The sequence below is a fragment of the Quercus robur genome, chromosome 11 (assembly GCF_932294415.1).
Source record: "Quercus robur chromosome 11, dhQueRobu3.1, whole genome shotgun sequence".
NCBI lineage: Eukaryota > Viridiplantae > Streptophyta > Magnoliopsida > Fagales > Fagaceae > Quercus > Quercus robur.
Window position 1 is genome coordinate 17,719,602 of NC_065544.1, and position 116,264 is coordinate 17,835,865.

The 116,264-nt window shown below is 34.8% G+C and overlaps 2 protein-coding genes, 1 long non-coding RNA gene and 5 pseudogenes across 3 annotated transcripts; 1 reads left to right on the forward strand and 7 right to left on the reverse strand.

Moving 5' to 3' along the window:
- Positions 1–7,562, forward strand: part of LOC126705511 (chaperonin 60 subunit alpha 2, chloroplastic-like) — a 7,712-nt pseudogene extending 150 nt beyond the window's left edge.
- Positions 7,563–8,565: 1,003 nt separating this feature from the next.
- On the reverse strand, positions 8,566–10,146 carry LOC126705513 (probable E3 ubiquitin-protein ligase ARI7; annotated as a pseudogene).
- Positions 10,147–22,992: 12,846 nt separating this feature from the next.
- Positions 22,993–80,772, reverse strand: LOC126705510 (AAA-ATPase At3g50940-like). The gene is made up of 3 exons (XM_050404566.1): positions 80,707–80,772; positions 24,535–25,543; positions 22,993–23,924 (listed from the first exon to the last, which is right to left on the reverse strand). The coding sequence occupies exons 2-3, from the start codon at positions 25,498–25,500 to the stop codon at positions 23,304–23,306; spliced, it is 1,587 nt and encodes a 528-aa protein (XP_050260523.1). The 5' UTR covers positions 25,501–25,543; positions 80,707–80,772; the 3' UTR covers positions 22,993–23,303.
- LOC126706944 (tyrosine--tRNA ligase 1, cytoplasmic-like) lies at positions 48,379–54,742 on the reverse strand (annotated as a pseudogene).
- LOC126705515 (uncharacterized) lies at positions 54,416–60,235 on the reverse strand (annotated as a pseudogene).
- On the reverse strand, positions 60,239–61,864 carry LOC126705514 (classical arabinogalactan protein 9-like). Its single transcript, XM_050404567.1, has 3 exons — positions 61,115–61,864; positions 60,921–61,013; positions 60,239–60,328 (listed from the first exon to the last, which is right to left on the reverse strand). Exons 1-2 carry the CDS (start codon positions 61,841–61,843, stop codon positions 60,981–60,983), a joined length of 762 nt encoding a protein of 253 aa, XP_050260524.1. The 5' UTR covers positions 61,844–61,864; the 3' UTR covers positions 60,239–60,328; positions 60,921–60,980.
- On the reverse strand, positions 62,132–63,516 carry LOC126705516 (uncharacterized). The gene is made up of 3 exons (XR_007648304.1): positions 62,883–63,516; positions 62,696–62,786; positions 62,132–62,524 (listed from the first exon to the last, which is right to left on the reverse strand). It is a non-coding gene; the product is annotated as an uncharacterized LOC126705516 (long non-coding RNA).
- Positions 78,227–80,488, reverse strand: LOC126705512 (AAA-ATPase At2g18193-like; annotated as a pseudogene).
- Positions 80,773–116,264: the final 35,492 nt, after the last annotated feature.

Here is a 116,264-nt window from a genome sequence, read left to right on the forward strand (position 1 = left end):
GTTGTACTAAAACCCCCCAAACCCAAAACCTTTGAAAATCCTCAGAAACCTGTCTGTCATTGTTCTGCTTCCAATTCCAAAACCAAAGCCCCAAACCAAAACCATTTCTTCTTCTTCTTCTTCAACTATTATAGGGATATGTCCGTTTCCTTCTCTTCCCTCAAAAAATTCTCTTTTCTGTAGTCTTCTTCTCTCTCTCTGTATGTCTTTCTCTTTGTATTATTTTGGTTTTGAAGTAATGGGTTATTGTTGCAGAACCTTTATTGGAACCAAAGGGCAACTGGGTTGTGGAGAAGTACAAATTTTGTGAGGGGTATTGCTGTTAAAGCAGGCCCAAAGAGAATATTTTGAAGTCTCAAATAGAAAAGATAATTTGTAAGTGTAATCCTGATTATATTCTTCTCAAGCGAGCCAGGTGGTGTTTTGAGATTATTTGCAACTGCTTCTAACACCATAACTATAAGAATGAAACCCAAAAAATGCCATTAATTGTGTAACTTGTGTTAATGCATCGATGGGAACTGGTTGAAGCCTAAGATAGTAAGATTGTAGGTATGAGGTCTTGGCTTTTCATGGTGTCAGTAGCATGTTTATTAAAAAAGGCTGTTGAAGGGGAAGCTAGCTCTGTTCGTTATGAATATGGCATAAGATCAGTTGAAGCCTTGAAGGCTTGTAAGTTGTAAGTTGTAACTGAAGCTTTGCTTGAAGTGATATTTATTTGCTTATTTTCTTAATAAGCTTCAGCCAGCTAGGGTGGCCTCACTTTGGCTATGTGAAATAGTTATACATGAGAACTTCTATTTTTCAATTTATGGGGTTGGTTCTGTTACGGCATAAGCCTTTGTGACTTTTCTGACACTTTAAAAAAGCTATAATATGCTAGATGTAACAAATACTGAAATACTCAGAAGAGAATATAAGTATTTTTTTTAATTAAATTATTTAATTTCATGCTGCTAATTTGATGGAGGTATTGATTTTAAGTGAAAATATGCAGGCCTTAACATTATTCTTTCTGAGTCTGGATCGCTTCAAGTAATTAATGATGGCGTTACAATTGCTCGATCCATAGAGCTTTCAGATGCAATTGAGAATAGAGGAGCAATGCTAATCCAAGAGGTCATTCATGGTTGCTAGATAATTCTCTCCCCTGTTGTTGTATTGATATTTCTCAATACAAAAGCAATCATAGTCCATAGATATGTAAATCTTCATATCCTGCTTGCAGGTTGCAACTAAAATGAATAATTTGGCTGGTGACGGTACAACTACTGCAACTGTTTTGGCTCGAGCAATGATCAAATCTGGGATGCTGGCAGTTGCTTTCAGGACTAACTGGGTTTCTTTGAAGAAAGGAATGGATAAGACTGAAAGAATTGGTCAAGGTCTTGAAGAAGAAAAGTGTTCCAGTAAAAGGAAGAGATGATATAAAAGGTATTTCTTTTCTTTGCATTTTGTTAATTAAAAGCAGAGTCAGAAATATTTAGAACGTGTCTTGTGAATTAGGTTTGTGCCCCTCTTTGCACTTTTTTTAATTAAAAAAATATAATTACTTGTCAAAAACAAAATCTTGAAACTGTATTTTGCCACATTGCAGCTGTGGCCACAATTTCTTCTGGAAATGATGAATTTTTTGGGAACTTAATTGCTGAAGCTACAGAAAAGATTGGCCCCGATGAGTCATCTCTATTGAGTCATCTTCATCATTTGAGACCTCTGTAATAATAGAAGAAGGAGTGAAGGTAGGTCATTAAAGATGATTTTTAATTGAAAAGATTCATGACCATCTCAAAGAAAGGAAAACTTAATTAGAAAGGAAAGAAAATGGGTCAGAATGTAATTTGAATTGAACCATAATTTTAGAATGAAAATAAACTTTATAAACCAGCAATGAACTAATTACCCCACTGTTTTTTTTTTTTGAAAATAAACGGACTAAAGAAAACCAGCATCGAGGTTATAGTATCAATCTATTGAAAGTTCATTCCTTCTTAAGGCACAGATAGATAAAACTCATAAAAGGTTATACCCAGTTTAGAAAGCTCCCAATTTTGTGCAGTCATGACACAAATAGATGCAATTGAAAAATTGTTGTATTCATTCCTCAGCTGACAAGTAGATACTACTACTTTTAATCATGTTAATTAGTATTTATTTTCATTTCTACATTTTCTTAGCAACAGAATGTATCATAAACTGAACAAGGACTAGGTGCATATAACTGACACCACCCTTTGGCCACCATCAAAACCAAGGCCTAACACAACCCCAAACTTCCACAACAAGCCCTAAACCACTACCTCTGGCGTAGATCTGACACCTACAGCCTCGGATTTGCCACCTCCACAACCCCAAAACACCACCCTTTGGCCACCACTTTTTTTCTAATCCAAATCCCTCCTATTTTTTGTCAAATCTTTGCCCTTGTGTGCCAGTTTTGTAGTGGCAAATTGTGGTGGTTCTTGGCTGCTGGAGATGGTGGTGTGGTTGTGTGTTGGCGGGAGTGAGAGGAAGAAGCAGAAGAAGATAAGGTAGAAAAGAAAAAGAAAATAAATATCAAATAAAAAATAAAATGTTTTTTTATAGTAAATTTTACTTTAAGAAGAATAATGTGTGAAGCACTTGACAACATTTTCCTTCCATTGTGCCATCGGAAGAAAGACGGAAGGAGCAATTTGGCAGTTTCCCAAACTTCTGCAGTTAAAACTTGATATTAGAACATCAGAGGTCTGTTTAATTTTGACCTAAACTTGGAGGGATCTTTTTGCATTTTTTCCCTTTATCTCTGATTCCTAGTTTTTTTTTCCTCTATTCCCTTGCTTTTAATTCTATTTGATATTTCTGGACAGATTGACAAGGGTTACATGTCACCCCATTTCATTACAAACCATGACAAATCTATAGTGGAGTTTGAAAATGCCAAAGTCCAAGTAACTGATCAGAAGATTTCAACTGTCAAAGACATTGTTCCTTTACTAGAAAAGACTACTCAACTGAGTGTCCCACTGCTAATCATTGCAGAGGATATCTCCAGGCAAGTACTGGAAACACTAGTAGTGAACAAAATGCAAGGTTTACTAAATGTTGCTGTTGTCAAATGTCCAGGATTTTCATAAGGAAAGAAAGCTCTTTTGCAAGATATTGCACTTATGACAGGTCAAATTATGTACTGCATGTCAAACTTTATTTGCTTAATTATTTAATTTTTCCATGACATATGTCAATAATAAGATAATGTTTATTTTGAATCAGTGGTTGTTTTGATGTTAAGAATCTATCATGACTATGACCTGCTTTTCATTCGCTAAATTTATTAATTTGTTACTTCGCAACACATTTCAACTCATTCCCACCTAGCATTATATTAATATCTTTACATCTCAAAATGATGAGATAGTTCGCTTTGCAGCCTGATGTTCACTCACATTTTTTATTTCCTAGTTTGCTGGCCCTCATAGTCGTGTAAAGAACCTCAGTGCGAGTTATGATAGTGGTTAATTCAAATTGAGCTCTCAAGTATCTAATAATTGATGTAGAAAATTAGTGAATTTTTGGAATTCATATAATAAAAAAAAAATGTAAAGTGGGTACTATTGTGATGTGTCTTTTTTTCAGGATCTCAATGTAGGTCCCTTCTATGGATTTGCTTTTCCTGTTAAATACACAATTTGGTAAAACACAAGCTATTTTGTGGCCCTAAGTTGTGGGAACTTTTGTGCCAAAATGTTGTTCAAATGCATTTATTTAACCTATTTGTTATCAACTGTTAATCTCTGATGCTTGTTGGGAATGAGAGAATGGAGACAAAATCTTAGTACATTCAGATTTTCAAAACACTCTTACCCTGTATTTTTTGGTAAAAAAGGGAATACAGAGATTTCAGAAAATGTGACTTTCTTTTCCAGCCCTGTTGGGTTCAATAACTTTTATAGGTTTGATCATTTGGTGCATCTTCTAAATAACATTCAAAAGGACAATACATCTGTACATATTACATGTAAACACTACACATGCCCTCTCTGTCACTACATCTTTTTCTTTATGTGACTGTAAGCTGTGGATAGAAACATATCTCAAACGTCACGATCTGCATTTTTCTGATCTTTGGAAATATAAACATTGTAATCATTTATGTTTCCAGGGGCCATATTGCATTTTTCATATAATTGTATTTCTTTATGATGAGATTGCTATTTCAACTTCAATTTCTCATTGAGATAATTTTATTGTCATTAGGCGCTGATTTTCTCTCTGGAGATTTGGGTCTGATGCTTGAAACTGCAACTTCCGATCAGCTTGGCATTGAACGCAAAGTTACCATAACCAGCAATACAATGACCATTGTTGCTGACCCTACTACTAAAGCTGAAATACAGGCAAGAATTTTGCAAATCAAGAAGGATCTGGCTGAAACAGATAATGCATCCTTGTCAAGAAAACACTCTGAAAGAATTGCTAAATTCTCTGGCGGTGTGGCTGTGATTAAGGTCTACAATTTAAAAAAGTCCTATTTCTTAATGATTGTTAATGAAATCTTGTATAACAGCTTTCTTCGTCCTGGATGCTGGCTTTAATCAATATCTATCTTGTCAAAAGTGAACAAGGCTTTTCCAGCCACACAGAGAGAGAGAAGAGAGAGAACAAGGATTTATCTTTGTTTTTTATGTAAATTTTGAAACTAAATTTTTTTTGTTGATTATGACCAAAACCTTTGGTCATAATTGTTTTACCTTTCCTTTTATTTATCTTTCTTTTATTTTAGGTAGGAGCACACACTGAGGTGGAGCTTGTAGATCAGAAACTCAGAATTGAAGATGCAAAAACGCCACATTTGCTGCCATGGACGAAGGAATAGTCCCTGGTGGTGGTGCTACATAGAATTCGATGGAAGATCTACATGAGCAGAGTGGTGCAGATATTGTGGCAAAGGTGTCGTATCCTCTCTCCTCCCCCTTCCCTCTGTGTCTGATTTTTCCTTTGTTTATAGTCAGAGTGAGATCAGTGTTAATCAAATAATGAGGTGTACTTGAGTGCAAAGGCCTCCAAAGCAATGTTTTGAATTCCATTCTGGAGACCGTTCTAGATTGACAATTGGAACAGAATATTCTAGTACCGGTGTGTTTCAATGCACTTTTTCGTGATTACACACCGGGTATATATGCACACATGTACATAATTTATATATTTATAATTTCAAATTTCATTATATCTAATTAACCAAAACAAAATTTAAAATATGATATGGGAATAAAATAGGTCAAATGATGACTTTTGTGTTCAAAGTTTTGAAAAAATCCTACCAATCCGGAATATCTCGGAATAGGCCGGAATTTAGAGACCGTAATAACTAGAATTTGCCCAGTACACCGGAATAGTCCGGAACAACCCGGAATTTAGGCTGAAATGGAACAAAGGGTTATGTGCACTAGATTAAGGACCGAAATGGAATATTCCGACTGGAATGGAATGGAATTTAAAACATTACTCTGAAGCCTTGCACCTTATAGAAGTAAAACGCATTATGTAAAAATTAATATTGTAAATTTTAAAAATCAAACAATATGACTATCAATTGATATGCTAATCATATAAATTTTTTTTTTTATAAGAGCTAATCATATAAAAATTAAACCTAGCATTTTATACAATGCCCTATAAAATTCAAACAAAGTTGTAGAAGTTATCAGTTATCACTAAACAAATAATAAAAATACTATTTTTCACAACCAAGCACATTTTCATAGTATCCAAACCTCTTCAAATGAAAAAAAATTCATTAGGGGTTGCCCAAAAATGCCTTTATAAAAAACAATTAGTTGCCCAATCCACCAAAAAAAAAAAAATGCTAATAACAATAATAATTAGTTAAAAACAGGGTGGAGTGGGTTTTGGGTGAGAGGATGTAGTCCGTCCAAAAAAAAGGGAGCGGGGATGGGATTCAAGAGAGATGAAGCCAACCCACACCAAAATCCAAAAAAAAAAAAACCTAATGCTGGGAGCACAACCAAATTACTATGGAATTTATTGGATTAATTTAGACTTTCCTTTATCTCATCTCTAGGCTCTAGCTTAGAGCTTTATGGGACATGATCTTTTATTGAAGCTCTGTAAAAAGGCTACTGATGATTTTTTTTTTTTTTTTTTTTAAGCGAATTACTTTTTAATAAAATTTTCTTCTTAAGAAATTTTATCTATATTTTTTAATTACTATGGAATTTTTTTTTTTTTTTTAAATCCTTGCATTATTGTAATTGCATCAAATCATCAACAATAATATAAGAGATGCCTTAAGAATGTTAAGCTCATTGATTATTTTATTTAGATTCTGAACCAGTAAACCCTTAAATCTATGATGTATATACAATTAGATTTTCCTCATTTGTTATAACAGACAAGATCCCTTATCACCATAAGTAATCAATTAAAATGTTTTTAAAGATGGCTGGTGCCATGATACATAAATTGGACATGGCCCAGAACAGAGATTGCCTGATAAAATTGTCAGAACAAGTGTTTAATCCTAATGAATGGGTCTGCATGTGTCAACAACAAACTGGCAGTGGTTACACTACCAGCAATTGGTAAGAAATAGTAAGCATATTTGCTATTATGAACGACAGTGAGTGAAAGATCCTGTCCCTCATCTGAGGCCTCCCCTTTTCTTAGATGGTTTCTTGGGCATTTTTACTTTTTATTTGTTTGTTAGTTCAGAATTCAGTCGGGTAATGTTAAATTTAGATTATTATGCTTTAAATTTGAAATTTGAAATTTGAAAATTTTCATCTTTTGGTTTATAAAAACATCTTTTAGGACCTTATTTGTGCACATCTACTGCTCTGATCATAGAAACTATTGCTAATGTTGAATTGCAGGCTCTCCTTGCTCCTGCAGAATCAATTGCATCTAAGGCAGGTGTTGATGGAGAAATTGTTGTAGAGAAGACTAGAACTTGTAATTGGCAAACGGGATACAATGCAATGACAATCAGATACGAAGGCCTGTTCAGTCTGGAGTTGCAGATCCTTGTTGGGTTTCAAGGTGTGCACTTCAAACTGCGTGTCAATTGCTGGTGTAGTTCTAAGTTCTAACCACTCAAGCTGTGTTGGTGGAAAAAAATAAAGAAGCCTAAGCCAGCTATCCCTCAAGTTCCAGGCATAACTCCTTAAAGAAAAGATGGGGAGAGATTGGTTGGAAAGCCAGTTGAAAGCTGAGAAAGGCCCGTATGTGTCACATTGGAATGAAACAAACAATTTGAATTTTCTTGGTTTAGACTTGAGATGATGATTAAAGAAGCTTTAGAAGCTGTCAAGAGGCTGGACAAGTCAGTTTACAATCTGACTTTTGGACTGCGAAAGTATTAAAAGCCATACATAAAGAAAAGGATTTCATATCCAGCACAGTCAGCATATTAGCCTTTGTGATCTCATTCAACATGTAAGATTCCTTTTTTTTTTTTTTTTTTAAATAATTATTTTTTCTTTTTTGGTTTTGTTTTTGGGTACTCTGTTTTTGGACTCTGTATTATACTGCAATAATAATGATGAGGGTATCTTAAAGAAATTTCTTTATTCTTCTTCCTTTATCTTTTGTTCAGATATCTCCAAAACCTGTTTCTGATTTTGTCCATATGTATGTTCCAACTTTGCTGTAGAAGTTATCACTAAGAACATTTCACAACTTGTCTACTAGGTATTGTTACAGATGTGGTAGTAAAATTATGGAATTAAAGCAATATACTTCCTCCTTGATAAACCCAATTTTCTGCCAATGTTGCAACATCATCCAGAATATTGCTCCTGTGTATACACAACATACAAGTCATTTTATGCCAAGTTTGTTGATTTGAGTGTTATTCCAGATTGGTAATTCTGTCAAAATGAAGTTTTAAGCGAATTCTAACACAATCTCACAACCAAGAGGGTGTAATCAATCATGCATTTTAATGCTTTGCTTGCATCTTATTTCATTGTTCCAAATAAATAAGCTAAGTAAAGACTTGTCTTTCACAGCATTATTTTATGAAGTACAACCTATAGCTAATCTAAGTGTATATGTGTGTGAAGCTCTCTCCTAGAGACTTGAATCTCGGTCCTGGCCCCCCACATTTCACAAGCATTTATACTTGTAAAGTGACCACCGGATCAAGGGTGCGCAATGGTCTGACTTTCAACCTATACTATTAAAGGATTTTGACAAAGCCACATTTATGTGTATTTGTTTAACAGTCTCAACTATTTTTTTGGTAGAGTTTCTAGTTATATATGTTTAAATTGTATGTATATTTTGAAAAGAAAGAAGAAAAATATTCAACTTCCTATACAAATATCAAGCAAATATAGAATTTAAGGTAACTAAAAAAGGACGAATGCCCATTCCGCAAGTTCACATTGTATATGATCAAGATGTGAAATTTGAAAACTTATCTAGCAATGCCAATGATCTTGAACATAATAATCAAGTGAAATAAGACAATGACATAAAAATGATAAATATATAATAAAAATAACAATAAATCAATTACAAAAGCACAAAAAATACTTAACATATATCTAAAGTCATACGAAAATTGCTTAGTACTGTTTTTTACTATGGAATTCTTTGTTCAAAGAAACATATTCTATTTGATATTTTTGACTAAGGTCTCCTCTTACCCTTAGTCCTTTCCCCCTTTCTTGGTTTCCTACTCCTTATCATGCTGCAGGCCTCTTGAGAGTTAGTATCTTCTAGGCTATTCTCCAATGCCTTAACCAGATTCTCAAAGTAATTCCTTGTCACTGTGGTAAGCTCAGATAGCTTTGCTCTGAAATTGTTGAATTCTTTGTCTAAACACTTTTTGTTGAGGTAGTCATGCATATCCTTCTTTGTACAATGATGAAGCCTTTCCAAAGTAGACTCTGCCTCACCTTGCAAGTACTCAAAGAACCCCCTTTTTGATTTTGCTTTCTTGTTTCCATCCTCAGGGAGGTAATACCCATATGCATGTGTCCACTTAAGCACTCTCCTACATTCAATTGTCTGCAATTAAGCCTCTGTAATGAACTTAAGCTCAGCCTCAGTTGCCCACTGTATGTCACTAAGTCTTCCCATGTAGTTCTCTTGCATTTGCTTTAAATCCTTAACTGCTTGTTGCCTTGATGATTCATTGCCTGCCCATCTGACGGAGGACAACCACACTAACAATAGAACGAAAGATAAACCCTAGGAGTCAGCACCTAAGGGCTGCTTGGAGTCAGCACCAAGCAAACTGGAGTCAGGACCAGTGAAAGAAAACACACGTTTATTTTTTTATAATTCTCGAAACTGTCTTACAATAATCTGAAAAAAGTGTTTAAATAGCCAACAATAAAAAACCCTAATCATTAAATGCTCGGGCTTGCTTAATTTCAAGCACAATAACTAGTATGCTCCATCCATAAGGCCACAGGTTGGGCCGTCTTCTTTTTGCTCTTCCTCCTATACGTGCGTGTAATTGGGGGCTTGTACCTCGTGTCCGCACCACCATCTCTCATAATAATGAGTATACTTTTCCAAATGCTTCTTAGATCTTTCTCTGATATCTTCAGCCTCATTATACATTCCCTCTTCCTTATTCCTCTGGAATGTATTACAAGCATAGTACCCACCTGATGTCTCACCATGCTCTTTCCATGGTCCAAGGCATAGCCAACAAAACTCATGTCTACAAGATTTCATGCATGTCATGTGCATGCACCCTTGGTTCTTCTCAATGGCTTTTCCACACTTTGGACATGGCTTTGTATTGACTAGCAACCATGCTATATTCGGAGCCTCAGAACTATTCTTCAATTGCCACTTAGCCAGAGTCTCACAATCCACTGGCCTATGCGCATCATCCATACAATTCCAACAAAACCCATTGTTACAATGGCAACAAACATCATAGCAGTCATCATTACCTCCTTCACATAACTCTATCACATACTCACATCTGCACTTGGACACAACTTATACTTCTTATTACTCTCAATATAAGACCTCATCAATTGAATCATGATCCACTACCGCATTACAGCGCGGTTCGGGACACCTCAATGTCAAACATCCAACCCCATCCTTAATTGCCACACACACATACTTCTCCCAACAATCCCTACAAAAGGGATGACCACAACTAACCCAAACCATCATAGAGACACAGAAATATATACGACTTAAAAATTATTGAAACAAAACAAAATATATATGACTAAAGAATAGAGAAATATAAGAGAAAGATGATTTACATTCAAAAGAATAATTTCAATTATTGCAAGCTTTTTTATCTTGTAAAAAACGGCTAGAGAGAGTTTGGTGGTTCATGTACGAAAATTATTTTTAAAAAAATACATGAAAAACCATAAAATAAGTTTTAAAAAAAAAATAGAGGAGAAGAAAATAACATAAGAAGAGCTCATACCTCTAATTGGCTTAAAAAAAAAATTATATATATATATATATATATTGGGGTTTGCTTTACTTTTATAGTATTCATGATTAACCTCACAAATTTAGAAATAAATTATCAATGTTTGAGTTTGAGTTAAAGTTTGACTTGTTAGAGAGATAAAGTTTCACTCCTTATTAAGTTTGGATTAAACAAAAATAATTTTGTTTAAAAAAAATGATAATGATGAGTTTGAATTTTAGTTGGACTTGTTACAGAGATAAAGTTTCACTCTGTATTAAGTTTGGACTAAACAAAAATAATTTTATTTAAATAAAATGATAATTTTATTTAAATATTTTAAAAAAAATGATAATGATAAGTTTGAGTTTTAGTTGGACTTATTAAAGAGATAGAGTTTCAATCCTTGTTAAGTTTGGATCAAACAAAAATAATTTTATTTAAATATTAATATTAATGATAATGATGAGTTTGAGTTTAATTTGGACTTGTTAGAAAGATAGAGTTTCACTCCTTATTAAATTTGAACTAAACAAAAATAATTTTATTGAAATATTGTGTTGACATGGAAAATTGTGGGAGTTTCAATGGTTTCAGTTATATATATATTTAATAGCATTATGTCCGTGCGATGCACGGCTTAATCAAAATTCATATTGTAAGGACACGATTCTCAAACGGCCCAGCAATGACGTTGGACTCGCACGTGAAGGATCCCTCATAATAAGATTTGTAGAGAGTGGGCTTGAAAGGCTAGCGTTTGGTCACGGGGCGTAGGCCCAGACCGGACTTTAGGGAAACTCAGATAAGAAAAGGCTTCAGCCTGGATATCCAAGCTCTACAGCTTTGTAACTTGAGGAATTGGACTCCTCGGATCATGTCCGAGGAGCACTAATGTCTTTCTCCGGTTACCCGGCGGTGGGTTTTTCGTGGTGGTGTACATATATTGTCCAGGCATTCTCATCCCTGGAGTTTTTCCCAAGAAGTGAGATGGGGGATCCCCACTTCGTTACCTTATGTTTCCTTTTATATTATCCTGCGTTTGCTGTCCTTCGTCCACGTGTAGGGTTAACTTTTCCAGGACTGACATTTGTCCTGTCAGTCTAATCCCAGAATTGGTGGGGATGGTAGATAAAGCCTAAGAATCCGATTCTGTTAGGTGTATAGTCTTATCTGGGAAGGGTAATAAGGGTAACTTTCCCAAGATATTTTAGATCCTCTTACGGATTTGTTCTTATAGCTCTCTTTTACCCCTTTTGTCAAGGGAGCTTTAGGCTTGCCGAGGACTAAACCGTCCTCGGCTGCATATCTGGGCCATTCTCGGCCTTATACTTTTAAGCTTGGGCCATAACTTTTTTCAGCTTGGGCCTGCGGGCTCCCCATGAGCAAGTGGGCCTGGCCCATAAACTATTGGGCCCCACAATAGCCCCTCAAAACCCTGTTGTCCGACATCTTGGTTGGAAAGGTGGGTTTTGGTGATACCGAGCCTTATTATGGTTCATTTATTTCAGCCCGTGAATGACGTTGGCGACCCTTCAACAACTTAGAGAATGTACCGGTCTACGAGTCGTTCCCCTGAATTTGCGCACGTTGCCCTTATGTCGTTTGGGTATCCGAGGCGCGTCTTTAATATCTTCCCTTTACGAAACCTCCCAGATCTAACGGCTATTGATGGCGTGGGAGAACGAAACGGCGTATTCTTAATTGTAGATTTCCCTGGGGATCCAAACGTGTTATGCACCCTTGTCTTCTTCCCCTATATAAAGAGAGAAGACAAAAACTGATTTTATCATACTTGAATCCTTCATATTCCTCCCAGAGTCCACTCCTTCCCTCTGGTTGTACCTTATCCGATAAAAGGTTCACCACAGTAGTCAGCCATGAATAAACCCTTTCATTCCCAAAAACACCATGTCCTAATAAAGCTCGAGGTGGCTCGGTCAGGGCAAGGATGACGGAGACTCAAGATTTGTCTCCCCTTCCTTTTAGCCAAAATCCGAAGCAGGGACTCGTCACATCTCACTTTCGGCGTGATCGAGTCAAAGACATCCATCATCACCACCATCCGCTCTGTCATGAGCATATCTAACATGGCGCCAGCGTGTTAGGAGTCAGGACTGGGGCAGGGACTAAGTGCCCCTGCTTCTTCCTCTCTTCGTTCACTGGCGCCCCCCTTTGCCTCTCTTTCTTCTTCTATCCACCACCAGATCCATCCTGGTACTTTTCCTTCTCCCTCTTTTGCTCATTTCTCTTTCTTTTCATCTCTTCTCTCTTCTTCTCCTCCTTCCTACTCATGTCCTCCATCTTCTTCATTCATCTCCTCCATCCTCTTCTTCCTTTGCGCTCCTTGATGACAAGAGCTTGCTGAAGTGCTTCCATGTGTTCCAATTCTTCTTCCTTCTCCTTCATCTTTTTCTAAAGAAGGTTCTTCTCTTGATATGAACAGTACTGAGGCAGAGATTGGAGAGACTTTGAAGGCGAGTTTAAAAGACATCTGACTGTTTACTTATCTGTATTGCGGATGCTATTATTGCTTTGGCAATTCATTTTTGTATAGGCTTGTTTAAGCCCTTCTTTGTACGTTGTAGTAATTTTTCATATTAATAAAAGTTATTGTTATTCTACTTCGCATGTTCTGTTTATATGTTTTAATAAATTTGCGAGCACTGCTCGGCACAATAGTATAGCATTTGAATCAATGACAACTAAGGCCAAAATACTTGCTAATAAAAAGATGCCACCATAACTTTAATAAAATTATTCGACATGGCAATGCCGACCAGTGAGGAACGAGACTCACCTTAAAATTAGTCGAGATAAGGACTGAGTGTTTGATACGGTGTAAGAAGTAACCATCCGAGGACATGTCGCCCGCAAAATGATCAGTTTCCTTAGGCTAATGAACATTGGGTCGTTTCGCCATCTTCTTAACACATTGGCCTTAACCTTTTATAGTATTTTGAGTTGAGAACCTTCCCCATCAGAGTAGTTGGTTTCCCCAAAAGGCTTGAGTCTGAGGACTTCGCAACGCCTGGGTTCTGTCTAAAACTTGTGTTTTTTCTTTTGCGTACTTGGTTTCCCCATAGGCTTGAGTCCGAGGACCATGCAAGTCCTAGGTTCTGTCCAAAACTTATGTTTTTCTTTTCTTTTGTGTACTTGGTTTCCTCATAGGCTTGAGTCCGAGGACCATGCAAGTCCTAGGTTCTGTCCAAAACTTATGTTTTTCTTTTCTTTTGCGTACTTGGTTTCCCCATAGGCTTGAGTCCGAGGACCATGCAAGTCCTAGGTTCTGTCCAAAACTTTTTTGAGTTCAGATTCTCCCCTTCCTCAGGTATTTCACTAGGCGCCGAGTAGGGGTTGTTCTCGGCAATGGCTATTTCTTGGCGTGGGCCATAGTTCTTGGGTCCTCATGCAGAATGGGCCTGGGACGCGAATTCACTAGGCCCACGAATTAAGAGGTATCTCTGCAGCCTTTGACCACGCGGTACTCTTTGATGTCCCAATGATTGAGGTGCGCCTTTATGAGGCTTCTTTAATCTTGTGGTTGTAGTTGACGTTGGAAGTTGAGCCAGAACTATTTTGTCTGTAGCGTCCCTTGGGATGCTGCATGAATTAACTGTCACCACCTTATTCCCTTAAATAAATGGGAGAGATAGTTGCTTTCCCTACACACAACTCCTTCAGCTTTCTCCCAAATCACAGCTCCTATACTCAGTGCTGCCCTCCCTTAGCATAACATGTTTGAGGCGAGGGTTGGGGAGAAGGAACTCTCTCCGCCACATAATCGTCGTGTCCTCCTGAGACTAAAAATAGCGAGGTACGGGCACAGGAAGCATAAGTTCAAGAGAATACTCCATTTCGACCGAGGGGAGAGGGTGTCTCTCCCTCTTTTAGTCAAAATCCGAAGCAGGTTCTGTTCATGCCAGAGTTTTGGTGTGTCAGAAGAAAGATTCTCTGCCGTCAGCGCCTCTGCCTTGTGGCGGGCGAATATTTAGAGAAAGCCCCTCAACTTCCAACTCCCTGCACCTTTCCTTCAGCGGTGTCAGGCTCAAGTTGGGTTTCTTTTGCTGCCTGAGTCATGGGTATGTAAAAGCGTTGAGGAAGAACAAGGTCTTGGAGCAATAGCCAACCTCTCCTCTGACCCACCTCATCGGCTTTCTCTTATTCTCTTGTATCTTTCTTTTTAATTATGTAGTGAGCTCTGACATAAGCTGATTCCAGCTTTTCATTGTAAGCTGTACTACTTCTTTGTTTTAGTAAAAATAGAAATTTATTTACATGTTTTGAGTGCTGATCATTTGGGCAACATTACTTTGTGAATGGGTGTGCTCCATGTGTGTGTTGCTTCAAGAATATTTAGAGCAAGATACCTTGAAACATAATCTAACTAACTCTAATTTACCAATACTACCAGGCATTATATCGATAATTCATAGTAAATCAAACTTAGGAAACTAACCGGGGTAACAGTTGAATATTCTGTGATAAGCGCGTGAATACCGTCCAAGACTGATAATCTCTAAATAATCCATCCGAGCAGTCGACTGGGAAGCAGGGACTCCGATTGTGCTTGTGTGTACTTGGTTTCCCCATAAGCTTGAGTCCGAGGACCATGCAAGGCCTTGGTTCTGTCCAAAACTTGTAAGATATCTTTTTTGTACTTGGTTTCCCCATAGGCTTGGGTCCGAGGACCATACAAGGCCTTGGTTCTGTCCAAAACTTGTAAGATATCTTTTTTGTACTTGGTTTCCCCATAGGCTTGGGTCCGAGGACCATACAAGGCCTTGGTTCTGTCCAAAACTTATGGTTTTTCTTTCGTGTACTTGGTTTCCCCATAGGCTTGAGTCCGAGGACCATGCAAGGCCTTGGTTCTGTCCAAAACTTATGGTTTTTCAAACTTATGGTTTTTCTTTTGTGTACTTGGTTTCCCCATAAGCTTGAGTCTGAGGACCATGCAAGGCCTTAGTTCTGTCCAAAACTTGGTTTTTCTTTTGTGTACTTGGTTTCCCCATAGGCTTGGGTCCGAGGACCATACAAAGCCTTGGTTCTGTCCAAAACTTGTAAGATATTTTTTTTGTACTTGGTTTCCCCATAGGCTTGGGTCCGAGGACCATACAAGGCCTTGGTTCTGTCCAAAACTTGTAAGATATCTTTTTTGTACTTGGTTTCCCTATAGGCTTGGGTCCGAGGACCATACAAGGCCTTGGTTCTGTCCAAAACTTGTAAAATATCTTTTTTGTACTTGGTTTCCCCATAGGCTTGGGTCCGAGGACCATACAAGGCCTTGGTTCTGTCCAAAACTTATGGTTTTTCTTTCGTGTACTTGGTTTCCCCATAGGCTTGAGTCCGAGGACCATGCAAGGCCTTGGTTCTGTCCAAAACTTATGGTTTTTCAAACTTATGGTTTTTCTTTTGTGTACTTGGTTTCCCCATAGGCTTGAGTCCGAGGACCATGCAAGGCCTTGGTTCTGTCCAAAACTTGGTTTTTCTTTTGTGTACTTGGTTTCCCCATAGGCTTGAGTCCAAGGACCATACAAGGCCTTGGTTCTATCCAAAACTTGTAAGATATTTTTTTTGTACTTGGTTTCCCCATAGGCTTGGGTCCGAGGACCATACAAGGCCTTGGTTCTGTCCAAAACTTGTAAGATATCTTTTTTGTACTTGGTTTCCCCATAGGCTTGGGTCCGAGGACCATACAAGGCCTTGGTTCTGTCCAAAACTTGTAAGATATCTTTTTTGTACTTGGTTTCCCCATAGGCTTGGGTCCGAGGACCATACAAGGCCTTGGTTCTTTCCAAAACTTGTAAGATATCTTTTTTGTACTTGGTTTCCCCATAGGCTTGGGTCTGAGGACCATACAAGGCCTTGGTTCTGTCCAAAACTTGTAAGATATCTTTTTTGTACTTGGTTTCCCCATAGGCTTAGGTCCGAGGACCATACAAGGCCTTGGTTCTGTCCAAAACTTATGGTTTTTCTTTCGTGTACTTGGTTTCCCCATAGGCTTAAGTCCGAGGACCATGCAAGGCCTTGGTTCTGTCCAAAACTTTTTGGGTACTTATTTGCTTTTTACGCAGGTCAGCCCCTTGGCCATGACTGGGAGAGCTGACTTGAGGTCAGAAGCCCCTAGAGCTGCCCGTGCCGTTGGCACTACAGGATGTAAGCCCTGGCACCAGTTTATATCGGAGCGACAACTGCAAGTCACCGGAGATGGGAAAAACTCGCGAATCTCTGCTTGCTAGAGAGTTGACCCATGCGCCACCCGTGCCAATGCGCAAGCCTCCCCACAGACGGCGCTAATTGTAAGGACACGATTCTCAAACGGCCCAGCAATGACGTTGGACTCGCACGTGAAGGATCCCTCACAATAAGATTTGTAGAGAGTGGGCTTGAAAGGCTAGCGTTTGGTCACAGGGCGTAGGCCCAGACCGGACTTTAGGGAAACTCGGATAAGAAAAGGCTTCAGCCTGGATATCCAAGCTCTACAGCTTTGTAACTTGAGGAATTGGACTCCTCGGATCATGTCCGAGGAGCACTAATGTCTTTCTCCGGTTACCCGACGGTGGGTTTTTCGTGGTGGTGTACATATATTGTCCGGGCATTCTCATCCCTGGAGTTTTTCCCAAGAAGTGAGATGAGGGATCCCCACTTCGTTACCTTATGTTTCCTTTTATATTATCCTGCGTTTGCTGTCCTTCGTTCACGTGTAGGGTTAACTTTTCCAGGACTGACATTTGTCCTGTCAGTCTAATCCCAGAATTGGTGGGGATGGTAGATAAAGCCTAAGAATCCGGTTCTGTTAGGTGTATAGTCTTATCTGGGAAGGGTAATAAGGGTAACTTTCCCAAGATATTTTAGATCCTCTTACGGATTTGTTCTTATAGCTCTCTTTTACCCCTTTTGTCAAGGGAGCTTTAGGCTTGCCGAGGACTAAACCGTCCTCGGCTGCATATCTGGGCCATCCTCGGCCTTATACTTTTAAGCTTGGGCCATAACTTTTTTCAGCTTGGGCCTGCGGGCTCCCCATGAGCAAGTGGGCCTGGCCCATAAACTATTGGGCCCCACACATATGTAAATAGTTTTTTTTATTAATTTACTTAAAATTTGATAATAGAATAGATAATAAAAATAAATGAATATTTTACTTTTAAGTAATATAATGAATGCATATTGTGTGAAACTAAGGTATTATAAAATTCATATATATGACTTTTAAGTATTATAAAGTTCGTATTGTGTATTCAAAAGTTAAACCATCTTAGATATACACTACTTTCAGTTTCTTTAAGACTTCCTCTCTTTCTGTGTGTGTGTGTTAAAATGCTTAGTATTCTAGACCCCCCCCCCCCCCCCCCCCTCACCACCCACACACACACGCACATATATATTGAGCTTTAAGGCTCAATTAATCACCAACGTATATTTAAATAGAAAAATCTTAAATTTAATAATTAAAAACTATCCAAAACAGTAATTGAAATCAAATTTAAGTGGAAATCTCAATTCAATAATTAAGAACAATCTAAATTAATAAAAATTTAAAATAATGAAAATTTTACAAAAAAATTAATGACAAATTCAAATCCATTTAAGTTTAAAGCAAAGCTTTAAAATATTGTTTCATGATATTGGCAAAAAAAAATATACGAAAAAAAAGAATTTAAATCATCTTATGCATTCTAAATACAAACTTATTTATTGTACTCTTTTAATAAGTTATATATATATATATATATATATATCGGTAAATATGTTTATATCATGAATAAGTTTTTTTTTTCTTATATATAATTTTGAAAATTTTATTTTAAAATAATAAAAATGTTTAATTATCTTAACCCCACAAAAAAGTTACAAATTTTACTTCTTCAAGGTGAGCTTCAAATAGTCAACCAACTTGGTTCTTCAATTTTACAATTTCTTTTATTCTAAAAAAAATTCTCTTTAATTTATATTCATGGAAGAATATACATTACTGATTAAAACTCTTAAAATAAATATTGATAATCATAGTGAAATACCATATCAAAACCTCAAAAAAAAAAAAAAAAAAAAAAAAAAAAATAACTATCATAAACTTTATCAAAAAACACATGCAATAAAATCAATGCCTTACAAAGATTAAGAAAATTAAATACAAAAAAATGTTAATTCAAGAACCTAGTTTCAAATTATTAGGGAGACACCCTCTAGCAATATGTATACATTAAGCACATATAAACATAACCCGATTTTTTTTAGAAGAATATAACACAACTAAAAACCTATAAATAATAATTTAAATTTCATATTAGGAATATAATCAAAATTATTCATATTCTGAAATTAAGAAACTAATACAAATCATAAATTAAGATATAAATGTAGAAAAAGAACAAAGAATGTACCTATTTGCTTCCTCTATCACTTTGAGAGATTAAGTGTGAGTATGTAACGAAATCCTAAATCAATTATTGTAGAAGAGAACAAATGAGCCAAATTCATGAATTTAAATACGTTGTGAGAGAAGTTTTTATTAATTTTTTTGGAGTTAAAAAAATAGTTTAAACAAAATGAAAACAATTATAATGAAGAAAGAATGCTTACTTGAATGATCAATTGTCATAGGATTTAGGCATTTAGATATGGGAGTATACTTCTCTCCAGATATATATAGGTAGAGTTCCACTTGATATAGAATTTAAATCCTATTGGAACTAAAATTTCTAATCAGTATTGTGGGGCCCAATAATTTATGGGCCCGGCCCGCTTGCTTATGGGGAGTCCACAGGCCCAAGCCGAAGAAGGCCATGGCCCAAGCTCAAAGATAAGAAGCTCAAAATGGCACGGGAATACAGCCGAGGACAGCTTGGTCCTCGGCAGACCCAAAGTCTCATTGATGAAAGTGGCATACAGGCAAACACTAAAGATCAGAAAATATCTCAGGGAAGTTGTCCTTAATACCCTTCACTGATAAGACTCTGCACCTAACAGAACCTGATTTTTAGGCTTTATTAACCATCCCCAACAATTCTGGGATTAGATTGACGGGACAAATATCAATCCTGGAAAAGTTGACCCTACACGTGGACGGGGGACAGCAAACGTAGGCTAGTATAAAAGGAAAGGTAAACTAATTAGAAAAAGGGGGGGGGGGGGGGGCTCAGATCACTTCCTGGAAAAGACTCCAGGGATGAGAATGCCCGGATAATATATGTACACCACCACGAAAAACCCACCGCCGGGTAACCGGAGAAAGGCATTAGTGCTCCTCGGACATGATCCGAGGAGTCCAATCCCTCAAGTTACAAAGCTGTAGGGCTTGGATATCTAGGCTGAAACCTTTTCTTATCTGAGTTTCCCTAAAGTCCGGTCTGGCCCAACGCCCTGTGACCAAACGCTAGCCTTTCAAGCCCACTCTCTATAAATCTTATTATGAGGGATCCTTCACGTGCGAGCCCAACGTCCTTGTTGGGCCGTTTGAGAATCGTGTCCCTACAAGTATGTATTGTTATTATCCCATAAAAAAAGTGGAATACAAAAAGTTCAAACGAATAGAAATAAGGAAAAGTTGATGTACGTACGTTGTTTATAAAATTTTTTTACTTTATCCAAAAAAAGTTTGGTTAATTTTTTTTTTTTTTTTTTTACTTTATCCAAAAAATAGTTTGATAAATCAATATGAATACATAATGAACTTGGGTTGTTGCTTTTTTTTTCCTTTTTTTTTTTTTTTTTTTTTTTTTTTTTTTTTTTTTTTTTTTTTTTTTTCTATTGAACTGTATACTTGTGTAGTAATATAATTTAAGTAAAAATAAATAGTAAAGAATTTGGATGGTAATATTAATATTTTTAGTAACTTAGAAATTATAGATAAATTAATAATAAAAGGATTAGATGAAGAATTTGAATTGTAATCAAATTAAAATTTTATCAACTTAGAAATTATAGGAAAAGAAGATAAGGACAATAAAAAAATTTTTAATTTTTTTAAAAATCTAACAAAATTTCTACAATTTAGTGAAGTCACTTGGAGTAACCACGGCTTCTAAGTTTAACTTTTATTATATAGTATATAGTATATGATATATATATATATATATATATATATATATATAAGAGAAAGGTCGGCTTAGAACTGATTTCCTAATCCTAAACAAAAACAAACTTCGGCTCCCAGTATTACTAGGAGTCCGTTTGAACTTTGGATCAATGTTGTTATTTTTGTGTGTTGTGTTGTCCTTCCTTCTATTCTTTCTCTGTAATTTTATTTTCTTTGTTTTGTTTTTGTGAGCCCCACGTGACTAACAATATTTTCTTTTTCCTTTGTTTTTTAATATATATATTTTTTTCCATATTATTACTCTTAAAGTTAATCAAATTTCAATAAGAGCCTAAGCAACCCAGCAAGAATAAACTAAAAGAGAAAAAAAAAGTGTAGGTAATAAAAATAAAGACAATAATTTTTTTTTAGAAAATTCAAAACAATGGGAAAACTATATGCAAAGGATTCTAATAACCTTTGTCAGTTTAACAGGTTCGAAGGCAAAATCCATATTTAGTTTTTCAACAAATCTATACAATTTCATATTACATATAAATTAACCTCACTACAAGAATACATTCTCCACTCTAATGTACTTTGGAGATCATTCACCTTTCTTTTCAAAACACTATTGCATTCATTGTCTCAAGAATTTCAACAAATACTATAGCAACATCTATATCAATTCTAGGCATATAGGGCTGTAAATGAGCCAAGCTTTGCCGAGTAGTATATGTTTGAGCTTGACTCGTCAATAAAAATCAAATGCTCAAACTTGACTTGAGCTTGAGACAAGCCTAAAAACAATGTTTGAACTTGAGCTTGTGAGAATGCCAAAAAGCTTGAGTTCGGCTTGGCTTGGTTTGATTAATTAGTCAAATCAAGCTCAAGCTTAATATCAAGCTCAAACTCGAGCTCAAGTCAAGTTTTTTAATTTGAGATCCAAAAAATTACATCATCAAATGCTTATATCACCAAAAATCAAGTAAACAAATATACATACACATATATATATACTCATTTTATCATACTTCTAACACCCGTGATTAGAATTTTTTCAAATTACAACTTTACATAATTAAATCCATCCATCATCATTTATTGTCTATAGCTTGAGTAACTGTACAAAATACAATTTTTACATCTACATTTGTCATTCGTACAACTATAATTTTCACAAATCTAAATAAATTAACATTCCAAAACATATGTTTAATGTCATAATAATAAGTTTATTTAATAAACATATATTAAGCTATAAACGAGGTTAAGCTCAACATGTTTTGTATCAAGCCCTATTGTTCACGAACAATTTTTTTACTTGAGCTCGGCTTGTTTATTAAACAACACTAAAACTAAGGCTCAAGCTTGGCTTATTTGTAAACAAATGAACATGAACGAGCTTTTTATCGAGCCGAGTCCGAGTTGTTCATGAACGGCTTGGTTCGTTTACAGCCTTAAGGCATCTAATCTACACAAAAGCCAATAGCGACCACAAGAGCTCTCATGGTTGCAATTTCTTATTATTTTGCATTATTTAATAGTCATTATCCTTCAAGCCAACTGTATTGGAACAACATTGATCTTGGTCTGTAAAAGTACAAATCTGGACAAAGATAAGCACTTGGAAAAAAATGTTTACTAATTGATCCCAACTGAACCCAAGAAAGGAAGAAAAGAAAAAGATGATAAGAGATTTATTGGCTATCATGACTCAAACTAAAGTGAAAATCAATTTCAACATGCGTTGATCGAGCATGGCAACACGAGAGGTATATTGCCCCCATTAAAGTTACCCTTCATCCATTGCTTTGTTTTCAGTAACAATATTAGATTAACATTCGCATTTGGTTGTCTCCCTTGTTCCCAATATGAGCCCAAAGAGTGGAGTCCATATTGAATTTGAGTAGCCCATTGGCATCAGTGGCTGTAAATGGTATGCCTTTCATTTGTGAAGAGCACTTCCAAAAACTATAATCCAAATGGAACATTGAAAAAGACGTGGCATGTGTTGCCTTTTTTGACATGACATCCATTGATACTGTAAAGTCTTCAGACGAAAAGAATTTGAATTTTAATCTTACTTTACATATTTGAGTAATGCCAGTGTACACATGAAAGAAATTAAGTTATTATATTACAAAAAACCACCAATTTTTGATTTTTAATTTTTTTTTTTTTTAAACTTCAGGATCATCAAACAAATAAAATACAAAAGAAGGGAGAAGTGAAAGGGAAAGAGTCATATCACAACATATTATGTGATCAGTTCCTATTCTCTCGAAGTACAGTTACCAAATAACACTGATTTACATCTTTGGCTTGCATGTAGTTTTTTTCAAAGAACAGAAAATAACCTCCAAAGACTTCTATATGCTTTCTCACCAAAGCATTAAATGATTAAATACTAATTAATTATGAACATTCAATAGTGGTAGGACTGTAACTAGATGAGAGAGGGGAGGGTTGTTACACATAAAAAGAGTTAAGAGTCAACATTACCAGCAATAAAAGTAAATTGATCAGAGGCATATAGCAGCACACATAAAAAGCTTAATGCAAAATATCCATTCAACAAACATGTAATTCTTTTCTAAATCACCAAAGTCTCACACACATGCATGGTCACACAATTTGCACAAGTACATAATCAGATTCACAGCAGTGCAAACCCACACATTGACACGATGCATATTATTTCACAAAGAGAAGAAAAACACAGAAATGAGGGGAGGAACAAATAATGATCACCACCAGCAGGGAGTCACTCATGGTCACCCAGATGAAAAACTTAAATGCGATTTGACAAGTGCTAGAATGGCTTGGGAACATTACTAATTCCTTGAGAACACGAACCACCTCTTTTGAAATTACCCATCATTTATGATTCTTTTGGATATTTACTTGCACTACCTCTGCAGCCTTTGCATCCTCAAGTTTTTTTTGCTTGAAAAGTTTAACAAGTCCTTCAACATTGACATCAACATCAACAGAAGTATGATGAATCTTCAAAAGTTGCTCCGCCTCTGCAGCCTTTGCATTCTTAAGTTTTTCCTGCTCAAGAAATTTCACAAATCCTTCAACATCAACATCTGTATTATCATCACTCTTCAGAAGTTCCTTCAACTCTGCAGCCTTTGCTTTCTGAATTGTTTTTTCCTTGAGAAATTTGACTAGTCCTCCGAGAACAACATCAGTACCACCACTCTTTAAAAGTTCCTCTGCAATTTCAGCTGGGGTAACCTCTACATTCTCCAACAATCCTTCAATCTGTCTATAGAGTTGGTGGTCATCTTCGATATTAAGATAATTAGAAGCCAAAAGCTTGAACTCATCCATGGTGCAATATGACATGTGCACGTGCACATCCATGTGGCCTGGGCGCAATATAGCAGGATCAAGCCGGTCCTTATGATTGGTGGTGAACACAATAATTCGTTCATCTCCACAGCTCGACCATAATCCATCCATTATGTTCAATAAACCCGATTGTGTGAACTGAAAAAATAACTAAATACTATTAAATGAAATAATTAGATAATGTCATTTGTATCAGCTAGGATGATAATTGTAATGGTTGTTGACATGTTGTTGACATAGTGCATAGCATATGTACTCATTAAAAGTTATAATCAATACACAATACTCTTAACTTCCAGGGGTTTAAGAGATATGATTGGTATGCAATTTTTATTCCCATTTCTATTCTATTTCTCTGTTAAAATATACTACTAATTCAATTCTCAGACTCAAACCCAACAATACATGCATCCAATAGTAGGAAAAATTTTCTACCAGGATAAAAACTAATTAGACTCATTGAACTAAATATCTCGTTAAAATTATAGCCAAGTCTAATAAAAAGACGCTCATACACTTAGAATCATTATAACAATTTTTTTGTATTGAAAAAAATACTTTATATTGAAACTCATTGTACACATTTATAGTCAATTTCAATCTAATAAACATCAAATGTAAGACTCAATATACATCCAACTAAATCCATTCGCAGAAAAACTGTCTGAAGTGTATAATAGTTGACTATATATATATATATATATAGGAGTAATTGCAACTAAATTTTGTGAGAATAAAGAATGCTAACCGTGTAATGCCTCTTCTCTTTGTCATTGAACTTTGTACAACAATCTACATCCTCGATTACCAGTATTGAGCGATCAGTTGTTGAGAGCAATATACTTCTCAAGTCTTCATTTGAAAGCCCAGCGGTAAGGTTCAAATCGTAGATATTATACTTGACGTAATTAGCCATGGCAGCAATCAAGCTTGATTTACCAGTACCCGGTGGACCATAAAGCAAATACCCTCGCTTCCATGACTTGCCAACTTTCTGATATAAATCCTTCCCTCCAAGAAACCTGTCCAAATCATCCTTGAGCATCTCCTTCTTCTCTGGGTTCATTGCCAACTTCTCAAACGTAGCTGAATGTTCAAGATTAACATAACTCCAATTTACATTACGATCACTATCTTGTTCAGGATAAACCGCACGATCACGATTGTTTTCTTTACAGGTATAAATCCTTACCACCTTGTCTTCTTTCTGAATTCTCTCATAACGGTCTACTATATCATCTAAATAAGAGTCTAGCACATCCATTTCGTATCCCTTGTCAAAGGAAAGCTCAAAATATTTCTTAGTAGGACTGTAATGATACTCTCCTTTTTCTGTACGTAACTTCCATTTGAGTTTAATTTCTCTAAAGTAGTCAATAACCTCTACATCCTTTATGATATCAATTGTTGATTCCGTTTGCCTATCTTCTTTGCTTACCTTGAAGCGTTTTGGTTTTGTTGAATCAGAAATCAGGGTATGTAGGTGGGCTTTGGCAGCTTCATAGATTTGGTTGCTTTTGAGTTCACCTTTCTCTTCAATGACGACAGTGATGTGAGGCGTGCAGAATCTAGCGAGCCACATTTGAAAGGTGGAGACGAGATAATTGCTGACTGCAGAAGGTATGCGTTCTTTTACAAAGGGACTTAGTACAATCACAACAGCAGCAGTGAAAAATGGTGCCAATGATTTAAGCATCTCCATGAAACTAAACATGGTTTGAGGGTATGGGTGTCCACCAATCACCTCTTCCAAAATCCTGTAAAAATGAGAAGAGTGTGGTCAATGATACAACTTTTTTATGGCTGGAGGGCTGCGATATAGGAGTTTGGACACCAAGTATTTCTTGGTTTTGTTTATGCAATCTGGTTAAAATTATGAAAGTTTTGAGTCACTTCATGAAGAGGACATCTGCCATAAATTTGTTGGGATAAATCTCCATCTATATATGTAAATAAAATTTAAATATAAACTGAAGCAAAAAAATAAATAAATAATCACGCAAGAGCAGCAAGAAAATTAATCACACAAGTTTGAAAACCCTCTAATTAATATATAGGGAACAATTTACTATAATAGAATAGAGAATGCAATGCTCAAGTTTATGCCCAAAACTTAAGTTCACAATAAATTTGAAAAATACAATAATACCTCTAGAAACCCAGTGACACCAAGATCGCAACAAGATCTTCAATCTGAACAAAGCTCTGTTTTTTTGTTTTATTTATTTATTTATTTATTTTTAAGATCTTCACACAGCTTAATTTCACTCTCTGCACGTTTCTCTCTATTACACCCCTTTTTATAAACCCAGCTGCATCACTATTCCTGAGATTTTCTCACAAAGCTAAGGCAATTGATGAGAAACTTCGCATGGTAGAGTAAGATTCAAATGTGTGGCTGAGAGCAAAAAATCTGGTAGAGAATAATTAGTAGTTAAGTAACAGTGACACAGGGGCGGCTCTACATAAAGTACAGGGTGGTCCCTGACTTGGAAAAAAAATTATTATGTATAATTTTTAAAAATTTATGATTTTTGTTATCTTTAAAAAAATTTTGTGACCACCCTAAATTTTTATTAGGCCCAACATAATTAAATTTTGATCAAAATTTAGCAACAAGTTTGGTTGTAAACTAAGACTACAACTCTATTCAATATTTTTTTATTAAATGTGAATTTTAACAAATTCACAATTTAATTACATTTTCTTCTTAGATCCTCCATACTTACAAAATTTCAAGAAGATAAAAGATCAATAGTTATGTCGTCAATCAAATATTTAAATTTCAAGTATTTGCAATCTAAAATTATACATAAAAAATAATTTTATGAATCAAATAGTAAATAAGATCCGATTGGCATGAAATTTCGACGTGTTTTAAGAACATAAAAAACATGCAATTCATCAATTAGATTTTCAAAATATGTAATAATGTTAATTCGAGTGACTACAACTAAGTTTGTAATCAAATTTTGTTATTAAACTTTGATCCCCTTAATAATATATTAAGTTATTACAAATAGAAAGAACAAGTCCAAGAAAATTTTTATTTAACTAAACTTTTGAAGAGACTTAGTTTGCAACATTAATAACGAGATTATCATATAACGATTTCAAAATAATAAAAATTATAGAAAGAAATGGTAAGATTTTATATATTTGTGTGTATATTTTTTTCCTCAAGAAGTTCTCTTTTTATTAAATTTTGTTTAATTTAAGTTTTTTAATACTCCCCCTCAAACAAATTTTCTGAAGCCGCCAATGCAGTGACATGTAATTAGTAGTTAAGAAAATGAGATATAATTACCGTTTATAGTTGGTGATTAACAAAGAAATGAGAATTGGTGTCGGGTGACCACAAAGTTGACTCTTTTTTCTGTTTGTTTCAGCATTAACGTTTTCTGGAAAATTGTTCATTTTTCAAAGAGCATTTTCTAGAAAACTGTCTTATTTTCCAGTGTTTGGTAATGACCTTAAAAATGCGCTTGAGAATGTTTTCTGGTGTTTGGTATGCAATTTTTCTAAAATATTTCTTGTATAATTTAAAACATGTATATTATGTAAACTAACTAATGTAATCATTATAAATAAAAAACCAAGAATGAATTTGGTTTTCATACTAATTAATCTAAAATTTTGACAATAGATACAATCAAAATTAATTAGTTGTCAAATTTCATGATCTCTACCACTCATCTTGCTCATATATATAGACAGTAACGTACGTACACACACACACATATCAACCATTTGTCTACTATGGTCAACCACAAGTTTTCAATATTACTCTAAATTATGTATTTACATAATGTACTGCATAATATATCATCACTACATAGTATCTGCCAACAAAAAATGTATTTGTCAACAAATGCAATTCTCCTAAACAATTATCATTCATTATATAACAATATTATTAGTCTACGGTAAAGATTGTCTCATGTAAAAGAAATTTAGAGCAATATAGTTACTATGTTTAAAATTTTCATCTTTTACTTCTTTCATTCTTTCTTCTTCTTCTTCTTCTTCTATTATTATTATTATTATTATTATTATTGAACTTTATGTACGAAAAAGAAGTAACTTCTGCCTGGAATCCATCAAACCGAAAATTTCTTAGAGAAAAAAGAAAATCGAGCTTGAAATTCAAAGCAAAGAATTGGGATTTTGGTAGAGAGGAATGAAATAATTACCGCTGAAAATTTGTTCTCCTTTGCAAGTTGGAACTATTGATCGATCAGTGAAATAAAGAAAAATCTAATCAGAGAATTGTGTTACAGAGGGGAAGAGAAACATGGAGAAAAGAGATAAGAGAGACAGTTAAAGAGAGAGATCTATGGGAAGAGGAGAGACCAGAGTTAGTGACGGTAAGGGTGTGAGGAGAGAAAAAGCAAAGGGAAGAGAGAAAAAGTAAGAAAACTTACCATGAGAGAGAGAAGGCACCAAAAAATTATATTTCCCACGGTTATAGATGAAGATAATATTTATAGAAGATGCAACGCATGAGAGAAAGATTGTTTTCCAAAAAAAAATTTTGGAAAACAGCTTATAGAAAATAAAAGTTTTCTGTTGATCAAAGATAGTTTTCTATTGACCAGATTTTTTTTGTGTTACCAAACACTGAAAAATATGGAAAACTATCTTTACAGAAAGTTTTCCAGCGAAACAACGAGGAAGAGTGTGAAAACTGGGAAGTTTAAAGGAAATAACAGAGAAACTTTCATGTAGTTTTGAGTCACATTCAATTGAAATGCGAAGCCAAGAGCAAAATAATATTTGACCTGATTATTGACTCCGGCTCCTCTCCAGTCTTGAAGTCTCCCGTTCTCTCCCATTTTAAAACTGAAGAAGGACACGTGGCAAAAACAAAATCCAAAGGTTACAAAGAAGCCACCTGAGCATCATAGGCACCGAAATCAAAGCTTGCTGGAGAAGAAGGGTAAAACAAGACAATGGATTAGGAAATTAAAAAGAGCAAAAGATCTTTTTAACATAAATAATACTCACTGCCAATGTTACCACAAAATCAGTCATCTGATTATTTGTACATCAGGCTCATTGATATGAGCACAAATCCAGTCTGGGCTGGACTAGTTAGCAAGGAAGACGACCGGTACAGAGTACAGACACGTTGGTGCTTTGTGTCGGCTTAAATACCGGCCGTTCCGGGGGGGATATATACCGGGTTTCGGCCGGAAATTAGATACCGGGCCGGAACAAAAAGCTATCGATCTTAACGCAGGCAGTAACCCAGAAACGCTGTCGATTAACATTCAACGTTCTCCTCTTCACACCGATCTGGGGAATCTTCATCTTGGCCTCACAGTGGTCTGGCGGTGACCGGCGTTCATTGTGGCAGCAAAACATGGTTGAATGCCTGATCTGAGAGAGAGATCAGATCTGAAAATGTGTGTTGACTGATGGAAAGAGAAATAGTATCTCACATTAGAGAGAAATCTGAAAATAAGCGGTGGAAAACTGGGAACGGAAATAAATATCTAAGACAAATGAAAAAGGGTTATTAATATGTAAATAAATAAATAAGTGATATAAATAGTAAATTAGATAAAAACTAATAAATTTTTTTTTATATTAACTATTTATAAAAATATTATAAAATAATTAATAACTGTATTATGTATACACAAAAACTTAATAGTAAGTCACGTGAAACGACAAAGAGAGGCACATAAGTTTAAATTACGTTGGCAGACCAAATTTACCTAATATCACAATTTTAGCAAACTTTTAGGAGAAATTCACTGTCAAAAAGTTACTCGTATTTACGGTAGCACATTTTTTGAATTCAAAATTGACAAACTCAAGTTTCAGCCAGCATGCTAAGCAGGAGAGTTTATATTGCTTAGAACTTAAGTTTGAATTAAACTTGAGTCTCAAAAATATGTTACATAAGTAAATAATTCTGTTCGAGTGCTTTTTTTTCCTCCTAATATTTTGCTTAAATTGTGCAATTTGACAAATTTGGCCGTGTTGTTGTGAAGTGAGAGGGCGATACACACCCAAACATAATATCCATAAATCCATCACAGGCTTATTTCAATAAAATATAAAATTATAAATGGGTAGGGCACAAAAACCAAATCTCAAATGATACCCATGTTCTTAAAAAAAAAAAAAAAAAAAAAAAAAAGTGATATCCATGTTTTTTTGATGAATAAGTGATACCCACGTTATAGATTCATATATGTGTTCATTTAATAATGACAATTAATATACTAACATAGGATTGAAAATAATCCTAGCTTTATTATGCATATCTATAAATATTCATAATCACACATGCATGGTATTCATTGTAGCAACTTGAAGCATAAGAACTATGAAATAAAAAGGGATTTAGAAATTATTCTTTAGGGTAAGCTTGGATTTGACAAAGGATTATTTTATTTGAAAAGTTTCTAGAATGATTGGGAGAGTATTTGGGTATTTTAATGATGTTTTCGTTTCATACTTTTTAGTAGAAGGGATTATGAATTTATAAAAAATGAGAATAACAAATTCGCTCATACATACTATGAGCATTAGGGCCAAAGCACATGGTATGTGTTAGCACGTACTTTGGGTCCCGATTTGGTGCATCTTATTTTGAAAAATTGTTCCTCTTTTTTTCTTTTTTCTTTTTTTTTTTTTATTGTATATTAGTTTTTAGGTATTAATTTTGTGTACTTGGTTGAAGGCATTCATGAACTCCTTTTTGCTTATTCTTGATATCATTGGAAAGCTTGAATTACATACTTTTTAAAGGTTCCAACTTTGTGTTTTGTGCTATGATCAAAAAGTTATTCAATTGAGAAGTGGGATAGTTTAAATGTGAACTTTTCAAAGTTGATTTTTTGTCATCCTTGGGGCAAGCATTTTCCAACAATCTAGGAAACATCGAGTAGAGCCTTTTGTTTTAGAGTGTAGAGAAACATGCCTAAGTTATTTAATACCAACTTTTTGGATCACCCATGAGTAATTTGTGGCAAATATATATACAAATTGGGCACCTCGAACTTATTTTCAAACTATTCTTTATGAGTTTCACATGATTCTTTCCACTTATGTAAACTTATTTTTTGGCCTTTTGACCCTTGTTTAGCTCAAATGAAGAGTCCTTAGAAAGCTTATGATGCCCATTTACTAGCTCCTCATATCATATCACCCCATTTTGACCCCGGGATATTTTGAAATTTTCCAATAATTAATATTTTTCATATTTTGTAACTATATCCAAGCTAATTAACTTCATTAAAGAATTAAAATTGCAACCCAATATCAAATTAACGGAAACACATAATAGAGAGAAAAAAAATGAAGCATACATTTTATTATTGGCCACCAATAACGCCTTTATACTAACCAAAACAAATGTATAAACTTGTGTTCTAGAGAAAAATATATATCCTATTATTCTTTGTTGTTTGCTCTTTTTAATTATCAATAATTTGGAAGAATATGCAACTCTACCACAAAAGATTAATTTGTGTGTGTGTGTGTTTTTACAATTTAAAATGAAGTATATACTACTAAAATTGATATTTTTCTTAAGTATTGTGAATATAGTCTCAATAAATTAATTTTTTAAAATGAAAAAAATATAATGAGTATATATTAAGTAATTAGAAATAAATATTTTTTGATAATTTTATAATATTTAAATACTTGACTTCTCAAGTTAACTATTTTAGTAAATCAAAATTGCAAACTTTATTTCATTATTACAACCACATTAGGTAGAAAAATAAATAAGTTTATTTTTTAAGAATTATCAACCAATAATATTTCAATATAGCAAAAATAAATGTATAAACATATGTTTAAGTGCACTCATTCATCATCACTCTTAGAAATTATTCTTGCACATATGGTAGCATGCGCAACTTCCAGGGAGGTTTGGGTAGTTCTAAACGCATATTCACTTCACAATCTAAGACTCGAACAATGGAATTTCATTATTAACTTCCACCTTGAAAAAGGTAGCTAATCTATTGCTGATTATTTCACAAGCTCACCAATCCTGTGGACACATTGGTTACTATTGATCAGCTAGTTCATGATTTGAACTCATCTCTTTCTCTTGGCTAGCTTTGGATTAAACCATGACTCTTACATCCCTTCAATCACTACCATAGTTGATTCTCTCTCATCTAAGGATTTGTATGACCATCTTTTATCTTATGACTTTTGTCTGTAGCAAACTTAAGTTTCAACTGATCTTTCTCTTCTAAGTACAAACATTGTACAACTGATCTTTCTCTTCTAAGTACTGAAGGAATCTCTTTTCATAGTATTTATGTTGGTCACAATCAAAATTTATAGTGTACAACTTAACTATGGGAACAACCCCTTGAGTTGTCAATATATAGCTATCAAATACTTTGTCTTTTTGAGTAGTATCCATGATAGTCGCAATCGTACTTTATACTCCAGGTATGGATACCATCTCAATAATTGTAATTACATATGACTAGCTGATAAAAGAAAACAAATTCAGTAGGTTGTCACCACCATCTCAAATTGGGTAGCATATTAGGTTTCTGTCATCACCTTGTTTTGATCGCCTTTTTTTTTTTTTTTTTTTTTTTAACATTTTTTCCTTTATTAGACAATTAAAATTGCAAACCTTTATAAACACATAATATAAGGAAAAAAAAAAGTGTACACTTTTATAATCACCCACAAATAATATTTTTAGTGTAGCCAAAACAAATGCAAAAACTTGTGTTTTGAAGACAAATATTTATCTTATTATTTTTTCTATCAATTTTTACTTGCTCTTTTTAAGTAGTATTACTTTAGAAGCACAAAGCAACTTTAGAGCAATAAATTAATGTGTTTGTATTCTTTGGAGTTTAAAAAAAAAAATAAGATGAAGTATTTACAAATAAAATTGACCTTCTCCTTCTTAATAAGTGCAGTGAATTAGGTAGAAATTAATTAACTTTGAAAAGAGTATTAAAAAAGAATATGCATTAATTAATCAGTCATCAATATTTTACACACTTTTGTGATGTTTAAATTTTGATTTCTCATAAGTTTGTTTAAGTTAACTTTATTAGTAAGTCAAAATTGTAAACCTTTATTTCACGATTACAGCCATATTATGTAGAAAAATAAATAAGTTTATGTTTTTGGAATCGTCTAGCAACAATATTTCAATATATCATAAATAAATGAATAAACATATGTTTGTACATATTGTTAAGAGAAGTGTTACATTTACAACACTTTCACAACAAATCTTATGTGGCAAGTTGTTATTGGTTTTAATTTGAAACTTATCACTAAAATTACTTTCTTATCCACCAAGTAATTAACAGCAAATAACAATATACTACTTAGGATTTGTTGTAAAAATGTTGTAGACATAACATTTCTCAATTGTTAAAGGATAAAAAGGTTAACACAAGGTATTACAAAGCAATAATATGGTACACAAAACATTGTTAGAAACAACCACATGAGTGGAAAAAGAAAAATCGTCTAACTTAAATTAACGAGATTGTTATTCAACACCAAAAAGATAATTATTGTAGTTAACTTACTTTGAGACATGATAAGAAATTTAAAAAATTAACATTTTTGAATAAATTAGAAGAACTTAAATTAGGGACATATCCTAAAATCCAAGATTTTTCAAAAAAATTTCTTTTCCCTTTCTAATATTATTAAGATTTGTTTAATTAAATAACATAAATTATGGTTATTACTGTATTATATACAATATTGTAATAACCTAAAGTCATACTATATAATTAAACAAAGTATTAATAAGGTACACTAATTCTTTATGTAAATGAATTTTTATAGGAGTATATGATTATTGATGTGCATTAATAATAGCTTAATTTTGCATATTTATATCATTATTAGTAAGCATTATCATACTTATTTTGAGTTAATTCATGCATTTTATATTTGGTTTTGGAATAATGCTGAATAATCAATTTCGTGCTTAATTGAATTTTATTGCGTGAATTTGTCTTTTATAGGAGAATGAAATTAAATAAGTGGATTGGTGCAAAGAAGAAAGCTAATGGACATTACTTTTACAAGGGCCATGATGAAGTTAAAGAAGGCGAACCCAATTAAATTTAAGTCCAATTGGAGCAAGGAATCAAAGGAAATTTGTACCAAATCCAAGTCTAATTTGGATTAGGATTCCAGCCTGCACATCAGTTAGTATGTTTGGCATAACTTTCGGCTTAGAAATCCATTCAAGATGAATAAAGTTGGGCTGAAAAGTTAACTTAAAGGGTTAAAACTTTCTAGTTTACCAAAAGTCAAAATTCTGAAATTAAATGGGACAAAATCGTCAGTTAAGTGAAGCCTAAAAATCTGGAATTTTCTCCAAATGGGAATTCAACTCGTAATAGGATTCCTTGACCTATTTAAAGGCTCTTTAGTGCAAAATTCAGAAAGCCGAATGCTAGGGCTGAGATGCAAAACAGAAAATTGGAGCAAGAGGCAGTGCCGCATGTGGCTTTTCTGTAGCTTTTCTCCATGATAGCATTGTGACTATTTCTTTCTCTATTTTATTTGTCTAGTTTAATGTTTAGTATTTTATTCGTGTTTTATTTCAATTACCATGAGTAGCTAAATTTATAATTAAGGTTAAGGATGAAACCTTGTTAATGATTTTCAGTATTATTTATGTGATTTGATTTTTCCCACAATAGTTGTTCTTTAATGATTTAAATTGTTCTTGCTTCATATCAACTGACTAAGATGGGATTCTAGATATGAGTTCAATCATGTTTTTCTCATGATTTAGGATTTGTCTTAATTAATTGTGTAAGGTCAGTCTTTGGGGCCTAGGCCCAACAAGTAAGTGGTTCTGGCCCAAAGGACCCTAGACAATGAATTTGTAGAGAGCGGGTTACAGAACTAGGGCTGGACGAAGTGAACGTTAATTGTATGCCATGCAGCAATTTGAACGTGAGAATATTTCCTTAATGTCCACAGGATACTCAGTCCGAGGAGACGTATGGGTGCACCTCTGGCTTTGATCAAAGACTATTGCCTTCCTCTCTCTTTCTATACCCTTTTTGTTTTCAAATTTCCGATCCCTTCTTCATGGGGATTTCCTTCTCTTATATAGCCACCTTAAATTGATAAGAGCCTTACATTTGTTAACCATTTGGACCTTCACTTGAGTGCCTGTCCCATCGGACATCCACCTTATCTTTCTGTGAGTTGCATTGGTCAATGTAACACTGTTCGCCTGTCTTCTCCACATTAATGCGGCTGGAAAAGTAGCTTCCTTGCATTTAATGCGGCAGTTGTGATTTCCCCCTAGACGTCTTACATTTTCTTCCTTCTTCCTGCTTTGTGAGGCTCATCCTACTACCCACATTTGTTTAGGATGATTTTTCACTGTGGATGGGGCGCACATTGGGCTTGTACTTGGTGTGTCCGAGGAGACATTCCTCCTCGGACGTCTTTTTAAATAAGTTGGGCTCAACAGGGTTGGATTGGAAGTCTTTTGGTCCCCCTTTTCCCTTTTGGTCATGGCTAGACTCCGTGCGGGGCCCAAGGCCCATTGTTGACTTGGGAATTTTACCCCTACAAATTGAATGCTTCGTTTATTATTTCTTGATTATAAAATTAGATATCTCTTGTGATTTGTTTGGCTACTGATACAATTGATGATTTGATTTTATACATAGGAAGGAAGAAGAGCATGCGTTGGATATTTAAATAGAAGTTTTAATGATAATACTTTCCATGGTAGCAAGATTGATTTTTAGATTATCATGTAGTGGTTGGGAAAAATTAATGATCATAAATATATGCTAATATGAATTAACAATGTGGATTCCAAAACTTTAATTCCTTTCTCTAGATTGTTACATCTCTTTACTGCTTTATATTATATCTTTGCTTAATATAATTATTTGTTTAGTTTATTTAATTTCAAAAAAACCAATTTTTATTAAACTAGATTAGGATTAATTTGGTTAAGGTTTAATTAATTTTTTTACGTTCATTCAAGTCCCTGTGAGTTTGAACTCGTTCTTGTCAAACTATACTTCGGTACGGTTCGTTCACTTGCGAGTATTTTAAAATTTCACAACAATTATTTTGCGAAGATTTATATAAGAAAAATTGATTTGAAATATTACATATCTTGATCAAATTCAATTGTCTTAGCTACAGTTGAAATAAAGTGCAATAAAAGATAAAAGAAAATTTAATAATATTTATATTAAAAAATTATACTGTTAAATTAGTGAAAATAGTTAGGTATTTTCATGGTATTTATATTTTAATATTTTCGAGTGGATGGGATGATAAATTTATAGAACAGAACAAAAAATTTGCTCATACATATTCTGAGCATTAGGGCCAAAGCACATTGTATGTGTGAGCATGTGCTTTGGTTCCTGCTTCTTCTTTTCTTTTTTTCTTTTTTTTTTTGGTTAAAATGATAATGCATTATAAATTAATTAGCCAAAGTAGGAATTGTTATGATTGAAAGCCTTAAAGAGTATAGACCATAGGCAGCAAAATTCAAAATAACATAGAGTTCAGCAAAGAGGGTGGGAATTTAAACAACAAAATCTGTAGATAATGAGCAACCCCTTTAGCAAGGGTGTTTGCACATCGATTCACTTCCAGATATACATGGTCTACCTTGATTCACTGAAATTGGCCGAGAAGGAATCTGCAATCATTTAGAAGTGAGGAAAAAGCTCTGTTAGAAGCGTTCTAGTTCGAATTCTTGTCCTTATATATAGTTTTTGGTACCAATTTTGTGTACTTGGTTCAAGGCGTTAACGATCTTCGTTTTACTTGTTCTTGATACTATTGGAAAGCTTGTGTAACATTCTTTTTAAAGGTACTTGTAGACATCAAAATTTTTACGATGTATCCACAATCGTCCAATTGATTATGATCAAGTATCTTTAAGCAAATTAATTTCCAATTGATGATGTGGACAATTAGCAAATGAAATCAAGTCATGTGGAAACATCAAATGAAGAAAGCCATGAAGCAATGTCAGAAGAAAAGATTCACATGGAAGGTCCTTATTAAATGAAAAACCAAATTACATTCATAATTCATAATTAACTCTCAATAAATGCTAAGAGAAAAACCCTACTGACACTACCAAAATAGAGAGTGATCTCTGAGTCCAAAAGAGCACCCTTACTCCAGCATCTTTTGTTCAGATTTTGAGTGCAAAAAGCTAGAGCATCTTTTGTCCGAACCATTCCTCCGCACCCCCCCTGATATGATGTCTTGGAGTGCTCCTCAGCCTATATGGAAGCCACCTCCATGGTCGAAACTCAAAGTGAATTTTGATGGGTCAGTGTTTATAGAGAGTAAACTTACTGGTGTGGGAGTCATTGTCCAAAATGGGGAGGGCAGTATGGTAGCTTCCATGGCAGAGAGCTTTCATTTGCCTTTTTCAATTACTGTCATGGAGGTGATAGCAGCAAAGAAGGCACTTCAGTTTGCCAAAGACCTCGGACTATCATCGATTATTCTTAAAGGTGACTCGAAGATTGCTATTGATGGTTTGAAGAGCAAAGATATTTCACTGGCCGAGTATAGACATCTACTAGATGAAGCCAAGGAGATAGCAGCTCAGCTGGAAGTTGTTAAGTTCAATTACATGCAAAGACAGGCCAACAAGTTAGCCCATAACATTGCTAGACATGCAAGACATGTTAGTGAGTTTTTGATGTAGATAGAGGATGTTCCTCCACACATTTTTTCTGTAATTCAAGCCAATTCGGCTTACCATCAATAAAATTATAGTGTTCTTTCTCAAAAAAAAAAAAAAATTCTATGTTGCACACTTTTCTTTTTATTATATGTACAAATACAATTCCTACTTAAGTTTAACTGTTAATATGAAACTATATATATAAAAAAACTGTAAATATGAAATATGAAATATGATAGTGATATATATATATTTTTTAATAAGAAAAGGGATATTGCACTAGTTAATATATATGTTAAAACAGTAGATGAACTATTGAGACTAGATAAATGTGATATAAAACTAGTGGTAGAGCTAAGCCACAAGAGGGGTGGTTTAAACTCAATTAAGATGCTGCTTCCTTGGGCAATCCAGGGAAGGCAGGGGGGGGGGGGGGGGAGGGCTCATATGTGACTCTCATGGCAGGTGGATTAAAGGATTTATGAGATATATTGGTATCAGTACAAGCATTATTGCTGAATTTTGGGCTCTTAGGGATGGTCTCACGCTTGCCTCACAGCTAGGAATCACACACTTGGCAGTGGAGTTGGATGCCAAGGTGGTTGTGGATCTTATTCTCTCAAGGAAAACCCCAAACAGCTCATATACATCACTCCTTAATGACTGCAGGTACTTACTCGGGCAGTTTCAGTGGACCGTGATCAGGCATGTGTTTAGGGAGGCTAACAAAGGAGTAGACAACCTTGCTAAAGGAGCCTGTTCCTTAACTTCTGATTTTGTTGTTCTTGATGTTCCCCCTACCCCTGATCTAAATGTAATTGTGAATTCTGATGCTAATGGTTTGTACTCTTTAAGGCTGATAGCCAATACTTCGCCTTTTTATGATTAGCTAATATAATTATCTCCTCTGTTGACCAAAAAAAAAAAAAAAAAAAAACTAGTGGTAGAGCTAAGATTTATTTTTATTTTTACTTAAGTGTTAAAAATAATTTTACTAACACACACACACACATATATATATATATATATATATTGCACTAGTTAATATATATGTTAAAATAGTAGATGAACTATTGAGACTAGATAAATGTGATATAAAACTAGTGGTAGAGCTAAGCCACAAGAGGGGTGGTTTAAACTCAATTCAGATGGTGCTTCCTTGGGCAATCCAGGGAAGGTAGGGGGGGGGGGGGGGAGGAGGGGAGGGCTCATATGTGACTCTCATGGCAGGTGGATTGAAGGATTTATGAGATATATTGGTATCAGTACAAGCATTATTGCTGAATTTTGGGCTCTTAGGGATGGTCTCACGCTTGCCTCACAGCTAGGAATCACACACTTGGCAGTGGAGTTGGATGCCAAGGTGGTTGTGAATCTTATTCTCTCAAGGAAAACCCCTAACAGCTCATATACATCACTCCTTAATGACTGCAGGTACTTACTCGGGCAGTTGCAGTGGACGGTGATCAGGCATGTGTTTAGGGAGGCTAACAGAGGAGTAGACAGCCTTGCTAAAGGAGCTTGTTCCTTAACTTCTGATTTTGTTGTTCTTGATGTTCCCCCTACCCAAATGTAATTGTGAATTCTGATGCTAATGGTTTGTACTCTTTAAGGCTGATAGCCAATACTTCGCCTTTTATGACTAGCTAATATAATTATCTCCTTTGTTGACCAAAAAAAAAAAAAAAACTAGTGGTAGAGCTAAGATTTATTTTTATTTTTACTTAAGTGTTAAAAATAATTTTACTAACATATATATATATATATATATATTTCAGACTAATATGTACGTACGATAATTAAATGCCACTCATCTGAATATTAAGTGGAATTTTTTAAACAATTGAATAAGTTGTGTTGTAACTTTTCATAGTCAAGATTTCATTTATAATTCTCATATAATGATTTTTGGTAATTAGCTCAACGTCAAGTATAGGTACAACTTATATTGGTTTTAGTTAAGTTCATAAAATAATCAAAGTATAACAAATTTGAATCATATAGTAATCGAATATTTATACATCACATTGAAATCGAATTTAGACAGTGACATCCACAATTTGAAGTCTTGGTGACATGTGTATATGATGACTTGTGTGTGACACTAGGGTGATGTTTGTGTATGAATGTGCTTTTAGTTCCTCATTCATTTTAGGGAGTTGCCACTAACCATGGCCAGTTGGTTTTCTAAGTTGTGATTAGTTACCTGTAGGTTTAATGTTTTTTTCCCCAAATTTAGCTAAGAAAGTCCTAAGAGCTCATAAGCTAAAATGGAAAATAAAAAGATGTCTTCAACCAAAAGATATAGACTTAAAAGTTCAGTTACATGTGAATAAGGTGTTAGACACCCCCACAATACCCATCTTTTGATAGTACCTTATTTTGAATACAATCCTATAACTCACTATTTGAAAAGTAACTTAAACATTCGGCATTTGGATTTTTGAAAAAGGTTTATTGTGAAGCTATTTTGAAAGTAAATATGCTCCAATCACATATTTGTTCAATTTTGAATTAAATACGGCTAACCTTTCTTATTTAGAAAGAATTGCAAGCTTAGTTTTACAATAAAATTTCCAATTTAATTTGTCATGCAAAAAGGACAAAAAAAAAAAGAAAAAAAAAAAAAAAAACAACAAAGGATAAATTTGGGAGTCCATGAGCCCGTTTTGTTTAAGCCATGAACTAGCACCATTGTCATAAAATCACTTTGGAAATGTAATTTTTTTTTTTAAATGATGGTTTTTTTTTTTTTTTTTTTTTTTTTTTTTTTTTTTTAATTTGGTTCCTCTATGACTAAATTAAATAAAACTTTGTTTGGAATCTTAAAAAAAAGAAGAAGTTTGAGGGGTTCATTTATGAGCTAGCGGATTAGGCACAGCACTCAGCCATAATTAGTACCTAATTTTGATTATTTATTGAAAATGTGTATAACGCGATATAACAAAATACTTGCCCCGTCTTGAGAATATGTCTCATAATTATTTGGTGGCACATGCAACAAATAGGTATCAAAGTTTTGGCAATCTCAACAATTAGTCTTTTAGCATATTGTTTAAAATTCAGTCTTGTACTTTTTTTTTTTTTTGGTTTTCTAGATCGGTTTTTATTTGGCATTTTCTAGTAATTATATGGTGAATAATTTATATATATATATATATATTTATAAATAGATACAATAGGATTAGAATATATGATAACTAAATCATAATGCTTACTTTTTATCGTTTAGTCAACATACTAATGAGTTTCTTTTCAGTTTAGGTGGAATTCATTCCAAAGTTCTTTATTTGAAAATGTGAAATTTTACCAATTAAACTAATTAGAATACATTATATAGGATATATATATTTAAGAAAATAAGATATATTTGGTAGAAAATTAGATATCGATTAAGATGGATAGAAAACCATTCACTAATTTGTATATTACCAACCGATAGTGAGGTTGATTGCTGAATTTTATACTTTGTTGGGAATGAGATTAAAAAAAAATAACTCCATAATTTGGAGGAAAAGTGAAAGGCTGGTTTGTGCTAGGTTTTATAGGATGGCCCAAAAAGGTAATCGGGTCTATGAGCCCAAAACCGCTCCAATGATGCAGATAGTTCATGAGTTGACTTAGTTGAGTTGAGTTGAGTCACGTTAACTGGTCCAAGTCGTTGTACTAAAACCCCTCAAACCCAAAGCCTTTGAAAATCTGAGGTATTGTGCATAACAGATGTCTTCAACCATTCAAAATAGTTAGGAACGTTTTCAAACAATTAAGAAAACTAACATCTCGAGTTTTTGAAACTCGAGATTCAACTTAAAAACCGAGTATTATAGAATCGCTTTGCATTTGTTCTGAACATTGCCACGCAGATCTCGAGTCTTTAAGACTCGAGTTTTGCCTGGCGCAAACCGAGTCTATAAGACTCGAGATTGGATTAGAGGAATTAAGAAACTTTCAACAGATCTTGAGTAATCCAATCTCGAGTCTTAGAGACTCGAGTTTTTCCTGGCACAAACCGAGTCTATAAGACTCGAGATTTACTTAACCAAACATTGTTCTAAATAAATTTTGAACAGAACTCGAGTCTATAAGACTCGAGTTCTGGTGGAACTATTTTACTAACCCGTTCTGTCCACACTCAAAAACAGATAGTACTAACGTGTTCCTGGGACTATATTATTCAGTCCACACTCAGCCTCACTAAACTCTCACCCAAAAACAGAGCATCCTCAACTCTCACCCATGCACTCAGCCTCACTAACTCTCACACCTCTCACTCTCACTCACCACATTGCCTCTCTCACTGCTCTTCCCTCTCAACAATTTCATATTTTAGGTATGGGTTTTTTGATTTGATTGTTATTGTAGTTGGGTATTAGTTGTGTATGGGTTTTGCCACTAAGAGAACTTTCCAATGACTTTATGGGTTTTCCAATGACTCCATGTTTTTTCCTAATATAAGATGTTCTTCTTGTAGTATCTTTTTGTTCTTGATTTCAATTCCATGTTTTTATTGGCTTGCATGTCATTTGAGCTATATATTATTTGTTATATTTTCTTTGATTTATTACTAATTCATGTGATTAATCTTAACCATCTTGATAAAAATATGTTTTTGCATTAGCCATTTTGGTGAAATAAAAAAAATTCTGTTCTCATTGACTTTATTCTTTTTGAGGTGTTTCCCTGCATTAATTCTTCTTGATCAAATTTGCCAATTTTAAAGAGAATCAATCTTTCTTGAATTAGATTCACCAAATTCTTATAAGTTAGAAAATTTTATGAAAGATTCATAGCAATGTACGTTTCCCTTGTTAGCTGAGATGTGGAGTGCTGCTTGATTGTGGAGTCACCACTTTATCTTGAAGGAGCTAGTGGATTGTTTGAATTTATTGTTAAAAGACAAAGAAAATGGGCACATGGTTATAGTAATTGTTGAAGTTACAAAACTTCTTCTTGAAATAATGCGTACAAAAGACTAGCAGGACATGAGTATGCAGATATCTAAGGGGATTTAGGTATGGATGCTAGGATGTAAGTCTTGCTTTGGTGTTGACTGTGTTGTTTGCCATGCCTGGAAATTGTGAACATCTCAGAATATAGTAAAAAAAGAACTTGGAGAGGATTATTTGTGTAGTGACTAATTCTAACTTTAAGGGCTGCCTAATATTTCCTTCATTTTGCTTTCTGACATGGTGCTAGAGACATTAATGTAATTTTAACTGCTTGAGTTGCCCCTTTTCAGTTTAGTAAATGGTAAACGTAGCACTAGAACATGACAGTTCCTTTATTTAGGAATTGTCTGCCTCTATACAAGATGCAAACTTAAGAACCATTGATTTTGTTATAGGTAAATCATGTGGACGTTTAAATTTTTTTTTTTCCAGTGAAACCTTTAAGGTCCCTAACACTTTTTATAGTGGTGTAGCAGATTGAGTTTAGATGTGTATAGGTTAATATAGATGTGTATAGGTTAGTACAGGTTAATATAGGTTAGATGTGTATAGATGTGTATAGGTTAGATGTGTATAGGTTAGTATAGGTTAGTACAGGTTAATATAGATGTGTATGTGTGAACAAAATATTATGGACTTTAATCTTGTAACGACTTTTCATGGAATCATTATGAAAGTGGTCTGTACATAATAGCAGAGGTTCTCTTATTCATTTTCGAAGGGGCTTTTGTTGAGAACAGTCACAATGTTGAAGCAGATTTAATTTGTAATGAGTGTGTATCGTGTGTTCATTAGGCTAAAAGGTCCACTTTGATGTGGTGATTAAAGGTAGTCTTGGAATCTAATAAAATGGTTGACTGGGATTTCAGTTGATACTAATGTCTTAAGCATGAAATATGTTGGAAATACTGAAAAGGTCTCGATTCTTTTTTGTTTGGGGGGGGGGGGGGGTTGTATGTGTTACCAAAAAATGTGGCTGTGTTTGTGTTACAAAATTATATGATATATCTTTTGCAATTATTTAGTCCCCCATTATCTTTTGCAATTTTGTATGTGTTACAAAAAATTGCGTTTGCAATTATCTTTTGCTTTACATGTGTTTGCCTCTCATACCATGCTGCTGTAATTAGCCTCTTGTATATAGGAAGGATAGATGGATTTGTATATGTCCAATTGTTAAATATAGTCGTACTACAGCCAAAATTATAGGAAAAAATGTTCAGTTTGTATGTATGTATGATCAAAAGCAACTTATAAAAGTTTCTCGGCCGCATCTTTTTATTAGAAAGTTAAAGACCTACTTCAAGTTTCTTTTAGATCAGGGAACTTGAAAATGTTTGTTAACTAACATAGTAACTTGACTATAACAAGTTCACAATGCCTGAAATTGATATAATCATATATCACGGTGGTCCGTTGAAGAATGCCAATGCGAACAAGGGATTGTCATTTGAAGGGCCGGGTATAAAGACTTATTATACCCAAATTGATCGTAGGTTGAAGACCCTTGACGAATTGAAGATGATGGTTATGGAAGAGTTGTGTGAGAACCCTGCTGTGCACAACATACACATTACTTATCACATGCCAAATGAAATCCTGAAGCACCGGATTAATTACAAATACATGGCGATAGAAGCAAACAAACATGTGAATATCATGTTTGACAAGTTGGAGAGAATACCTGAAGTAACTAACATTGAGTTGTACATACAGTTGGAGCCACGTGCAGAAGTTGGTATTTAGGAAATCCAACAAACACAAACAAGTTTACAAGTTATAGTTCTAGATGCTCAATATGAGTATTTTACACATGTAGAGCATGATGATGTTCATGCCGATGAAGATGTTCATGCCGATGATGATGATGATGAGGATGAGGATGAGAATGATGATGATTATGATGATGAGGACAAGGATGAGGATGATGACGATGACGATGACTATGTTGATGAAAATATTGCCATTAACGGTGAAGATTTTGGCGATAGAGATGAGATTGAAGACAGGATTGAACAAGGGGACTTTAGGGACTTTGAGAGGGACATTGATGACGATGAGACATTAGACGGTAGTCAACCTGATGCATACAATGTTCTTAGTGTCCAAAACATTACAAACACAATCCCTGTGTACTTATCACCTGCCTTGTCATTTTCCGAAAATACTTGGGAAAATTTGGTTGATCCTTCACATATTGAGACACCATTTGTGTCTAGTTGGAGAAAGGGGATGAATTTGTGCAAAGGCTTGACTTTTGCCAATAAAATGGAGGTGCAACGCGTATTAACAAAGTGTGCCCTCAAGGAAAACAAACATTTTATGATCAGTAGGTCAACCACGACAAAACTTTGTGCGAAATGCGTGGATGAGTCATGCACGTGGTATGTCTGCGTAGTCATGAAGCCCAAGTTCCACAATCTATGGATGGTCACCGTGTACAAGGGTCCTCACACGTGTATACGGACTGGGGTGCGAAATGATGGTAGAATGATGAGTTGTAAATTTATTGCAGATGACATCCTTAAGAAGTTATGTGAGGATCACACTACCCCAATTAAGCATCTCAGATCTATGATAGAGTCGAAATATGAGGGACAAAAGCCTTCTTACTACAAGGTATGGGATGCGAAACAAAAGGCGATTGGGAAGATGTTTGGGAATTGGGAAGAGTCTTATCAAAGGTTGCAAAAGTTGCTAATGGCATATATTGATAAGGATCCGACTACCCAGGTGTTCTATCGTACCACATCCACCGGTGAAGATGACACAATATTTTTGAATTATGTGTTTTGGTCTTTCGGTCCAAGCATTGATGGATTCAAATATTGCAAGCCGGTTATCAGTATTGATGGGACCCATCTGTATGGTAAATATCAGGGAAAGTTGTTGGTTGCAATGGCAATCGACGCTAACAACAAGGTATTCCCTCTTGCCTTTGCTATTGTGGATTCTGAGTCAGGGTCTAGTTGGAGGTGGTTTTTACAATGCCTCAGAGATGTGATTGGCCGCGTGATACCTAACGAAGGCATTTGCATAATTTCTGACCGACATCTCGGTATCAAAAACGCCATTGCAAACTGGCCTAGAAGGGATGATGGAAGAGCACTGGTATTTCATAGATATTGCCTTCGACATGTTGCTAGCAACTTTAACACACATTTTCAAAACTCGACTCTAAAGTCAGCGGCGTTGAAAGCCGAATATGCTAGTCAGGCAGTGAAATTTTATACCATAATGGAGACCATTAAGCAGGCAGAAATTGAGGCCATTAGAAATAAGAAGAAGTTGACGGGGAAGGATGGCAAGGAAAAGAATCAAGATTATCTTCCATACATATACCTAATGGGCGAGTCTGTGGATATGTGGACCCAGTCACATGATGGTGGGAGACGTTTTGGGGCAATGACAACCAATATATCAAAGTGCTTCAATGGTGTATTGAAAGGAGCACGGGGCCTTCCTATTGCCGCGTTGGTTGAGTTCACTTGGAACAAACTTGTTCAATATTTCCACGACCATCGCAAAGAATACCTTTTTGAGTTCTCAGAGGGTAAGAAATGGAGTAAATATGCCTTCTCCAAGTGGGATGAGAATAAGAGTAAATCTGAGAAACATTATCTCAAGCCATTTAGCAATGAAGAGCTGATATTTCAAATAGTTACCCAACTCAACACGTGTAGTGCAGGAGGGGGAAACCACAGTAATGAAGTTCGGTTACAGGAAAGAACATGTAGTTGTGGGAAATGGCAAAACATAGGGATCCCGTGTTCACATGCAATTAGAGTATGTGACTATTTACATATTGATTCGACCACATATATTCACCCGTGTTATGGATTGAACAATGCCATTAACACTTATGAGCATGCATTTGTGGTTCCTAAGTTGCAGTCATTGTGGAGGGATCCCATAGGGCCAAAGTGGTTGCCTAATCCAGCATTGTTGCGGGCCAAAGGTCGACCAATGAAGTTGAGAATAAGGAATGAGATGGATGGAGTGAGGAATAAGGATCGAGAACCGGGATGGCGGAGGGAGGATGCAGATTTGATAGAGAGTCAGCCCAAGCAGACATGTGGACTGTGTCATGCTTTCGGGCATAACCGCAGAAAATGTCCGCAGTCCCGTGGCGCTTCCACAAGTGGTCATGTTCCACACTAGGTACGTAGATAGCAAATACTTATGCATCGGTTAAATATTTGTTGTTCATTCCATGTTGACCTAATGTTTACTATCTTCTCTCCTAATGTGATTACTCTACGTTTTTCAGGCATGCTTCCAAGGACGATGTTTTTGTTGTGCGGACAGCTGATGTTAGGAAAAGTGACTATGTTGTATTGGCTATGTGTGAACTTTTTGGTTTTTGTTGAATGTACTTGTAAATCTCTATTCAATGTATGTCTATGAAGATTGTGATTTGAGTAGTATGGTTAGAACTGCAAATTAAGCGTGGTTGGGCATGTTTAGAATGTTGATATTGAGAATGCCTTTTCCTGCGATGTAACTGCATTTTGCATTGTAAAACCATATTTATACAGAGAGCGTAAAAGTTTCTATAGTTTCGTGCGTACAATAAACGCGTTTTGATGTAATGTACGTGTATTTACATTCTCAGCTTCTTTGCCTCTGAATGAGTGTTTATGGATTATATTCGCAGTTTGTCTATCTCTGTTTCTCAACAGGTGCATGCACACGTTTCAGTTTCTGGTTTGTCTGCATGACCAGGAAAAAAGAAAAAAAAAATTCCACAGTGAATGATTCCTGGAATGAGTAGAGGAAAACAGAGCAAAAAAAAAAAAAAAAAAAAAAAATTCCATGGAACTCGAGTCTATGAAACTCGAGTTCTACTGGAAAAAACAGAGGAAAACAGAGCAACCCTCTTGGACCTCTCTGAGTAAACAGAGCAAAACCAAGAAAAAAAATTTTCCAGTGGAACTCGAGTCTATGAAACTCGAGTTCCACTGGAAAAAACAGAGCAAAACAGAGCAACCCTATTGGACCTCTCTGAGTAAACAGAGCAAAACCAAGAAAAAACAGAGTAACCCTCCGGACCTCTCTGAGTAAACAGAGCATTGATGCTCTTTGGTTCTCGAGTCTTATAGACTCGAGTTCCATGGGAATGTAAATTTTTTATTTTATTTATTTAATTTTTTTAAAGCTCACAATTGTTGTTCTTCTCTACAAATGAGCTTTTTAGAACTTTTTAAGGGAAAAATTTCTGTTTATGTTTTTGTAATTTTTTTTTAACCACTTGGCCTCCTTTTATGTGGGGTAGATGTGTACACTGGGATTTTTTTTTTTTTTTTCCTTTGTAACTTTAATTGATTGAGCTCCTGTGTTACCCAAACCCCAATGCCAATACTATTAACTCTAAATTATAATAAATACACGTTTCATAAATGGTCATCCTCATGGAAGTAGCTTTTGCCGCACTCAGTCTTCAATTAATTGGAATCACCGGCTCCTATATTGTTATGCCTTCCAGCTAGCATTATTGCTAGGTTATATTTAGATATTTTGCATATGACTGATCATTTTAAATTCACATATACTCTATTTTCGAATATGAAATTTTAAAATTTTTATGCTCATTGTAACCTATAGATGCATTGCATTCAATAAACTATTCCACTCCATAACACCAAATGAGTGCTTTTGACAATATAGTGAAATGATCTTAACTCCAAATAATATGAGACACAAGGTTTTGATATAAAAAATGTGTCAAGTACATAGTTCTCTCTATACAAAACATAAAATTCCTGCCAATCAAGGCTTAAATATCCACATCTCAATACATTGTTCTCTCTATACAAAATTTGCAATCACACTAAGAAATGGCACGGAAAAGAAAGTTATCCACCCTTTTAAGAGGGTAACCAAAGCAAGATAAGGTGGCAATGACAATGTTGGTCTCAAATATTTCATTCAACTTCCAACTGTCAGGCATTGGAGATGGCTTTACTCAGTCCTTTGAAATCGTCATGATGGTACCTAATACAAATCACAAACAGAATTTGATCACATTTCCCATATAATGCAAAAACAAAAATCTATCATTCATATATTTATCAATTTAATTAATTATATATTTTTTGCAAAATATTTAGTTTCTTTACAAAGAAAACGAGGCCAAGAATACCAGCTAAGTAATAGAAAAAGGAAAGAAATATTTGCAAGAGGCTCTTTGAAATAATGCCATCATTCAGTATTGCGATTATCAGAAGCATGAAAGGTGGGAACTTATCTTCCCATATCAAAGCTAGAAGCACGAAACCAAGCTGCAAAAAGGTTGCGTTAACGAATTATACGAAAGTTGAAACCAAAAAGCAAGAATTAAACCTTTAGCACTTAAGCTAGTGAAAATGAACTAAACAAAAAGTACTTAAATGCAAAATACTCCTAGCTTACCAATGTCCTTATGGTTATGGAGACAACATATATCTGTATATTCATGCAAGCTAATTAGTTTTACCATTAAACAAAAAATATATACAAACAAAACTATGAAGAAAACACATGACAAGTTATGTGTAACAATCATGTTTGGTACTACAAAAGCTTCTTATATATTTTGCATGCTTATTGCTTAGACATAAAAATGACAAGTAGCAACTTCAAGTCTACGAATCAACCTTCCAGGGTGATATTGAGAAGCAAGTTCTTGTTTGAGATTATGAAATGGGAAAAGCACTTGCTTTTCAGCGAAGGATCCTGAATTTGAAGGAGGTTCACACTTTAGATGGATATCAAATGTAATAAAAACTTACATTATTTATGTCTTTATCAATTTTTCCATAGTCGATGCATCTTCTGGCGCTCATGCATACGGTGCTGAAGCAAATGCATCTTCTGCATCGAATGTTGACGAGCTTCATCAAGAAATCTCAGTTCGTTTAGCAATAGTCATAATTCCATTGATTATTGTGTGGACACACACACATATTCCTTGGAGTATTTTCTAGAAAATCCATAGAGGAGGTACAAGAGAAGAAGATGTTGCTGGAAAAGCTACAAGTCAGAATGAATGAAGCAGAAGCAAAGGCCAACAAGCTTAAAGTGTCATTGGAGAATCTATGTGGTATACTAACAAGGTTTTTACATTTCATATTTTGTTTTTATTATAAATAATTCCAATTATACAGTAATTTTTCTTCCATAATAATATGTTAGAGCTCAATCAGACGATGGGAAATTGAAAGTAGGAAAAAGAAGAACATGATCTGATAAAGCTTGAACAAGCCCTGCATGATGAAGAAGCGGTCTGCCTTCTTTTCCTGGACTCTTCACCTTCCAATGCTTCAAGAGGTTTGATATAACAGTGATATCTGTGTCTACAAATAAAGCAATAATTCTAATCAAAACCCAATGCAATATATATATTTTTTTTCAAAACATTGAATCTAATACTTGCCTAAAACGAGTATGTTTCTCAATGAAGGAATACAACTAGCTGCAACGTCGTAGTACTAAGTGCACAAAACTTAGTTATATTTGTGGGGTTTTTCAGTGGTTAAGGTTGAAACCACAACTACTTTTGGTGAAAGGCACTTGTCATTGCAACAAGGCTTGACCACTAGTGCAACTGCTAATTCAGACCACTAGTTCAAGGCTTGATTGAAGGCACGATTTATATGTGCAACTGCTAATTCTCACTCTTAACATTTTCAAAACTCATTATTAAAAGAAATTAATTTTAAAAGTCAATCGACCATACCTTAACCCTTTTCAAAAGATCTTTTGCATCATTGTCATGCTTGAAGTGTTCTCTTACACGCTACAAATAGACAGAACAAAGATGGTAGAGCACAGAATTAACGAATTTGATGATTTGTAGGGTCCCTTGAGCATACTTTGCAATAGCCTCATAGTGTCCAAAAATTCACCCTATGTTTGGATGGGGCAGTTCCAAACATACCCTAAAGGATGTGGGCCAATCAAATTAAGGTCCTAGCAATTTAATCATAGCTTCAACATGGTAATGGGTTGTAGAAGTCCAACATCATTTATCCAAAATGTGTAAAGTAGTGGCATGACTCCCCAAAGTGATGGGGAATCAATCTACCTAAGAGGCATTAATTAGAGCTAAATGGATAAAAGGAAACAACATACCTCTAGTATTTTATTGAAAGCCTTTGCCAAGGCTGGTTTAATATCAGCTCGATGTAGCTTTCCACTTTCATAGTAAGCAACCAATTCTTCAAAGCTTTCGAAGCTCTTGGATTGTAGAGAAAACTTACATTGCAAGAAAACAATCTGAGTTACTATTCCCAATGAAAAATGATTTTGGAAAAATAGTGCAAGCAACTATAGAAATTACTTAAGGAGCACGGACTTTGAACAAGATGCAAGGGTTGACATGCATGTGAAAAGGCAGATGTCGTACCATTAACTAAATAAAATAAGTAAAGCTTTCATAATAAAATCCTTATGACTTACTTATCACCACCATTCTTTGCACTGCGCTCTACTACAAACGTTTTAAACCAAGGTAAAATGAGGTACTTCACATACTCCAAGCATGGATTCCCTTCCACAATATCTGGAGGACAGTATGCTCTCTTTATCTTCAAATTTACTTTCGCCTACAACATGGAGGCAGACTAAATCTAAGGTTAACCTAGTTTATAATCCAGTATCATTATGCTATGCGCAACTAATAAAGAAAACACTATGTAACCCCCTATATGGCAATTTGATACCCCTATACATGCACCCTACCTCGTCATCTTCCATAAAAGTTGAAGATAGTGGATCACTTTTCGACATCTTCTCCTGACCTTGTTGTAAACTGGGTAACATGTTTGTAAATTACCAGTAAGCAAAACAAATAAAGACCACACATAAGCACATTGCATGCATGGGTAGAAAATTTGTGCTGCAGTGAACTCTTCCTCATCACTTCGACCCATAATGTGACCACACCTGCAGCAAAATATAATAGAAGTAAAAATAACGACTACATCACCAGCATATTAAAGTAATAATAATAATCATCATACCATAATTCATGTTTTTATCATTGAAATCGTATTCCTTTGTGCTATATCCATCACAAGAGGCTAGTACTCATGAGCCTTGATTCGCTTTATCTCGTTCGACGACTGCAGAAACTTCACCTTCCCTCCATCAATATCCATCCCAACAGCCTTCCAAATCTGAATGAGGTAGCGCCCAACAACACCAATTTTCTTCAACTGACCTCCCATCTTATTGGTTAGCTGGGCAAACCAATCTACAATCCATATTTTCACTCTACACCCAGCAGATGTCAACTTGTTCACATTTATTTTTAAATTACTCCCTGCAGAACAAAAATGAAAACGAATAAACAATATTTACAATCTCCAACCTCATAACATAAATCATACCAAAACCCAATAAAGCAACACAATTCTAAAGGCAGTATGACAGTATCAATAAATGCACAAATATAACGTATACGGACTGTAATCGAGTGTTATCCCAACTACACAAACGTGTCCCAATATTATGGATTGCAGGTTCTTTGAGTTAACTTTATGATAAATGCCACTTGCTATAATGTCCAACATAATCAGATTTAATAGTTTTATCCATGACAAATTATCATAGTATTCTGAGTTCAAATCATGCAGCCACTATCATGGGTAATGATTAAATTGAACATTAAACCTTTAATACAAGTGCTAATTTTAGGACTAAACCATTAGAGCGTACTTATGAAGACTGCTAAATATTTCGGCATTTACAATTTCAGTTCAATTCCTGCTTTATCAATTTTAACATACCAATTTACAATCCACCAAATATCAAAACTTATATTATTTTACCATTTGATTTAAATATTATTTTTTTATTCGTTCTTTATGTTTTCTTTATTCTTTCTGTTTATGTTTCCAAATAACTACCGTTAAACAAATATTAAGTTTTTCCAAATAATAAACCTCGGGTTTATTTTTGAGAAGATTCTCAAATGACACTTTAAGCTTCTTGGCCTTTGCTTTTGCTTCGTTCATTCTGACTTGTAGCTTTTCCAGCAACATCTTCTTCTCTTGTACCTTCTCTTTGGATTTTCTCGAAAATACTCCAAGGAATATGTGTGTGTGTCCACACAATAATCAATGGAATTATGACTACTGCTGAACGAACTGAGATTTCTTGATGAAGCTCGTCAACATTCGATGCAGAAGATGCATTTTCTTCAGCACCGTATGCATGAGAGCCAGAAGATGCATCGACCAGGAAAAATTTGATAAAATTTAAAGGACCTGCATATTCCAGCCCATAACAGACCTGCAGATTCTAGCCCATAAAGGACCTGCATTTGGGAAGTTAAAGGAATAAAGTTTAAAACAAATTTATGCAATAGGTCTTCCATGAAATAAGAAAAATCAAAATAATTTAGTTATTACATAATAATGCAATAAGTATGGGATAAAGATTATGTTACCAAGAAAGTAATAAGCAATAGCCACTCTAGCACATACACCAATTATGTTAGTGATCTCGTACACAAATGAAGATTACAAAATTAAAAACATCCTCTAATCCAATCAATTGACAAGTCGCTCATCTAGGAAGTTGTACTGCACATAAGCCCATACAGAGGTACAATATTCTCTACGCAGAGATGAAAGGGGATAAAAAGAGCCTAACTTAAATAAGAGTACAACATAAATTTTAAAACTTCAATAATTGATTTTAGAAATTTTTTTAAATTCAATAAGAAGAAGATAAATTTTATTTTTGTCATAAAAGATTACATTATAGGTGTCGCACGCTATCAGTGATTTTACATTCTTAACAAAATGAAATTAATCACCACTAATGAACTGTGATATAATTCAAACTAGCCTTTGAGCACGCGCGTGAGCTCTTCTATTTTTTTCGGTAAAAGTTAATAATATGCAAAAAAAAGAAAAGAAATTGGGATTAATATATTTTCCAATGAACAAAAATACCCTCAGGGTGTGAAGAAAAAATTATTTTACCACAAACGCTTAACACTCATCACACCCCTAGGTTTTTTTTGTGATTTGAAAATATATTAATCCCAAATTATAATTTATGCATATTATTAACTTTTACCCAAAAAAAATTTAAGAGCCTCTGAGCACGCTCATGAGCGCGTGCTCAGATGGTAGTATTTTTGATTTAAGTAACCACATGACTGAATTTTAAGAAAATAACCTAAGGAATAACACCTAAGATACTATACTTAAGACTAAAATTTTGTAGTATTTTTGTTTTTTTTTGTTTTTTTTTTTTTACAATTCAAGCCACAAATGAATCCTAAATTTTAGGATTTCAGATTCTCTACTAATGGCCTACTAACCAGCACAGTTTCCCATTATAAAAAATAAAATACAAAATTTCATGTTTTAGGATTTTAGAATCCTAAATTATCTTTTTGTTTTACAGTTCTTTTTTTACTTTCCTTATTATGTTCCACGGTTGAGATTCAGGATTTTGGATTGTGCAATATTCTTAAGGATAAATTGCTATGTTGAAGGATAACAATATCCAATACAGTTTTGGTGAAAAATAAATGCATTACTTTTATTGTTTCAGTTAATCAATTGTGATCCTTGAACGTTGCTTTGATAATTTTTTTACAATTTCAAGCAAAAAAATAAAAATTTAAAAACCCATGTTTTAAAAACCCATGATTGGTCTAGGGCTTGGGGACTCACCTCTAGTGATTCTATCCCTATGTTCCTTAGTTCTCTTCTCTGTAATTAATATGCTCTTTGTTGTCTCCGTTTGTTTTCTTCTTTTTTTCTTTTTCTTCTCTCTTTTTTGTTTGTTTCCTTCTCTGTATTCTCTGTTCTGCCTTGTGTTTTCATGAGGTAGCTTTTAATATATATCTTTCTTACTTCTCAAAAAAAAAAAAATTGTTCCATTTTTCTCAATCTGTGGCAATTTATTTTTTATTTTTAATTTTTTTTTTACAAATCTATTAGTAATATGTATATAATGGTCAATCACTCTCCTTTGCCTATATATTGTATGCTTCGAAATAGAGGTCACTGCAATATAATTAATTAATACGTGATACTTATCCAAATTGCACAATTTGTATTTCTTGTATACAAGATGATACTCATCCAAATTCCACAGTTGTTGTATTATAATATTGTAATAAAAAAATTCACAGTAATATTGCAATAAAAAAGAAGAAGAAAAGCAATGACTAAGCTTTAACCTACAATAAAAAGAGGAAGTAGTTGATTTGGAGGGAACATTACACCTTCGCCCAGGCTCTTCCTCACCAAATTCTTCGCAAAATTCCCTAAACAACTTGTCTTGAATTCTTTCCAGCTTTCAGACTTGGAACCATCACCCATCATGCCGTAGTCGATGAATTTTACTACGCGACTGGTAAATACGTGGTACAATTCGTCCAGATTGGGTTTCTCCATTCTCTTGTTCTGTGCAAGAGAAAACCATTAGCGAAGAAAAGTTACCGACCTTAAAATGTCAAATGCTTATAAACATAACTAACACAAACGTATTAGCACATTCTACAAAATTGCATGATAAGGCTATTACATGTCCAAAACACGTAAGGTAAGAAAACTTAACAATTGTTTTTTCTTTCCCAAATCATAACTGCTTTGAATTTTTGTTTGCCGGAAAAGCACAAGTATATTCATCTGAGTCAAACTGTTAGTTATGAGCTTAAAGAAAAACCAAAAAAATAAAAAATAAAAAATAAATAAATAACCCAAATTTGTAAATATACATTTACTCACTTTTTTTACACAACAAAATACATAGCTTAAAGTCGATCACGGTGTTACTCTCATCCCTAGACCACTAATCCCTTTCGCGAAGCAAAATCAAACATATACAAACAATGTTCAAAAAAATAGATACGAAAAGATCCATACATACCTAGAATGAAAAACCAAGTTCTTGCACAAAAATTAAACAATCATACTGCAACTACATATTAGGTTGCCTAGAGATCTTGCATCTTCTGCATCTTCTGCCAGAGATCTTGCTTTGCCTAGAGGACACTGACAAGGAAAGAGAGAAAACTACATATTAGGTTGCTGCAATGAGAATATAGCAGAAATTCCTCAATTGAAGCTAAAGTGCTACAACCTACAAGGAGCTGGCGTAACATACCAGCTGAAGCATCATAAAGTCCAAGAGAGGCATTCCTTTGAGCCAAGTTTGCCGCCTCAAGAGAATATTTTACCTTATCCAGGAAAAAACCAAAAAATAAATTAGAAGCACAAACTTCCATATGCTAGAACTGCTAAAAGTTTATCAAAACAAGAGTGATGATCTCATATACAAAATAGCCAGATCTTTGAAGGTGTCAAGAAGAATTGGTTTGGAATAAGCTTAATCTATTATTTTTTTAGATCAGTCTTTTGAGTCAATGTCTGTTTTGGAAACCGTTCCTTCTCTTTTCTTTTCAGAGTTTTTATTGATGTTACAGATTTATATCATAGGCTGTAGCTATTTGGGTGTCCCATTTATGTACTCCTCATGTATTTACAATTTCTCATTTTTCTTTTAATAAAAATAAATACAGTGAAAACTTGTCAAAAGTATATATCAACTCACAACCCTTGTCCCTTGAGTGTTATTAGGATGATTTAGTAATCTTAACTTACAATAACTCAAGTCTACATATTTATTTTGGTGTAAAATACAAAACATGAAGGTAGCAAATACAAAAAATGAAATAATGCTCATAGCATCTGGAAGTTTATTTTAGAAATCTTTTCAACAAAAGTGTATTAGATGTCTTTTTTCATAAAAATATCTTCCAGCAAGAATTTATTTTCCCTGTTCTAAAAAACAAAGAACCATTTCAGAAAATGTGCACTGATGAAGGAAACAAAGCAGAAAGTCTGGAAGGAGATGGTTGGCCATGATGGTTGTGGCTGATGAGAATTTGGGGAAGGGGATGGTACCGTGGCAGTGTGGCTGATGAGGAGTCAGATGTAAAAAGTTTTACACTTGTTTTAAGTGTAAAACATTTTTCTTCTTGCCTTAATTTTACAGTTTGACCGGAAAATATTTTACAGTTAACCAGATTTTACAACAAAACAAACATGGTAAAATAAGCACAAGCATACAGCAGAAGTTACTCAACCCATCATTTTAATTAGATAACAAAAGAATCATTTTCTTACCATTCTGAGAAGCCTTTTTCACTGGCTAAGACTGTATGTGCCAGAGGAACCAAAATAATGACTGTGAGATTGAAGACCAAAAAGTTGTCGGAACTGCCCCATGAAAACTTCAAAAACCTTCTGCAGATCCTGCTTCAGATGAAGGATTCATCAATCTTTCAGTCTTGAGAAAATAACTAAATCCCATTTGCAATGATAGAACATGAATGTCTAACCATCTCAAGTTCTGAATAAAAATCTGATGAGCTAGATAGTGCATGTTGGTATTATAAGCACACTTTCACTAATGGAGTCTAGCCCTTTGTAATTATACAACTTTATTCCTTCTCATCTTTTTGTGCTTCTTTTGTATTCTCTCCTACTATGGTTCAAATTTTTCTTTTTAAGGAAAATTTATCTCTTGTAAAAAACATGCCACACATTTTTTTCCGAGGGGTAGAAAAATTTGTAAATCATATGTTCTGTCACTACACACAGTTTCAAGCAAAAACAAGAAATAAATGGAAATTGGGAAAGACAAATGGCATCATGCTTTGATAAAGATCAGCTTTTAAATTCAAAAGTCAGTTTTCAAATGATATATACAGAATACATATAAACAACTTTGAAAAAAACATCTAACCTGGTGGGAAATTGTTTGTCTGATAGGATGCTGGCTTTCTGAATCCTTCAGACAACCTTGGGGATTCCAAACAATAACACCTCCCCACATCTTCATCATGTCATTAGATTGAAAGTAGTAACATTAGGAAATTTCACAAGAACTGTAAGTATGAAGATAATATAAAGGCATGATAACTCACAGGAGATATGAATCCATTCGTCTTAGAAATCTCTCCATTTGGAAGCTGTAGTAGAAGAGGGCATTCCTTTGCAGATGGTATGTATCTGAAAGCAAATAAAAAGAACATTGACATTGAAGCTGTTAAGAATGGAAACGTCTTCCCGCTACTGAGTACAGGCACCAATTTTTAGAATATGGACATACATCAACTAAAGGCCACATATCCTCAGATCCTTATATCACATGGTCAATAAATGGAAGCACATTGCAATTTTGCTCAAAGAGTTCATTTAAAAATCAGACACCTAAGGTACTTCCATTGAGATATTAATTAAAAGGAGAATCTAGTTAAAGAATATACACCACAAATTGCAATATCTTTGACCTCCCTCCTGCTGCAATAGAAGTATCCAAGTGCCACTCGTTTGAATTGACCTATTATAATAGGGCAATAACATTAACATAATAAATTAGAAAGAAATTACAGATATAACTCAAACTACAAAGAAAAGAAGATCAAAAAACCTCTAATGTAAAAAAAAAAAAATACAAAAAAACAATATCCACACACAGAGACAGACAAATAAGAAAAATGGCCCTTGCTTACAATGCCCACATACTTCAATGAAGAAAATGGAGAAAGGTTTTTTAACTACAGTGACCTCATTATTTTCAGAGCAAACGAAAGGTAAGGAGATTTTGGCTTCAATTAATTTGGGTTTCTCGAAACATACAAAAAAATAACTTATGGCCAATGCAGTTTTATTAATGAATAATGAAACTCTGCACTTATGTAAATGCTGATATGTATTATGTTGCCATTGTGTCACCACACATTGCGGCTATCATTATCAGTAACATCATAATACAATAAAAGTCTCTAACTAACGCACAGATTTCTTATGTCTTGAAGTAAAATACTCCATAAATTACTACCCCTTAAACGAAAAGTGATATGTATGTCACCCGTTGGATCTTGAAGTAAAATAATCCATACATTACTTTCCATTTTACACTCTTAAAAAGGAGAAAAGGTGATTTAAGCTAACCACCCCCCCCAAGAACAAACTTTTGTTTTGGGGTTCTTATAGAGAGCAAACATGTAGGTGACTGCATTCATGCACACACGCTAAAATGAATGTACTAGGCTTTTAGATCTTTGCACCAAGAAACTTCAAGAACTTAAATGAGATATTAAAGGGGGGAAAGAGAATATAGATTATTAGAAATACTCTTCTAAATTTCTATTTGAAAATTAAGTCATGAGGAGTTAAAGATTTAAAGAAGCATACAAAGAAAGGTATTTTATTGGTGCTAAAGATGTAGCCTTTCCTCTTATCGTCCCAGAAAGAAAATGAAGACTTTGGTGTATGGTATAAAACCTGTCCAGCAGGCAGACAACAAAATCAAATTACAATCAGATATGAGGATGTTATAGATAGCCAATTAGCCATAATACAAAGCAATGATAAGCAAAAATTAAAAATTTTGGAACATTTATTACCTGACTTTCCACACTGATGTTAGCTACCGGTCCTAGAGCCTTAATTATAGGGGCCAATAGTGTATCATCTATTGCTTGAAAATCCCTGCAGTAACAAGAGAATGAAAGAACAAAATGGAATAAATATTATGTGATGATAATCATGTTTTGATTAGGTTTCCTACCATGTCAAAGATGAAAACGATCCATAAAAAATATTAATAATAACACTAAGCCCAATTCATATAATTCTAACCACAGCATAAAGCAATAAAAAAATTACTCCAAATATAAATCTATCAAGAATGCAAGAGAAACTGGAATAAATATTATTTTCTGCTTAACATGTTTTTAGTAAGTTTCCTACCATCTAAAGGATGGATATGATCCAAAATAAAATTAAGTATAAAACAATTGACATAACTTTCACCACAGCATAAAGCAAGAAATTATGACTTCAATTATATACCCAACAACTCAAAACACCAAAACAGAGAATCTTCACTTTGAGCTGTTATCTTATTATTATGTTATCCATCAGAGATAATTAGATATTTGAGGAGATCAGCAATATTTAGATATTTGTACTGAAAGCCACAACCAAAGACATGATAAGCGTCTACAAGGAAACCAGTTCAAGATTCTGTCAGCTACCAATGCTTTCAAGAAAAGAATTAAGGAGAAATGAGTTAATATCTGTAGCCAACCTTGTGTTATAAATGTTTTTTTTTTTATTCAATCAACTTAATTACCAAATGAAACAACTTTAACATGTCTCTAACATAAAACCCTAAAAACAAAAAGTCATAATTTGGTAACTTAGACACAACCAATGAATTTTCAAACCCAAAACCTCAGCCTTCAGGCCCTTCACCCATTCTTAAGAAGAAGGAAGTGTCAATTGAACTAGAGCTCATTGGAAAAGAATACCATTTTAACAATATAACTTTCAACAATGACCTCTTGATGCTTCTAAAAACGACATTCAAGGTTCAAATCCCATAAATATATGTAGAACATTGAATTAAAACAGTCAAAGGCCAAGATTCATACCAATCATAAACACAATCATGTGAATTTGAATTGAGCAAATTACAGAAAATCACAATACAGACAACTTTGAGTTAAAAGAGTCAAAACCCAATATTCATACCAATCATAAACACAATCATGTGAATTTGAATTGAGCAAAATATAGGAAATCACAATACAAATAACAAAAGAGTCAAAAGCCAAGATTCATACCAATCATAAACCCAATCATGTGGGTTAGAGTAAGCAAATTAAAGGAAAGCACAATCCTCCCATCAGCCCCAACAGGCATAAACTCCCCATGAATGAACCCTTCCTCCTTCCCACCATTCACATGAGTCTCAAAGATGGTATCGAGATGATTCATTGTATTTGTCAGCTACTCTTTCAGTGGCTGCATTTTACCCCTTACATCAGATTCCACCACAGTTTCCTTTGAATCTTGAAGAATCTTTTTCAGTTTTGTGGCAGTCTATAACTTTGTCTGAAACAACAAAATAAAGAAAGTAAATCAAGCACACATGACAGAAATCCTTGCCTAATTTATTTTTATACAAGAAATATTACTCTAAAAAAAGGGAACAACAACTTCGCTGCTGCAGATATAGGCAGAACAGCAGTAATTTCCTGTACATATGTATTGGGACTATAAATGTAGGTATGCGTTTTGGAGTATATTGGGACACTTTTTTCCCAAACAAGAATTACTCATATGTCATCCAGCAAGCTTTATTACAGTTGATAAGCTGCAGAAGGGCCCACAACCTCAACTTTTGAGGATGGCATAAACAAAGACACTTGTACAAGACCAACTTCAGGAACAAAAAATTTGTTGTTGTACATTGCCGAAGATCTTTCATTTTATAGTTAAATTTTTACAAAATAAATAAATAAAAAAGAAGAAATATCTATCTTTTTGTTTATGTCATTTCATCAACTAAAATATATCTTTATGTAGAATTTTTTTTGCAGCAAGCAAAACTGCACAAAACAATCAAACCTGTAAAGAACGCAGTAATGCATATTGAGAAGTCAATATTATGGTCCAATTCCATGACTTTAGCACTTACTCAAGGTTCACCAATTTTGTGTTTTTTAGCCCTCGTGTAATGTTTGGGCGGGGGAGGAGGCTACGGGGCATCAACCTTAGGGTCATCATCGTGCTACAAATTCCCTTAGATGCATGCAATCAATATTCGATATAATGGTAAGAATAAAGTGAAGTAGAAAATATATTATTACATTCAAATTAAAGTTATCATACCATAGAGCTGCCTCGGTGTCCTATTTTGTGTCCACCTGTCCCACAAGTGGGTGCTCTTCTATTGCGTTGCGGTCTACCTCGTGGGAGTGAGGGCTGATGAGGGGGATGCTTGTCCGGTACATCAGTATGTGGCTGTAAAGTGTCAATCCCAACCGGAGGTCCTAGAGGGTCAGATGAGGATGCGGTAGGTGGGTAATCCTGCTCTATGTAGAGGCCAGGAGTGGGTGCACTAGAGCTGGTGTGTGGGTATGAGGGTGTCTCGAGGAGTATAGGAGGGGTCACAATTTGGTCAATACTGACATCGAAATTGGGCTGCGAAGGTGGGCTGGGTGAAGGGACCTCGGGCTGAGGAGATGCATATGGGATGGGTGAAGGGACCTCAGGCTGAGGAGATGCCTGCGGGATGGGTGGAGGCATCTCAAGACTAGTTACAACCCGAGGGGTTGTTGCACGCCGACCACGGCCCCTGACTGCACTTGTGCTTGGGGTTGCTGTAGCAGGCCGAAGACGACCCCTAGCTACGCTTGTGCTTGGGCTTGTAGTAGCACGATGACCACGGGTCGGTGTACTTACGGGTGCTGCACTTGTGCTTGGGGTTGCAGTAGCTGCTAGTTCAGTCTCATGCCCATTGTTTGCATGCTCATTTACTGCAGGACCACCACCAAGACCAGCCACATTATTTAGGATACGCTGGACATGGTTGTGAGCTTGGCTGCCTTCAGGAAGCATCGCCAACAGCGCTAAATGGCTTTGAATTTGAAACGGAGAAAGAACCAGTACAATTAGACTTGAGACATTTATGTATCAATTAATGAATGAATAATATAATACTTATGAATCTACTCAAAACTAACAGTTCTATTAGAATACTATATGTATCAAAAACTCTTTCATTACATGTCAGTCAAATCAAACCAGATTTGCTGAGAAATTCATAGAAATTGATTCTATGTTCATACATGTACTCAAGTAAAACGAAGTAGGCAATCAAATGTAATTAGAACACATTACCATTATATCTAATTTAGCGCTGTTGCGGTCGACATACTTTCGAGTGACCGAACGGTACCAGACGTAATAGGCATGATTGCGGGGCATCTCACCAATCTGAGGAGGTGCATGACAAAGTTGTTGTCGTCTCATTTCCCATGAAATGATATACGGTCCATGCTCCTCCCTCCAATTCTTTTCCACCTTCCCACGTAAGTCGATTTTATGCAGCCTATCATCGTAGACAACATCATCAGGCCGCTCCTGCGCCAAGCCAAACTATCGAAGGACACGGTCTAGGTGGTGTCTCTCTACTATGCAAAAACACACAAGCGGCACCCTTGCTGTCCACGTATCCCTCCCTGCAATGCAGAACTCAGGAAGGTGGCCGAAGTGTGCCTCGTATGGCTGCCACACAATCTACGATAGAAAAAAAAAACAATTATGATAGCATCTTAAAATGTGAAACAAGGGAGAATACATAGATAAAGGGTAAAACTAAAATTATAACAAAAGATATGTTAAAGGATGAAGCAATCATATTCTTAACGAAAATTATCATAACCAAATAGATTTTTTGAATATTATTACCTGCTCTGGCTGCATTGTAACTAATAGCTCGCGATAGTGGACCAAGGCCATGCCGGATGGCCTACTCTTCGGGCTTGGCACCCGCACCCACCTACAATTACGAGCAAATAACATAAGAATGATAATACAATTTAGTTACTAAGAAGAGTACATTGCAGAACACACTTGGTATCAAGAAAAGACTTACTTAAATGCAAGTGGAGCATATGGCCATGGGCCATAATCACATCCAGGTGGGGGCTCTATCCTCGGGCACAAGAATGGCAACCTTGCCCATGCCCAATACTGGACCAAGGTGCATGCCCCACCAATCTGCAATGCCCCTTTCTCGCTTGCCCGACACAACTCCCTGTATAACCAAGCCAGGCAACCACTACCCCAACTATACTATGGCGGATCACGAAGGTTACGCATGAAGTCCAGGAACATCAGATGCACCCTATCTCCTGACTTGTCCATGAAAAGTTTATCCCCTACTAGCGCTAAAATATAGCATCGGGCATACCGGTGTATCTGCATCTCCGTTGCGTCATGAGGCAATGGCGCTGCAATGGCCTCAACAAGTCGGCTGATGAGAATTCTTTGCCCCACCAAAGTTTTATTGTCATTCGGTGGAGTAAAACTAAGCAACTCCGTACACAGTTGCCTCCAACCCCCATCATCCACCACAGCAGTCGGCCCAACCAAGACGTCACCGTCTATAGGAAGTCCGAAAATTACCTCCACATCTTGTAGGGTGATTGACATCTCACCATGTGGAAGATGGAAAGTATGAGTCTCCGGCCGCCATCGCTCAACTAGGGCCAATATTAGGTAATGATCTATCTCTCTTGAAGGGGCTCTAGACAATCCTTCTAGCCTTAGCAATTTGATAATGTCAATGACTCGATTATCTTGTATCTGAATGTTTGCCATCTCCTTAGTGCGACCATGGCATGTAAGTGGGCCCGAGTCCTACAAAATCGATCAAAATTATAGCGGTTGTTAGAACTAGAAATACAACATTGAAAGAACTTGCTAACTAACAGTTAAAGACAACGTAAAAATTAAAGCAGTTGTTAGAACTAGAAATTTCACCTCGCCATTCCAAATGGCCTCTGATCGATGATATGGCTGTCGTGTCAACAATGACCTCTGACGCAGACCAAGGTCGAAGACCTCTAGCTCCTCATCGATCCGAGGCTCCATACTGCAAACAGTGCAACTGTGAGATCATTAATAGTGTAGGGGCAAAGGAGTGCTACTCTACATGCAGGGAAAATCTATACTGAAGAGCAGCTTATTAGCATTATTTAATAAGATGACTTTGTTTACAGAAAACTCAAAAACAATGATGAGTAATTATGTCAAAATGCTTGAGAAGCATTAATAAACACAATGTGCTTCTTCATATAGTAGTTCATTTTATTGTTCTAAAAACACATGGAAAGATTGTCAAATTAAGTAGAATGTAACAGAAGCTTTAACTTCTTCACTATAAAGATCACTAATAGAAACACCTGTCCATAGAATCTTCAGCCATAATGTTGAGTGGGATTAGCTACAGTAGAGATGTTTTCTGGTAATGGCGGAAGAATTGAGCACATTTGACAAATCAAACTATTTCAGACTAGTAAAAACTGTTAAAGGATCCTCTAATTTTCCAGTTTCATAGGATGGGAGAGGATAGCACCAAAATGTAGTACCAAATTGATAGAAAGAATGAGTTTACGACTTGGAGAGATGGGCAAGGCTAAGTCTCTTATTAGAGCAGGCTGGGGTTGTTTCAACTCTTCAAGATACAAAATCTTGGAAAATGCCTCTCAGTTATTCTTTCTTGTTGATTATAAAAGATGACTATACTATTTTTTTGATAAGTAATTATAACAGATGACTACAATATGCACTACCTTGTCTATTTATAGTTACACAAGGATGCATGCCATTGGCTAACTGCAATGCTTTAAATATATATATATATATATATATATAAGTAATAAAGATTTATGTACTATATGTGGGACCTACACAATGTGAGTGTGATAGTGAATGGTCTTACTAGAGTACTAGTGTAGAACAAGGCAATTGATTCTTCAATTGTTCATTTTATTTAATTAAACACAAGCTTGACCAAATTGAGATTTAATTGGTTTGGTCGAAGTAAACCTGGAGTGGGAATATGGATTATATTTTAGTACTAGTAGGCTACTAGCTAATAAGGGCTAAGGAATGGCATCATTAATATTGCAGTGATATCGTACTGATAATTGCTATTTGATGAAACCAATATCACGACCTTTTAATACTAATTAGTTGCTGTCAAATACTATTAGATTTTCTTTTGACTAATCTCATTAATTCATTGGATATTTTATATTTCACATATCAAATGATTCATCCAGTCAAACAAATGTGGTTTCAGTCAATGTGCCCATTAATTTAAAATAAAAAGCAAGTCCACTTTTTAGGGATTCAATTCATACATAAATGACTTGCTACTGTAAAATAGAATTTTCTTCAAAAAAAGTAAGTTCGCAACCTACCCCAATTAAGCAAACTACTATAGCTTCTATTTCTAGAAGTTATCATGGTATGTTTTATTCCTAAACATTGTTAGTACTATTAAAAGAAAATTACTATTTGGGAGCGGGTTGTGTTATTTTATTGAATTATTTTTAGTAATAAATTATAAATTAGGACAATATTTATCTTCTCGTCGCAAACAAAACCTTTTTTTTTTTTTTTTTTTTTTTTTTTTTTTTTTTTCCATATTTGCTTCCCATGTTGGGAAGATTAAAAGTATGAACCCATATAGAAAATAATAATCTGACCACTTTTAATTTTTTCTTAATTTCAACTACTCCATTCTACCAAACATGGGGAAAAAATCAATCTTTCATTTTCTGTTTACTGAGCTAGAGCCATCTCATTGGAGACCATTTGTCAACATTTGAGACTTCATAGCAGAACTGTCATCATATGATTCGAGAATTACTATTTTATTAGCACCAAGCAGGGTTAAGTGGTTAACCAGATTTAGTTTGTTGCAAGTCTTTTTGTTCTTGGTTCTTAGCCCCCATAAAAAAGAGTGGGGTTATAAGTGCTTAACCAGTACTAAGATTGGTAATTTTGAGAGGGTCGCCATAAAAATTTCAAGAATTAACCTATTGACAAAGGCCAAATACCAAATTTTGCCATTTCTTTTGGAGCACAATCTAGTTGTGTCATTACATACATAGACAGAGGAAGGTCTATAAGAGATTGGAGGTTGGAAAGTTGAGACTTAAGGATTGGTATGAGAAAGTTTTTGGGAATCTGTTGCAGTAACTTGAGAATGCTGGAGGAAAGCTAGAGGTTGTTCAAAACAAGGTGCTGAGTTTCAATTTTATCTGGCATGACAGCAAATGCTACTAAGAGTGAAGTTTCCACTTTGGAGGGGATCAACAAACAATATAACAGAGTGATGGTGTATTTAAAGTTCAATCATTTAAATATCTGGTACCTAGCTGTCTTGTAAATATTATAAGCCTTTCATTGAGAAAATCACAACTCGTATAAACTCATGAACTACCAAGAATCTCTCTATTGTTGGGAGACTCCGACTTATTCAATCTATTCTGTTCAGGGTTCAAGGGTACTGGCCTGGGGTTTTTATTCTCCCTAAAAAGGTTATTAGGAGCTTGGACAGTAAGTTTAACAGTTTCATAGGAAGGGAAAGAAAGGGGCTTGAGGTTAAAAAACTTGAGGATTAGAAAAATTTGTCATAATGAAGCATATTTGAAATCTTTTTGTCCTGACCGGATAAATTTGGGTGGCTTGGGTTAAAAGCTTTTGGGTTGTTAAAACTTAAAGGTCCAGAGAAAATTAATCTTGGGGTTGGAGGAAGATTTCAAAGCAAAGGGAAGATTAGGGACTACATTTTCTTTGATTGCTCAATAACTAGAAGGATTTGGCATCAGGTTAGAGTTTAGAGTTTGATGGAGGACTCTAGTTATGACTGGGGTTAGGTGCTTCAATGGAGTAACGGCACTTGAAGAATAAAAGATTTTAAAGTGCTCTGTCAGCAGGCTTGTGTTATTTGCTGCGGTGTACCACATCTAGTTACGGAGAAACACTATATATTTTTAGGGAAATTATAAAATTGGTGCCTAATCTCAATTTGGTCCATAATCTTTTTGTTGTGTCGGTTTGGTCCCTAATCTTTTAATTTTGTCTTTGAAAGTTCAAAAACGTGTACAAAAACACTTTTGAACGTTTAGACCCCTAAAAACCAACTTAACCAACACAAGCAATATGTTAAACAACAAGTGTGCGGAAACTTAACATATGCTATAATGTGAAATAGGATAAAAACTATCTAAGCCATAACATAATAAAATCACAGCAGATAATATAAAGGCAGAGATAGAGAGGAAGAAAGATGCAAACACAAAGATAACACCCGATGTGTTATCGAAGAGGAAACCGAAAACCTCGGCGAAAAACCTCTCCGCCGCCCTCCAAGCGGTAATCAATCCACTAGAAAATACAGTTGGGATACAAGGACAGCAATAGACCCTCCAAGCCTAATCTACCCAGTGCACCTAAGCCCTCCAAGCTTCTTGCTCCAACGAGGTTGCGCCGAACCTTTTTCTTTTCTAGCTTTCCGGATTCCGCTACTACACCGTAGCATCAACCAATGAAGATTGGCTCCTTCCTAACTGCTTCCCAGAACTCCAAACGTCTGTCTCACAGAGATGATAATGGTGAGAACCAGGTTTGGTATAATACCTCTCAAGATTTTGACAATGGAGAGGAAGAGAGTGAGGTATTTTGATGAGACTCTAAGGTAGGGATTGTGTGTGAAACAATCTTGTTTTTCTTTAGGGTTTCTCTCTCAAAATTCTCTCTGGAAGCTCTCTTTCAATCGTGGGTTAAAGGGGTATTTATACTGGAGTGAAGAGGAATGTGAAACGTCAGGTTTTTCCAAAACAGGGGTGGCTCGCGGCTTGACCAAGTCGCGAGATCCAGTCGCGAGTTAACCGTATGGCCAGTTGTCCTATTTTGTCCTGTAGTGCTCCAGCTAGCATGACTGTTCATCTTCCAGCATGCTTGGCACGTGTGCAGCTTCTGGCGGCTTGCAGCCGCGAGTCCACCCGCGAGTCCACCCGCGAGTCCCAGCCGCGACACTCTGTTTTCTTGCACACTCTTGAGCAAACTTCACTCTATCTCACTCACTACCCTTACAACAAACCCACCTAAATACAGGGTTACTAAATGCTGAATTACAAGCAAATTTGGCACGGAATAAAGCCAATTAGATGGTTGAATAAATTCAACCTTACAGTCTTAAAATGGTCTCTGTTGTTAAGTGATAGATTAAAAATGTTATATGTCTAACTAGTAAAAATAAAATATTAATTTCATTTACATAAATGGTCATGTGTACTGCCACGTTAGTCTGCAAAGATAGAAACTTTTACTTCAAAAGTCAACTAGGAGAAGAACATATAAATGCACATTAAGAAAATATTGGGCAGCAGGTTAGCACAAGAAAAAGGAATATACATCATAAAACGGAATAAAAAATTGTTAGTTCAAAGCCTGCAAAGTTTTGATAGAAAGAAAGGGCCTAGAAATGTGCTCTAAGGCAAGCAAGTGAAGCAGAAAGTGTATTAAGAACATGTTCGACCAGTAAACAACTGACCCATGCTTATGATTTTTAACTAAGCAGGAGCATCATTACACGTTTATTTGAATTAGGTTGGAGGCCAACCTCTAGAAGTGACTAGTCACCTGCACCCATATCCTTTTCATACAAAGCAACAATCTGGCCATTATATTATGTAAATGCAAGAACATAATTCTTTAAGCAGATTTTGAAATAGTATGACTATATTTGGGCAAGTTGTAAATCTGAAAAAAAAAAAAAAAAAAAAAGTCCACGCAGGTGATCATAAGCATGGCATCAAGGCCTCAATTGGCCAAGGAAATTGCTGAAGCCACCCCACTTCTTTAAAAGGAGCAATAAGGAAGGGAGATGGCCTCTTAGTTGGAGCTCCAATGCTGCACATACATTAATTTCAAGCTACTAATAATATTGTGAAAAACCAAAACAATCATACCAAAAATAGAACTAATGCAAATCGATGATGTTTAAGCAATCAAAGAAATTAGAATTGGTAAGTTAGAAAAAAACATAATGAATTTTTTGGAGTTGGAATAATTTTGTAAACTTTTACAATTAAAAGAAATTGAATTCTGTACCAAATTAAATTACTACTTTCATTAATTCTGCTTTTTCTTTGAATCAATGTACTTTAGAATTGGGTTTATACCCCCACAAGAATAAGCTTGTTCATTTAGAGAGAGAGGTAGAGAAGTGACAAAGACAGCTACAAGAATGAAACAATGCAACTAAAGGAGACATATCTATACTATCCAAAAAAATAAAAAAGAGGAGACACATCTTGACATTAAACAATGCAGTTGTAACAGAACAGGGACAACACAAAAGAAAATTATTTCAAATTTTTCATTGTGGTACCTTGGCATATTTATTCAAAGAATGAGATTAAGAGGTTCTCATTCTCTTTGTCCTCATTCTCATTTCGAATTGGTTAGGGGATATATATATATATATATATATATATAATTCATTCGGTTATGGTAGCCTATGGTTTTGTCATGTAACACGTTCAAGTGAAATTGTAAAATAGTCCGTGTATCGCACGGGACATCATCTAGTTTAAATTAACTATAAGAGCATTATAGCTAAAGTTAATTTTCACAATGATGATGGACAAATTGAAGCTCTCAACATCGAAATCGATATATACTATCAAAAGAAGTGGTTTATTCCTAACAATATGAAGAAAGGAATGAGGAAGCTACTTTAGCTCTTGAATTAACAGCAATAAGCCTATAAAAACAAGAGCAAATTACACTTTTTCACACTAAACTATTATCTTCATTACACTTAACCCATTGAACTATTAGAAATTGAGTTTTATCAATGATTTCTTTGTTTTCTTTGGTCTCTTTCTGTTTAGAATGATAAAGATTGACAGATATCAATCTATGGAAACCAAACAATGACTCATTCCTTATTCCCATGGCTGAACCAAATGGGGCACAACCCTAAAACCCTGTCCACGCTCAAATACAGATGTTCTGGTGTAAGTTCTCATTTTTTTCAAATGAATATTCTCACTTATTACTTCACAACTCATACACCGTTCATAGAAGCATTTCATCAAACCCATAATTTGCTTTACAAACCCACAAACGAAAATAAATACAGAAAATTAAAACAAACCCAAAACAAATCAGTGAAAATACCATGAAACAAGATACACAAACAAATCAAACAAAATCCACAAACAAATCAAATGAAACCCCAACAAACTAGATTAAATATCAATGTAATCCAGATATTAACACTTTTTACACTAATGAAACCCAATCAAATGCTCAATCAGTTAAAAAAATTTAATTTCCCAAACAACCAAACAGAATAATATAATATACATGCATTCACTGAAATGACATGAACCACCAAAACCCAGAAAGATCCAAATTTGAAAAACGAAATAGGTAACATCATGAAATTCCAAAACCTAAGATTGAAGTTGGAGAAAGAGAGAGTACCTTAGGCGCACGGTGGTTCAATGGGAGCAGTACTGACTTTGAGTGCCTGACTGTCAATGGAAGCAGAACTGAGTTTCGGTGGCTGAGTGTCAATGGGAGCAGCACCTTTGGCACGGCGAGTTTGAGAGAGCAGAGTGTCTGAGAGTGAGTTGATTTTGAAATTTTCACAGTGAGGGGAAGAGTTTGAGAGAGCGGAGTTTGAGAGAGCGGTGTCTGAGATTGAGAGATTTTGAACGGGTCTGAGACTGTAGATTGTTTTAAGTGGGAAGGGAAAAAAACGTTAAAGCAAAAGTGAGTTTATAAAACTCGATTTTGGAAATCGAGTTTTATAAACTCGCTATCCAAGTGGAAACTTTCGCCTTGTCAGCAACTGAAAAACAACAAAAACGAGTCTTAAAAGCTCGATTTTTAATTGAATCTCGAGTTTAAGAAACTCGAGATGCTATTATTACAAATTCTTTCGCAACAAGACAACTAACAAAATACTTAGCATATTACAGTTATTTAGAAACGAAATTCTTGAAAATCCTCAGAAACCTGTCTGTCATTGTTCTGCTTCCAATTCCAAAACCAAAGCCCTAAAGCAAAACTATTATAGGGATATGTCTGTTTCCTTCTCTTCCCTCAAAAAATTCTCTTTTCTGTAGTCTTCTTCTCTCTCTCTCTATATGTCTTTCTCTTTGTATTATTTTGGTTTTGAAGTAATGGGTTATTGTTGCAGAACCTTTATTGGAACCAAAGGGCAACTGTGTTGTGGAGAAGTACATATTTTGTGAGGAGTATTGCTGTTAAAGCAGGCCCAAAGAGAATATTTGAAGTCTCAAATAGAGAAGATAATTTGAAAGTGTAATCCTGATTATATTCTTCTCAAGCGAGCCAGATGGTGTATTGAGATTATTTGCAACTGCTTCTAACAGCATAATTATAAGAATGAGACCCAAAAAATGCCATTAATTGTGTAACTTGTCTTAATGCCATCGATGGGGACTGGTTGAAGCCTAAGATAGTAAGATTGTAGGTATGAGGTCAGTGGCATGTTTATTAAAAAAGGCTCTCGAAGGGGAAGCTATCTCTGTTCGTTATGGATATGGCATAAGATCAGTTGAAGCCTTGAAGGCTTGTAACTGAAGCTTTGCTTGAAGAGATATTTATTTGCTTATTTTCTTAATAAGCTTCAGCCAGCTAGGGTGGCTTCACTTTGGCTATGTAAAATGGTTATACATGAGAACTTCTATTTTTCAATTTATGGGGTTGGTTCTGTTACGGCATAAGCCTTTGTGACTTTTCTGACACTTTAAAAAGACTATAATATGCTAGATGTAACACATACTGAAATACTCAGAAGAGAATATAAGTATTTTTTAATTAAATTATTTATTTTCATGCTGCTAATTTGATAGAGGTATTGATTTTAAGTGAAAATATGCAGGCCGTTATTCTTTCCGAGTCTGGATAGCTTCAAGAAATTAATGATGGCGTTACAATTGCTCGATCCATAGAGCTTTCAGATGCAATTGAGAATGCAGGAGCGATGCTAATCCAAGAGGTCATTCATGGTTGCTAGATAATTCTCTCCCCTGTTGTTGTATTGATGTTTTTTGAGACAAAAGCAATCATAGGTATGTAAATCTTCATATCCTGCTTGCAGGTTGCAACTAAAATGAATACTTTGGCTGGTGACGGTACAACTACTGCAACTGTTTTGGCTCGAGCAATGATCAAATCTGGGATGCTGGCAGTTACTTTCAGGGCTAACTGGGTTTCTTTGAAGAAAGGAATGGATAAGACTGAAAGAATTGGTCAAGGTCTTGAAGAAGTAAAGTGCGCCAGTAAAAGGAAGAGATGATATAAAAGGTATTTCTTTCCTTTGCATTTTGTAAATTAAAGGCAGAGTCAGAAATATTTAGAGCATGTCTTGTGAATTAGGTTTGTGCCCCTCTTTGCATTTTTTAATTAAAAAAATATAATTACTTGTCAAAAACAAAATCTTGAAACTGCATTTTGCCACATTATTGCAGCTGTGGCCACAATTTCTTCTGGAAATGATGAATTTTTTGGGAACTTAATTGCTGAAGCTATAGAAAAGATTGGCCCCGATGAGTCATCTCTATTGAGTCATCTTCATCATATGAGACCTCTGTAATAATAGAAGGAGTGAAGGTAGGTCATTAAAGATGATTTTTAATTGAAAAGATTCATGACCATCTCAAAGAAAGGAAAACTAAATTAGAAAGGAAAGAAAATGGGTCAGAATGTAATTTGAATCGAACCATAATTTTAGAATGAAAATAAACTTTATAAACCAGCAATGAACTAATTACCCCACTGTTTGTTTTTTTTTTTTTTTTGGAAAATAAACAGACTAAAGAAAACCAGCATCGAGGTTATAGTATCAATCTATTGAAAGTTCATTCCTTCTTAAGGCACAGATAGATAAAATTCATAAAAGGTTGTACCCAGTTCAGGAAGCTCCCAATTCTGTGCAGTCATGACACAAATTGATGCAATTGAAAAATTGTTGTATTCATTCCTCAGCTGACAAGTAGATACTACTACTTTTAATCATGTTAATCAGTATTTATTTTCATTTCTACATTTTCTTAGCAACAGAATGTATCATAAACTGAACAAGGACTAGGTGCATATAACTAACACCACCCTTTGGCCACCATCAAAACCAAGGCCTAACACAACCCCAAACTTCCACAACAAGCCCTAAACCACTACCTCTGGCTTAGAATTGACACCTACAGCCTCGGATTTGCCACCTCCACAACCCCAAAACACCACCCTTTGGCCACCACTTTTTTTCTAATCCAAATCCCTCCTATTTTTTGTCAAATCTTTGCCCTTGTGTGCCAGTTTTTGTAGTGGCAAATTGTGGTGGTTCTTGGCTGCTGGAGATGGTGGTGTGGTTGTGTGTTGGCAAGAGTGAGAGAGGAAGAAGCAGAAGAAGATAAGGTAGAAAAGAAAAAGAAAATAAATATCAAATAAAAAATAAAATGTTTTTTTTAATAATAAATTTTACTTTAAGAAGAATAATGTGTGAAGCACTTGACAACATTTTCCTTCCATTGAGCCATCAGAAGGAACAATTTGGCAGTTTCCCAAACTTCTGCAGTTAAAACTTGATATTAGAACATCAGAGGTCTGTTTAATTTTGACCTAAAGTTGGAGGGGTCTTTTTGCATTTTTTCCCTTTATCTCTGATTCCTAGTTTTTTTTTTTTTTTTTCCTTTATTCCCTTTCTTTTAATTCCATTAGATATTTCTGGACAGGCTGTAGGAACTACTCCATAGCAATTATCAGTAGTCCTATTTCCCTCCAAGACTTGAATCCCTTCTTCATTAATGATTATGCATCCCTTCTTTGAGAATTGGACAAGGAAATCCTCATCACATATTTGAGTGATGCTTAAGAGATTCGCCTTCAGCCCTTTGATGTATAAGACATCTTTCAATAGAGGTAATCTCGATATCTCAATAGTCCCTTTGCTGAGAGCTTGAGCATGACTCCCATCACCAACCTTCTCTTTGAGTGTCTTAAACAGTGATTTATCTCCTGTCATATGACGAGAACAACCGCTATCAAGATACCATAAGCATGAGTTAAATACCTTCAATGAGGTGTGCACAAATAGACAAGCATGAGACAAACATTCTTGACCTTCAAACAGAAATTTATCTTCAATTTTCATGCTTCTGTTAGATTGAATTTTCTTTTTCAGATTATCAACCTTCTCACACAATATCTTTTGTACTTCTTAATCAAAGAGTTAGATTCAGATAGGCTATTGTGTAAGATGTGATTCTTATTCTCAAAATATTTCAGCATGTGAACAAACATCCTAGCATGTTTCTTTGTTTTTAATAAGTCTAAGAGTTCATTGATAGGACACCCTTCAAACACACTTATAGAATCATTATCACAAACATTTAAACCACAATTCAGCATGGCCTTTTCCATAGCTGCATCCATAGCAACGGGGTCTAGGATCGCACTTAGGTAATTAAACCCCGGCAAGTGCACCTGCTCTGATACCAAATGAAAGTTCAATTAATGTATAAAACACTATGAATGTTTAAACCCCCAATGAACAAATTACCAATTCAAGCTTAGTATCAAACAATTAATGTGTGGAATATGAACATAAGCTAAATACAGAAGTGATAAACAATCTAAACCAAATAAAATCACATCTACAGCAAAAATTAAATGGCAAAGATTAAGGGAAGAGAGATGCAAACACAAGGACAACACAATGATATGTTATCGAAGAGGAAACCGAAACCCTTGGCGTAAAACCTTTTCGCCGCCCTCTAAGCAATAAATAATCCACTAAAGAATGTAGTTGGGATACATGAACAGCAGAAGACCCTCTAAGCCTAATCTACCCAATGTACCTAAGCCCTCCAAGCTCCTACTCCAACGAGGTTACGCCGAACCTATTTCTTCTTTAGCTTACCGGATTCCGCTACTTAACCATAGCATCAACCAATATGAAATTGGTCCCTTCTTAACTGCTTCCCAAACACCAAATGACATTCTCACAGATATAGGTATGGTGAGAAAAGGTTTTGGTAATGTACTTCTCAAGGATGTAACAATGGAAAGGAAGAGAGTAGAGGAATTTGAAGGGTCTCTATGTGAAGATTGTGGATGAATCAATCTTGTTTTTCTCTAGGGTTTCTCTCTCAAAATTCTCTCTGAAAGCTCTCTATATTTCGTGGGTATAAGGGTCTATATATACTAGGGTGAGAAAGAAATGCGAAGAGTCAGTTTTTCCCAAACAGGGTGGTCTAGTGACTTGGCCTCGCAACTGGACTGAGTTGCGAGTTCAAGTCACGAGCTAACGGCCTGACCAGCTTGGGACTTTTGTCCTGTAGTGCAACAGCTGGCATGACTCTTCAGCTCCCCTGCATGCTTCATACGTGTGTCAGCTTTGGCGGCTTGCCAATCGCGAGTCAACCGCGAGTCTCAGTCGCAACTCTTTGCATCTTTGCACAATCTTGAGCATTTCTTCACACTCTCTCACTCACTATCCTTACATGATTCCCACCTAAATACAGGGTTACTAATTGCTAAAATACAAGCAAATTTGGCATGGAATAAAGCCAACAAGATGGTTGATAAAATTCAACCTTACAGTCCATATTCAAACATTCAAACTCTTTCAACTTTTAAAGGGAATTTTCAGCAAGTTTCTTATATTTCTTAACCAATTTGTTGGATTCATTGAGCTTAGTAATCAAATAATCATTTTCACAAAATAACTTGCTCAAATCTTTATGAAACTTCTTAGCCTTTTTCTTGAAGAGTTTGATGTTAGGAATATCAACAACACTCAAAGATTCATGTAACATAGCATCACAATCATGAGGATTATCACTCATAGAGACATTTTTACAAACACATGGTATGTTACATTTATCAACATCCAAAACATGCACAGAGGCATATAAAGTACTATCTATGGCAAATAACACAAGGGGTCAAGGATCACACTTAGGTATTTAAATCAAAACAAGTGTACCTACTCTGATACCAATTGAATGTTCAAAATGTGTATAAAACACCTATGAACGTTTAGACCCCCAAATTACAAATTACAAATTACCAATTCAAGCTTATTATAAAACAATGTATGTGCGGAATATGAACATAAGCTAAACACAGAATTGATAAAACAATCTAAACCAAATAAAATCACAACCACAACAAAAATTAAATGGCAAAGATTAAGGGAAGAAAGATGCAAACACAAAGACAACACAGCGATGTGTTATCGAAGAGGAAACCGAAGTTCTCGGCGTAAAACCTCTCCGCCGCCCTCCAAGCGGTAAATAATCCACTAGAGAATCAAGTTGGGATACATGAACAGTAGAAGACCCTCCAAGCCTAATCTATCCAGTGTACCTAAGCCTTCCAAGCTCCTACTTCAACGAGGTTACGCAGAACCTTTGTCTTCTCTAACTTATCGGATTCTGCTATAGCCCATAGCATCAACCAATATCAATTGGTCCCTTCCTAACTGCTTCCCAAGCACCAAAAAGTCTTCTCACAGATATGGGTATGGTGAGAAAAGGATTTGGCTAATGAACCTTTCAAGGATGTAACAATGGAGAGGATGAGAGTTGAGGAATTTGAAGAGTCACTATGTAAAGATTGTGGATGAGTCAATCTTGTTTTTCTCTAGGGTTTCTCTTTTAAAATTCTCTCTGGAAGCTCTCTATATTTCGTGGGTATAAGAGGTATTTATACTAGAGTGAGAAAGGAATGCGAAGAGTAAGTTTTTCAAAACAAAGTGGACTGGCAACCTAACCTTGTGACTTGACTGAGTCATAAGTCCAAACGGTGAGTTAACTGAATGGCCAGTCTAGACTTTTTGTCCTGTAGTACTACAATTGGCATGACGGTTCAGCTTCTCTGCATGCTTCACTCGTGTGCATCCTCTAGCTGCTTGCCAGTCGCGAGCCACCCGCGAGATCCAGTCGCGAGTCCTTACTTTAGTGCACAGTTTTGAACATTTTTTCACACTCTCTCACACACTACCCTTACATGATTCCCACCTAAATACAGGGTTTCTAAGTGCTGAATTACAAGTAAATTGGCACAGAATAAAGCCAACAAGATGGTTGATTAAATTCAACCTTACAATTATCCTTCAAGCCAACTGTATTGGAACAACATTGATCTTGGTATGTAAAAGTACAAATTTGGACAAAGATAAGGACTTGGAAAAAATGTTTGCTAATTGGTCCCAACTGAACTCAAGAAAAGAAGAAAAGAAAAAGATGATAAGAGATTTATTGGCTATCATAACTCAAACTAAAGTGAAAGTCAATTTCAACATGCGTTGAGCGAGCATGGCAACAGGAAAGGTATATTGCCCTCAATGTTATCCTTCATCCATTGCCTTTGTTTTCAGTAACAATATTAGATTAACATTCGCAATTGGTTGTCTCCCTTGTTCCTAATTTGAGCTCTAGGAGTGCAGCCCGTATTGAATTTGAGTAGCCCATTGGCATCAGTGGTTATAAAAGGTACACATTTCATTAGTGAAGTGCACTTCCAAAAACTATAATCCAAGTGAAACATTGAAAAAGACGTGGCATGTGTTGCATTTTTTGACATGACATCCATTGATACTGTAAAGTCGACAGACAAAATGAATTGGATTTCTAATCTTACTTTACATTTGAGTAATGCTAGTGTAAACATGAAGAAATTAAGTTATTATATATTACAAAAAAACCATCATTTTTTTTTAAACTTAAGGATCATCAAACAAATAAAAGACAAAAGAAGGGAGAAGTGAAAGGGTGAGACTGATATACATCTTTGACTTGCATAGTTTTTTTCAAAGAACAGAAAATAACCTCCAAAGACTTTTATATGCTTTCTCACCAAAACATTAAATGATTAAATACTAATTAAAATATGAATATTCAATGGTGGTAGGGCTGTAACTAAATGAGAGAGGGGAGGGCTGTTACACATAAAAAGAGTGGGAGTCAACATTGCCAGCAATAAAAGTAAAGTGGTCCAGACATATAGCAGCACACATAAAAAGCGTAATGCAAAATATCCATTCAACAAACATGTAATTCTTTTCTAAATCACCAACATCTCACACACATGGTCACATAATTTGCACAAGTACATAATCAGATTCGCAGCAGTGCACACCCGCACATTGATACGATGCATATTATTTCACAAAGAGAAGAAAAACTCAGAAATGAGGGGAAGAACAAATAAGGATCACCACCAGCAGGGAGTGACTGATGGTCACCCAGAGGATAAACTTAAATGCGATTTGACAAGATCTAGAATGGCTTGGGAACATTTTGCCTCTGCAGCCATTGCATCCTCAAGTTTTTTTTGCTTGAAAAGTTTAACAAGCACCTCAACATTATCATCAGTATGATCACTCTTCAAAAGTTGCTCTGCCTCTGCAGCCTTTGCATTCATAATTTTATTCTGCTCGAGAAATTTCACAAATCCTTCAACATCAACATCTGTATCATCATCACTCTTCAAAAGTTCCTTCAACTCTGCAGCCTATGCTTTCTGAAGTGTTTTTTGCTCAAGAAATTCGACAAGTCTTCCGAGAACAACATCAGTAGATTCAGTACTACCCTTCTTTAAAAGTACCTCTGCAATTTCAGCTGGGGTAACCTCTACATTCCCAAACAATCCTTCAATATGACCATAGAGTTCGTGGTCACAATTGAAATCAAGATAATTAGAAGCTAAAATCTTTAACCCATCCATGGTGTAATATGACATGTGCACATGCATATCCATGCGGCCTGGGCGCAACAACGCAGGATCAAGCCTGTCCTTATGATTGGTGGTGAACACAATAATTCGCTCATCTCCACTGCTCGACCATAAACCATCTATCACGTTCAATAAACCCGCTAGTGTGAACTGAAAAAATAGCTAAATACCATTAGATGGAATAATTAGATAATGGTAATGGTTGTTGACATGGTGCATAGCATATGTACTCAATAAAAGTTATAATCAATACACAAAACTCTTTAACTTCCAGGGGGTTTAAGAGATATGACTGCTATGCAATTTTATTCCCATTCCTATTCTATTTTTCTGTTGAAATATTCTAATTCGATTCTCAGACTCAAACCCAGCAATACATGCATGCGTCCAATAGTAGGAAAAATCTTCTAGCAGGATAAAAACTAATTAGACTCATTGAACTAAATATCTCATCAAAATTATAGCCATGTCTAACAAAAAGAGGTTCACACACTTAGAATCATTATAACAATTTTTCGTTTTGAAAAAATAGTTTATATTGAGACTTATTGTACTCATTTATAGTCCATTTCAATCTAATAAACATCAAATGTCAGACCCAATATACATCCAACTGTCTGAAGTGTATAACAGTTAACTATATATATATATATATTGTAGTAATTGCAACAAAATTTTATGAGAGTAAAGAATGCTAACCGAGAATTCTTTTTTCTTTTTGACATTGAAGTTTGTACCGCAATCGATATCCTCGATTACCAGTATTGAGCGATTAGTTGTTGAGAGCAATATACTTCTCAAGCCTTCATTTGAAAGCATACCGGACAGGTTCAAATCATAGATATTAAACTTGAGGTAATTAGCCATGGCAGCAATCAAGCTTGATTTACCGGTACCGGTGGGCCATAAAGCAAATACCCTCGCTTCCATGCCTTGCCAACTTTCTCATATAAATCCTTCCCTTCAAGAAACCTGTCCAAATCATCCTTGAGCATCTCCTTCTGCTTTGGATCCATTGCCAACTTCTCAAACGTAGCTGGATGTTCAAGATTAACATAACCCCAATGTACATTACGATCATGATCATATTCACGATTGAAATAACGACGAACTTGTTCATTACAGGTATAAATTTTCACCAGATTTTCTTTGTTTTGAATTTCCTCATAACGATTTACCATACCAGATAAATAAGACTCTAGCACAACCATTTCGTATCCCCTATCAAAGGAAAGCTCAAAATATTTCTTTATAATATTGAAACCCTCTTCTTTTTCTGTACGTAACTTCCATTCGAGTGTAATTTTTCTGAAGTTATCAATAACCAGTACATCCTTTATGACATCAACGATTGATTCCTTTTGCCTATCTTCTTTGCTTACCTTGAAGCGTCTTGGCTTTGTTGAATCCCAAGTCAGGGTTAGTTTTGTTGAATTATGAATCAGGGTACGTAGGTAGGCTCTGGCGGCCTCATAGATTTGGTTGCTAGTGAGATCACCTTTCTCTTCAATGACGACAGTGACTCTAGGCGTAGAGAATCTAGCGAGCCAATTTTTAAAGGTTGAGACCAGGTAATTGCTGACTTCAACAGGTATGCGTTCTTTTGCAAAGGGACTTAGTACAATCACAACAGCAGCCGTGAAATATGGTGCCAATGTTTTAAGCATCTCCATGATACTAAACATGGTTTGGGGGTATGGGTGTCCACCAATCACCTCTTCCAATATCCTGTAAAAATGAGAAGAATGCGGTCAATGATACTACTTTTTTATGGCTAGAGGGCTGCAATATAGGAGTTTGGACACCAAGTATTTCTTGGTTTTGTTTATACAATCTGGTTAAAATTATGAAAGTTTTGAGTCACTTCACAAAGAGGACATCTGCCATAAATTTGTTGGGATAAGTCTCCATTTATATATGTGTATATAAAATTTAAATATAACCTGAAGTAAAAAAAATAAAATCACGCAAGAGCAGCAAGAAAATTAATCACACAAGATTGAAAACCCTCTAAATAATATAGAGGGAACAATTTACTATAATAAAATAGAGAATGCAATGCTCAAGTTTATGTCCAAAACTTAAGTTCACAATAAATTTGAAAAATACAATAATACCTCTCTAGAAACCTAGTGAAACCAAGATCGCAACAAGATCTCCACTCTAAACAAAGCACTTTTTTTTTTTTTTTTTAGATCTTCACACAGCTTAATTTCACTCAATGCATGTTCCTCTATATTACATCAATTTTTATAGTCCCAGCTGCATCACTATTCCTGAGCTTTTCCCACAGGGCTAGAGCAATTGATGAGAAACTTTGTGTGGTTGAATAAGATTCAAATGTGTGGCTGAGAGCAAAAAGTTGAGAAATTATAAGATCCTCATGGTGGACAATTGACGTGATCTACCATTCCATTAAAAGACTCCCACTTGTTTAAAATTGCTAAGTAAAAAAAAATTTTAAACAAAAACTAATTACTAACTTAGCAATTTTAAACAAGTAGTAGTTTTTTAGTAGAATGGTGGATAAGTGACGCAGTCCACCAGAGGAGTGTATAATTTCTCCAAAAAGTCTGGTATAAAATAATTAGTAGTTAAGGAATTGTGACATAATTCATTCTATATAGTTTTAAATAGTTAAGGAAATGAGACATAATTATTTTTTATAGTTGGTGATTACTGTGAAGTATTACATAATTAAGGAATGAGAATTAGTGTCAGGTGACCACAACGTAGTCTTTTTTTGGGTGAGAGTGTGATAACTAGGGAGCTTAAAGGAAATAACAGAGAAATTTAATTTAGTTCTGAATCACATTCAAATGGGTAGAGCATAAGAGTAAAATAATATTTGGCCTAATTACTTGCGCATCACGCTCTTTGATATGAGCACAAATCTAGTGTAGGCTAGACCCATGGTTTTGAAATCCGGACTGGACTGGTTGGTCGGACTATAGTAACCAGAAACCAGTCATCAATCGGGTTCTTTAGAAGTATAAAACCGGAAAATTTTAATTTGCAGGGAACCGTTTGGACTGCAATCAAACCTCCTGGTTTGCAAGACCGGACACGGTTTTACCGGTTGGATAACAAATACTTTGAAAAAAAATCTACGGTGGTCTATCTCATTTTTCTTCACTAGAAGCCAAAGCTTGACATCTTATTTAGCCAAAATGCTTAACCGTACCGGAAAATTAGATACCTAACCGGGAAAAAAAAAAGAGAAAAGAATAAGAGGTTGATTTAACACACAATAACCCATAAATTCTCCTCCTCACATCGATTTGGGATCTTTTCATCTTGGCCTAACACTTGTGATAGCGAATCTGGCTGGTAGTGAACAGCGGCACCGACATTGAAGTAATGAAACAGAGTTGAATGCCTAATCTAAGAAAGAGGGAGAGAGAGATCAAATCTGAAAACATGTTTTGGCTAATGGAAGGGAAATAGTTTTATGTTGGAGAGAAAAATCTGAAAATTTGGGCGGTGGGAAGAGCAAGTCACGTGAGATAAAGAGAGTCTTAGAAGTTTAAGTTGTGTTGTTGGACCGTGTGCCTTACCAATCCATCCAACGACCAGTTGGTAAAGGATGAGGGGGCACAAATCTTTTATAGCATTCGATCGCAGACCAAGCCCATTGGTATTGGAGCGAATTGTGAAATGCCTCACAATCCCTCCCTCACAATGCGGCTCCAACGACTCAAACCTATGACTGGGCTTTGATACCACTTGTCAGACCGTGTGCCTTACTGATCCATCCAACGACCAATTGGTGAAGGATGAGGGGCACAAATCTTTTATAGCATTCGATTGCAGACCAAGCCCATTGGTATTGGAGCGAATTGTGAAATTCCTCACATGTTTGAAATGGGAAGTTGTACTGGTCAGTAAGTTAACGTGTGTGGAGTAAAAAGCTGACAAAAGGTACTTGAAAGATGGGCAAAATTTTGAGTTCTTTGGCTTTATCACCCACCATTTTAGTTTTTCAAATTATTTAATATTTTTCTACCAATCCCCTCTCATGTAATATCTCATTTCTCACCCATCATTTAGTTTGTTACATTTTTTTGGCCTAAAAGTATTAAAATATAAAAGTTGTGAAAATATATTTGAAAGAGATTTACTATTCTATATTTTTTTTTGAACAAATATTCTATATTTTTAGATCAATATGGTTTATTTTTATAAATTTGTTACATTTTTTTACTTAATTATTAAATTAATTATGACGTCATCATGGTTCGACTCCGGTTCGACCTCGGTCCAACCTCAAAAACCTTGAACGTCTTCCTTTTACGGTTTATTAAACGGTCCGGGTTTCAAAACATAGCTAGACCTAGCAAGGAATACGATTTAGTACCGTACCTGCCGATATTTTTCGTTAATGAGATTTAAGAGTGTTAGGTTCTAAAGACTTAGGAACTAATGTATTTAGAACTCTAATATGTAATGTTGACAAACCATAATCAAAACAATTGTTAGTCGTGTTTAGACTTGCTCAAAGTGTGTGCATTGTATGTAAAGTTGGAATTGAGTGGCTGCAGAAGTATTAGTGACTTTCGGCCTAGCTTGATCGATCGAAGAACAAGCTCAATCTATCGAATCTCGGGCAGAATGTTTTTTCTGCAAATTTTTCCAACTCAGCCCTAGCCTATTAAAACGTGTAGGGTTTTATGTTTTGCCCTAAGTATAAAAGGCAAACCCTAGCCACGTTTTAGAGGTTGCTCTAGTTTCTGTGTGTGTGAATCTCTTGTGAGATCTAGAGGTGGTTGCCTTCACACATGCTTAGGATTATCAAGAATGAGATTTCATTGAGAGCTTGATGATCATTCAGTTGATGCACTAAAAGCTTAAAGAAACACAAGCGGGTGTGCTTGTACTTGCTGGAGAATCCAAGAAAGAAGGAGTCCGTGGTCTCGGAGCTTGCACCTGGTCGTGTCAGTAAGTTTCTACTAGTGGGTAGCAATAGGATGTTAGTGGTCTAAGTCTTATTGTAAAACTTCGATTTTTCATAATGGATTCAGGTTTACCTTAAGGATAGCTAGGTTAAATCCTCCCCAGATTTTTACCGGTTTGGTTTCCTAGGTCATCATATCATTGTATTATTTATATTTCCACTGCTATGCATGATATGTTTGTTTGATTGTGATAACCTAGATCTAGAATTTGGACTAAGTAATAACTTGGCTAATTAACTAGGTTAATCCAATTGTGTTTTAAGGGGTCTAAAAACACATAAGTGATATCAGAGCAGGTAGCTCTCTTGTTGCTGATCTTTTGATCTCTGAGCTGATCCTTGACCCCTGTTGTCGTGGATTCTTGGAAAATCTTTTTGCTTATTTATCAACTTGCTTACTTGTTGTCTTTGTCTCTTGTTGCTTTTGTTAAATCTTTCCTTGAGCTTTTTGGTCTTATCACATGTGATAATAATTACTTGTGTTATACTGCTTTAACCGCCTTAAAGGCACATGATTCTTGTCTTTGGTATTTGGATAGTGGTTGTTCCAGGCATATGACAAGAAACAAAGGATTATTCAAGACTCTTTTTGAAGGAAAGATTGGGATAGTCACTTTTGGAGATGGAATCAAATCTGTGACCAGAGACATTGGAACTGTGGACATTCCAAGGTTGCCAGTCTTTGAAGATGTTTGGTATGTTGATGGATTGAAGGCAAATTTACTCAGCATCAGTCAGATTTGCGACAATGGACTGAATGTTCTCTTCACTAAGTATGAATGTGAGATACTTGATGGAGGAGGTGACTGTATGTGTGTTGGTGTAAGGACAGCTGACAACTGTTATGGTTTAACACCAAGTATAAGCAACAAATGCTTTAGTGCAAAGATTGATCAAGTTAATTTGTGGCATCAACAGTTGGGACATGCAAGTCATAAGTAATTAGAGAAGATTTCCAAATGTGAAGTAGTTATTGGTTTACCTAAGTTTGAGAAGATAGATAAGTGCATATGTGGACCATGTCAGATAGGTAAACAGGTGAAATCCAAACATCCATTTGTAGCTAGTGTTCAAACTTCAAGACCTCTAGAGTTACTACACATTAATCTTATGGGTCCTGCCAGAGTTCAGAGTTTAGGTGGAAAGAAATATATTCTAGTGGTTGTGGATGACTTTATTAGATATACTTGGGTTGTGCTTTTTAAAGATAAAGTTGAGGCTCCTGAAAAATGATACATCTGTGTAAGAAATTGCAAGTTGAGAAAGATACTGTGATAGCCAGAATCAGAAGTGACCACGGAAGAGAATTTGAGAATACCAAGCTGGCTATCTTCTACAATGATTAAGGCACACATCAACAGAATGGAATAGTGGAACGGAAGAATAGGGTTGTTCAGGAGATGGCTCGTGTCATGCTACACAATAAAAAGTTGCCCAAGTCCTTCTATGGAGAAGCAGTTAACACTGCTTGCCATACACTCAACCAGGTGTATTTCAGACCTGATTCCAAGAAGACTCCTTATGAACTCTGGAGAGGAAAGAAGCATGTTGTTAAGTATTTCAGGATATTTGGTAGTGATTGTTACATTCTACGTGATAGAGAGAACCTAGAAAAATTTGATGCAAAGAGTGACAAGGGATATTTTTGGGATACTTCTCTACTAGTAAAGCATATAGAGTGTATAATCTGAGAACCAAAACAGTCATGGAATCTTCAAATGTTGTGATCAATGATGAAGTATGTTCAGAAACACATTCAAAAAATACTGCTCCGGTTCAAGATAAGCCTATGGAGGTTAATGACTCACTTCTTGTTGATTATGTTGGGAAGCATAGTGATAAAGAGTTAATGGTGCTAAATGATGCAGTTTTTGTGCCATCAAGTCCGGAACCATCTACACCGGTTCATGAGACTCAACAAGCACAACATGAGTTTAGTCCTTCATCAGAACAAAAAGGTACCTCCACATCTCTAGTCAAAGGTCCATCCTCTAGAGTAAGGCTAAATCATCCTACCACAAACATATTGGGAAGTTTGAATGATAATATGAGATTAAGATCAAAAGCCTTAAGTGTAATTACACACTCATGCTATCTGTCCCAATTTGAACCAAAGAAGGTAGATGAAGCACTTTAAGATGCTGATTGGGTAAATTCTATGCATTAAGAACTTCATCAATTTGTTCGGAATGATGTGTGGGAATTAGTTTCTCGACCAAAGGGTGTAAATGTGATTGGAACTAAATGGATCTTTAAGAACAAGTCAGATGAACATGGCACTATTATCATGAATAAATCAAGACTTGTTGCTCAAGGTTACACACAAGTGGAAGGGATTGACTTCAATGAGACCTTTGCACCAGTAGCAAGATTGGAATCCATTAGGATACTTTTGGCTATAGCTAGTCATCTAAATTTCAAGCTATATCAAATGGATGTCAAGAATGCTTTCTTGAATGGAATGTTGCAAGAAGAGGTATATGTTGAACAACCGAAGGGTTTTGTTGATGCTCACAAACCGGATGATGTTTATAAGTTGAAGAGAGCCCTATATGGTTTGAAACAAGCTCCACGAGCTTGGTATGATAGATTAATTGCATATCTCACTGAGCATGGATTCAAAAGGGGATCTGCAGATACTACTCTCTTCGTAAGAAAGGATAAGAATAGTTTTGTTATAGCTCAAATTTATGTTGATGATATTGTTTTTGGTGCTATTAATGACTCTCTTGCTCATTCTTTTGCAGATGAAATGAAAGCTATGTTTGAAATAAGTACGGTTGGTGAACTAACTTATTTCTTGGGATTGTAGGTAAAGCAAACAGACTCGGGAATCTATATCAACCAAGCAAAGTACGCAAGAAATCTAGTCAAGAGATTTGGACTGGACAAGGCTGCACATGCTAGAACACCAATGGCTGCAAATGCAAAATTAACAAATGATCCATCAGGTGAGTTTGTTGATGTTACATTATACAGAAGTATGATTGGATGCCTTTTGTACTTGACTGCTAGTCGACCTAATATTGCCTTTACTGTTGGTGTTTGTTCTAGATTTCAATCTAATCCTAAAGTTTCACATTTGAATGTTGTAAAAAAAATCATAAAATATGTTGGTGGAACTTGTGATTATGGATTATTTTATAGTAAAGAGTCTAATCTGTCTCTTGCTGATTTTTTCTGATTTTGATTGGGCTGGTAATGCTGATGATAGAAAAAGCACCATCGGTGGGTGTTTTTATGTAGGAGCCAATCTTGTTACTTGGATGAGTAAAAAGCAAAATTCTGTGTCTTTGTCTACTATAGAGGCAGAATATATTGCTGCTGGAAGTTGTTGCTCACAGCTTCTTTGGCTGAAAAAGGTTTTAACTGATTATGGGATATCCCAAGACACCATGGTTGTTTATTGTGATAACTCTAGTGCTATTGATATTTCTAAGAACCCTGTTCAACATTCTAAGACTAAGCACATAGAGATTAGATATCACTTCATTAGGGATCTTGTTGAAAGAAAGATTGTGTGTCTTGAGTATATCCCTACTGAACGTCAGAATGCCGACATCTTCACCAAACCTCTTGATAGAAGCAAGTTTGAGACACTTCATCAAGTAATTGGTGTGATTCTGTGTCCCTAATCTGTCTTGGCTTTCTTGGTCCTTGTGCTTCATTGCTATATTCTTTGACCCATTGTTCTTTTTTCTTTTTTTGTTTTCCTTGCTTCTAGGATTTGCATTGCATAGCATTCATGCATTTCATTCTAGGTTGTTTTTGTTTATTTTTTTTTAAGTTAAAAAAAAAAAAAAAGGAGAAAAAGGAAGCAAGTTGTGTTTTGCACTATTTTCTTGGTTTTGAAAACAAGGTTGGTCAATTTATTTTCACATAACATGTCTTTTGTACCTTGTTTATCTTTGATGAGCTTACTTATTGCACTTTACTAGTTGAAACTTTGTAGTGCATGTTGTGTGGGAAAGATGTTTATGGTTTTGATCACTTTGTCTTGATCTTGAAGTCATATGTCTTTGACTGTCGGACTTGAACCGTTTGAGAAAGGCATAAATAACCATCTCACCACTATTCACTAGAGAATCATGAACACCTTAGTGCATATCGTAAGATCTTGTGCTCGAGAAAGTGTAGCACATGCACAAAAAGAACATAAGGTGTAACCTCGGTTTAAATGTTAAAATTGGTGTGTACATTATTAGACTTAAAGCTAAATCAAATAAACAAAATTGGTGTGTACATTATCCCGGCTTTTTAATAAGTTTCTAAACAATTAAAATTTGTGTGTACAATATGAGGCAAAATTCAAGAAACTTACATGATTGCAAGCTTATGATTTAGGAGATGTGGGAGTTATATGATGTAACTCTTTAGGTGATAGCCTCTTTCAAATCCTATGTGATGAATTTTATAGACTTTGTGATTGATTGCTATTCACATATCACCTCACATGTATCTCAAGCTTTTGCTAGTTGCACACACTACACAAGTTACTCTTTGCTAAACATTGTACATGTTTTTGTGTGTGTCTTTAGTCTGACCAACCAAGTTTGCAAATACTTTGAGTATTTATGCAAAACAGATTTGATGCTTGAGAATTTATGGAGAATGTTTGAAAATCTTAATTTTGGGAAAACTGGGTTTAAAATTGTTTTTTTTTTTTAAAAAAAAAAAATTTCATCACATACTCATGCATTTTGTTCATCAATTTCAATGCTTTGAGGTGTTTCTAAATTGTGTTGCGTTTTTAAAAAAAAAAAAACTGTGTTTTCTCAAAAAAAAAAAAAAAAAAATTGTTAGCCTCTGTCTGCTTCGATTGATCGAGTCTGTTTTTCGATCAATCGAAATTGGTTTTTAAAAATTTAAGGGAGCCTCTGTCTGTTTCGATCAATCGAAAATCGTATGAGAAGTTTTTAAAAAAACTGATTTTCAATTGAGTCAAACACTTTTTCAAAAAGTTTTTTTAACTTTTCTCTCTCCATATGACTCGGTCAAGGCTCAATCTCAATTTTTTGTCGTTTTCGTCCATTCGTTTTGCAAGGTTTTCCTCTCCCAAGCCCGATAAGACCTTTATACCCTTCCTTTTGCATTTTATTTCATGTTTCATGCATTAATTCATGGTTTTTGGGTAAATTTTCAGACCTATGCAAAATTGAGATTTTTGATGATTCAAGTCAAATTTTTCTAAAATTGATCAATGGGTTTTTGTTCTAGGATGTTATAAACTTGATCTTGATGGTTTAATTTGATCAATTTGCTGAATTTTGAGAAATTGAAATTTCTAGGGCTTATATTTACCCAATTTGGGGATTTTGTTCAAATTGAGTTTAATTGATGAAATTGGCTTGTTAAATTGATGTAATTGATCATTATATTATGTACTCTAACTTGTGTGATGATCAATTGGTCAATTTTTTACAAATTGAACAAGTGGTTTTTCAAATTTTGGGGTTTTTGTTAGAAACTCTATGCTCAAGCCAATTTTATAAATTTGAACTTAAATTGAACTTAGTTTCACTGCATTAAAGCATGCATCATGACATTTAACTGTTCATGCATCATATAGATTTTTGTTCTATATTTTTTGTGCTAACTTACAGTCTGCCTTTGGTTTTTTTTTTTTTTTTTTTTTTTTTTTTTTGCTTTGTGTCTTTGTCCTTATCCTAGCACCATGCCTAGGAAGACTAGAGCCCATAGGACACCCTCCACTTCCTCTGAGTCTCCCTCTAGGAGTGAGTTGTTTCGGAATGACAAAAGCAGAGAGGTTTATGAGAAGCTGAACAGCAAAAGAAAGATTTGGGCTGAGCGTTCTATTGTGTTAGATGAGCTTGATCCTGCCATTAGGGCAAACTTTGAGAGTAGAGGCTGGTTGTCTCTATTAGAGGTAGATCACCCACCCCCGATCGCCCTGATTAGAGAGTTCTTCTTGAACCTTTCTTGCCACATCTATAATTCCAACACCCTTGTTAGGAGTTGGATATGAGGTGTTGAGTTTACCATTACCCCTAGGATAGTGGCTGAAACTCTTGGGGTTCTAGTCATTAGGGAGCCTGTCTATCCTTATGAGGAGTCTCCACCCCTTGATAACGCTATGTCATACATCACTGGTTCTTCTATCCAGTGGGGTTCTGATCCTTTTCTATCCAGTGGGGTTTTGATCCTTGGATCACGTCCACTGAGCTTACTGAGACTACCTATATTTTCTTTAGGATAGCGTGTCATTCTTTGTGGCCTATTTCTCATCTTCACACCATCCCTCTTGAGCGATGTGTGTTTTTGTACGCCTTTGTTTCTGGTGCGTCTATTAGTTTTCCTCATCTGTTTCTTCGTTCTTTGAATGAAGTTCATAGGAGTTCTGTAGTAGCTCATGCTTTTATTCATCCTATTTTCATTCATAGGATTTTGTTGTTTCTCGGTTTAGTTGACTTCCCTGCTGGTGAGCCCGTACATGTTATAGCTCCCATAGGTGCCACCTTCCTTAGGCAGAGGGCTGCTCATTTGAGAGTTGGCTCTATGCGTCCTAGAGGTGAGTCTTCTGGTGTTGTACCCCCTCATCCCTCTTCTACAGGTGCTACTACAGCTGAGGCATCGGGTGCTGCTGCTATTGTTGCTGATATTCCTCCACCGACTACTTCAGATGATTCAGACATTCGACGTACGTTGGATCATGTCTTGACCGTTTAGGCGGCTCATGGACAGATTTTGGTGGACGTGCTCGATAAGATCTGTGCCTTGCGAGCAGAGTTGGCACAGTTTAGACGATCCCCACCGCCACCTCCTTTTGATGATGGATTTTGATTGCCCTTTGACATTCCGTCACAAAAAGAGGGAGTTACTTTTAGTACATTTAGGACACTTGTAGAGAGAGTTTAGATTGTATCTAGATGCTTCACTTTGTATTTACCTTTTTTTAGCTCTTGATGTATTTTTGTTGGGCTATTCATGTTAGGGGGAGATACATTTATTGTTTTATATGTTTCTTGTTTCACTGCTTATTGATTTATATTTATGAGTTATTCATTGATATATGTCTTTATTTTGTGTTGAGTGAAATTAAGAATTTATTTTGTTTACTTGTATTTTCCACACGTGCGTTTATGCATTTTGTTTAGTGTATCAGGAAATATACAGGTTGATTTAATTGAGCTGCTGTCTACACTTGCAACTGATGGATAGTAGTTAGGATTGGATTTGTTATAATGGGCAATTTTTTGTAAAGGGCTTTTTTTTTGTAAACTTTGAGCTTTTAGTTGTGTTTTGTCACAGATTGCCAAATGGGGAGTTTGTTAGGTTCTAAAGACTTAGGAACTAATGTATTTAAAACTCTAATGTGTAATGTTGGCAAACCATGATCAAAACAATTGTTAGTCGTGTTTAGACTTGCTCAAAGTGTGTGCATTGTATGTAAAGTTGGAATCGAGTGACTGCAGAAATATTAGTGACTTTCAGCCTGGCTCGATCGATCGAAGAACAGGCTCGATTGATCAAATCTCGGGCAGAATGTTTTTTCTGCAGATTTTTCCAACTTAGCCCTAGCCTATTAAAACGTGTAGGGTTTTATGTTTTGCCCTAAGTATAAAAGGCAAACCCTAGCCACGTTTTAGAGGTTGCTCTAGTTGTTGTGTGTGTGAATCTCTTGTGAGATCTAGAGGTAGTTGCCTTCACACATGTTTAGGATTATCAAGAAGAAGATTTCATTGAGAGCTTGATGATCATTCAGTTACTGCACTAAAAGTTTAAAGAAACACAAGTGGGTGTGCTTGTACTTGCTGGAGAATCCAAGAAAGAAGGAGTCCGTGGTCTTGGAGCTTGCACGTGGTCGTGTCAGTAAGTTTCTACTGATGGGTAACAATAGGATGTTAGTGGTCTAAGTCTTATTGTAAAATTTCTATTCTTTCATAGTGGATTCAGGTTTACCTTGAGGATAGCTAGGTTAAATCCTCCTCAGGTTTTTACCGATTTGGTTTTTTGGGTCATCATATCATTGTGTTATTTATATTTTTGCTGCTATGCATGATATGTTTGTTTGATTGTGATAACCTAGATCTGGAATTTAGACTAAGTAATAACTTGGCTAATTAACTAGGTTAATCCAATTGTATTTTAAGGGGTCTAAAAACACACAAAGAGGTTGAAGAAGTTATCCCATTCCTTAAACATTAAGCTTATTCTCTTTTTAGCCAAGAATAAACATGGTTGAATGTTAGGTTATTTGACATTAAAAGACTCTAGAGTCAATTGACTTCATAAGTAAAGTACAATTGATCAGTGAAGTCCCATGTACAAACTAGGATTGAGCAAGGGACCTGGCCCACCCGAAAACCTGATCGACCCGACAGGTTTTGGGCGGGTCTGAGAATATTCGGGTCGGGTTTTGGGCCTAAATTTTGGATTATTTTCGGGTTCGAGTCAGTGTCGGGTTGACGTCAGGTCATATAAATATACTCCTTCAACCCGATTTTTTTTTTTTTTTTTTTTGAAAAAAAACCCTACTTGTTGTTCTCTCTCTGCCTCCCTTAGAGAATGGTTGACGGTGGCAAGTCATATAAACGAAATCAGTGTCTGGCTCACCTAGGTATCCATAATTTTCATCTGGGTCTGCCTCCATGGCCTTGTTATCGCTGATGGTGGTGGTGTTGGCTCTATCACAAAAGAGGGAGCTTGATGAATTGGGTCAGGCTTGATTACCACGACTTTCTGGTCTGTGATGACTTCTTCGGCTGAGTCAAGGAGTGAGTACCCGTCAGAATCGTCACGGGTTGAGGACCAGGAGAGTTCCGGAGGGAATGTAGTGGCTCTAGTCACTGTTGCCGAGGAAGAGGCAACTTTGATCGGTGCGCTGGATTTTCAGGCCGTTGAAGCTGGCCAAGGACATATCGGCTCGGAGATTACCGTGCGTTTCCAGATCTTGTACATGTCGGAGGGAGCGATTTTGCCGACGAAGGGAAAATCGATTTGGCTTATGGAGGGAGCGATTTTACCGTCGCTTGTGCTTGTCTTTGTGCTTGTGCACTATTGAGTTGTGAAGTGAAATGGGTGCTTTGGATGGCTTGGAAGGAAGGTATGTGGGTTTGGCTTGCTGGAGTTTTCTTTTTGTTTTGTTTATTGGGGTTCTCTCTCTTTTTTTATTTATTTTATTTGATCTGTGGAGGCTGAGACTGTATGGCTCAAATTGAGGCATACAGATATTTCGCCTCGTTTTAAAAAAAAAAAAACCCGGGACTCGACCCGATTACAAACCCGTTTTTTTGGTTCGGGTCGGGTTTTAGATAGCCAAACCCAATTTATATCGGGTCGGGTTTTGGGTCACAATAAATCCGACCCGACTCAACCCAAACTCACTCCTAGTACAAACTTATTATTGAAATTTCTTCATGCCTGTGTCATCTTCTTTTCACTTGCTTTTTGTTTTGTCGGTGTGTCATGTTTGTGCTTGCTGAAGTTCTCCCTATTTGTTTTGAAGGAGTTGTCACTTCTTTCTTTCTTTTTTCGGTAAGCGTTGTCACTTCTTTCACGCCCACACATGTGACGCGCTGCATCTTGCACACATTGCTTACAATTTTTTTTTTTTAAAAAAAAAAAAAAAAATGCAAAACTGACATTTTAACTTTCACCCTTTTTCATTTTAGTTCTCTAACTTTCAGTTTTGTCAATTTAGTCCTCTAATTTTCAATTTTTGTCAATGCAGAACTCCATTACATGGTTGTTAGTGGCTCCCGTTAGAACCACTAAAACTATGCCGTTTTGCACTTCTTCTTTTTTTAATAATTCGGAATTAAAAGAAAATAAGAAAAATCTGAAGAAAAAAAAAAAAAAAAAAAAAAAAAAAAAACATTAAGGGGAACGACGACCCCAGAATCAAAACAAAACAAAGAAGAGCCAAATCCCTAACTCGTGTAACTTTGAGAGAGAGAGAGAGAGTGAGCCGGTTTGAGAGAGAGAGAGAGAAAGAGACTGAATTGAGGACTGAAATTACCAGATGCTCAAAAGCTGGTATTTTCTTATTGGTACTTCTATTTTCATATGAAATTTTCTCTTAGCTGTTGGATCTGAAAGTTTTCTTCTTGAAGAAACACAATCCTTACTCTATTGACTTGGTTGAGGGGATTAAGAATCTTTGAGTGAGTGGTGACGTGTGGCATGACCTGCAGGAGACTATTTTGCTTAGCTACACATCTCACCCCTTATGTGCAATTCGTAGGATATTGCACGGGGTGCAATAGTTTTAATTCCAACCGTTTATTTATTCCAATACATAGAAAATTGACACCTAATAAGGACAAGTCAAATTGTTTGTATATGTTATGTGCTCTTCGACTTTTCCAAAAAGATGTCAAATTGTTTATATATGTAATGTAACATGTACATTACTCATGATGCAGCAATATTCTTTTATATTTAAATATTTCTGTAGCAACATCTTTTATATTTAAATATTTCTGTAGCAACATGTATTGTTTACTAGTTGCTACATGTACTGATAGAATAAATAGCAGAGTTTGAAAGAAAATATTATACCCTTCCAAAAATTTTCTAGCATCTATTCTATTTTAGGATGTACTAATATGAACTATATGAACTCCTTTTTGAAAAGTTAATAAATACATTTCTTAACATTTTTTGCACTTTATTTTAAAAAGTAAATATCTTTCTTTTTCTAAGATTTAAATTAAGAAGGTAGCTTTAGAAACTTTAACCAAATTATATATATTTAAAAAAACAAAAACAATGCTTTAAAAAGTTAAATTTTCTAAACAAGTCTATCAAAATGGGTCAGATAGTATTATATTTGATTTGGAACAGTAAATGCATAGAATAGAAATACTATCCACTTAATATTGTAAAAAAAAAAAAAAAAACAGTAAGCATGGTAATTATTAAAAGAGCAATTGTAATTTTTCTATAAAAAAAAAAAACAATTGTAATAATAAATAGTTAATTAAAAGATGTAATAAAACTAAACACTTTACAACTAAAAATTGTCAAAAATACTACAAAATTTATTACATAAATAATGTGGCAAGAAATAAACTTAACATGATAAATAAATAAGTAATAATAGGGATATTACAAATTTTATTACATAAAACTTAAAAATTGATGTGTCACCAAATGTTTTTTTTTTTTAATTTAATCTTTAAGTTATTTAAATAGCAAAAATCACATTTTGGACACAATAGTTTATAAACTTTTTATCTCAAGTCTCCAGTGAGGCTCAAAGAATTGAGATTAAAAAGAAAATATTATCTAATTTCATTGTTCTTTCAATAAAACTGCCATTTCAGAGAGGGAAAACAAAAACCTTCGCAACTGATATTCATTTATGAAAAAAAAAAAAAAGTATTCCAGCACTCTGTTTTGTCAAAAAAAGCTCAACTAAAAGATTGCCATCAACTTATGCATTAAAAAAATGCATTTTTCTTTTGCATCACCAAAATTTATATATTTTGCATTTCTAAATAATGTATTTTCTACTCACATGTTGCTACAGTTACATGAATCAAGACTCAAGAGTGAGAGATTAAAAAAAAAAATTTGATAATTGTTTTCTACAGTGATGCATAAGCCAAAGTGTGTTTTTTGAGCCTTTCCTTTCCTGACATAAAAGCAGTGGCAGCTTCAAGAATTTTTCTCAAGGTGTTCCTTAAGAAGCATAAATTATACAATTTAATAAAAAGAGAAATTCATATATTGACAACAACAACAATAAAAATAACTAAATAAATAAATAAATAAAACACGCAAATACATAAAGTTTACAATTTCCTTCTATGAGTTTTCATATTTTGAAATCGTTGCATGATAGTCTCATTATCAATGCTACAAGCTACATCTCTTTTAATATAGAAAAAAATTATGGAGAAAATTTTAATTTTATTGTCATAAAAAAACTGAGGGTGTTCCCAAATTATTTTTAAAGGATAGACAAATAAAATTTTTTAAACTATTATATATAAATTTTTTATTTTTTTATTTTTTCAATTCAGGGTGGCCTTGGGACCACCCTAGCCAGGACCACCCTGGCCTTAAGGTGGCACCGCCCTTGCACAAAAGTCTTTTGCTTTTGGAAAATTGGGGTTAAAAAGTGTCGTTACAGGCTGAAAGAGAAAAAGTGAAGGCTGAAAAGGAATAAAGAGAGTAAAAAAGATTTGGAAGCATTCTAGTTGAATGAGAATTGGTGATTGCAATGTTCCCATACAGAGAGAGAGAGAGAGATTGATTGCCTGGAGACAGGATCACCCTGACCAGGACCACCCTGGCCTTAAGGTGGCACCGCCCCTACACAAAAGGTTACAGGCTGAAAGAGAAAATGTGAAGGCTGAAAAGGAATAAAGAAAGTAAAAAAGATTTGGAAGCATTCTAGTTGAATGAGAATTGGTGACCGCAATGTTTCCATACAGAGAGAGAGAGAGAGAGAGAGAGAGAGAGAGAGAGAGAGAGAGAGAGAGAGAGAGAGAGAGAGAGAGAGAGAGAGAGAGAGAGAGAGAGAGAGAGCGAGAGAGGACCACCCTGGCCTTAAGGTGGCATTGCCCCTGCACAAAAGTCTTTTGCTTTTGGAAAATTGGTGTTAAAGAGTGTCGTTACAAGCTGAAAGAAAAAAAGTGAAGGCTGAAAAGGAATAAAGTAAAAAAAAAAAAATTGGAAGCATTCTAGTCGAATGAGAATTGGTGACCACAATGTTCCCATACACAGAGAGAGAGAGAGAGGACCACCCTGACCCGGACCACCCTGGCCTTAAGGTGGCACTGCCCTTACACAAAAGTCTTTTGCTTTTGGAAAATTGGTGTTAAAGAGTGTCGTTACAGGCTGAAAGAGAAAAAGTGAAGGCTGAAAAGGAATAAAGAAAGTAAAAAAGATTTGGAGGCATTCTAGTCGAATGAGAATTGGTGACCGCAATGTTCCCATACATAGAGAGAGAGAGAGAGAGAGAGAGAGAGAGAGAGAGAGAGAGAGAGAGAGAGAGAGAGAGAGAGAGAGAGAGAGAGAGAGAGAGAGAGATTGACTGCCTGAAGACAAGACCGCCCTAGCCAGGACCACCCTAGCCTTAAGGTGGCACCGCCCCTGCACAATAGGTTACAGGCTGAAAAGGAATAAAGAAAGTAAAAAAGATTTGGAAGCATTCTAGTCAAATGAGAATTGGCGACCGCAATGTTCCCATACAAAGAGAGAGAGAGAGAGATAGATTGATTGCCTGGAGACTTGAGAAAGTGAAAGGAAATATAACAAAGAAACTTCATTGTACTTGAGTCACATTCAAACGCGTAGCCGAGAGCAAAAGATTTTAAAAAACATAGAACATTAGAGCATCTCCAGTAGATTATCTAAATTTTTGTACTGTTTGGAGAATGAACGACTTTTACTTTTTAGCTACCTACTTTTTCAAATACATTTTCCAACAGATTCTCTATCTATTATCTATCTCATTTAAATATTATTTTTTTCATTATTTTTTACTCTTTTTTTAATATTTCTTTATTCTTCCTTTATTCATTCCTAACAGCTATATTTTTCAAATTCTCAACAGCTATAATTTTTAAATTTCATAACATTTTCAAATTTTGCAACGATCATATTTCTCAACTATTTTATTTATTCGATCATATTTTTCAAATGATCATACATTTTCAATAATCATATTTTTCAAATGATCATACATTTTCAATAATCATATTTTTCAAATGATCATACATTTTTCGGTATAAATTATATTGCAATGATCATATTTTTCAATATATATAATCTTCTAATGAAAGTTTAAATGACAATAGCATCAAATCTAAGACCCAACATAAAAGAGCATCTTCACATCGAAACTGATAACATCTTTGTATAATTGTATGAACAGTTTGTAAAAGAAAAATAAAAAACATTGTAGTGATTTAAATAACTAAAAAGAAATTGCCTATGGCAGGGTAGGCAAAGTGTAAGGACACGGTTTCAGGACATACATATATAGTGCAATAGGATCACATTGTAGCAAAACAAAATGAATAGTGCAACAGGATCATATTGCAGCAAAACAAAAATGAGTGACCCAATGTACATTCTTAGTTAGTAGGATCACATTGCAACAAAACAAGTTTAAAGAGCTCTTTTAATCATATACAAAATAGAGAAAAGATCAAGAAATGAAGTGAAAGACAAACAAAGAGACAAGAACCAAAAACCTAAAACCTAAACCCAGATAGTGGTGAAGAACAATAGAAAATCATTCCAAACCACCAAATCATCAACTCGTACGATAAACTAATGAATTCAAACATGACAAAAACCCTATTAAATCAAAATTTTGGGTATCAATATTCAAGGTTGAGCCATTGTTTTCAGAACTCCATTCTTCGTCACAGGTGGTTGAACGAACTTCGATTGAAAGACACGGTGCGAGTTCTTTTGTGAAAGACATGGTACGAGTTCTTTTGTGAGAGAGAGCAGCGACAAGGGTTAATTTTGTGAGAGAGGAGTTTTTGAAGAGAGAGCTGCGTATTCTGAAGAGAAACCAAGAGCACAATAGAGAGAAGGAAAAAAGTTTGGATGAGAGAGAAAGAATAGTAAATTAATACGACTGGGTAATTTTTTAAGATAAAATAAGCTTATGGAGTTGCTACAGTGTTTTCTATATCTAGAGAAGCACTGTAACAACTTCAAAAAATATTTGGAAAAGTTTTGAATTTAGAGAATCTATTGGAGTGTGAACAGTGGGGTTTTTTCTCTAAAAAATAGATATAACTAATCTATTGGAGATGCTCTTAGAACCCCACTTCATGTGCTGCACTCTCATTAATATGATATCATTGATATTAGTAATTCTTTCACCTGAAAAAAGAAATATATTAAGGAAAATGTTAACAATCACGCGGGTACTTATTAATATTTCCCTAATGTGAGTCCTACGGAAAAAAAAAAAAAAAATTGAGATAGATGAAAGAAAAAGACAAAAATACTTATAAAGCTGAAAAAATTACATAAAGCTTAAAAAAAAAAAAAAAAAAAAAAAAAAAAACAAAAAAAAAAAAAATTGTCAGAAAAAAAGTCAAAAAAGTAGTTGTTAACGGGCACCTTGCGGTTCACGTTAACACAACCCATATATTAAAAAATTATTAATATTAATTTTTTATTGTTTCCTCAAAAAAATATTTTATGGTTTTTGAGAGGCTAATTGGGTAGGCACAAAAACAAAAATCTCAAGTGATTTATAATAAAATGGGGGATACCCATTTTATACACGCATGGATGTGTTCATTTAATCATGAAAATTAACATACTAACATAAGCTTGGAAATAATCCTAGCCTAATTATGCATGTCTATTGTTAAAGATATATTAGCCCATTAGTATAGGCCCAAGCTAGATTCTACTTTGTGTGCAAGTCTAGTCTCTTACTTGTAGTAGAATTCTATTAGTCTAGGGTTTAGTCTACTATATATACCCATGTTATGGTTCATTGTAACACAGGTTTTGTACTACACTCTTATATAATAAAGATGTAACCTTAAGAGTTCCTTCCTTGGATGTAGGCTGTAAGGCTAAACCATGTAACCCTCATATTCTTGTGTTCCTATTTTATGCTTCCCTCTTCCCTATTCAAGCATATTCAACATGGAATATATATCATAGCTAGTATTTAACATCTATAAATATTCGTAATCACCCAAATATGATTAACATGCAATCACAGAAGCATGATATTCATTATAGCGACTAGAAGCATAAAAACAATGAAATAAAAAGGGATTCAGCTTATAAAAAAACAAAAAAAAAATTCTGAAATTATACCTATAAAGAGGTTTGGATTTGATGAAGAATTATTTATTTTGAAATTTTCTAGATTGATTGGGAGAGAATTTGGGTGTTTATAGAATATATATATCTATAAAATCATATCTATCATATGATATATAGATATGTAGGTTAAAAATAAGTATTTTTTGTTAAAATATTTTGTTTTATTTTATTTAAATAGGTTGTTAGACTTACTTTTAATACAAAATTATTCTACTAGTTAATTGAGTCCAATAAAATAATATGTCTATGAGTGTTTTTTTTTTCCCTCCTCTTCGCTCTCTCCTATAGAAGTTGGACTACACACTTGACACTTGACACCTAACTTTCTTTTTTACAAATTTCTTTTCTATGCTATGAATAATGTATTAAATGAAAATATAATTATTTTTATTTTCTGTTATTATTTTTATAAGTCTAAGTAACAAGAATGCCAAGAATATATATATATATATATATATATATAAAAGAGATAGTGAATGTTAATGATGATGAGGAAAATGTCATTGTAGAAATAATTTTGCAATATAAAGAACATGAAGATAACATTGACTTAGATATAGTTGATTAGGCAAGATAATGAAAAAAAAAAATTATTATTTTGGTTTATATATCATGTGTTATTACTTCTTAGTTTGATCAATTGGAATACATATGTTATAAATATATGTTAATTTGATTTATTTAGTTAGTTTTGTTAAATATTATTACATAAGTGACGATTGAATTGGTTATTATTTGAATATATTCTAAATTTATAATGAACATACATTTTATATATGCATATCTATAATTTTTTTATATCTTTGTTTATCTTACGATACACGATACGATACATAATACAAAATAATCAAAAATCGATTCACGATATGATTCACATTTTGACAACTGTAATTTAAGTCAAATTCAAATGTGTAGTGCAAAAGAGTAAAGAACATAATTTCCCTCCAAATTAGTTTGGAAATAAATCCTTTAAATTCTTTCTATATATTTTTATTGAATATGGATTTTGACAAACCTATCATTAGATTGCATTTTCTTATTATGGGTCCGTTTGGATTGAGCTTATTTTTGCTGAAACTGAAAACTGAAACTGAAAACACTGTAGCAAAATAATTTTTAAATGTGTAAATAATATCGTGGGACCCATTTTTAATGAAAAAGTTGATAAAAAGTGGAATTTGTGGGTCCGTGAACAGTGCACGAATGCACTGTTCACAGTGGACTTGGTCAAATAGTGCGGCTGAGAGGAAAAAAAAAAAAAAAAAAAAAAAACTGGAAAACGCAGCCACAAATTCAGCAACTTTCAGTGCAATCCAAACGCACTCTATATCATTCATACTTGTAAAATTTCAAGATCAAAGATTGATAGCTATATCATAATTCAAATATTCAAATTTGAAGTTTTTGTAGTCTTAAATTATGCATAAAAAATAATTTTATGAATCAAATAGTAAATAATATTCAATTTGAACGAAATTTGACATGTACGTTAAAAATCTAAAAAACATGTAATTTAATAATTAAATTTTCAAAATATATAACCATGATAATTTTTTAGTGAAAGTTTGAAAACATTCTCTCCCAACTAATTTAAATAAAAAAATTTTCCTAGAAATAATATTTGACCCGATTACTTGTGCATCACGCTTAATAATATGAGCACGAATCCAATGTGAGGTGGACTAGTTAGTGTGTCCGTGTACTCATAGCAAAATTTATTGGAGAACTAATGATCATTATATATCATCCATATGGGTAATTCTTCCATCTAAAATGGAATTATATTTAAAGATTCATAATATTAATTTTTCATTAGTTCTCGAAAAAAATATTAACTTTTCATTAATGATATTTAAGAATTTTTGCAAGTTCTCCTCTTATTTCTTGAATTTCAGCAATATCAATACCAAAATATCAAAATTAGGTCAGTCTTGTCAGTTTTTCTCTTTTCTTTTACTTGTATTTGGGCAATACAAGTAATGAAAATTACATCTCTCCTCATTTAGCTTAAAAAACTTTGCACAATACACATAAAGCCAATAAAATCTAATTTTTATAATATTTAGCCAAAAAACTCTACTATAAGTCAGAAAGAAAAGATAACTTTCCCCTCTCTATCACCAAGAAAAGTCTTAAACACCTTTATAAGTCTTCAATCTTTACCCTCTCTCAGTCTCTCACTCAAAAAAATATTCTCCTGTCCCAGCCAGTCAAAAAAAATTTCGAAAGCTCAGTTTTTTTTTTTCCAAAAAAATCTCAAAAGCCAAAGGCTCAGGTTTTTTCTTTTCTTTTTCTTTCTTTTCCCATGTAATGGCAGTTTCATTGAAAGAAGTAGGAAAGAACGAGCTCATTATTTGAATTTTATTACTTTTATTGTATATATAAAAGCATTCAGCTTGACCTTTCCGGCCAAAGTCTTTTGCTTTCGGAAAATTGGTATACAAATACGCTGAAAGGAAATATATCAAGCAGAATGAGAATCAAAGTTCGGGGGACCACAAAGGTCTTTTTTGAATAGAAGTGTGAAAACTGGGAAGTTAAAGGAAGTAAGTCAATAAGAGAGAAACTTCGTGTACTTGAGTCACATTCAAATGAGTACAGCAAAAGACTGAAAAGAGTAAAAAAAAATATATCTGACCTGACTACTTGTGCATTACGCTGAGCACAAAAAGAAATATGCGTAATGTTTATAGGATAACTAATGTTTTGATGATCATCATATCATCCATATGAGTAATTCCTCCATCTGAAAAGAAATATGTTAAAAAGATTCTTAATATTAATTTTTCATTGGTTCTCAAAATAAATTAATATTAACTTTTCATTAATAAGATTTGAGAGGTTTAAATGTAATCAAATCAAAGTTTTAAGAAGTTATCCCATTCCTTAAACATTAAGCCTTTTCTTTTATATATATATAAATTCTTTTAGTCATGAATAAACATGGTTAAAGGTAGGTTATTTGACAGTAAAAGACTCTAAACTCTAGAGTCAACCGACTTCATAAGTAAAGTACAATTGATTTGAACTCACTCTTTCTTGTTTATTGAAAAATTTAGCATGGATTATTTCTTTGGTAAATAATCTGCCATGTATTATCGACAAATGAACCTTGCGATGAAAGTAATGACAAAATAATTAAGTATTAATAATGAATTTCACATTGTCAATTATTGTGCGTAATTCATCACTAAAAGTAAGTGTAAAAGAAAAAATTAGATTACATAGTAATAAATAATATATCACTACAACAAAAGTAGGTTATGATGACGAAAGCTTTTGTCACAATATGTCCTTATTTCGTCACCAAATACATATGGTTACGAAACAACATTTGTCACTTAAGCTCCGTCATAGAATGTATTGGTGACGAAAATGCTTCGTCGCCAATAAAAAAATGATAGGTGACGAAATTTTTTCGTCACTAAACCTTATTTTCAGTGATGGAATATTTCATCACCAAATGTGTGATTTTTTTTTTTTTTTCCCAATTTCAATAGATTAGGTGACAAAGTTTTGTGTCACTAATTTTTTTTAATTTTTTAAATTTCAATAGATTAGGTGACGAATTATTTTGTCACCAATTTTTGCTTATAGTCAGATATGGCAACAAAAGTTATCATCACCAATTTTATTTTTTATCAATATTTTTACATTTACTTGCCATTACATTAATCTGTTCATTTCCAACCACATCCATATACAAATCATCCATTCATTTCTAACCAAATCCATAAAAAAAAAACACCCACACAATCTAAAAATGCAGTAAAGATGTTCACTAAGTAATTACAACCATTTGTATACAAATGATGTCTTCCAAACTTTACAGAAAATTATTTGAGTTCAAGTAGTACCACAAAAACTGTCTTTTTGCCACCAATCTCATATCTGCACAAGTATAAAGAAAAATACATCAATAACAAATTAGACTGCAAGCCTATAAAATTGATAAGATGTACAACAACAAAAATAGAGGCATAATTATTAGTAAGACAATGTAGAAAATGTCCACAGGAAACCCAATAACAAACTAGACAAAATAATCATAATGCAACATCATATGAAGCCAAACTATCAAAGAAAGAAGACCCATAACATTCTCATCAAATAAAAACCAAACCCACATTACAAACCATGGATAAATCATAAAGAATGCAGAAAAAACTCAATTTAAAACAAAACAAATAGAGTGAAATCCAAAACAAAAACCCAGCCACCATCATAAACACAAAAACCCAACTACCAGAATGAACAAAAAATCCAGCCAACTACATTTAAAAAAAAAAAAAAACAAAAAAACTAGCCACCACCATTTACTCAAAACCCAGCCACCACCATAAACAAAAAACTCACCACCACAATAAACAAAAAGCCCACCATCAACATTGAAAAAACCCAACCACCACCATAAACACAAAAACCCAACCACACAATGAACAAAAAATTCAGCCACCACCATTAACACAATACCCAGCCATCACACTAAACAAAAAGCCCACCACCAACATTAAAAAAAAAAAAAAAAAAAAAACAGCCATCACAATAAACAAAAAACCCACCACCAACATTAAACGAAAAACTCAATCACCACCATAAACAAAAAACCCACCACCGCCATTAAAAAAAAAAAAACACACAGCCACCACCATTAACATAAAAACCCAGCCATCACAATAAACAAATAACCCACCACCAATATTAAACAAAAAATCCAACCACACAATGAACAAAAAATCTAGCCACCACCATTAACACAAAACCCACCACCACCATTAAAGAAAAAACTCAACCACCACCACAAACAAAAAACCCACCACCACCATTAAACAAAAAACACAATTGTAGCACAATTGTTCTACAATACCCTCATACATATAAGAGGTTACTGTAGCACAATTGTAAAAAATTTTACAATTGAGAGACCAAGTAATGCTTGTTTTTGTGTTTTTATGCTAAAATATAGCAACATATTCCATATACAAGCCCCAATACTAATGCTCTTAGGCAGGAAAATAAAACACTAACCAATGTGTGTTCTAGTTAGTGGATGAGCTCCCCCCACTGCCACAAATGTCACTATCACCCTTGCTCCTCAAATATTATATGGTGCAATCCATCTTCTCCTCCATCCTAAAGTTTGCTTCCTGGAGCTCATCTATTTGTCCCTTGAGTTGTTGAATATACTGAGTTGAGGAAGATGAGGCATGAGTCCTAAGAGATGAGCAAGGCCTCATGCCAAGTCCCTTTACATAGCCAAATCTCAGCTTAAGAACCGTCACAGATATCTCCTCTTTGGTCAAAGGCTGTGTATCAAGAGTGCTACAATACTCATCTTGTACTCTCAACATCTTTTGGTGTCATTTCAAATAATAGAAACCATCAGAAATACATATATTCTAGTTTTACAAACTCAAGGCATGTACTGATGATATACATACATATGTATGTTCACAATTAGGGTGTACCCACTCTTTTGTCTTTGAATTGAAGCGGGTATCATAGTAAAGTTGTGCCAGCTTAGGAATATGACCTCCATTTTTCTATCTCTGATTAGTTTTCTTTCCAATGTTAGAATAAAAGTTAATTAATTACAACAAGTAATTTACTAAGCTTTTGAAAACTTGAAATAACACACCGCCTCATCCACCGTAACTGCAAGCGACTTGTTTCCACATCTATGAATGTGTTTGTTAACTGTTCCCTCTTTATTTTTGTTTGTAGCATTTCTTTCAGAGAATTTCTATAGAGAATAAAGACCAAGAAAATATTAGAGTTTTTACTAAAGTTATATATAAAGTTTATAATATAAATCTACTTCACCTTCCAAATAAGTATTAATCCAACGAATTTGATAGAACGAATAATCTACTAGACATGACACCATAACAAAATCTACGTAAAACATTAATCCAATGCATATATAGGTAGGTATTATCTAGGTGAAAGGTGAGAACATACTTCACTTGTAATTAAAATTTTCAAAGTATTAATTACTAGCCAATCTTTGTCACTCCACTTTCCATCAATTAGTTTAATCCATTTTTCTCGTGTGACATTTTTTGGTGGGTGGTTTCTTGCATACGTGCTTCCTTCATCCTTTACAAGTTTTTTATATTTTGCAAACAACTTGTTGTAATGGCTGCTCAGTAATCTACCACACTTTGTATATAGAGATTTGTTCACCAGTAGAGATTCTCCTTGTATATCAAATTGATCCTGCAAAGTGAGGTATGTATAAAGAAAATATTATTCCATGAATTCAATATGCTTAGCGACAACATCAACAATACATTATAAAATACACCATAAAGTATAAAGCAATGTAATGAAAACAACAAAATCACACTCATGGACAACTATAAACATTTAAAGTACTACCATATTTTGAATGATCGCCTATTTTTCACTGCCAACAACATTCTTCCAACTATAAACATTCATAGTGGATAAGTTCGTATGCACTTTTACACCAATCTTGCTTTCTTACATGTTCACCAACAAGCGCACAAAACTCCGAGGCAATGCAAACCAGTAGCTTCCCATGTTTCTCAACAAGTCCTCGTGCCCCTAATCCATGCGTCATGCCACAGGCACGTCTACTAGTCGATGCGATCAAGACATAATATAAATAAAATCAACAAGTAAACCAAATATAGTGTGATTACAAAATCAAGTAATAGAACTTAAATATCTCACCACCTGTGGTAGATGGTGTGCACACAAGCTGTGCCTCTACATTAGTAGAAATTTGGGCAAGAGAATCTCCGCCAACATGTGTGCTTGATGATGGGCCGGTATGCTAGACTGTTGGGGTAGATTCCTCACGCCTATAACGAGCCATCTGTATCATGCAAAAGTATATAAAAAGTATATTAAGTAATTAGCAATCAATATTTGGGATAATTTTATAATATTTAAATACTTAATTTCTCAAGTTAAGTTTGGTAAATTGAAATTGCAAACCTTATTTCATTATTATTGCCACATTGTGTAAAAAAGTAAATAAGTTTATATTTCAAGAATTATCCATCAATAATATTTTAATATGGCGAAAGTAAAAATATAAACATATGAGTTACTTAAAACATATGTTAACTATATTGCACTTATTCATCACTCTTAGAACATATTTTTGTACACATGGTAACATGCAAAACTTCTAGGGAGGTTTGGGTAGTTCTAAAATGCATATTCACTTCACAATTCAAGACTAGAACAATGAAATTTCATTATTAACTTCCACCTTGAAAAAAGGTAGCAAATCTATTGCTGATTATTTCATAAGCCCACTAGTCTTGTGGACACATTGATTGTTATTGATCAGCCACTTAATGATTTTGAACTCATTTCTTTTTTCTTGGCCACCTTTGGATCAAACCATGACTCTTACATCCCTTCAATCACTACCATAATTGGTTCTCTCTCATTTAAGGATTTGTATGTTGATGAGCAAACCTAAATTTTCCATTGATCTTTCTTTTGTATGTACAAACATTGCTACCAAATGAATTTCTTTTAATAGTATTTATAGTGTACAACCCAATCAGATCGATACTTCTTTTTTGTGGTATCTTTTTTTTTTTTAGAGAGTTTAAATCTATGGTGTCCGCTTCTGATGATATCTCTTTTATCATCAAACCAAGACACCATTCAATTTTTGGTGTAGATGGGAATTGAACCATATATCTCTTTTTCAACTATCAAAGACTTTACCAATTGAGCCAACTGGAATAAAAATGATAACTTTAGCTGTCAATAAATTTCTTGCTAATAAAAGAAAACAATTTTGGATGGGAGTCATCAACATCTCAAATTGGGCAACAAATTGCGTTGTTGTCATCATCTTGTTTTGATCGCCTTAATTTTTTTTTTTAATTAAAAAAAATTTATTTATTTTTTTTTTTTTTTTGTAACTACATCCATGCTAAGTTTATTAGAAAATTAAAATTGCAAACATTTACAAACACATAATATAGGGAAAAAAAAGTATACATTTTAATAATTACCCACCAATAATATTAAGGATAATATTAAGAAGCTGGTGTCGGCTTGGGCTCAATTGTTTGCACTTTTAGGTCCATTGGATGATTGGGTTGGTGCGGCTTGGGTTTTTATAATCCTTTTTTCTAAATAATTAAAATATAGTAATGTCGATTTCATTTATTAGTTAATTAATTATTCTATATATCTTATAATAAAAATAATCTATATATAGGGTCATCTGCAACTATAGTAAAATTACTAATTCTATGCTGCACACTTTTTCTTTTTATTATATGTACAATGCCTACCTAAGTTTAACAGTTAATAGTTTCTCAAAAAAAGAAAAAAGAAAAAGGTTTAACTGTTAATATGAAATTATCTACATATATTAAAAAAAAAAAAACTGTTAATATAAAATACTATAGTATTTTTTTTTTTTAAGCATAGAATATTGCACTAGTTAATATATATATGTTATAATAATAGATGAACGATTGAGATTAAATAAATGTGATATAAAACTAGTGGTAGAATTAAGATTTTTTTTTTTTCCACTTTAGAGTTAAATTTTAGTAACCTATATATTTCTTCATATTCTTATGGATATGCGTACATTATGCATGAACAAAATGCACAAAATTATATATATATATATATATATATATATATCAGACTAATATGTAAGATAATTAAATGCCACGCAAGTCATCTGAATATTAAGTGTGGTTTTTAAATTTGAATAAGTTGTGTTGTAACATTTTGATAGTCAAAATTTTATTTAAAATTCGATTTCAATGTGATGCATAAATATTCAGTTACTATATCTATATGGTTCAAATTTGTTATACTTTGATCATTTTATGAATTTTACAAAAACCGATATAAGTTGTACTTATACTTGAGCTAAGAAAGTTCTAAGAGCTTATAAGCTAAAATGGAAAATAAAAAGATGTCTTCAACCAAAAGATATAGACTTGAAAGCTCAATTACATGTGGATAAGGTATTAGACACCCTCACAATGCCCATCCTTTAATAGTACTGTATTTTGAATACAATTCTATAACTCACTATTTGAAAGGTAACTTAAATATTTGGCATTTGGATTTTTGAAAAATGTTTATTGTGAAACTATTTTGAAATTACACATGCTCCAATCACATATTTGTTTGAAAAATAAGTTGCAATTTTGAATTAAATACGGCTAACCTTTCTTATTCAGAAAGAATTGCAAGCTTAGTTTTACAATAAAATTTCCAAAGTAATTTCTCATGCAAAAAGGACAAAAAAAAAAAAAAAGTAAAAGAAAAAAACAGAGGTTAAATTTGGGAGTCCATGAGCCCCATTTTATTTAAGCCATGAACTAAGAACCATTTTTAGAAAATCACTTTGGAAATGTAATTTTTTTGGAGAACAAGTTTTTGGAAATGGAATTTTAAAAAAAAATATATTTTTAATTTGTGTATTTTTGGTTTTATTGGAAAAATATTTTGAAAGGGGTTCTTAGATGAAAAAATTTTATTTATCTTTTTGGCATTTTGGAAAACCAGGATTTTTGGTTTATGAAAATTGTTCCTTTGGATATATTTTGAAAGGAAAATAATTTTTGAAAATCCTTTTTTGTGATAGGCCACAAACTGAATGACCCATTGTGATAGAAATTAATTAATTAATTAATTAGTCAAGTAATTAATTAATCAATTTATCGTACAAACGCGTGGTAGCACAAACAAATCACCAATAAACTAATTATGTAGCAGAAAATAAATAACACGGTGATTTGTTTACGAATGGGGAAAACCTAACGGCAAAAACTCCACCGGGTGATTTTCAGGTCACCACTCTCGAAACTCTACTATTATTACAACAAGCGGTTACAAGTAAGAAATCTCAAGTAACTTACCAACTTACAGTTGAACCCTTACCCCAATACCCAATTAGACTTATTCTGTAGTGACAGTTCCCCTTTCTGATGCATGACTCCCAAGTACGTGACTAACCAATTGTGCGGTTCCCAGCACACAACTTCAATTACCAACTAAGAAGGTTGTTGGTTACAAAGTTCTTCAATTCATCCACATGATGAAAATCAAGAAGATGCTTGGTCATAAAACCCTATGGTGCACATACACAGCAACTTCTTCAAGAGAAAGAGATGAACTATGGCAAGAACTTCGTCTCCGGTCACAATTTGCTTGAATAGAGTTTGCTCAATGCTTATGCAACTTGTGAACTGTTTGACAGCCCTTAAAACAATCCTTTTATATATCTAGGGTTAGGAGAAAAGAAAGCCCAAAGATATATTCACGGATCCCAAGAAAATTAAATTTGAATTTTGAAATTCTTAAACCTCGACAAATAGGAGGTGTCATGCAATTGTTGAGCACACCAGTCTTTGAACAGCTTTCTTAAGCTCGATAGATGCAGCTGTCGAGCCAATTGTCGAGTTTTAATGAATTTGCACTATCAACTTGTTTTCTTGGACAGACTTGAAGGCTTCAACACTTGATCTTGAAACATGGTTTCTTGAAGTATTTAAACACATTCTAAATCTACTCAAATACAAGTAAAGTGCGTTTTGTCAAAGGATAAGCCAATTATATAAAGTAGTGACATATGTTCCTAAGAAGTGAAACACATATGTCCTAACAATCTCCCCCTTTGGCAATCCGTGACAAAACCACAACAAACAAATGAACATATGAGAGAAGTCATAAATCACTCAACTCATATTCACTTGTTGAATACAATAAAATCTATCTTAACACAAACTCTTGAAAAATTTTGCAAGAAGAGAGTTTATGACAAGTAGACTTTGACAACCTATATTTCTGAAATACTTTAAACAAAACTCATCAAGACATCTTTGTGTAAAACAGAAATAATAGATTGCATACAAGTAATAAGAAGTATGTGTATAAAGGGAGAAAAGAAACAACACATGAAGGGGTAAGTGAAAAAAAAAAACATACATTAATATAAATAGGAGTAAAGTACAATGTATGTCTGTAAATGGTCACAAGACCTCATGTACAAGAATAATGTATCTAAAAAGAAATAAAAGAAAAGATACATACTATCCTCACTACATCCCTCAAAAACATATCAACACTCCCCCTAACAAAATGGTCCTATACTAACTCTCTCCCTAAGAATGACTATTCTCATATCAAAACTACTCCCTCTTTTTGTCACGAGAGACAAAGGGTAAGAGTGTCAAGTAGACATCTCATTGGTAGAGCTAGCATCTCCATCAGCATCATCTGAAGCATCATTGTCATCACCATCACCATCATCATCATCCTCATCTTCAGAATTAGAAGTTATGGGAGAAGGTGGTGAAGGAGTAGCCTCAGGAGCAAAAGCACCCATGGACGCCTGTCGCCGTGCAATATGACCGACACGAACGTTCACTTGATACAACTCCGTAGAGAGTGTATCTAGGCGAGCATCCATGCGCTGCAGTTGTGCCATGATGTCTCCTAAAGTCACATTGCCCAAAGAAGAGGGAGGAGCGGATGTGGATGGAGCAGAACGGGATGGAGCTGATCAGGAGGGAGGTGCTGCTGAATCCGACTGCCGCGACCGAAACTGGGCCTCCCTACATTTAAAGGTAGCGTAATCTATGGCACACATGACGGTGAAATGGTCAGAAGAGGGAAAAGGAACAGAAAAATGGTGTAAGATCCTCATGATAACGGAAGGAAAGATGAGCTTATCACAGGACGCCGAATCTAGATAAACATCTATAATAGAAAGAATGAAATGAGAAGGGAAATCTATAGTAAGATGCTCAAGAAGAAATAACAAAAATTGAGCACGAGGCTCTGTAATGGAGTTATAGTGAGAGAGTGGATGCAAAACAAAGGTCATCACCATGTTCATGAATCTAGGACCTTTAGCAAAAGGTCGACATGGTGTAAATTGACGCTCACCCCAAACAGAAGGGCGCTCACAGATTGCAGACATGAGCTCATCCCTGGACACAGTCCTCAGACACTCACAATTAGGATTGTCAGGAAACTCTATCTTAGGGACCCGAAGTACATCCGCAACAAGTTGCGGTGTGATAGGAATATGCGTACCATGAACGCGAGTGCAGAAAAGAGGTACGGAACGATCAATCTCGTGCATGTTGGAATAAAACTCTTGGATAAGCACGAGAGGACAGGTGAGTAGGACGTCACACAGTGACTCCCATCCCCTACTGTGAATGACAGAGGGAAGGTTGGTGTCGGCAAAGTCTGACAGAATGACTTGGCGTTCCGAATGAATGCTTCGTCTAGAAAAGTTCTCCGAAAATGCCTTGAAGGCATCATCATTACAGAACCAAATATGAGATAGAGTAGGATCAGAGGATGAAGAAGCTCCGGAACGAAGAGGGTTCTCGGCTGGAGTGGATTTACGCTTATGTGCCATAGACACGACTAACGTAAATAGAAAGAGAAGGAGAAAAAGAAAGACAATCAGAAAAGTTCCAAGCAATTTCAAATATAACAATTATATTGAAAAGAGAGTACGTATGCATGGGAAATGCATGAACATGTGACATGCAAAAGAAATTTTATCATGGGCTCAGCCCAATCCAAACCTATCAACACACAAACAGATAGCACACATCTAAATGCATGACAATACCATTATAATGCTAATGTGATGCAATGTATGAGGTTTTAAACTCATTTAAGTGAAAACCCATCCCAAAATTTCAATAAAAACTCATCAATTTTGAAAAACCCTAAAAAAATTTCAAAAACCCTAAAACCTAGGTTTCAAAACATGAAATGCATGAATGTGAAAGGATTAGAAGCTTACCAAGTGAAGAAAAACATGAAAAAGCTTGAAGAAACCTTGAGGAACAATTATTGGAGTGAGATGAGAGAGTTTTGGAGAGAGATGAGAGAAGTATCGAGAGAGAGATCGAGCGAAATGAGTTCCGGATTGCACAAGAAGCTTAAATAGTGTACCAATAAATCTCGACAGATGAAGGTGTCGAGAGGTATCAAGACATCTATCGAGGAAGGTGTCGAGAAAATGGTCGTCGACAGATACAGGTATCGAAAAGGTATCGAGGAACAAATCATCAGATACCAGATCAGAATCTCGATCAATCCACCAGGTGTCGAGAAGCTATCGAGAAGGCAGAAGCATTCTCGATCGATCCACCAGGTGTCGAGAAGCTATTGAGGAGGCAGAAGCAATCTTGATCGATCCACCAAGTGTCGAGAAGCTGTCGGGATTGCAATAAGAAAAAGCTAAAGAAGCTCGACAGACAGCAAGGTATCGAAGAGGTATCGAGGAGGTGTTGAGCAAGCTTTTAAAACCAGTTTTTCGAGATGTGAAAAACACAGACATGAATGCAATCGAACATGCAACTCAACCAATGATCCAATCAACATATTAAGTTCTCAAAATCATCTCTCAATAAAAGTTTAAGCACATGGATCCTCAGAAACACACACACACACACTAAACAAGTCTAACCAATTTTATATTTCAAAAACAAGTCAAGACAGTTTAGTGAGCTTACATTAACACATGTAAAGCCTTGTGATGGCCAAATCACATTGTACCTGCACATGTATCAAGAATAGCAAAGAATATTGCGTGTTGTGTGTGAAAAACATTGCAAGATTGCATATATGTATACAAGTTATGACGATTTGAGATATGAGAAAATCACTTTAACTCACACACAATCATAACTGCTTGATGGGGACTATCACCTTCGAGGTACATCCTATAACTCCCACATCTCCTAGAATACACGCTTGCAATCATTTTTAAAGCATTTTTTTTTATCTTTTTGCTTTTAATTTTTCTTTTGCATATATTTTCCTTTAAGCATATCATGCATGGGCACATTAGAGAGAGAAAAGAAATACCCAATGATATTTGACATTCCTATTTTGTTATGCCTAAGTACATAAATGTCATTGACATTGCACTTTTGCTATGCTGAAGCATACAGCTGTCATATTATGATTAGTGGGCAACAGTGGTGAGATGGTTATTTATGCATTTCTCTTAGGATTTTCTAGTCATTCTTGTCAAAAAGAGTGATATGAGTATTAAGTTCAAGAGACAACTTAATCTTACTTGTCACTAACAAGAGCCATAAAACTCACTTGCTTAGTTGTATATAGAGATGCTTATCTAAGCTACAAATGATACAAAGTTTAGAAGACTTTGTTTCAATGGCCATTTAAGGTACACAAATACCATTGTACACAAAACACACACTATTTTTGTTTTTTTTTTTGTTTTTTTTTTTTTTTTTTTTTTTTTTTTTTTTTTTCAAAAAAAAAAAATATTTTTATATGAAAAACAAAACAAAGAAAAACTGAAAAATAACCAAACAAAAACATGTTAAACAACCAAAGTATAAAAACTAGACTGACTCAAAACTTGAAAGCAAAACACATAAGTAATGCACACACAAAAACAAGAATAGAGAGAGTAAAAGAGAAAAGTGATAGAATCACTTGGAGCCCTTTTCCTTCCACACCCTGGAAGAACCTTTCCTTGATTGTACCCTTGAATCAGCGGTGAGGGAGAAGAATTAAGACCGTTTAAGTTTGAAAGAAACATGAGGGCTTTGATAAGATCTCCAAGGGGAGTAAGAGAGGATTGAAGCTGATTCTGGTTCCCAAATGCTATCATGCCATTGCTCTGTTGAGTGGCAAGCCACTTGTAGCAATTTGGTCGAGTATGACCGGCAGGTCCACAATGATGACAGAGATGCTACTTCTTTTGTTAAGGCTTTTAAAAGTTAGCCTTCTTAACCTTAGGGTTTTTAACATCTTTCTTCTCAAGTTTAGGGGGTGCTCCTAAGATAGATTTACCCTTGTCTAAGTTCTCACTAACTAATTCAATTTTAATCTCATTGTTCTCAATTTTAACATTATTAGTAGGAGGAACAAAAATAGTAGTACTAGTAGAAGCAATATTAGTGGAAGAGAGACCATACCCTAAGCCTGTTCGATCTGAAGTAGATTTCTAAATGCTTAGCATCTCTTCTAGCTTTGTGCTTGAAGTCCTTTCTAGTTGAGCTCTGACTTGACACAGCTCTGCTTCAAGCTTCTTGGTCTTCTCCGCCAAGAAATTGTTCTCAAACCTCAGTGCTCCAATGGTCTGATTAGCCTCATCAAACTTTGTGGAAAGCTCCTCGTGGTCAAGTTCCACATCACTGAGCTTCTTGGTAGTTAGCCTATACAGTTTCTCATGCTTCTTAGAAAGCTTGTACAGTTTTTCATAGGCTGTATGAATGTCATCTTGATCATCCATCTTCTCAAACTTAGATTCCACCAATTCCTCTTCTTCAACCACATCTTCAACAATCCCATCAGTAGGATTAACAGTGGCCGTGAAGGCATTTAAGATTCCGTCATCCTCATTGTCGGAATCATCCCCAAGCTCGGTGTCACTCAGGGTAACAACAAGTGCCTTGCTCTTCCTAATGCTCTTAAGATATGTAGGACACTCATGTTTCATGTAACCGAAGCCTTGATAGCTAAAGCACTTAGGTCCTGTGGGAACAGTGTACTGACCACCTTCCTTAGCATCCTTCTTCCCTTTGTCTTGGCCTTTAAACTGAGAAGAGCTGGATTGCCTGCGGTCCTTGTCGAAGCCCTTTCCATTTGCATTCTTCATAAACTTCTTGAACTGTCTGGTGATGTAAAACTTCATCTTGGAATCTTTATCATCAGAAGACTCATCTGTCTCACTGCTCTTGGCCTTCAGTGCCATGCTCTTGCCTTTACCTGTCTTGCCAATCCTTGTCAACCCTAGCTCGTAGGTCTGCAAGTTTCCAACCAGCTCAGTCAAAGGAATCTTATCAATATCCTTTGATTCCTCCATTGCCGTGATCTTGGCATGAAATCGCTCAGGTAGAGATCTGAGCACCTTCCTTACAATTTTGGGTTCAGGAATGGTTTCTCCAAGATTGAAGGCTGATTTCCCTATGTCCTTTAGTTTGGCATAAAACTCATCAAATGACTCATCCTCCTCCATTTTTATCTCTTCAAAGCTTGTAGTGAGCCTTTGAAGTTTTGAATCTTTTACAACCTTTTTACCCTTATAGGTTGTCTGGAGGATGGTCCAAGCCTCCTTTGCAGTTTCAGTTGAGGATATCTTCTTGAACTCCTCATTGGTGACTGCACTAAACAATGCATTCAATGCTCTGCTGTTGAAGTTTGCCGCCTTAATCTTGGCATCATCCCAGTTGGCTAGCGCTTCTGTAGGCTTAGTTTAGCCTATCTTCACAGCTTGCCACACTTTCTCATCTAAAGACTGCAAGAAAGCTCTCATGCATACTTTCCAGTAAGTATAGTTAGTGCCATCAAATAAAGAAGGTATGATTAATGACTGTCCTCTATCCATGACAAACAGGGGTCAATGGATCAACACAGCAAAGATTAAACCCTAATCAGAGTGTCCCTGCTCTGATATCACTTGATAGGCCACAAACTGAATGACCTCTTGTGATAGAAATTAATTAATTAATTAATCAAGTTATTAATTAATCAATTTATCATGCAAACGCGTGGTAGCACAAACAAATCACCAATAAACTAATTATGCAGCGGAAAATATATAACACGATGATTTGTTTACGAATGGGGAAAACCTAATGGCAAAAACCCCACCGGGTGATTTTTAGGTCACTACTCCCGAAACTTCACTATTATCACAACAAGTAAAGGAATCCCAAGTACCTTACCAACCTACAGTTGAACCCTTACCTCAATACTCAATTAGACTTGTTCTGTAGTGACAGTTTCTCTTTCTGATGCACGACTCCCAAGTACGTGACTAACCAATTATGCGGATCCCAGTACACGACTTCAATCATCAACTAAGAAGATTGTTGGTTGCAAAATTCTTCAGTTCATCCACATGATGAAGATCAAGAAGATGCTTAGTCACAAAACCCTACAGTGCACATACAT

Bases quoted from the DNA above. Each gene is read 5' to 3' on its own strand.
- LOC126705510 (XM_050404566.1), bottom strand. From the start codon at position 25,500: ATGTTTAGTTTCATGGAGATGCTTAAATCATTGGCACCATTTTTCACT. The intron at 23,925-24,534 runs GTTAGCATTCTT...TTATTTTTTCAG, and splicing joins AAGAGAAGAGGCATTACACG to TTCACACAATCGGGTTTATT.
- LOC126705514 (XM_050404567.1), bottom strand. From the start codon at position 61,843: ATGCTTCCTGAAGGCAGCCAAGCTCACAACCATGTCCAGCGTATCCTA. The intron at 61,014-61,114 runs GTATGATAACTT...GGGAATTTGTAG, and splicing joins GACACCGAGGCAGCTCTATG to CACGATGATGACCCTAAGGT.